The sequence below is a fragment of the Larimichthys crocea genome, chromosome XIII (genome assembly GCF_000972845.2).
Source record: "Larimichthys crocea isolate SSNF chromosome XIII, L_crocea_2.0, whole genome shotgun sequence".
Lineage (NCBI taxonomy): Eukaryota > Metazoa > Chordata > Actinopteri > Sciaenidae > Larimichthys > Larimichthys crocea.
Genome location: NC_040023.1, coordinates 41,895,832 through 42,012,444, shown reverse-complemented (window position 1 = coordinate 42,012,444; position 116,613 = coordinate 41,895,832). Strand labels below are relative to the sequence as shown.

Here is a 116,613-nt window from a genome sequence, read left to right as displayed (position 1 = left end):
TGTGTCGGCTGCCATTCCTCAGCCCAGCCCTGTCATTCCACTCCCACCTCACACAGCCCACACAGGAGGGTCGAGTGTCGTCAGCGGAGCTTGAACCTCACACCAATGTTGTAAGACAGAGCAGATCCTGTGACGGACTAAATGTGACAGGTGAGCTGCTGACCTTTGATCCGGACACAGCGGAACAGAAACCGGCAGCCAAAGCGGCAACATCCATGCACACATGGGTACTCCATACAAACACAACCAAAGTAATACACACACACTCAGATGTGGCATTTTCTATGAGTACTATGACTGTGTGTCCTTAAACATGCCAGTTATTACAATGTATCAGTCCAATATGAGCTTTTGTAATAGATGATTTAGGTTAAGCGTGCCAAGTATTAACAAATTAGAATGAGATAAATATGTGTATGAGCACATGATGTGTGTGTTGTAAAAAGAATAACGACACTGTGACTAAGTCTCTTAAGTTTCAACCCCGTGCAGGCTTTTGCAAGTAGAAGAAGTACATATAAAAATACATCCCACATTATTATCTGAGGCCCTTCTCTGAGAGGAATTTAGTACATGATTAAGAGGTGTGAGAGTAATCACAATGTAGTTCGGTAGTTAACAAAATATGCATCTTAAGTCGAGTTTGGAGGTTTATTACTGCATCTGTGAAAAATAAGAAAAATCACTTATATACTCCATATTTATTCTCCTATTGTTGTCCTCCTATTTTTGTTTTCCATTACTTTTCATCTAACAAGCTTTACTGAGCAGTGAAGCCGATATTTTGTTCTAACAAAAAGGTTTCTTGTTAAAATGAAAGTAACTATAAACTAAGAAAAATGAAAGAAACAATAAAATAGAGTGAAAGGAAATCTTGTCATTGTAATGAGCAGAGTCTTTCCTTCTCGTGGCAGCAGCAATATAACCATAGTTACACAAGGTATTTCTCTGCTGCCAAGAGTACAAAAAAGAAAAATAATCTGGCCATATTGGCAGAACTTTAAAGAAGTAGTTCAACATTTTGGGAAATATATTAATTTTGTTTTCTTGCCAAGAATCTCTAAGTATGGAGCTAGAGCCAGGAGGAGATTAGCATAAAGGCTGGAAACAGGGAGAGAGAGCATGCCAGGCTCTGTCTAAAGTTTAGAAATCTTCCTAACAGCACCCCTAAAACTCAGCACTTAGTATAATGTATCTGTTTTATTTTAAATACACAAAAAAACAAAGTGTATAAAAGTCCACTTCTGGTTTTAATGGGTAGTTATTAGCTGGACTTTTTAGCAGTGAGATGTTGTAGAAGAAAAAAGCAAATTATATTTTCCAATACACTGGAAAATATACATGACTTATACAACTGTGTCCACATTTGTAGCCATTTTCTATTGCTGCTTTTCACGAATGTCCTTGTTTAGAATCTCACCAATGACGCTCTGACCGATGTTTCCGTCATTGTTGGAAATGGCCTTCAGTGAGAACAACAGAAGATTTACATACTAATCGTTGAAGGCATAAAACGTGGCACTTCATAGGAAAAATGCAATAGTAATAAAATCCTCTTTAGGGATACATAATGCATGCCAACATACATTATTTTCGAGACTTTTAGCATCATTTAAAATTTGCATCAACTAGAATAATTGTTGAATGAATTAATTCTGAATGAACCCATGCATACACACAGTATCATGTACATTAATAATCCATCTGCTGTGGATGGAACAAAGTGCTTTATTTTTTATTAAATACATTCACCGTTTTCTGTATCTTGGAGACAGAAACCATATCTGCTCTGAAAGCTCCGCAGATAACGGTGGTGAAAAGAGGCTGGCGACATTATAAAGGAGATGTAAAGAAGCGCTGGATGAAAAGCTCATACTACAGCACTCTGTTGAACTAGCGTTTGTTTTTGTAAATGTCAGTTAGTTTAAATAGGTTGTATAATCCCCGTGGAGCCATGACACTGCCTCCACACGTAACAGGCCGTGCCAACATTGGCTGAAGTGAATATGGAAATTAGCGGCATTGGAGGTAAAAGGTTTTTCTGTCACAGCAGTGTTATGTGAGTTAAGGTTGAAGCGGTCCCCGAGGCATTTTTTCCCCTCCGGCAGTCATCGTTTCTGTTTCCGTCTATTCACTCTCCTCAGTCACTTACTATTTCCCTATGTTTTGCCACCTTTTATACTAATCGCATTTCACCTTCATTGCCTCCACCTTGCCTCAAATCGCTCCACCTCCGAGTCTCATTCCATGGTCTGGTTCGTAATCTGCCTCTTTATCTCTCTTTTTTTGGTGACACCTTCCATCTACCTCACTTTCTTTACCCCTGTGTCTCTTTCTTCCTTTTCTGGCTTACTTAAAAAAATAGCCTGCGTCCACTTTCTTCCTTTCTTCTTCTTCTGCTTTCCTTCTCCCTCGGAGGGGCTCACTTTCTCCCCCTCCCTCCCTTCCTCCCTCCCTCCTGCTCTCTTGCAGTGTTTATTTAAGCAGTTTCACAGTGGCTGCACCCTGCTCTGACTGTGTCCAACCCTCCCTCTCCCCATCTCTCACGGACACACTTTGTATTTGTGTGTCTGTATCTCTGAATCTCTGTACTCCTCTCTCAGTCCTTGTACACTTCTCCTTTACTTTATCCTTCGTTCCTATCACTCCTCCTCCTGATGCTCCCCGCTTCTTTAGACAGTCTGAGATTCAGAGTTGCTTTAAAGACTTCACAGCTCCCTTCTGTCGTTGGAGCTTTTTAGATCTGAAAGGAGCAGGCAGCAGAAAACTGGGCCAGATAGAAGTAGACACAGGCAAGAGAAAATATATCTTTATACTTAGACTGTCTCATGTAATTGTTAAATAAAAGGTAGATCTTTCCAGGCAGCTCATAATTATAAGAAGAGATGGATGCCCTCAATGGGCAATTTAATAACCTAGAGAGGGCAGGGACTGTCGGATCTAACTAATGTTTGAAAAGAGCAGCGTTAAGACACTAATACCATTCATCTTAAGTTCTATATTCATTTTTCTTGTGTTAATAATAGCTGCACAAGGACATGCAAGCGCTTCAGTAGCCACGTCTCTTTCATCTTTTAGGTTTTAAAATGAGTTTGTAATAAAATTATAGATATATCTCAAATACCTGCTGAGAGTAATAACCATACGAAGGAAATTCTACTGGAAAAGTGTTGGCTCACTTTTATCACTAGGTTAACGTGAAGCTGGATGGATTAACAACGTACTGTGCCAACATGTAAATTTGCACTTTTCCCTGCCATGTTAACGCCAGTGTGACACTTACAGTAAGAGAGCAGGCTTAAAAGGTAACTCAACACCAATTTTACACATCAAACTTCTTCTTGGGTAGTAGTATTATTAAGTATTATCCCTCTTATGGCTCCAGAGATGTGTGGAGTCAGATGATGCCACTTGAGTCAGTGTTTCAAAGTACCCTGCTCACTGACCAAATTGTTGGTGGTTAAACAGCATTGGTAATGTCTGTACATGTCAGGTTTTGACAAAGAAGAAAAAAAAATATTCACAAAATCCACCTACCAGCACCAGAATCAGAATCACTTTTATTTGCCAGGTATGTGTACACACACGAGGAATTTTACTCCGATTACACTTCACTCTCTTAGTACAAACATCAAACATATATAGACACAGGCACAGTTAAAAGACAAAACTGAGGACTTGACAGGTAAAACGTAGACATAAACAAGAACAAAACCAAAACCAAAAGAATGCAAAAAGGTAACTATATATATATATACACACATAAATATCTATGTGTATAGACAAGGAAATTTTCTTTTTTTGGTGCAATGGTGCATAGTGCAAGGATGAAATAATATATAGAAATATACAGTATGACAGTATGAGTGTTGTGTTGATATTTACTTAGATAATTTGTAATTTACAGATATTATACAGCTGATGTGATATGAGTCCGGTTTTAGTGTTTACCACAGAGACAGCCTGGGGGGAAAAACTGATCTTGTGTCTGGATGTTTTGGCGTACAGAGTTCTGTAGCACCTCCCAAAGGGGAGAAGTTTAAACAATTTGTGACCAGGGTGTGATGGGTCTGCAGAGATGTTACCTGCCCGTTTCCTGACTTTGGACAGGTACAGGTCCTGGATGGAGGGCAGGCTGACAACAATAATTTCTCTGCAGACCTTATTGTCTGTTGCACAGTTGCACCATTAAAGCTTGCATGGTTTTATGTGGTAACAATCCTCTCATCCAAGTCTCAACAAGAAACAAATCTGAACAATTGCTTTAAGCTTTGGAGAGTGCAGAGGTTTTTCTTAGGGACTCTTGAGCTGGACTGAGGTTATTTGGTTTAACACGCCTGCCTCTATGTCACACTGTTGCTCAATGTGGCATCAGTATTTCTGGACTTCTACTCATGCCTTGGAAATGAAAGAGACTCTCTTGAATGAAAAGCTATTAAAATATTCAACCATTCATTCACCAGTGAGATCATTTGTTATTAAAATTCATTACTACGAGCCTCTACAATATGTGGCTCCACTGCACCACCACCCACCGCTTCACACACATACATGCATACGCACCCAAAGCCCATCCCCTACATCATTCACAGCCCCACTGACAGCCAGAACACTTTGTAGTTCTATAGAATCGGTTGTGTTCTGTGTTCCCCCTCGCTCTCAGGACTACTTTCTAGCCCTGTGAGTCTGGGGAACTGTGCCGTCGTTGACAGTAATGTATTCTGGCCCTCCCCGCAGGCCTCCATGGACCTGGCTCCCTTCCTCTTCTTTTCCTCCTGGGACTTCCTTGATGTTGTGGGAGCTGAGGCCTGTTGACTACCTCCCCACCCATCCTTTTATAATGTGTTTCCTCCCCTGTTGATTCCATCTTCCTGCCTTTATTATGGGTTAATGTCTTCTCTCCTAGACCCGGCAAAGTCGGATTGGAGAAACAGTAAGAAAGAAACCACGAGGCAGACACAAAGGATATAGTGCAATATAGTCTCATAAAACTGAAATGCAGATTATGCGCCATGGACCCGAATAATGTAAAAATTAGATTCCTGCTCCAAAAATTGTATTACTTGACAATAGCATGATTTGGAATATGAAAAAGCGGCACAAATTAGATGAGGCTTTTTTTACACTGTGTCACATGAAAAGCTGGATAAATGTAAAGTTTAGTCAAGAAGAACAACATTGATTCAGTTTGGGGAACAAAAATGTGGTCGGGTTTAGAAAAGTACAAAGAATTCAGAAATTCACTCTGTATAAAATCTTTGTATCCTCCCATCTGTCAACCAAATCTCTGCACCGTCTCCTTCCATATTTCAGAGCTGAGCTGCTATCTGTTTCCAGCCTTCTTCTGCTCTCACGCTTTTATTTAAACATATCATTGTATTCATTTTAGGAAATTTCAGAGCTTTCCAGCACTAGAGCTGAATACAGTTGTCACTTCTGATCATTATGCTAAATCCAGTTCACACATTAGCCTTTGAAAAGAGTGCCACTTCCATCGTGGATAAAACTTTCCGGTAGTTAATGTCAAACCTGAGTGCAGATTTGATTGCTATCTGCAACGCGCATTAGATTTGTACTAGACAGCTAGAAGTTGTGGATTGTGGTAACTCGGGGATGGAGATAAGAAAGCTGTGACATGCTCACATTTTATATCAATTCCCCAGATTTGTTCCCTGCAGTATTTTTTTTTGTGCTGTACACATAAAAATGTTGAATTCATTGGATCTAAAAAAAGCTCACAATTTTTTATTGGTGTCACATAACCCCATGAACAAAACGCACTGGTTGTGTTGGCTGCTCAGGTGCATAAAACACTGTACCTGCTGAAGTCACCATCTTTTGACTCTACTTAATGTTGCTATGGTTACGGACCTACGGATTATTCATTGGTTAAGGGAGTTAACTGAGTTTACCTGTTTACACGCACATATTAATGCTCATTACATTCTTCTCTGCTGTGTGCCGCCAATTGAGATTCACTGTCATTAGCGGATGGCTTGTCAGTCTCAAACACTGAATGTAGCTGCACACATGCACAGCGGGGTGAGCCTAGGAGGAAAAACACAAAAGAAAACAAACATGTAACATGGCAGAGAGTCTACAGCCAGTGGATTTCATCTTTCTGTCAGCCAGTCACGATGTCAGGCGTGTCTGCTGTGACACGATCAGCCACCGCTGCCAATGATTTGTAATACTAGCGTGTGCAAAGAGACACTAGTGGTGTTTCAAGCTGCTAGTTGTAGCGTGCAAGCACCCAGATGGCCTGTGTGTATCAATGTTAAACAAAGAATAAATGTTAGCACGGAACAAGAGACATCAGAAGAGTAATGGTGCTGTCTCTTATTTTCATATCTCTGTTTGTGTTCTCTCGCTGTCTGCTGTATCCCTGTGTTTGTCCTCTAGATTGAATGATCACATTGACACAGAGATAAGAACACATATACAGAGACCACACATGGGCATGCACACGCACATACTGTACATTAATAAACTAATGACCTGTGCAGAGCAAAGAACGCTCGGACACAACAGGACACACAGCTTTACTCGGCTCTCTGTATGTTGGGTAAATCTGTTTGGCAGGAATTGAGTTTGGCAGAGCAGTTCCTCCGCTGCGAATAACACTGAAACTAATGAGTTAATCTCTTCCACTCCTCTTTCCTCTCCGTCTCCTTCTTGTTCCACATTTGCACTCTTCTTCTCTCTCGTAGTTTTGCCCTCTGTCTCAGTCTGCGCACCTCTTCATATCTCCGCTGTTTCTTTTTCTCTCTCCACTTCCCTGTCGACCCTTTTAGACATCCTCTCCTTACCTGCACAGATGGTTTCTGTGACTCCTCTGAGTCTTAATTATTCTGTCAATTACTGTGGGAAAATGTGCAATTAAAGTGGACAGTTATTCTGTGCCATGTGGCTCCATATTTATTAGGGTTACACCTGATTTTAGGGACTCGGGAGCTTTTCCGATGCTCTGTGCCATCTTTTCTGTCGCCTCTAGGTACATGTGAGGGACATCTTGGAGCTAGCACATTTTATTTCCCTAATCTTTCTCTCTTTAGGGATTCCCACTAATGGATGAAATAGCATTGTAAGCATATGGCCTATAAAGAAATACATGACACGCCACACTATATCATATATCTTTGCATGCTGCTGTGTTAGTGTTGAAATAAGAAACCACATCAACATGTACACATTCTCGTTGTGTTCTTAGTAATGGCATTGATCTGTTTTCTTGATGTGTCAATCTCACTTGGGCTCACTGCTGGCTTCACAGCAACCCACTGAGAGTATTTCCCTGGGAATGAGTTTGTCAAATCACGGACTGTGGTGCAACCAAACACTTATGTGCTACGTTAATCCGTTCGAGTACTGTTCTAACCCAACCTTTGGGTCCGTGTCTCTCCCTCCGCTCTTCATTATGAGGCCTTAATCCTGACAGCGACACTCCATACACAGGGCAGCAAGGAGACGGACGAACAACAGGAGACTTGCTTATTTGCGCAAAGCCCAGAGCAAACACTGCAGCTGCTACGGGTGGGTGATGCTGACAGCTAGAACAGAATGTGGGGGCTAGAGAGAGAGAGGGAGAGAGAGAGAGAGAGTGTGTGGTAAGTGTGGGATATATGTATGTAGACCTGTACACAAGTATCACAAGCAGTAGGGAAATATAGATTGGTATCCAGCATAATGACACAGCCAGAAAGAGAGAGAGATACAGAGAGAAAAGGGAAAATGTGAAGAGGATGCTTCACTGACGAGGAGAAGCAAAGAAGAGCGAGGAGAAAAGACTCAGAAGAGGAAGCTGAAGAGAACAGCAAGTGGGAGGAAGGGGAAGAAAGAGAAGGAATATGAGTGAAAGATTAATAGGGAGAAGACGGAGATGGAGGATGGTGGTGGAGTAGAGTGAAGGGCCCGTGGCGCCACTCTAAGTCATCCTAACCAATGAGGACCTGGATGCTGAGAGGGCTTGTTCACAGCAGGCAGCTGCTAGCACATCATTTTGAAACCCTCTCTCACATTCCTCTTCCTCCTGTCTTTCCTGCTCCCCTGCTTCCCTTTTGCTTAGATTGCATGTCACTTATTATGAATTGTTTATTTTATTTATTTTATCGTTGGTTTGTAAGTGGCTTGACACGGAGCCTTGAATGTGGCTTGGCTTGGAAATTAGTTCCTAGATGATAGTGGGAGTAACTTGGATGAAAAAAAGGTTAATTAAAATTAAAAAAAATAACTCATCTCCTCCTCCTCCTCCTCTTCGTTTTTAGGCTGGCAGTAAATGTGTAAGTAGAAGCCTCCTCGTCTTACTCATTGATGAAAAGATGATGTGAAGAAAGCCGAGAATAACGCAACATAATTTGTGAATATGTTTATCTCCATCTCCAGCTGCATAACGTGACCGATTAGCACGTATTTACCATCTATCAGACATATTCTCTCAGTCTTTGGTGCCAGCTCTAGTCTCGTCACATTGACTGACAGGTTGACAGGGGCCACACTGTGTCAGTTCGCTGTGGTGTCAAACATTAAGTGCACACTATCACTCCACTGAAGTTCAATAGTGAAACACAGAGGGAAAATGCATCGCACGCTGATAATTCACAGTTAATGGGAAGCGGGAAGAACAACAGGGAACCTTATCAGCCGCATGATGTAATGTTTACCGGCTTTTTAATTAATTATGAAAATTAGCTGGAGCAGTAGGCACGCTGAGAAGTGAAATCAGATCTTTACGCTTATCGCAGGCTCGCAGCACTCACAGCGCGCTTTTTGAATGACATTGCGCGCCGAACGTGACAGTCCCGCACATGCATACACTCAGAAACACACCTTTGCACAGTGACAGGTTTTTAAAAAAAGCATCTACAAATGCACACGTCGAAGCTTATAAAGTTCACGGTCTGACATTAATGAATTCAACATTTAAAAAACACACAATAGCCCAGAAAAACAAAATGCTATTGATTTGCTTTTAGAGTTTCCAAGGTGTGAATAAAATTAGATTTCTGATCTTTGCTCCTCGAACGATGACAGAGTGCTCCTCATTAAATTCATCTGTCAAAACGGACTGCACGTGTGAGCTCTCTCTATATTTGTATGCATTGATCTGGGGGAAAAAAAATTAGTGAACCAAATATGCACAAACAAGCAATTAGTCGAGTGGCTGACATGACATTTCAGTGGTGTTAGTTTATTCAAAAAAACATATTTTCCTTGTGTCAGTTGCCTCAGCGTTTAGTCTTCAAGGAGAGATTTTTTTCTTCTTCTTTTTTGGCAGTGGACAAAAGAATTCACACACTGCTGAGAATATGTGGGCTGTACATGACAGTACAGTAGTATCACCGCCGTAGTCTCATTGTTTTAGTTTGTAGTGTTTATCATTAACTGTGCAGCGCTGTAGCAGGGAATCTCCTCTGTTAGGTCTTGATCACACAAAGTCGGTCCCTGCAGAACGGAAGCAGGAAAAATTCAATATTCCACCTTGGAAGACAACCTGCTCTGTTCCCATCCAACTCCAGCCAGATTAGGGAGAGGGATATTTTTGGAAATGAGAGGGAAGAGAGAGAAAGAGAGAGAGAGAGAGGGAGGGAGAGAGAGAAGCTGCACTGCCAAGTTTCCTCATCATCTTTTTCCTCCAATTGGTCTCTGTATGGAGAAGTGCAAAAGACTAACAAGTCAGGAGGCTCTTTTCCCTACCCTCCTGCAACTTCAGATCAAAGCAGAGGAGCCAAGAGACATGAGGTGCCTACGGGGAGAGGCAAGATTAGCTGGATTAACCAAAACGCTCCAGTGATAGGACTGGGCCCTTCCAGACAGATAGGCAAACGCTGGCAGCTGTGCCTGCATGCAGGGGCCAGATGAACCAGGGCCCAGCATTGTCTCAGTAAAACATTGCTCAAGACTTGCTTCAGCTGCAGCTACTATTTCCCTCCTTCCTGTGTTTGTTTATCGATGATAAAATGGCAGGCTTTCGCTGTCAGGTGCAATGAATTCTAGTTTGGGTCCATAAGTAGGTCTTTCACCTCCTCTTCTTAAGAGAATTTCCTGTTTTCAGCATCAGTGCTTCGCAGGGTCTCGCTGATGAAGTGTTTTGAATTTGCATTGCATAATCTGCTTCTCAACTGGCGGTCCAGATATTGAGGAGAAACACTACTATTAATCACTGAATTATTAGAAATTTATGCAAGGACAAATAATGAATGAATAAATAAAGAAGCATAAACATAAACCAGTCATTTATTTGGTTGATCGGTCTTGTGAGACTGCATTAATGATACACTGTCACTGCACCCCATGCTCATCTGATTTAACACGATGTTTGTCTCTTAGGAAAATACATTTCTCTTTTTTTTGTTCTTGGACTCTTCTGTGCATTACGTATATTTTTACACCAGAATTTACAATACAGATGCTTTGTTGCAGGCATAATCCCCAAAAGTCCTCTATGGCGGCATGTATGCTGCACACTGCTGAATTTAAGTACTGCATATCTATATGCATCTTGTGTGTTATATTCTTGGCATCCATTTCTCTGCATGTTGCCTCAAGGGCTCCCCGCGGAATAGATTTCTTGTGCTGTATATGCTTCGCATAATGCAAAATCACAGAAGAGACAGAAAAGGAAAGAACAAAACAGAACATGCAAAGAGGAAGCACGGGAGCACGAAAGAAAAAGAGAGCAGTGAAAAGATGGGGGGGGGGGGGCAATTAAACGAGTGTGGGAGAGATCCAAAGTGGGGAAGTGAGAAAGAGACGAGTGAAACTGTGAAGAAGGAGGGGGGGGGGGCATGTTATTAGCCATGTTGGTGTCACATTACAGCACAGCGGAGTTTGTAAAGTGGCAAGATAACTCTCACCTGAGGCCGTATGCTGCTGCCTTCACTCACAGGGACAGTCATGCGGCGAGACTAATGCTGTGTCGACTGTTACCACTCTGTTTGTGTGGCTGTGCACAAACTTGTGTGTTGCTGTGTGTCTGTTAGGGTCAATGACAATACGTGTGTGTGTGTGTGTGTGTGTGTGCATGTGAATTAATCCAGTGCATGTAAAAGGACAAGAGCTACAAAGGAGCAGCTCCTGCATACAGGCCTCAGCTGGTCTGTAGGACTCGAGGACTCGTGTGCTCCTCTCGTGATTAATACTCCAGTCTGCATGGTGTCCAAAGAGTCAAGCATGCACTGTTATTTATCTGCTCCCTGGTTAGTCCCTGGGAGGGCTCCCCCCTTGGTCTACGGTGACACCGACGGCTGTGCGAGCCTGCGGTCTCATTGTTGTTCACTGCTGTCTTATCTGCAGTCTTGTCGGGGGAAAGACAGAAGGAGGAGGTGTGGAGGGAGGGATGGGGCAGCCACAGGCGGAGCTTTACTCAGATTGTTTTTCCTCCAGCTTTGCAAAAAGAGATTGAGAGTACAGGAATACTGCTCCATCCCTCAAATACAACAAATCAATGGAAACTGTCATAAATTTGAATGTAGATTAAAAATTTTCTCTTGCTGCCTGGATGACAACTCGATGAAATAGGCATATCACACACTCCAGATGTAGCACCCTGCTGTATGCATGTCAAGGGTGTGTAGATGTCTCTCAGGCATATTATTGAGATTTACCGTTAGGGCTGATCTTGCATACAATCCCACCCATGCCTTCATGCTGTATTAAACGATCTCACGTGTGTTGGATGGAGACGCACAGGGGAGGAGAAAAGAGGTGTACAGTAATAGAGAATGGCTGTTTGTTACAGTACATTAGAAAGCATTATGGCTGTGTTAGCAGGGCCTCAATGATGAAAGAACAACAACAGCAAAAGACACGCACGCTTGCACATTTGCACACACTCGCACGTATACGCAGCCAGTAATCACTATGTGCAATCACACAGCTAAAGGGTAATTGCACATAGTAGGAAAAGTGCTGCAGCTCTGTAGAGTATGTGGAGCACGTACTGATACAGGAAAAATGACCTCTACGTTCCATGTTCAGTCTCACCTTTTTTTTTCCCGTTTTTTTTTTTTTGTCTTTACTCCGCCAACATTATCACCTACCTACTGTAGTAAAGGTGGGCTGTAACTGCTTGTGATTTTACACAGCGAGGCTCAGAGCGCCCTGGAAGCTGCTCACAATAAAAAGGAAGGGATGGAATCACTCCCCCAGCAGGGTAAAACTACAGACCAATCACAGAATTATGGAGCCCTGGGGAACACGACCTGTTTTCCTGCTTGTGTTTAAAGAAAAGCGATGTGATGTGAGCACCCCTTTGGTTGTTCTTCCCCTCCCTCCATCTACAAGTCAGTGATTTTTTCCCCCGTCTTGTTTTTTTTAATCCAAACAACCTCTGAGTCAGTTTTATCTTTTGATTTCTAACGCCCAAACATTCCCTGTGTTCTTCTTCTCTGTGTCCCTTTATTGTAATAACTAGCTTGATTCTAGCGATGCTGGTAAACGGTGGCCCAGTTTGTCCCCCCCCGCCCCCCTTCCTCCCCCCTCCTCCCTTGTGCTCCCGCTAGTGAAATTACCAGTTGGTTACTATAGAGACGTGTTTATAAATGCAGTTTATGACTCCCTTTCTGCCCTTTCTCTCGCTGCACTTACCTCCTCATTTTCCACACCTATCTTCCCCTCTCTTCTGAAATGACATCTTTTTCTTTTTCTTTCATTTTTCCCGTCCGTCTCTCCGTCCGTCTGTCTGTCTGTCTTTCTGTCTTTCTGTCTCACTGCTTTCTCCTTCATCTGTCCCTCCCATCCGGTCCTTTTGCCCATTCTCTCCTTTCTCTTTGTCAAAATCTCATTATTTTGTTAATTTCGTCTCCAGCCGCTGTCAACGTGACTTCCTATGCAAGACTCATTGCAGGGAATTAATACCTAATTTACGGCAATGGGCTCCATTCAAACTACTTCCCAATCTAGGTGTTTACAATACCACGGGGTTTCCATCTTTGTCTGGCTCCAGGCTCTAAACCCCTTTTCTCCTATGATACGTAACTGTAAGGCTCTTCTTTAAGATAATGCATTCGTGTGAGTATATGTGCTATATATCATTGTTTGCAAAGCACCTTCATACCTGTGCGACCGGAGAGGTAATGTAAAGGAAATAAAAGCTGTGGGTTGTCTTTCTGCTCCCTCATGAAAGTCTAATGGCGAGCTGATTCATGCCTGTAACTAGCCAAGAAGACAATGGACGTATAGGCGTATTTATACCACTCAAAGCAAAGTGCTGCTGAGGCTTCAGTTTTCCTCCTACGGGGTTCAGGTGTGGAGGGGAGCTAATGCACAACAAAGGGTTACGCTTGATGTAATTATGTAATAACCAACCTACCCTCACATGCTCCAAGTGAAACACTTATCTCCAGTTTGATTTCCACAGATTCAAAGAGCTTGTTCAAAAACACACTTAGTAGTCTTGTATTGAGACGGTCATAAATGTAATGTAATGTAAAATGTAGATTTACCACTCCAACAAAAAAAGACAAACCTGAACTAAACTGAGAGGATAACCTTTTCATTTATTGCGGATCCTCGACTACAGTATGTATGTTTCTGTGATTGATAGATTTTCTTTTGATGCTGTGGCTTTGCTCTGGTCATTTCAGTAAGATATCACTCATCTCTGCAGATTAGGCAGATTTGGATCCCTCCCTGTATTGCCCGTCTGTCCTGCTGTAATACCACTTTCAAGCTGGCAGTAATTACAGTATGTTAATCTGGCTTTATGCAGAAGATGAGCAAACTGAGCCTTGTCTGTACGGCCTGTCACCTTTAAACACCTTCAAAGGCAAAGCAATGTGTGAAAACTGTTTCCATTCTTACTGATATGGTAATGTTTCCTTTGATTTTTACTATGTTTCAAGAATTGTGTTTTGATGAAACATTGTAAATTACCTTAATAGTATATCTGCTTTCCTCCCACAATCCTTTCTTCGCTTATAATTTATGGATTATTCTCTTTCTCTGTGAACTTGCCTGCATTCGGTGGCCCATTTAGCCTTAATCTTCTCCTCATTTTGTTTGTTTTAGAGCAGCGGTTCTCAGCCTTTTAGAGCCGCGACCCCCTCAGGATAATCAGGTTGGTGAGAACTACTGTTTTAGAGTCATGTGTGGCTGGGGAAACCAATTGTGAAAGTGAAACATGGTAACTGAATTGATCCTCTCCAATAAAGCCTCTCGGTTAAACGCAACATATTGTGTGACTGCATTGTGTTTTTGGTTTGATTTATGCAGTTGAGTTAAAATTGTACTGTACTGCCTTCACTGGATATTTTCCTCAATAACCGGCATCAAAACATCGAGAAAGAAACTTGCCGTCTGATTCTACAGGGCTGATTCAGATATCAAAACCTAATGATGTTTGCCAAGTTTAAGTGAAATTTAAAACATTTCTGGTGATAAACTTTATTGTAGCAGCACTGCAAATGATCTCAATGTGATTTTATACCAATTATGTTTGGCAATTTATATGAAAATATAAGAAAAATATACCAAGAAACCACATAATGGGCCTGAAATTACTGGGAACCCATTCAACAGAGGTCCATAATTCAGTTTGAGATGCATGCGTGTGGGTGGATATAGAGTGTATGTCTGATTATGTCTGTCTGTTTGTGCATCTGCCTGCATCACGTCCCTGATTTTGTCTGGTCTTGTCATTGCACCTCCATTCCAACAAGTCATGCTGGCATGGTAGAAAAAGCCTGTCTAGCACCCAGGCTGGTTAGATTATACCGTACAAGACAGCGGGACGCGCTGCCATGACATCGATGACACGACGCGTGTCACCCCTCCACTGTCTCTCTGCCATTTAGCGATGAGGCGCTCCATGTGGGGGTCCTCACTGCATTTTCTTGCCTTCCCCTCTGTCTGGGGATGTGATGAGGTGCAGTAATATATAAGGAATGACTTGGTGGCAACTCATCTAATATGATTTGTGTAGGAGCTCATAAAACCTCGCCAAGCGTAACTTTAAAAGAATGAAATGGAAGGGCCGCGTTGATTCGGCTCCCTCTGTCGCATTGCAGGGATCATAAATGCGTTTAGAATCGTGCAGTGGGATGAGGAGGATTTTCTGTGAATTTCTATCAGAACTAATGACAGCCATATCATTTTATCATAAAATGTGAAAGTGCACGATGTGTGTAATCCAGCAGCCACTCTGATGACAAAGACCTCTACCTGGCTAACTCTCCTTCAGTCTGTGTCGTCCTGTAAGGAGGCAGTGAGGCGTCTGATTCTCCCTGCCCCCCCTGCATCGCCTCTGGAAATAAATAATAAACACATTTAATTAAAATGAAAATGCGCCACATTTCTGCGTTAATCCTAATTTATTCGCCTTAATTGAGCTTCCATTTGCTTTGCCAGTGGTTGGCACAAGTGTTAATAAATAAGCCATTGTCTAGATGCCATGAAGCATTTAGCCGAGCAAATCCTAATATACTGTAACACTTCACCTGCCTAATCAGCAGGAAGAAAACTCTTCAATGTCATAAACTTCTATGTGCAGCATCACACGCAAACGCGCATAAACATAAACCGGCGTGCGTACATGCATACGCTACACATATGCACATACTCAGCATGGCAATAATTACATCCTTTTCATATCAGACACCCACCCAAACATTAATTATAACAATATAATGCAATCATGGCAAACTGTGTGTTGCATAATGCGCTTTGATAATATTTCCTCACTCATTTATCATTTTCCTCGCCCAACATTCGGTTGGTGGGTGGACAATCGATCTATTTGTCCCTGTGTTCCTCAGCTCTGTGTGTTGCTTATTAGTGTTATTTAGTAAGAGGATATCTCTCTGATGGCAACCTTTGCTCCCTTCTTTGCTCTTCGTCTTTCCTCGTCTCGTTGATTTTTTTCCCCTTTTCTCTCTCCTCCAAATGAAAGCTAGCTCTCCTTCTCTCAGGGCTTGAATAATCTTTTTTTTTTCCAAAGCAGGGATTTAATTGCAACTTAAAAGTCCTCTTCTGAGTCTTTCATTGTTCTTGAAATATGCTCTTTTGTCTGTCACCAAAACCGGCGTAGAAATAAACTCTGTCTCTCTTTTTCTCATTAGCAAAGTTTTCCTTCATTACCCTAATGTCACAATTTTGTCTTTCTTCTTCTTTTCGGAAAGTGTAATTGGGCCTTTGCGTGTTGGTGATTGTCTCTGTATCTGCTGCATGTAAAATCACCAAGAGTGAAATTTCACCCAGGGCATATTTTTTTCCGTCTCTTAACCTCCTTCTTGGCTCCCTTGGACTCCTTGGGAGAGACGATGAATAATTTTGGTGAGTGGCGGATTCAGAGAGGATGAAAGAAAAGGTTGACTACAGGCACATTTCTATTACCTTTTTTCCCCTGCCTCCTTCGCTGCCCCGTCCAAATGTTTCTCAATCTAATACAGGCAGGACAGCTAAATATTACACTTGCATGCATCCCAAACAGTGTTTATTTGGAGCATCTGATTAGAGTCCATGTGTTTTTCCAGGGGGCGTAGCAGATATCTGGTGTATATATATCAAGTGGCATGGTCCTCTTCCATGTGGCTCCAGGCGAAGCATCTGCACACATCTGCAGAGTGCAGAGTATCCCCCGTTGCCTCGTTATCTTCTCCAGAGCTGCTTAGTGATTTATTTACCTGCTCACCACATGCCGCTCAGGCAAAAAGGACGAGGGGAATAAAGGGAGAGAAAATGGTGAGAAAGTGGAAGGTGGGGAGGGGGACTGGTTGAGGACAGGTGAAGAGAGACATAAGAGATGGGAGAGAAAGGAGGCAATGAGCGAGAAAAGAGCATTCAGGCAATGATAAAATGCTGATGATGAGAGGAGCAGGTGGAAAGACACATTCAGTCGTCGTTTACAGACTGACAGAGCCAATGAAGGGCTGATGGCGAGAGGAGGGAGGAGAAAATGAAAACAACACGACCGAGATTCAGTAAACTCATTGTGCTCCTGTGCGCCACTCTCAATTCTAATCAGGAGATTTGGTTTGAGGAAAATAAAATCCACGCAAACCGCAAGTGTGCCACTTCACATTAGTTTAGGCCCTGTCATCTATAAGAACACATCACCAACAGCTGAGAGACACCAGGTGGTGGGAGAGGAAAGATATTAGTCAGTTACATTTTGGCAATAATAAACATACGCTGAAGTACAGTACACATAATTACATCTTGGAGACCAGTATTTCCAGTATAAATGGAGATTTAGAAAGACACAGAAAGAACTGTGATCTAAATGTAAACAAAAGCCTAAATGTGTCACACCAGCAGATAAGTATTTTAGGTTCCAACACATGATAAAAAAGAAGTATTGAGCCATAAGAATTCAGGTTTATTGTTCAGTAGGTGTAAATATATGTTTGGTACTGAGAGCTGTGGAAAACTTATCTCCTGTATTTCTTGACTACAAAATCACATAAGCAACAAAGTTCAGACAAAAAACATCTTTAGTTTTCACTTATAAAGAGTTAAACATTCAAAAACTCTGCTAATCTGCTGTATCAGGACTGTGCGGGTGTCGTTTAATCCGATTTGATTCACTGTGCCCAAACAGCCCACCGACTATCATCATCACATTCGGTTTCAAATGTTGCTGAATTATGATTGGTGCACTGAATTATGTGACATCATCCTGTCCACCTAAGCCTTGTCTACTTGAACCAATAAGGAAAAACACAGAAAAATAATACAGAAATGTGCCACGTAAAATGAACGTTTACAGAGGAAGGCAGAGGAGGATTATATGTTTTCAGGGTCATTCACTCACTTATTTCTTCTGTGCATAATGACGGATTTTACAGTCATTATACTTAATTTTTCATACTCCATATGGATTTATTGTTCATTCTGTACATGCTAATGTATCATTCATACAATACACAGAATGAAATCAACAATGAAAACACGTGATTGCTGCAATACTTGTGTCTTATCCACAACGTTGAATGCACTTACTGTTAGTTGCTATGGATAAAAGCTAATCTGAATATGCAAATTATTTCTTTATGATAATCCATAATCCAGACAAAACTAAGACAAACTGCAAAACAGTAAATATATTAATACAACTGTTAAATAAAGATGTTTGTTAAAGTCACTCTCTTAAAATAGTAAATCATTCTTAAACATGACAGACTACTCAGGTCAGAAGGAGCCTTGAGCATAAAAAGCTCTGCTTTTGAACTGCAGGAGTGAAAAAGATGAAAAACTGGGTAGAGTGCCTCAGCTGACAATTTGAAGTATGAGGTACAAAAAAACTGTTGTAGGTAAAGGGCATAGGTGAAGTGGACACATTCAAAAATTAATTGCAACCAATGAATGTGTCATTTTAAACTGAGATGAGGCCAGCTGAGTCACGTATTGTACAATGACGAGGAAGTAAGCTAGATCTCAGCATTCAATATCGGCTCTATTAAGGGAGAAACAAGTCGTTTTAGATGAACTGTGAAAAAACAAGATTGAAAGAGGGTCAAACAATAAACACATGAATTTAATGTCATAGATCACACATTTCGCTAATATTTGCACTTTTTTTGATACTCGCTCTGTACAGTGAAAGTGAATAAATGTGTTTAGAAAATAACGAAATTGGTGGATCCAACTGTCTTTATTTCACATTCTTTGGTTTCCCTGGATGTTATGAGAATATCGTTTTTTTTCATTTTGATCTATGAACTTGTTCTTGTCAGTTTGGTGCATGCAGCATTTTCAACAGATTTCTAATGACTAACATGTAATAAGGTACCTCATTTACCCCCTTAGCCGTTACGTCTCTATAACAAACAGATGGGTTGGCAGTCAGTGCAGACTTGCCAAGGTCAACCCCGGGGTACTCAGAGATATCGGCGCCTGCGAGGCATCACTTTTATCCACAGCCAAGACTCACGCTGCTCCCTGGAGCTCTGCCTCTCCTCCCCATGCCACCCTCTCTGTCCCCTCTGGATCTGCAGGCTTAGCTAACTCAACCGTGTAAGCACATCTCCCCCACCGCTGGAACCAGCCTCCGTGGGGGCCGTTGCTTGCTTTGCCACACAGCACGCGCCAGGCACGCACCGCCAGTTTCACTGGAAGCCAGACAGACGTTCATGGAGAAATCCCCCCACAACCACCCTCCTGTGCTCTCAGCCCTTTCCCCAACGCAACATGCTGGTTTTACCCCAGAGGTTCAGTGCCAGTCATGTCACAGCCAAGCCCTAAATCGTCTGGGGGTCTTAGATCCTGCTACCACATTCCACTGATTTCTGTCTGCTGCAGTTTGGGGAGGGTAAGGCCTTGTTCAGACCAATCAGGGTTTTTGGAGCTGGAGTGCTAAATGACCCTCTTAATGTCACTGGGGAGAAAAATGGGCAATCTCTCAATTTGGCATGAGCCGGTCTGTGGCAGCAAGGCAAGAACTTGATAGAGTGTGGAGGTTTTAAGCGGCAGGAAACCTGGTGACCTTTCCCTGTTTTCTGACGCGCTGACTCGATTGCCCTTTTGAAAATGCTAATACCAAATGGTTCTCTACAAAACAGGTCCTCCGAGAAGGCCCTTGGCGTGTCGAGTAAAAAGGTGGAAGAAGACCACAAGCAGTGTGTGTTCAGAGGGCACCGTGTCAAGTTTAGGGGTTAAAGCCCTGTGTAATGTGAAACTGGCTGCATTCATTATAGAGTGTGTTTTTCTTTTTCTTTCATGCCAGACTAACTTTTCGGCAGCATCTACAGTATGTAACTTTAAACACCCAATTAAGTTCAAACCTAAATTGCTCTCTTGAAATTTCAACATTTAAGGGGCCAATTTAGAATTTTCTGGAAACATCATGAAATCACCGTAAGCCTGCGGTTTACGCTCAATCCATCTAATTTGTCCGTTGAGAAAGTATTTATTTTTCTTCTTGTAGCACCTGCCCAACCTTGCACATGGCACGTAGCTGCTTAGATTCTCGAGCACTGCAAAAAACACATAAAGAGCAACTTAATTATTTGTGATTTTATTCATTCAATGGGCCACAGAGGTGTGCAAAAAGGCAATAGAAAGCATAATTATCTTAATGGAAGACTGAGATGCATGCCCTTTGTAACACAAGCACCTCTTAACAGCCAAATCAATAGCACACTACGGCTGTGCCCTCAACCCTGGAGTGGATCACCTCCATCTCCACTATCGAGCACTGATGATCATAATAAGCTGCTTTGATGCGATTCACATCACCACAAATAATGAGGCATCCTCAATCGAGGGAACGCTATTACCTTTTTCCATCTCTCCCTCTCTATCTCCCACTAAAGTTCAACATTAATGTAACTAAACAAGTTTCTCTTCAGGGTTTCACATCCCATTCACTCTTCTTCCCTTCTCTTGATGTGTGAATGGCATTTTTTTTCCCCCCAAAAGATTAATTAACATTAGGAAAAACCATCACGTAATGAGAAACTCAGTCTGGCAGCCCGATGAAGACAGAAATAGAACAATCTGATGACCGTTTCTGCGCAGACATCGCCCTCCTCGATAATCGGCTCATCAGTGAGCACGGAAAAAGAAAACAAGGCGGGCATATTCCTTCTAAGATGGCTGCCATACAATCTGGGTATTATTCAGCTTAAAAACAGATGTAGCTCCACACAAAGTCTCTCATGAGGATTGTTTAACTCCATATGCAACCACGTCAGCTGTGTGTCACTGTGCTATGAACAAGTAACACTGATTGCTTGGCTCATTAGCCCTCCCTTACTGGACTACTGACTAACATTACTCCTCTGAGACATTGCACTTGGCCTTTGTACAAGTGCTTACAGCAGAGCGGACTGTGAGGCTTGGTAAAATAGCTCTCTGAGCATCAGCTGATCCCCCTGTGGCTTGTTCTAATGTTCACCAAACAAAAAAAAAAAAAGAAAGAGCCTGGGTGCTGGGGGAGAAGTTGGAACAAGGGGATTTAAATGGAGCCTGATGTTGCTGTGTAACTCTCAGCTGGGAGTGCTGTCAATAGGGTCAGTCTGGACGTGCTATCTTGACATGTGATCAGGGACAGAACAAGAGGTGTGAGACCCGCTAACTTGTGGGCGATGTTGACACGTCTGTAGACAAACCCAGCAGCTGATTTATGCGATGTGCTCTGGAGTGATGCCGCCGTTGGTGGCATAGGTGAACTCTGCGCATTTACATTGACAGTGAGTAGAGATGTTTGGGCTGTTTAAGGTCGGCAGTCGACCCCATCCTCCAGATGTTGACCGTCTACGTGACTACTCTTTAAATCGGCAGGCTTTTGGGAAAAACATGAAAGGGGCAGCGTGTAAGATTTAGAGGGATTTAGAGGTGTAGTTGCTGATTGCAACCCTGTCACCTCACCCTCTCCTTCCTAGTGTGAAGGAGAAATGCTTGAAAACAGAACCACTTTGTCCGTTCTAAACTACTGTAGAAACATGGCAGTTCAACATGGCAGACTCGACGGAAGAGGACCCATGACATTTGTCGACATATAAGGCTCATTATTAGGCAATAAAAACATAATGATTCTCATTCGTGCATGTTATATTCCATTTCTGCCATATTCTGTACATGGAGTTCTGCAAATGTGTGAAAGTATTGCTTTTGTGTAGAGTAACAGCTAGGGTTTACTCGCTTATGATTGAACTCCATGATTTCTTGCACTGTGAACTTAAAGAAATGCATAATGTAATAAAAAATTAGAAAGACATGATACTGTACCATGAAAGAATTTCGGTCAGAAACCGTGGTGTGCTGGCTCAGAAGAGAGGTTGCTTGATCTACTGTATTCCCTGTTTGACTGAATGTGAATGAAACACAAGGATTTAATGGAGATTTATAAAAATTAAAGTGACTACTTTTACTTTTACATTGTTTCCAAAACTTATCCAAAAGTTATGGAGCACTGATAACAGAAGGACAGAACATACATCTAGCTGTCTGTTAAAACTAGGCTACATTCTGTTAAAAAGTGTAGATTATTATCTTTATTTTAATATATATTCTAAATATGTAACAGCTTCTAGGATCTCTTTGACATATTTTGACATACATTGCATACATTGTAGTGTTACCTGTGGGTTAACAAGTGAGGTGCAACAGCTGAAATGGCGGCTCCTTTTACTTTTGCCAACAACCTGGATTCACCCATAGCCATGAACGAAAGGCACCGAAAATGTCTCACTTTAGCCAAGCCATTGACCATCTGTTCTCGCTGTCGCTCCCTCTGTTACATAGACATAAGCACTTAAGCACACACATACACACACGCACACACACACACACATACACCCAAATCAACTGCATGCCAGACAGTACGGCAATTATTCAAACAGCTAATTAGGTCAGTCAGCTCCTTCGGCCCTGCAGGCGGAGGTTTGTGCAAGATGGTCAGGCCTGACATAGTGACCTCATGACGGCTTGCTTTGGCATCACTTGCTAGGATTGGTCCAAAGCCAAAGGGATGAGTGACCTGAGCATCAGTCGGACTCATGATTGAAATCCTGAGCATCAAGTACAGGCCTTCTGGGCATCCTGCCATGTGTCGCTGTGATCTGTGCTCTGCGGATAGAAGACGACCAAGAGTAAAGTCCTTTTGAACAGTTGGACAGGGTTTCGTTTTTCACCGAGTCGACGGACCTTTGAATCAACAGTTGATCTGATAAACACAAACCATTCGCATACATCTGTGCAAAAATTTACTAAGACCTTGGTTGCATTCTGTTTGCAAATAATTTCTAGCTTTCGCTTAAACGTGCAAGTGCCAGATGGAGTTTGCAACATATCACAAAGAGAAAGACTAAAAGATTGCACAAAAACATACAGTGTGAACACTTTCTCAGAATAATGGAAAGTTTGAACATCTACAGTTCCACGTGAGCTGGGTACAAACTCCATCCGCTGACATGTGCAAAGTTAGCATGACCACAGTCAGAATGGCTGCAGTTATAAGAATAAGTCTGGGTGTCCCTTTAATTTCTTCATGACACCTTGAATTTATCTTGCAAACCCTTGAGGGGCTCCCAAGCCAGCAGTGGTGGAGGTTTCAGATTCAGATTTTACTAAAAATGCAAACACTGTAAAAATTCTAGTAAAACTACAAGTAAAATGTTACTAAAAAAATATACATAAGTACTACCAGAAAAAATATAGAGTACATGATTAGATGATTATCACCCATGTGTTGTTGAAGCAGCATTTTCTCTTGTAGTTGGTTGAGGTGAAGCTAATTTTGAGTTATTTTATACTGAGCTGCAGCTAATGGTTATTTTCATCGTTAATTAATCTGCTGATTACTTTCCTAATCAACCCATTTACTCTCGACTATAGTCGCGATTAAACAGAGCTGATGATTCTTTTTTTTTTTCTAATTAAATACAAGAAAAGCAGCAAACTGTCATGTTTGAGCTGCGACCAGTAACTATAGCTGTCAAATAACTGTAGATGGGAAGTGAAATGGTAAAGTGCAGATACCTCAGACTTTCACTGAGCTACATTAACTTGTTGCATGCAGGTCATGCAATGAACGGCAATAATCTACAGCACTTCTAGCCTATAATATTGTGAATGACGCAGCGTTTTTCTCTCTGCCTGACAATATATAAATAATCAAACCATTATCAGCTAGATTTGAACCTGCTGTGTCATCATCATTCATAATGTCTTCCCCCTCATCTCATCTCATTCAGAATCTGTGTTTCCTCGTGTGAAGCCATCAACCAGCGGCTGTGTTTTGTTTTCTTTCGTTCGTTCCATAAAGCCCGCACGGAGAAAGGTTGATGTCCACGCCGGGACTTGCTCCGGTACTGATTGTGACATTTCTCCTTCTCCCTCAGGGCATTTCTTCGTCCCCCCTCACCCCTCCTTCCTCTGTACGCCCTCTCATCCAAAATGCTCCAATTCCTCGGGAGCAATATCTTCTGCTCGCAGAGAAAAAGGTCACATGCTCCATTATTTCAAAGTGAACTTTCGACCTAACATTTACAGAGGAGGCAAAAAATAGCTGTCGATGTGAAGACGCAGCAGGTTTAGTACGGCTGTATATTTTCGGATGAAGGATAGATGGATAGGTGAGTGGAGGCAGCGTGTAAGGATTATCATTGTTTGACAACACTGAGCTAAGTCTCTATATAGAGACGACGGATAACAATAAGTAGTCGCACATTGATCTCAGTGTTTCTGCCACGTGTACTGTACAAGCTATTATGGCATATTGCGTGTCGTTTCTATGCTAATAATAACTGCTCTCCTAGCACTCTATGGAGCCCTTTACATGCAGGATACAGCCAACCCCCGAGGCTGTGATGGCAATGACTAACTCTGCCTTTTGACTCTGATTTACACTGCCAGTCAAACCTCAGTGCCAGTGCAGTTCCACTTCCACGGTTTCTCATTAGAGGTGTGGGCAAGCACAGTGATGAGATGCAAAGTGAAATCTTTGCCATCCAGCTTGTGTCATTAAGAGACGATGAGAGGGGAGCTGTGTTTACCGGTGACGCCCACTTTCCAGCCAATTACTGATCATTAAAAGGGTTTCAGGGACGACTACCTTTACTTATCAACAGGCGGCAATGAGCACGGATGGAGAGCAACAAAGGGAAGGTGAGGAGAGAAACAATCCTTTATGAATACATTGAGATGCTTACTTAATTGCTTCCTCAATCGATGCTCGTCCTGTGGTCAGTCGAGGCTGCTGATTTGAGACTGGTTATTGACTCAGCTGTTTGTTTGTTTTTGCGTAGAAACCCAGTCCCCTGAGTTTGAGGAAAAGAAAAACACAACAACTTTTAAACCAGATAGAACAATCAACATCTCAGCATTTTTTTTCATACCTCCCGTAGCTCTCAGCATGATCTATCTATCTGTCTGTCTGTCTGTCTGTCTGTCTGTCTGTCTGTCTGTCTATCTAGGGTTATGGTAACACATAACACTGTAAATGTAATTAATAAGAGGAATGCAAATACAGTATATTCTATTTCATACGGACAAAGACGAGATATTTGAAGGTCAAACTGGTAAACTGCATTGTTTTTCATAAGTATAAAATCATTCTGAAAAAACTAGGACAGGGACATGTTTACCTCTGTGTTACATCACCTTTTCTTCTAACAACACTCAGCAAGTGTTTTGGAACTGAGCACACTAATTGTTCAGGTTTTCAAAGTGAAATTCTTTCCCATTCTTGCTTAATATATCACTTCAGTTGCTCGGCAGTCTCTCTCTCGTACTTCGTAATGTACAGATATTATGACTGCAAGCACACTCTTTTACTACAACACCATGCTGTTGTAAAACAGGCACAATGTGGTTTTGGCATCATCCTGCTGAAATAAGCAGGGATGTCCCTGGAAAAGACATTGCCTGTACGGGAGCATATGTTGCTCCAATTCCTATATGTACCTTTCATCGTTAATGGTGCCTCCACAGATGTGCAGGTTACTCATCATGGCATGGCCACTTACACCCCCCCATACCATCACAGATGCTGGCTTTTGAACTGTGTGCTGGTAACAATCTGGATGGTCCTTTTCCTCTTTGACCTGGAGGACATGATGTACAATGATTTCCAGGGACATCCTGGAGAATCTATCTATCGTACGCTTTTACAGCAACAATATCAGTCAAATCAATATAGAGTGAATATGTGGTTATTAATTAATGACTCCATATTACTTAGACAGCCAGTACTGTATATCTGCAACATATCATACCATATTCTTGACAATGTCAGCTTCATATTTTCTAAGCTCAGATTTCTTCTGCAAATTAAATTTCAGCTGTTTAATTATATTTTATCATAATGCGTCATTTATTGAATCCTCTCTTCCCACGTTTGTTTGCATAATATAAATCACACCGGATACTTTAATAAAGAAACGTAAACATGATAATGGCTTCAACTGATTTTGATCATTTTCTACAGGTTCAACATTCCTGGTCTTGAATTGCACTGAAAACACGGATGTTCTGCACGGTTCTGTTCAGATTCCTGACGGTTCTGTGCAGTGGAAAATACTCTCCCCTGCAGCAGTCATGCTAATAATTTTCTCCTCTTTTTGTTTGCTCATCAGACACATGCTGCTCGGCTCTTGTTTTCCCTCTCCTCTCCTCAATATTTCATGCCATTGAAAGTGCATCTATTCTCGGCGTTCCCCATGCCCTACCACCTACTGACTGTCAAAACATAATTTTCGATCATTCGACAACCCCTCCACCTTCTTAACCCTCTCACTGCCTCTAGGTCTTCCAAGTAGAGGCCATCGTGTGCTTTAGGCTGACCTTGGGTCTACAAAATGAGCTTTCCTTTGCCTTCTGAGACACACTTAGGTTTAAATAAGAGTCGAACGAACTGAAGTGAATCCTGTGACCTGACATAAAACTGTACTTTTGTCGAAACAACTCAGAACATGATGTGTTTGCTCTTTAGAGAGTTTCGAGCGAGCCTGCTTCACTTGCGCAGCGTAGCAAAGGCCAAAAACTGTGTAACTTAATATCACGGATGAAATTAGATGAGATTTGATACACATGCTCTCAGGCCACGTATTATACATTAGATCTATTTTGGATTGCTGAATTATTGAATACTGAAAGTGTGTGTGGACCATAAAGAAATTACCATCTAACCGTGATTCAGCTTCTGTTGAGAAATCTGATACGCCTTCAAAATTTGATGCGGTCGACTCTAAATGATCAAATTTCTGTTGAAGGTACGTGACCTCTAACGCCTCTTCAGATTTATTGCAGCCAAATTATTGTTTTATCTTTTTTTTTTTTCTTCCAAAAATGAAAAGAGGTCTGAAAGTACACATTAACATAGATACAAATAAATTGGCCTCTTCAAAGTCGTACAGCGTTATCTCCTCGTAAACATCGAGGGCTGCTGGTTTTGTGGAGATATTACATCGTCCAAATTGACATAAATTCTGTGGACACATTATGAACTGTATTTCTGTTCTTCACAATAACATGCTTCAACAACTTCAAATTATGAAGTAAAGGCCTGAGCAGCACTGTGAAAATACAGGCAGATTTTTAAAGGGGAATGAGCGTCGCCAAAGCACAAATTAGGCATTCTCACTGCCTTTTCTCATCGAAGTCCCATTTGTATAGTAATTAGATGTGTTAAACGAAAGGATACATGTGAAATGTGAGATTTTGATTCCTACAAATATATAAATTCCACACAATAACAGCAAAAAAGGCAACAAAAACCCCCACTTCAGTCTGTATGTGTCTCGGGACTCAGCAACTCATGACGGTCTCTTTAAGTTAAAGTGTATTCCATTTATACAGGGGCCATCATGAAGGCAGTGGTAATGTTCAACCGATGTGCTTGTCATGCAGTCAAACATCTGCAAACTCCATTCCCTCCCTTTATGCCACTTGCTGTTGTGCAAGAAGAGAAAGTTATCAGGTTTTTAATGTCTCTCTCAAACTCTCTTTTTCCTTTCCTCAGACTATTTCCACAGTTCTCTTTTTGTACGCACACTATACTGTATGTATAATGGCTGGCTGTTCACCCTGGCTTCAGTTGCCATTCAGAACAGCTCCACTTTTGCCTTCAGACATGAGTTCGCTTCAAGCATACTACCTTAAAACCTTAACGGAGGAAGTTGTGGCAGTTTTCCAACCATTGTTTTCACACTAAATATAGTAGAGAGTACATTACATAACATTCATTCTTCGTTTCAAACCAAGTCTTTTAGACAGGTTTTTAGTTTAGCCTACTATAACATACAATGGCTTTACAGGCCCAACCCAGCAACAGTTCCCAGACCAGTTTAAACTCTTCTCTGCGTGTGTTCCAAGCCCTCATATGATGACCATATTTGATTTATTAAGAAGTCTTTGCCTTTAATCCATGCCAATTCACTCTTTAACATTATCTTGCCATTTAATTTCTCTCTCTTCCCTTAAACAGATTGTCCTCGCAGTTCATCACTTTGCTCTTCCAGCCCTCCGTTCTTTACGACCATTTACCAACACATCACTACCTTCCCTGAAGGCTCAGCCCTCATCCTAGCATCCATTCCCCGGTGCTCCTTTTTCATCACGGCCCGACGCTGAGGAACATTGTCCTTGATTGCTTGGCAGATGCCATTATCCTGGGCTTATATCTTCACAATCACATTAGCCATTTGCACAGCTGGGTACTTACTGAAGCGAGGCAGGTTAAGCACCACACTCGAGGGGACAAAACGATGGAAGCCCACCTGGAGCTTAGGCCAGGACTCTCCTCAGCACCATGCCATTACCAAAAACACTGTTGGCCTTTCTTCCATTTACCAATGCCTCCATGTCTCTTTTTGCATCTTCCTTTTCTACACTCTCCAGTTTTTAAGTTTATACTTTAGTCTCCTTTAACCTTCTCTAACTGCCCCTTGATTCCTACACTATAATTTCTCCTCGCATGCACCCTTGATCTCTCTGTTCCCCCGGGCTTTCTCTATTTCTTCTTCTCACACTCCATAACTTTTTTGTTCCTCTCTCTTTTTATTCATCCCTCACTTATATGGGCATACTGGAGTTAAGCGAGTGCAAAATGCAGATTCATGCCAAGTGAAAGAAGTAAGGAGAAGAGGATGAGGAAGGTTGGCGAGGTGAGTGTGTCGGCACAGTTTGCTGACACAGTGCTGAGCATCGGCAGCAGGCCAGAGATACATTTTTTACACAGCCTTACTTTCACACGGAGGTGTTTATTTGTCTGCGTCTCCGAGTTCAGAAAGGCTCGTGACGGTGTTGTTATTTTTGTCACACTTACTTTATATTCAAAGTTTGACATTTCACTAGATTAACTGATTAATCAAATAAATCGTTGTTTACCGACTCCGCCACTGGACATTAAACTCAATCAAGACAACCTTGTTTTAATCCATTATCATTAAAGATGAGATTACTCTGAAATGAGACGCAGGGAAGGGAGGAACAGATGGGAGGGGAAGAAAATTACACAGATAGAAGTGAGAAAGAAGAATAAAGAAATCCCACTGAGGAAGAAACAAGCACATTTCTCTAATACACTACGACTCTAATATTGCTTACACTGGGAATGAAGTTGGTAGGAAATCAATATGAAGTCAACGAGAATATATGAAAGTGTTGAGGCTGATTGATGATAATAAATTATCTGAATAATCAATATGCCCATAGCTGCTGTTCATGAATTAATCACAAACCTTACCTTGAGTCAAGGTAACGAGCCATGGTAACTGTTACTACTATAGTGTGGACTGATGCCTATAGCAAAATACAAAGTGTGCAGCTGCACGGGCCGCAGGAGGCTATAAGCATAAACAGTGCATCACATGATGGTGCAAAGTCAAAAGAAGAAATGTGTTCAATAACTTATGACATCGTCATGTTCAAAACACACACTCATACACACAAAGAACGTCATAAATATGCATTTGTTCCTCTGCTGTTTGAGAGGGGTCCAGGAAACATATTAAATGTCACTCTCTATATTTCCATCTCACTTTTATTGGCACTGCGTGGTCGGAGGACGCAACAGGAAGCGAGAGATGATCAGTTTATGAGGAGATGTTTGAATACGGCGCTTATATGCAGCACTTTCCTCCAGAGTGCCAGGCGACAAAAGGATGACAAATGTTACAGGGGATGGAGGCGAGTGATCCAGTGGAGCCACACAGATAGGTGGTGGGACAGAGAGAGAATAAAAGCAGGGAGAGAAGAGAGAAAAAGTGATGGTACTTGCTCTTTCATCCACCCCTTTACTCCAGTCGCCACGGCAACATGCCTGGAGGGCACTCAAGAGAGGCGTCATCACTGACAAAAACAACAGAGAGGCAGAGAGTGAGTGAGAGCGAACGAGAGCAAACTAGACAGACAGCGTGTATGAATGAGAGCCGAGAGAGAGGAAGTAGGAAGCAGATCGACAACCAACTCCGGCTACATCACCACACTCAAAGAAGTGTGAGTTTGACCTTCAGGTACTCGGCTAAGAAGTGTAATAAACATTCACTCTTCACTGGAGGTCATTCACAATAATGTTTGGTCCGCTCAGCTAAAGTTTCACCAAGTGAATTCCACTGTAAAGGACACTATTATGAGATATGAAATAGGCAGAGTTAATCAAACCGAGGCTAATGCTTAATATTTGGAATTAACTGAGCCATTAATACCGCGGCCTGCCGTTAGGATAGATAGAGTGGTTAAACCACCACAGGCGAAATTAAACAGGTTAATTAAAGTCTCACATTTTCATACACTCCCCCTCAGTCTGCATTTCACTGTTAAACTCACACACATATGTATGCACACACATAATTACTCACACGTGTGTTATTGCTGTACTTGTGATGGCCTTCCACCGGCTCTATTCATTTTTGAATATTAATCTGAATTTGGCTGAATAGTGAGTCCAAAATAACCTCATATCTCTAAACTGTTTCTATAGAAAAGGCTGCAAACAAAAGGAATCAGGCTTTTTTTTTTAATCAAACATTTCTATTTGGCATCCAGACTGACCATCACATTTGCAGACAGGCATAAGGTGAAGCCAGGAGCGGGCTCATAAGGCTTAAGCCACAAATGAGCAAAGCTCTGAATGTTTTACTGATTGTCACGATCAAGATCACAGCTTCTTAGGAATCAATGGTGCATTTTGTGTCGATGTTAACAGGCAGACTGACTGACTGACTAGAAGCATGTTAGAAAGCAAATCTTGGACCTCCGAAACCTGAACAGCGGTTGGTGTCAGATTAGGTGATTATAAAGTCTTGTTGCTGGGATTTGGCCAAAAGACAGGACTACATGTTGGACTCTGACCAATAATAGCTTGCTGTCTTTTACGATCTGAAGTTGGGCCATCGTGTCGTCTGATGGAAAATTAGAAAGCTCACTCCATCATCATCATCATCCTGTAGATTTTTCCTTTAATATGTCGCTCATTTGTAGATCAAACAGCTTCCTTTTTTTTCTGGCTGTTGACAGGAATTTGAACAGTGTGCTTGCAATTAACAACGATAATGATTCAATGTGTGATAATGAGTCATTTCACAGCTGGTGAGGATTTTAGTCTTGCTCCCAGCTTAATCCCAAAGTAAAACCTGAACTTAACCTAGACTTTGATAACATTTAACACCTTTTACAGTGTGTGGAAGTCCATTAACCAAACCTGTGCTCCCAAATCTCTTCAAACAAACCTTCATTTCAATCCTCATCCCAATATAAATACATGCTGCTTCTAATTATTATCTTAATGTTAATCTTGAAGCATTTTTACTATTGTTATAATTAATAGCTTTTCTCCACAACAGCGCACAAAAGCGCACGCACGCACGCACGCACGCACGCACGCACGCCGTGCACGCTCCGAGGGGGCGGGGCGGCGGAGGAGATGGACATGTGAGCGCATCTCCTCCATCAGAGGGCGGGCTTGTAGCGTTGTGTGCGCAGCGTGTGGCTGCTGCTGCTGCTGGTGCTGATGATGATGATGAGAGGAGAGGAAGGTCCAACAAACCTGTCAGCGGAGAACCAGCGGCTTCAGAGCAAACAGCAACTTCACCTGTCACTTGTGAATGTGGTAGCCTCTGTTGCCTTATCATCATCACCTGTGTTGTTCCTGACGAAAGCAGAATTTGCCCAACAAATGAAGGAGTGAGTTGAGAGTGCGCAGCCGGAGGTTCGAGAGAGAGAGAGAGGGAGAGAGAGAGAGAAGTCCAAAATAGATTTGGCACAAGTGAAAATGTCCAAATGGGTCTCGTCGCAATGGGATTTGAGTTGAAGAACACGTAAGCAGTGAGAAGTCACCCTGATCCAGCCCGTTGTTAAGGTAACTGGGAACTTGAAAAGGCGTTTCTTGACCTGCTGGGATGTTGTGAACGACACGTCGCCTGGAACAGAAGGAGCGGGGACGCAGAAGGAAGAGAGGGGGAAACCAGGGCTGGACGTGCACCGGAGGGATTATGGCTCTCGCAACGTTTTCTCTCAGCCTCATCACGCTGGCGCTTACAAACTTGCACCTGTCGAGAGCCAGCGACCGGCATGCGGTGTACTGGAACAGCTCAAACCTACTGTAAGTGGCTCTTTGTGGCGGCTCTGTCCGCGTTCACGGCGAATGAACTTGTGTCCCCTCTTTGTTGACGCGCACCTGTGCTGATAACTTGTTTACAAAGACAGCGGGCGTCCTCTGCAGAGACGCGTTTTCTTTTGTTTACAGCCGCTGAAATGCGTTAACAATAAGGCAGATTTAAGATGAGACATAAACCTGACTGTAACATCCAAACATCCGCCTCACTTAATACTTCTAATCTCTCATCATGTCTTTCTTTCCCACTCTCACTGGAGCCTCTCCACAGGGGGAACTGCCTCTACAGTCTTCCTGCTTTTGCGCCCTGCATGCGGAGTGGTTACTAACTATATTAATATTTGATTTCTGCCGCTCACATTTAATCCATCTACTCCCTCCCAACTCATTTAAGCAGCCATCTTTTCATTTACCCTGCTTTCACTTTAGTCTTTGTCCATCATCCATACCTGCTCCCACACACACACACACACACACACACACACACACACACAGAGCTCAAACTTCCATAGTGCTTGAGCACTCACTGTGAATATGTAACACACATTCATGTATTCACTCACTCACACACATACACACACACATCTGAGCCTATCCTTGGACTTGCTCCTACAACAGTAAGGTTGCTTACCTCAGGTAAGCTTCCCCGCGCTCTGCTATCTCTCTCTACCTGTGAGCTATAAAGCCGGCTTGCTGTGGGGCAGAGATCGATGTGGATTCTACTGCCTTTGTCTTCTCATTAGCCAACACTGAATCCATCTTTCTCACATTCTTTTATCTCCTCTCCTCACACAACCTCCCTCTTCGCCCCCCCGTCCACCCCCCACACACACCTCCTCCTCTATCTGTGTTCCTCCTCTGTCCATTTGTATTCACCTCAGACACGGGTCTCTCCTATCGCCTCTCTCTATCTCATACTTGGTTATTTTCTTCCTTCTCCTATTTTTCTGCTGTGTCTCACCAGCCGGCCTGTCCCCTCCTGCATCTCATTAACCCACCCACCCCGCATCTGCTTCTGGTCCCTCATTCACCTCCAGGGTGCTCAGCTGAGAGCACACGTACAGTAGATGATTAGAATTAGAAATTGTATGGAAGTTATTTGATTGTATATTCGTCTGCAGGGATAATTCAAATATTTATATATAAGGTTTATATATAGGTTTCCTCAAGTCAAACAGTGAGAAAACTGTTATAAAACCTGATGGAAACAGTCAAGGTGGTGCCGCAGCACTGCCACTTCCTCATTAATGTTAATGTGTGAATGGCAGAGTCGCATTCAAAAACCATTTCAGATTTATGACTGCAGTTAATCCCATCAGTGTGACATGAATAGTGAAGGGCTACATTAAATGAGACTTACTTGCATTTAAGCTCGGTAAAAAAAAGTGCTCAGGTTTTTGAGTGTCACAATCAGTATTAGTCCTATCTATCAATTTTAATTAGTCTTTCGGCATGTGCTCCGTCTAAAATGATTTTCACAGCATGGGTAAGCTCGCTCAGTGTAGTCATTCATTACAGCGTTAGCACATTCTGTTGCTTCAAATTGGCGTTTATGTGTTAAAATGACAAATATGTGTTCATTTTAATGAATTCAGAATACTGCGAGAAGAGGGAAGGAAAAGGAGAGAGAGAGAGAGACAAAGTGCAGGTGTGGGTCTACATGCCTGCGTGTGCAAAACCTCTCCCTTCTCCACAGTGAGATACAAATCTCTAAAATAATGCAAAAATTGACCCAGTTTGCAGGTAGCAGACAAATCCTCAGAGGCTATGGCAAGAATACTGATGGCCATCAAGCTTTAAAAGGCCTTAGGCTCGGGGCCATTTCTCCACCATTCTGTCTACATGCATAGAAAACCAGCTGAAGGCCTCACTTGTTCAACGATGCAGCTCCTTCCCTCATCCAGCTCTGGTTATAGAGACGAGCTCAGGAGGGAGCAGTAAGAAATGAAGGCAGCGACAGAGAGCCAGAAACCAGAGGCCTTTAGGGCCAAGCTCTGGTTGAGGCCTTAATGTTTTACCCTTGAGCGCTGCATTCAGCGCAGATGGTTACGGCACAGCTGCAAGAAATGGGATCACTTGGAAGCCAAGCTGTTTGTGCCAAAGCCATGAAAATGGCTTTTTATGATAACGCACAGCTAGAAACGTCTTGCTCTGGCGTATTGGGAGTCAAAAGGGGACTGTCACACAGTTGATACCCCGTAATACTGTGCTGTTTGAATCTATGCAGTTTTTCTGGGTAAACAACATCAGACGATTTATTATAGCTTTTTCCTCCGCTGCGGACAATTTGAAACGAGATGTCTCGATTATCATAACCCAAAAGAAATAGCTCAGAGTCCTTTGATTACCGCCCAAGTCCGTCACGATCACACTACCCCCCATTAGAAAGTGTTGCTCTCAGCTTCCGCTCTCAGCAGTGCGCCTGGCCAACTCGTTACAGATGTCCCTGCTAATGGCTGACTGAGGCAGGAAAAAACACACACGCAGGCCATTAAATCATCTCGCATCTGAGGCCATCTGCCAATTAGAAGGGGGAGATGTGGAACATCTTGAGAGCACGCGGGAGCAGCGGTGCACTGCGGTAGCCTCGCCTACCCACAAGCAGTGTCCCATCCTCCTGCCGCCGTCTCCCATCAGGTGTTTGGCCTCACTGGTTAGACAGGCCCCATCTTCATAATTGGGCACCCCATGTCAGCATGATCAAAACAACAGCAAAGCTTTCATTCACTCTCCCACTCCTTCCCTAAGTCGCGCAGTGGATCTACTAATGCTTCTAACTTAGCGGGACACCAGAGCGAAATGTCTTTGCACAGGCGTGGGTAGGAATAGCAGGGAATTGAGTTTGAACATGTGCCACACATTTCTTTGCTAAATCGCCTTTCCCTTGACTGCTCAGTGAGATGAAAGTCTTATTTGCTGTTTGTAGGTGATCCTCAGTGAGTTACAGCTCTGTGTGTTTCATGTTACACATTATGACCCTGATTTGGACCTGGAATGGTGTCTGTCAGGCCCTTAGACCACATGAAGAAAAAACAAGCCAATCCCCTGCACACCGTATCTGGTGCTACAAAATAAATTATCACCTTGACAAATAGCTTCCCGGAGAGTTCGAGGTACAGAGGACTGGTGATCAATGTTGAGTCGAGGTGCCGTCTTACTCAACAGCCTCATTAACCGCCAGGTCGGCCTGTGTGGGCGTGTGCAGACCCAGCCAGAGTTGGAGGCGGTTCCCTGCAGTGGAGAGGAGAACCCTGACACCCTATAGGGAAAAGTTTCTAGATATTTAGTTCCAGTAGAGGGGTTACTGAGAAATGAAGAAAAGAGAGTGGCTGATGGAGGAGGTGATGGATAAGGAGAGATCTGAAAGTAGATGGAGGGAAAGAGAAGTGTGTAAAGTGTGAAGAATATTACTGTAGGGATGAGGTGGGCGCCATGGAGAGATTGCGGCGAAATCCAAGAAGAACATGCTGGAAAGGTGGAAAGTGGAGCAGTCTGTCAGGAGAGGAGACCGAAGGAAAGATTGATTGAGTTGGCCAAAAGTCAGGAAGGGTGAAAAAGAGCACAGGTTTTACCGGATATGGAAGTTAGGTTATTTGGTCGATTCGTTGCTCCTGTTTTCCTGAGGAGATGATGCCCACAAGAGTTGATCCGTGCTAATGTGGACACAGGCTGGGTCATTCATGTGGACCAATGCTCAGAGACAATAGCACCCGCCATTCACCTGCCCTTCTCCACTGTGCAACACGGCACAGACGATGCATACAGGAGACGAGTGGATTTGATACCTGATTACTTTCCAGGTCTGTCTGCCTGCAGCTCCATCTCTGAGATGTCTTGCCAATTTTACATATAAATGCATCTTATTCACTGACATTCAATTTATTCTTTCGCATTAGTCGTACCACACAAGCAACTCAAACACCATACCATGTAGCTTTTTCCTCTCATTGCAGTTATGTTAAATGAAAATGTGTGACTAACACTGATTGAAAAGTAGAAATTGACCTTTAAATTAAAACATGTTTTTCCGTCTTTAACAAGGTATATCTCTCTCCAACTATTCAAGCTGTTCATGAACATTTGAATGCATTTATATTCTTTATCTCTTCTTCGATGTGAAGAAGATTAATTTGATAAACAGCGCTTTATAATGTATAGTTAACTTGACATCATCACCTGGTTTCATTATTCTGTAGATCTCCATCCGGGTCTCAAAGCCTATTGGTCTGCTAAGCGGTGTGCTAGTCATTTTTAGCTATGAGTCACATAAACGGATGAACACTGAAAGGATGTTTAATGGTTTACATGGATCCAAGAGTGGGTGTGCGGATCAATACATTTATATGGTATGGGAAGGTGAATGGACCCTGGCCGAACAAAAACACAACAAGGTTGCTTTCTGAGTAGCAATCAATCTGGGTGCATCAGGTGATCAATGTCCAAATGCATTTTTAATTGGATTTCATGGTGTCAGTAAATTGCGATGAAGCATTCGAAGCTCCGCTCGGGAAGCTCAGATCAAGTATTGCCTTGGAACAGCATGCTTGTGAATTGATTACTACGGGCTTGTCAGTCACTGCTTCAGGGTTCATGCTCCATGGAGGCCTTAAGTACTGTATATCTACATTGAATAAGGCCTTGGTATAGAAGCAGTGGCGACTTCAGAGAAGACAAAGGTTAAAAAACATGAGGCTGAGGACAGATGAAAGGAAAAGTTGTGTTTGAATAAGTCTGGGTGTTAAGTAAAATGCTGCTTATTCTGCCATAAGATAGAAATGAAAGAAAAATATGTATTTGAATAAGTCTATGACACCTAAACAAACTATAAGTTATTCCTCCACAAGATAAAAATGAAAGGCTTTTCATCAGAGCTTATATTTAGATTTAAAGGTGAGGCGAAAGCATCAGTATACAGTATATTTTATATTACTGAAGATTTGTTTGTTTGTATTTGATGCACATTGTTAAGAATTCTCCACATTTACAGTCAAGCTTGATGGAAATTAACTTTAAATAATTGCAGAGACTAAAGAGCACAAACACATTAATGTTCATTGTGGGCTGTTGCTCTTGGTAAACACTAATTTGACTCTACAGTGTAATGAACAAGAGTTAAATTAAAAGGTGGGTGGGGATAGAGATAAAACCTCAGGAGGAGGCACTTAATCAACCTGGAATTTAATAGATGTGAACCGAAGGGAAATTTGAAAAACTTTAACTACTGTCACACTAAAGTCTCTATAAATGTTTTTACCTCTTTATCCTCTCTGGTCCCTCTCGAGGTCTGAGGCACCCCAGGCCTGCTCAGCTTCTTTATTATGAGGAATTGGCAGGTTTGGTGGGCTATTATTGCCTGTTCATGGGCTCTGATAGGAAACTGCCACGGGACTCATCTAGCGCTACCCCTGTTGAGGGAGGGGGAGGGCTACTTTCTTAGGAGGAGTCCAAAGAAAAACATATAGGCCCTTCATCAAAAATCATTAGCATTCCTTGCGCTTCAAGGTTATAAAAACTGCACTTAACTGGCAGTGGGAACCCACAGGAGATAGTCCTGATCCCAGACAGGTAGAACCAATTTCAGACTCAATGATTTGAATGCAAATGCTTTCCACAAAGACGACTTTCCAACTTCCGAATGGTAGCTCCACAGTACATTACACTATGAGTCTGCACCGCGTTGCCCGTTACCCACTGGGAAATTACATCGCTGCTATGATGGAAATGGCTGCCATGTAGGAGAAAGATCAAACCTGTTGATAGGTGGATGGTCACTGGCTGAAGTTTGATTATTTGGGAAATGGGCCATGTTACGCCACATCGCCTGGAAAACGATATGGCAGCCACAGCAGTTGGTCAAAATAATTTGTTTTGTTATTGAAGCTGAAGGCCTCTTCTGAGGTATGGCAATTGAGGTTGGTATTTTGCACCGACCAGCGCCCTCAGCGTTATCGGTGTCCCTTCATAAAAAAGGCAGCGGAGTGAGGACACAGGTTTGTGCTCTGTCATATCTTGTTCTCTGTTCATTCCCTTCAGGTCTTGAGCCGTGACAGGTCTTCCCTCTAATGCTCTCGGGTGCTTAACAACAGCGCTGTTACGAGAAGTGGAAACTGTCCTCACAGCTTAGTGGATGATACGGCTGTAGTTTTCCTTTCATGTGAGGGCAATTTCGAATAGGGGCAGCGTAATAATTAGGTATTCTGTTATAATTGAGATTTTTCCTATTGAAGATGTAATTATATGAAGGTCTGAGACCCTTTGGCAGCCGTCATCTCTGTAATGAGAATATTTGAAGAAAATTGAAATCTCTCTCTAGTGCTCTGTGCATCCAGACTGACTAAAAGTAATTTGACCCTTCAGCAGAAGCAGCCACCACCTCCAGTGGCTTAATGTATCACTCTTATATTGTTAGAGGGAACATTTAAATCAGTACATCTTCAAGCGAAACTGTTCTATTACAAATATGATAGCAAAGTCTTTAGAGCTTGAAAGTGTGATGTAAGTGGATTGGACGGGAAGCTACCTACTGGCAAAAAAATGAAAGTTCTCTTCGTGTGAGGAAGCTGGAGGGCTGTGCTGCTCAAATTTTTCATTTGCAGATATTTAAATACTCTGCATAGTGAGGTTGCTACAGAGTGGTGAAAGAAAAACACTTTTTTCACACAGAGTACAAGGTTGTTCTACACTATACATTATGATCTGAACACCAAGCTATGCATATTTGAGCCAGGATTGTCTGGGAGGGGGTCAAATGACCAATTAGTACTTTTCTCAGAGGTTACTGCTCCTGTGAAGGGAGACAATAAAACAATACTGTGAAAGCTGCACGCCCAGCAAGTGCAAAATGATAGGAGAATTTATATCACACGTATTACATTTAGACATATAACTAATTTCATTTTGATGACACTCAGGAAATGAGTTTTTCTAATCGTATGCGTGAGAAAGTACTTTTATTAAGACTTCACTGTGCCTCTGGCAAGCGTTTTATCAGTATTTTAAAGTTAACTTCATCTGTATAGAGAAAACCAGACCAAGCTACAATAATGTAGCAGAATTAAGCAATATCTAACATTTCAAACCGCCCACCACCATCCCAACACCCTCTGATTGCAAATATATTAAGATATTTGAGATGTTTGCAGGCTTTGAGTTTGCTACATTCCAATAAATCATCAAAATAAACTCATAAAAAACGAACTAATAAAATCTCAAGAAAGGAAATGTTCCGGGGTGGTCTTTAGCTCAGTTGGTAGAGCAGCCGCCCCATGTGCGAAGGCTCAGTCCTTGCTGTGTCAGCCCAGGGTTTCGAATCCAACCTGTGGCTCTTTCCCACATGTCATTCTCTCCCTGCATTCCTGTCACTCTTCAGCTGTGTCTATCAAATAAAGCTTGAAAAGGCAAAAAGAAAAAAAATCTTTAAGAAAGGAAATATCCCAGAACTCAAGTTTTAACTCATTGTAAAATACATTTTGTTCAAACCGCAGACAGAAACAAAATGAAATCACCCACTGACAGCAACTCTCACTTGTTCTTCAGAGGCAGACATTACATTAGCAAAACAGAATGACTAAATCAGACTCAAAAATGGATAATAGCTGCATTGCTGGGATACATAAAATGACTTTTCTATTATACCAATCATTCCATGAAGATATCAGATCTAAATGCATCTCCTCTTGTGATGCTAAACTAACCTTATATCATGTTTTTCACAGGCTGATTTGATTTCTTAAAATCCTGATCAAGGTGATTAAAATATAAATATGATGTGCTTAAAGTATTACTGCCGCATTCTGACTATTATTTATTACCTGCGAGCGGTTAGCTGGCTGCTGGCCAGTGTACAGACAGAGGCAGCTAACGCTGGTTTATTGCCTGACAGACTCATCACTCTGTTGGCCTTTGTGAACAGTAAAAACAAACAATCCTCGCTAACTTCCTAAATATCAAAACAGCACATAGTGGCATAAACCTGTATGTTCAGCAGATAGCGGTGAAAAGGTTCATTTTGTTGTTTGTGTAACTCACAAAACTCTGATAGAGCTTATAAAACCTCAAAATGAGAAGCCTGCTAACAGCTTTGATTCTGCCCTTGATTTTATGGGGGACAATTGGGCGCAGGAAAGTTTTAGCGATGGGACATTTTATGTTTAAAGGGGTCATTGTCACAGTCTCTGGCTCAAACACTGAATACATAATACAAAGTCAGCGGATCAGAGTACAACTATAGTCGGTCGTAGCTCCTTTCTTTTTCCATGTTTCCATATCTTCAACCTCATCATTTAATCAGGTCTCGTGTTGGTCTGCATCAAAAATCTATTTGGAATTCATTTGCCGCCTTGATGTGTAAATTCAGTTATGGTTAATACATGAGCTACGGCACACGCATAATCATGTCTCTCCACTCACACGCGTGCATTTTTTTTTCCCTTTCCCTGCCTGGTGTTCGCAACCATTGATTTATATGGACAATACGTGACTCATCTCGCACTACTGGCATCCTCCATCAATAGGGGGGTGTTCCTTTCCCCTGCCTTCGCGCTCTCAGAGATCAGTGTGTAGCATTGGTAAGAGAGACGGCTCTACAGTGCAGTCTGTTATTTGCATTTGTTCCAGCCCGAGGGGGGGTGATTTGAGGAGGCATGAGAAGAGGTGGCGCCCTGCTTGTTATCACTAAATTTTGAATGTTTCACTGTTAATGACTAGATGATAGAGGGGAATATATAGCAAAATCAGTCGCCTACCTGTTCACCATACACCCCTGTTAAAACCGTGCAAATTCTCCTCTGGCTGTGTACCAATCTGCTGCAGTGCTTTGTTTGTTAAAGTATTTATTTGGTTGGTTCAGCTGCTTTTCTGTAGCTTTGGGCTATGTACAGGAGGCATCTGTGTGTGGTGTTCTCGTGACCGTAATAGTGTTAAAGCCACATTTCTTACATGGCGTGTACTTTGTGTGTGTACAGTATGTGTCAGTAAAATGTCTTACATCATGTTTTTTTTTTTCTTCCCCCTTCCATGGTAGCAACCTGTGTAATGCTGCGTGGGACTGTTCCTAGACCAGCGTAGTGTGTAAAACTGGGAGACACACAGAAACGAGCCCAGATCCTCACCATGCTGTGTGTGGGTGTATAGAATATCAATGTCCTGCTGAGCTCTCTCACTCTGTGTGTGTGTGTGTGTGTGTGTGTGTGTGTGTGTGCATGCGTGTCTGGCTGCTATTAGGTGGCATTCAAGGTGTTTTTACGTCTCTTTGTCTGGGCTATGTGTGTGTGTTTGTGCGCGTACATGCTTGTTTGATTGATTGCCGGCGGAGAGTAATGATTGTATCTCCATCTCTTGGCCCGCTCTGTCTCTTTTGGTCAGTCCCTCCCTCGCTGACTGTGTTTTCTCTCTCCGTTCGTTGCATTTTCGCAGAGCAGCACCCCTCTCTGTCTTCCTGCCGTGTCGTTTGAAGTGTTTTTGCTCAGCCTTCTGTTCCTGCTCCGTTCTCACCTTGTGTGGAGTCAATGGGAAGTCCCCAAAGACCGCTTCGCTCAACCGCATTGCTGTGCGTGGGAGGAGAGTGGGCACTACCGCCCATTTACCTCCCTCTAATTTATTGCTCTATCACTATTGAGAGAGTGAATCACATATATTAAATCATTATTTAGAAATCCTGTCTCTCGCTGCACAATGCACCTGTCTTTTTTAGTGCATTAGAGTACGCGAGAGAAGCTGTGTCTTCTTTTTTTTCCCCTGCAGTCTGTGTGTTTGTGTGTGTAAGTGTGTCTTTCAGCATTGCATACGATATACGTACAGTAAGAGATAGATGGTTATGATAAATAGATTTGCTTTTGCAGCACTTAAAGAGATTCTGTGCCACTTCCCAAGAGGAAGAGGAAGAGAAAGTGGTAGAGAAAGTTACGACAGAAAATAACCAAAAGGAAGAGGAAGAAAGTGAGGTTGGGGGAGGGAAGTGGGGGCGGGAAGGGGAGATGGAAGAGGGAGATACAGTAGAAGGTAGTGCAGAGATTTAAAGGCAGAGGGTGGAGTGGAAGTGTGGGTGAGGGGATGTGGAAGCAGGGGGAGGGGGTATTCGTATGTAGAGGAAGAGTCTGTATGGAGAATATTAATGGTGTGTCAGGAAGTGGAGTATCTTTAAAGACCTCAACCTTTCTTGTGGTACTCATGCGTACTGTATCAGAACAAGCAGCTTGGAGGCACTGCTGTAACAATGAGCAGAATTGGGAACTGCATCAATGGCATAATTTTTACCTGCACACACTCATTACCAGGAGTCGTATTTGATGGAAACAAACTGGAGTGGACACGATGAAATGTATACTCGAGAAAGCTTAACATGCACAATATCACATTTGGTGGATTATTTTTTCTTTTTATCCCTTTAGTCCGGCATTTAAGAGAATTTGTATGGCTCGATAAAACGTGTTTATTAGAGGTGACTTGTTTGTTTTTGTCTCATTATCAAAATCAGTTTGCCTGGAGGTAGAAATCTGGCTCACAACACCTGCTCTGCGCACTGATTTACATACAGCAAACATTTCTTACAAATCTATCCATCAATCCATCTATCGATCCAGCTATTGATCTATCGACCTAACGAGCTGCTGATCTTTTATTTTCTCCTCCGTCTTACTCATTCACTCTCTATGTATCTTCCTTTCTGTATTATACGCACATACTCACACACACACTCACCGGTTTTTGAGTTGCAGCTGTGTCAGGGCTCTGAATTCCCTCCTGTCAACGTCGGCATCTACAGCAAGAAGCAAGAAGAGAGGGAGCTGGAGGTGTGTGTGTGTGCATGTGTGTGCGTGTGCGCACATGTGTGAGAGGAAAGGAAATGAGAGAGGAAGGAGAGAGAGGAAAGTGATGCTCATTTACCACATGATGCAAGAAAGAAACAGGCTGTCTTTTCGTGGAAGCCCGTGTCACAGGTGACAGTCAATGACAGGGCCAGGAACGGGCCTGTCACAGAGGCAGGAACCAAAGAGAGGCGGAAGCACAGGAAATGAATATGGTATTCCTCATATAGCAAATGACAGAGAGATGTAAAGGGAGTATAGGCATACGGTATGATGGGGAGAAGGGAGAACAACAGCTGAGCACGTTGTTAAAAGCTAAATGATGTAGTGAAGAGCATAACATATACAGCCTGAGGTTGTTGTTTATGATGGGAAAAGCCAGTGTGAACACGGCGACTGCAGAAGATGGATTCCTACTGTGGAAATTGGTCTAATACCAGGAGGTTTATTCCCAGGGAGCCTTGACTGCCGTTAAGAACATTGCATGTCGTGATTGAAAAAAGAGAGCGTAGATAATCAAATTCACATCTCAGGCGGTTATTTTTTTCATTTGATCTAGAGTAATGTAAATTGGAACATCAGGCTCTCGAGCTCTGGTTTCTGTCAACATGAATCCCGTCTGCTGACAGAAAGTTTACTTCAAGCATTGTCACCATTTCCTAATATTTCTAACAACTTTTGACTTGGCATTTGCAATTCATAAAACAGGTTGTAATCCCTAATTAGCAGGCTTTAATTTCCCTAACGGGAATGAACTTTTGGTCAAATTAGAGGTTCCATTAAGTTTTGATTCTCACCTCCAGCGCCTGCTGTATAGGGGTAAATTAGTGCCAAGGAAACCATATCTCTAGCTAATGTGCAATGCCAGGAAGATAACAGCAGTTTCAAAAATGCCAGGGACATTAGCATTCCTGCATCGTGCTGTGTGTGCGAGGTCTCCGTTTTTAAATCTATAAAAAAAAATAAATTGCTGTTCGTCAGCAAAAACCCTACTTCCCCCGCCCCCCCCCTCCCCACGCTGCCTCCTCTTCATTAGACAGTTCATCAGCAATCTATCATCATATGTATTATTTATGAGCAGGGCCCAGTTCATTTTAAACACACAGCACAGGTTCCTTTAGTTATTTAGGTTTCAGTTATATTTTCAAACTCATGGCAGGCCTGTTGTGTGTGTATAGAGAGAGAGAGAGAGAGAGAGAAAGAGAGAGAGAGAGAGACAGAGAGAGAGAGAGAGAGAGAGCACGCTGAGATTCAGAAAATGATGCTTTTCTGCTTAATGAGGACTCGTTCCCTCAATCCCTCCCAGCGTTGCCACCTCCGCCCGAGTGGAGAGCCAGGGTTTGCTGCTCTGCCAGCCCCTGCTCAGTGCCTTGTATGCAAATGCCCATTTTTCAATCAACCTTGTGGTTCATTCTGAGGCGTTCGATATAGCTCTGGCCTTCTGCAAGGTAATTTACCCTGATTTTTTTTTTTTTTTTTTTTTTTGACCTCCAAGGTCACCTGGTGGAATGACACCTTTAATCACTAACCTCCAGTCAGTGTTCACGGCCTCCAAAGAGACGGAGGAGGTCATAAAAAGTAAACTGGCTGTGGGTTTGTATTTAGAGAAGTTACTTTTGGTGGTGTGATGGCACTGACTGAGTCATGTTAGCACCACTGAATGCTGTGTTTTTGTTTTCTGTTATTAGTTTCTAAATATGTAATTTTGCATGATGATAGCAATAAGCCCTGACCTAAAGATGAGGTTGATTGAATCAACAGGTAGCTTATTTCTACAGGTAGGAAAAATGCACAGAGGTGTCACAAAAACAATCTCAGGTCAGGTGACATTTAATTAAAACAACTGCAGCAGCACTAATGAGGCAATTAAAAGTGAGTTCACTTAAGAGAGTTTACTTAAAGCGAATACTGTGAGACGAAATTGTCATATTGTCAAGAGAATTAGCGGATCAGAAATGAAAAGAATTAGAGGGTTACATTGCCTTTGCCATTCAAAATGTTCAATTAATGCTGACACTGATGACTCTCTCACAACATTGTATTCACTGCTTTAAGTCTCTGATGTGAGAGGAATGTGTGAATAAACTATAAAAGTTCAAGTTAAAATCAATCAGTAAAACCAGAGAAGCTTTTTGATGCAAACAAAAGCTGCCTAATATTCTCAAACTATGGATGTCTAGCAGTGCAGTTTGCAGATTGCATCCCCCTTATTTCTTCTTCCTAGTATGAAGGAGAAACTACAGTGGCCATAGAATGCACAGAATATGTGTAAGGTCCTATCTAAAGCCTATTTAATGTGTCCATTCTGGGCTACTGTACATGAAACATGGAGGTTTAAAAAATTGAAAATGAAGTTATGCACATTAGATTTCATTTCTGCCATATTCCATTAATAGAGCCCTGTAAATCTGACACAGCGGACCTTTAAAGTAAAAATATATAATTGTTTAATCTGCTTATTGTAGCACTGCAGATGGTACAAAACAAAACCCAAATTTCACCTGGATTCTTGTATTACTAACATTTTTGTAAGATTTTATCTTTTTAGTTGCAACCTCTGTGTCTGTAAAGTGCCAAATGACCACTTGAGGCTGGCTACATAAAATAAGCCCCCATATTAAAATATCCAACTTCACACCAGAAATAAACACATTTACAGCCCCTTACAGTTTTGGTCTCTATAACTAATTTCCCCATTTATGACAACAGGGAATTTAGTTATATATTTTCTCTGTATATTCACGTAATTAACCTGTTCAGATTATGTTAAGACTTAAAGTTATGCATAATTAAACACTTTGAATGACAGGAGAGTGCTCACAGTTGGCTTGTAGGCAGAAACCGGCAGAAACAGGCTTCATTCAGCCTATTCCAGCTCCAACAAAGATCCATGCCATTGCCCATTTTTGGATTAGTTGGGAACCGGCAGAGTCAAAACTACCAAGGTGGTGGCGGCCAGAGCCACCACACTGAGCTTCACAACGACTCCTCAGAAACCTGTGGGTGATGTCACGCAGACTATGTCCATGTCTATGAGACAGACAGATAGTGAATTCAAGGTAATAAAAAGTGATAAATGTGCAAACAAATACCCAACCCTAGTAGAAGGTCATACTTGCTACTGTGTGAATGTGTTTGAGAGAGAGGTTTCTGAAAATATGTCAATATTTGCCAGAAAACTGTACTGTGTGTGACTTTGACATAGAAGACAGTTCAAGTCCTGTCACAGACCTGTAATTAACATTCATCTTGTGTCTCTGTAGACTCTCACCATACTTTGCCCATAGTTTTTTTTGGCATATCCACAGACTTTTCCTGTCTTCAGCTGTCATGTACTTGCCATGTGCAGATATTGCAGAGAGCGTAAAATGTATAAAAAATCTTGGCATCAGAAATGAAATAACATAATTTTGCAGTCCAACACTGATGTTCTTGTCTAGCGATAAGGTTGAAATATCTGAACATGAGACCCTGAAAGAGAGACTCTGCTACCTTTTCAGCACAGTCAAGGTGCCCTTAAGCAAGACAATAAACTTTTAATTGCTCAAGTAAGTCTGTTTAATGCCCAGTGGCACAGGACTGTCTTTTACTGTGTGTGTAACCCTTCTCCCGTGTAAAGCCTTTGCTGTAAAAAATGAGATACCAAAAATCTTCAACCAGCAGCCTGTATGATAGAGCTGAAAATGTAGGGAGGAATTACACCTGAATACTCTCATTCACAGCTTCCCTTACATATGCTCACTCCACTTCAGCATCCAGTTATAACCGCTGAGCAGTTTATACTGAGATGTAGCATCAGTCAGTACAGCAACCTCACACTTTAACACACAAACCCAAACGCCAGATCTGCTGCTTTTCTCCCCTAAGCCCCACAACTTACCACAACATACGCTGTAAAACCAATTGAAGATTCTTTACATCTCCTGTGCACACCGACAGAGACACGCACACCTTATTGTTCAACTCCATTGTAAGATCCATAATTGAGGAGTAATTTTGAAATTGTATTGACTATTGTAAAATTATGCAAATGTTCTCGTTCCACCCTTCTTTCCCCCTCCAGATACACGTAGAACAATCATCATCACAAATTGATTAAAGTTTTGATTGGGGGAGATTTTTTGAATGCTGCTGAATTATCAGCGATGTGCTTTTATAAAATGGCTAATCAACCAAAAAAGTCTTTGCACGATCTGAATAACATAACGTCTAACTAATCAAGGAAGAATGGGCTGCACACACACACATTTACATACACACATGCACACACAGCAAAGCTGGTAACTCAGATTCTTCTCTGTAAAGCCCTGCAGGTGTGGTCCACTCCTCCTGCGCTGGCTATTAGCACAGCCTATCATTGGTATTCATTTCCCGCTCCTAATTCCCCCACAGTATTTTCCCCCCTCTCACTTGACAGAGGACCGTGGGTTAAACGCCGGGGGGAGTGCTCCATCACGACTAGATCTGATCCAATTAAATATAGATTTAATCAGCCCCTCAGTCGGCGAGTGAATACACAATCTGATCAGGCTGGAGGTAACTGGAGGCCCAGTAGCGTGGATCCTGTGGTTTCCACCCACGGGCCAGAGGATTGAGTGAGGCACCTTGATCCTATCTGATCTGTCAATTGAGCACATCCACGTATCTGCAGACAGATTAGGTTTTCACCTTTAATACGCTGATGGCATGTTGGAGCTGTTCCCGTTCACAAACCCACACTCTGATGACCCTCACTGATTTAGCCTTGTGAGAAGCTGAGGAGGTCACAGAGGCTCCTGTAGAAGATCTGCAAGATTTACTGTTGACGCAGACACTCGATTAATTAATGATTTAGGTATTGGATTATATCTGTGGCATGCAAGAAGGATCTGGTTAATCTTTAGTAGATCCTGTCCACCAGTAGCTACGTAGAAAGCGGGGTAAGACATCTCTCCCTGACAGAGTAGGAGGATTCTTCCCTCCTTCCTCCCAAATGGCTGCAGCTGCTGATTGTTAAAACCTTTTACTCTGCAGAGGAAGCAGTCCTGTGATATGAAGTACAGCTCCCCAGTGCCCCATCAAAGTCCACTGTAACTGCTGTGTCACCTTCAGAGTTCCAAGGGAGGATTGTACATGTGGGGCTGCTGCAAAGCTTACTAATGAGGAGTCATCGGGAAATGGGTTGCTTTTTAACATAGCCCGATGTGCAGGGTCATTTCAGTTACGACCCGAGACTTAATTACAAATGCTGCCGTTTAGTGAACAGTGTGTGTGTGTGTGTGTGTGTGTGTGTGTGTCTAGACATTGTGAAAAATACAGATTCTGGCTATCACTCAAATGTCTGACTGTAAATAAGTAATGGCTGCCTCAGTCAACCACGTCCCACACAATGCAAACATAGCACACCATGGCATTAAGTGCACCGTTTAGTGTCTGAATCAAATCCAACCTGGCAAGCGAGAGCGCTGTGGCTGGCGAAGTCAACAAGCTGGGAGTTTGTTTCTCATCCAGCATGCCAGTCATTTATGTTAATGCAAACAAGTTCCCTCATTTTCTGTCTCTTTAATGTTTACAGTGATGAATTATGTTCCATCAGATGGCAGCCTCACATCCTGTGTGTCATTGACATTCAAGGCATTCCTGCAACCTTTATTGAAAAACCACAGAGATAGACGGCGGTTCTTCGCATTATTCAGAAAAACTTATCTCAGCTTATTGTGTGTGGAAACCTGCAATTAATACAAAAATTACTTTAGGAGATCTGGTAGTGTTTCCCAAAGAAAGGTCTAAAGAGGTATAATTTGTTAATTACACTGAAATGATTCCAATTTCTACTTATTTCTGGCACATTATGCCCATGGGATGGACATCTTTCTCCCCTTTTCCACCTCAGATCAGTAGTCTTTAATTGCCTCTTGTGTTTGGAGGAAGATTCACCTCACTTGCTATTTCCAGGTGTAAATGAGTAAAAGAGAGAAAGGTTACTCCGAGCCCCCACAAGACTGTGCAGTCCTTCAGGGTGGTCTCAGCTCACCCCTGCCGTAGTCTGATATCTCAAACATAGCTGTGTTTGAAGTGCTCGGTTGGGTGCCCCCGCTCTAAGCACTCGGGCGAGAGTCGTGGTGCTTGTTCAACTCTGGCAGCCCCTCTGTAAGTTCCTTCTTTTGTATTTGCATACCGAACAAACAGGAAATTGTGTTCATTTGTATGCAAATGTGTTTGTCCCCAAGGCTGGGATTTTGAATTAAAAGTTTTACCGTCCCATTAATTCCAAATTACACACAGGCACTGACATGGGCTCCTCCACCCGGCAGGGGGGTATCCGACTTGCCATCCGAACGCATCTCTGTCAGTTTAGGTTGTTTAGTTTGCCATCTGCGAAACGGAGTCGGAATTTGGATTTAATCTGGTCCACTGATTTGCAGATTGATCATCTGCATCACGTTGCAATCTCCTCTTAATTATCTCAAGAAAATATGCAAAGATTTTGGTGTGATTGATATTCGGGGATACTACGGGAGACAGACGTGAGGAGGCCTTGAAGTGGTTGACTGACAGGTTGTGAGGAACGTGGCAAATGAGAGGGAGTGGTGAAGGCCGTCCACCAATGCCGCATGTAGCACACCTCATCAGCCCCGCTCATTAAAATACATGTACAACCTCATGAAAAATGCATGACCCCATCAATGACGTGTGGCATGTATGGCCTGATGCTGACAGTCAAGGTAATGTGAAAAATTAGCACCTGAACATCAGCGTCTCTAAAGGGGCTTGAAGGGCCTTGTCTTTGTCATAATGTTGTCGATCAAACACTAACAATAGAGTAAATCAGCTGTTTTACGTATTGAATAGATAGATAGATAGATAGATAGATAGATAGATAGATAGATAGATGGACTTTTTCAGCTCGTACTTCTATTTTGAAAAATATTTGCAAGACCGATTCAGAGAAGTCTATCCTGGTTTTCATGAAGGTGTTTTGCAGCTGCAGGACGAACACCGTCTGATGATGAACCAAATGATTAATTTTTGCACACAGAGAAACAAACGCACACACACACACACACAGACGCACACGTGCACACAGTGTGCTGTTCGCAAATTAATAATGCATGGGGCACATCTTGTACACATGCAGACTTTTGGCAGGCGTCTGATGTCTCTGTGTGATGAGCCAAGGGGGACACATCATTTTTGACTCTCCAGTCAGAGTGATGGTGGCTGAGTGCTCAGTTGCCAGGTTTCACTAATGAAAGGGGGGATTCGGCTTTGTGTTTTTACAAAGACTTTAAAAAAGGGGGTTATGTTCTTTAGAGGTGGTACAGCATCTAACCTGGAAGGAGCGATGCCTGACAGGCTAAAAAGAAAAAGACTTTGACAGCGAGAGTTTAAAATCAGTAATGTCAGCTCAAAGGGGAATTCTCCTGCTAGAAAACACAGAGGCTTAGGCGACGACGAAACTCTATTAATATAATAAATATTTTTTCAGTGATTTGGCTGAATATATTCCCTGATTTGTTTTTATCACTTTTGTCCCATTGAGGGTTGAATATAGTCAGCATAAGAACATTTAGTGTTGATAGAATAAATGCTTTTTGCAGTTTTCAAGGAAATATAGAATAAGAATATTCATGCTTTCTGTCCTTGGAGTAAAAGAAAAAGATACAATAAACCATATATCAAATGAAACGCAACAGACTTTCAACCTTTACTGTCTGTAAAAATCTCCCTGTATTGATTTTGAGTGCGTAAGTGCTGCTAATACTGAATGTAGTTATTCTGGCTATACTTTATCTCAATAATAAAGCAATATTCAGAACACCGATTCAAAGGAATTGCTTTGCACAGTTCATGCAGTTGTTGTTTATTATTTGTTCCTGGAAAAAATCTATTTGAAAATCTATCAAGAGCAGATGGAATCAGGATTGTTTTGCACCTGAACAAAACCATTTTTCCAACACTCGGAGAAAACACCAGGCAGATTTCTGTTTTCATTAGCAGAACTGGCAACCACACTCCCTGCGCAGCTCTGCTCAGCTCTGCTCAGCTCAGCTCACATCACTCTGATTGCAAAAAGGATGTAAAATCCCTGTTGTTGTCATGTCAGAAACCCATGTGAGGTCTGTGCGTGTGAAAGATGTCACATGTTAAAGTTTAATATAAGCAGCAGTGGATTGCTGCTTTTTCTATATATGTGGAAATCTTGGAAAGTTGCAGAATAAAAGACCTTGAAACATTCGTAGATGCATTATGATAAATATTTGAGTCAGCATCAGAGTTGCTGTTGGTCTGGTTAATAAATATGCATTGCATTTTGGATTCAGGTAATTGGAGCGAATATTGACTGGAGATATGATTACTTAGTCGTGTTACATGCTGCGGCGTCTTTTCTCACTATGTTCCAGAGGCCCTGCTGCCTTTGTACCTTGTGTGACAGAACGTACTGGTTTGTAATGAGAGTTGTTGATATGTTTCTGCACCAGTGCCGCTGAGGCAAATTAGAGTCTGTTTATTGTACTTATTGGACAAGGTGAATCTGAGACTGTGAAAGGGAAAAGTAGAGAAAATAGTATTCCAGGATGAGCTTATGTACCAAACACTGGAGCCACAATGCAAAACAATGATGTAGATGTGTTTTTTTAATGGAATTTAGAACAAAGAACCACTGTTTCTAACATATAATACATCTAACCGGTATTCAAAGTGTTGGCTGTGACACACATTTAAGCAAATGCACGCAGAAAGTAAGAAACAGCTTTAATCAATCACAACACAGAGCAAGTGACAGCTGATTAATATTCGTCTGAAGAAAAACCTTAACTGCGCTTCAGAATCCATCTGTAACTGTTGAATCCATTGAGCGCTTTCGTGGCTCTCTGCTGTTTCAATTCCCTCACTATTGTTCTGTCCTTGAGCAAACTGTCACAGAGCACGATATAGTTGGTCGTGTTCATTTCCTGAGATGGAGAAGGTTGTCACAATAGCCACAAGTCATTACAAGTCATTCTCTCGGAAGAAGTGACTAGAGACGTGGACCGTAGGAAACCTACATCTATAGGAAAATATTTTTTAAAAGAGGACGCAAGGTTAAAGGAGGTGGCAGAAGAACGTGGCACAAAATGTACCAGCACCATTATCACAGACCCCAACTTGGACACCCTAATCTACCTGTTATTAGGGCTGAATTGGGGGAATTGAATAAGACTGACTTGTCTTTAAAGGCTTCTAGAATCTAGCTGCCAAAGCCTTTCTGCCTTTCTGCCCAAGAGCCAGCGAGGGTCAGCAGGAGAGCGTGAGTGGGCAACGACCGGCAGTCACAGCCACTCAGAGACGCCCTGGAGGGGGGAGAGGAGAGAGCCGACCACAGCTTGGCAGCTCCACTGGAGCCTGATAAGCTTTAATGGCACCGCCACAATGATTCACACCATGTGAGGCACACACACAGAGGCAGGCATGCACACACACACACACACACACACACACACACACACACACACCTCTAGCAAGCTTGTGAGGAATGATTTCTGGACCCTGGATAAATTTGCAGTTGCAGGGAGTCTCTATTTACCAGTAATTGCATTTCTCTGCCCTCTTTCAGCCCTGCCTTCAAAAATGTTCTGTGCCTCAGGAAGTTGGAGGTGGCTGGGGAAAAAGCAACAGAACATGTTGTCGGCCTCACACGGCGCTCTGCCACAAGTTGACAGCTTATAGGCCAATCTGTACCATACATGAATACAAGCTGTGTACTGCACATAACCTGTCAGACAGACATGTTGCATCATCTGCATTTCCTGAAAGCCTGTTCAACTGAAAAGGCCACAGTGCATGTGTGTGTACTCGCTATACAGTGACTTAATTGATCCATCTACTCGCCATCACAGACGCAGCAGGAGTACATCCCAGCAAATGAAGATGTTCAAACGCAACATCTGTATTCACCCTAGCTGTCTGTTGGTGTAAATTATGATAAACGGCCCGGGTATTTGGTTAATTCTTTCCTGGTGGAAAGTGCTCAGGCTTGCCTGTTGGCAGTTAAGGGAATAAATATATAAAACGTCCTACTATCCATAGAAAGCGTGTTTGTATTGATAGCGCACAAATTGGATGGATAACAGACAGATATAAAGGCGGTAAGGGAGGATGCGTGTGCAGTGGAGCCAACTCCCACACTTGGGATCAGAGTTTACATCCTGTCACAGACCAACAATTGATGTTCACAATCTTTCTCTGACCTTGAAAGGGTCCAGTGATTATGGTCGTTCAGAGACGTATGAGAGAAAGATTTATAATCAAGGCCGCAGAAGTAAAAACACTGGATCCCCAACCCCAACTACCTGGTAAACACCCACTTCTTCCATGCAGAATTTAAATGCAGTATTTAATAATTATTATTTAATAATTAAATAGTAATTTATATAGCAGCATCCACAATACATATATATGCCCACACGTCCTGAGACGTGCTGCCAAATTCCTTCATGACCACATGGTTGTAGCTGGATGGATCCAGTATATTACAGAAACATCATTACACATAATCTTCCTAAAAAATTCCCATTATACAACTCCACTGCCCAGTCTAATACATTTGTTATAAATTTGTCATCTCCAAGCCCAATCTGAGTTAACCCTGTTGACATCATTATGACATAATCAGGTTTGTTTTCTCAGGCTTTACCAGCAGAAAACATTTCATTCAATTCTGTTCATATAGTGCCAAAGCATAAGATCTAATGAAACGGTCCATATAGAGCAGGTCTAGACTGTACACTTTATATTATTATTTACAGAGACCCAACAATTACCACCATGAGCAAGCACTTGGCAAAGGTTGGCCAGGAAAAGCTTCCTTTAAGAGGGAGAAACCTCGAGAAGAACCGGCCTCATGGTGGACGGCCATCTATAGTTTAGAGAGAGAAAAAAATGCAGAGCAGCAACAAGAATAAAAAGAATAAGAATAATAGCTACAAATATAATTCTATTAGAAATATGACTAATAGTAGTAATAATAATGATAATAATAATAATAGTACAGTGGTCCCTCGTTTATCGCGGGGAATACGTTCTAAAAATAACCCGCAATAGACAAAATCCGCAAAGTAATCAGCTTTATTTTTTACAATTATTATACATGTTTTAAGGCTGTAAAACCCCTAACCACACACCTTTATACACTTTTCTCATTTTCTCACATTTCTCTCTTATTTAAACACTCTCAAAGTTCAAACATTTTTAACAAATTTTATTTTAATGATCAATCTATGAGGTTTAACACATAAGAAATTATTACCAGTAACTCACACGTATTTCACAGTTCCTCTGACGGTGCAAAAAAATTGCAAACATACAGCACTTCAGAGTCACACTGCTAGCGATTGAACATTTATGTAAATCTGGCTAGCCGAATGCATTTTGTACAGTACTCCCTTAGCCAATCAGGACGCAGAACACAATGCGCGTTCATACTGTACAGTACGCTGTAAAAAAAAAGCATGCAAAATGACACTAAAAAAATCTGCGAAACAGCGAGACCGCGAAAGGTGAACCGCGTTATAATGTGGGACAACTGTAGTAGTATTCATAATGGGTGTCAAGCAGGAACACAGTAGCACGTGTAACCACAATACTTGGTCCAGGTGTAGCCACAGTGCAAGAGGAGAAAACTGAAAAACTAACCAGCTCCAACATTATACCCAGCAAACTGATCTGTGTGGTGCAGTGTCCCTTTAATCATTCTCTAAATGCCACACACACACACACACACACACACACACACACACACACACACACACACACACACACACACACACACACACACACTATATTAGGAGGGAGACAGTGCCGGACATTAATCATAAGGATAGGTGCTTTGATTCCCAGCTTGTCGTGTCTGTGTGTCATTTAGCAGGAAAGTAAACCCCAAAATGCCTCTGATGTGTTTAAGGAAACACAATTTAAGTTTCTTTTAACCAAAACATTTAAATAGAATATAAAAACAAATCAATAACTGTCTTTGACATTCAACGTAATCTGGCATTCCGCAGAGTCGTCTTATGATTAATGTTCTGTCTGACAATAAGGTTAAGTAACAATACAGAGACAAAATGCAGCAGCTGTGACACAGTATATATCCTTATAGAGTTTCTCGTGACTGATCACAGGGATTGTGTATGGAAACTGTACGGTGTGGGAATGGTCATATATGAAGATATATGCTCATACTGGAGAAAGTAGAAAGAAATAAGGCTTGAAAAGATGAGTGATGGGGTGGAGTACGACCACAAAGTCGTGCCTCCACTTAATCTAGACACAGCTAAGTTGGAGACACACTGGGAAACGCCACATGGGCAAGAAGAAAAAAATCAATAGTCTCAAACAGTTACTTAAATAAAATACCCAACTCTGTGCAGCTCACTGCAGTTTTTGAAGCTTCACTCTCCCTAAAGAAAAAAATCTGCTCCTTGTTAGTAGGAAGTCACTACAATGCAATAATGCACTTAGCCACTTTGTCTGTGGAGAGTGACTGGTGTGCAGGCTGCTAGCAAGTGGAACAGATTGCAGTATTGCATATGACTCAAAATGTCCATCTGCCCCCATTATGTGTGCAGTGTCTTTTTTTCTTTTCTTTTTTTTTTTTGCTGTTTTCAGCATTATGCTCAAAGTGTGCTCACACATCTCTCTATGCTTTAGGGAGTTCTATTTTTTTTTTGCATGCAAGGGGAGGTACTTAAACACGCACACACACGCACACAGCCAGCCTTGGTACAACAGGTAATTATTCGCAAAGAATGGAGCAAGTGCGTGGGGTGCAAATTGCATTGTGGGACGGCTCTGCGGGACAGAGAGATGTCAACTGAAGTGGCTGCCATCTTTTTGTACACCTCATCCATTGTTCTGCGCTGTGAATTGCAGGGGGCAGCGTCACCATATTTACATGTACCTCTTAGGACGTGGGTGTATTTGTTTGTCTCTGTCAGAGAGGACGATTTGCCCCTCGCTGGAAAACACTAGCTGTGCACAAACCACCGGTAAATGGGAACACGAGTTTAGCAATAATTCTGCACCCCTCTCGAGAGCGACACCGAGGCGCGCAGAAAGCCTGTCGCCACCTGTCATAACCCTCAAAACAGCAGGCAGGGCAGGAAAAAAACCCACCTGCCTGTCAAAACTCTTTTCTCTCTCTAATTGTTCGACGTGCATTCACAGGATTACTGGTTTAATTCTGCTTTATAATCACTGCTCATTGTTCCCACTTATTGTTTCCTTGCTCAATTTGTTTGTTTATGTTCACACTTTGGCAACACAAATGTTCTTTTGTCATGCCAACCAAGCGATTTGTGCGCAAGGCAATTGAATTTAATTTAATTTAAGGAGAGAACAGAGGAAGAGCAAGAGCAGGAGAACGGGGTGGGGGGGGTGAAGAGGTACCTGCAGAACTGAGAAACACATAAAGCAAAGAAGAGGATGCAAAATGAAGACTGTTTTAGTCATTCTTTTCTTTTCGGGCTGCATGGAAAATGTTTTAACCAACATACAGACAGAAAATGATGGATTATTCATTTAGAAGGACACAATTACCATATTAAGTAGGGCGTTTTTTTTTGTTTTTTTTTAAATTCAGGCTGCTCTATGCGCTGCCTGTTCATGTGGAGATACACTGTAAGAACAAAGCAGCCCTATCACTTCTGGCTGCCCAGGCTTATTCCTTGAGAGATGTGTTTGATAATCCCAGGTCGATGCTGTACACCTATCTATTGAGATAAAGCTTCAGGATACAGTAAACCTTGATAGGATCTCTTATTCATTCCAGCTACTACAGCAAAGATTATGTTGTGTTACAGTATTTCCCAGTTCTAAACAGAAGATATATTTCTTATTTTGTCAACATTTAATTACTTGATATATTACAGTGGCAGAAAAGGAATGAAATGTATATTCTCGCTAACTCTGTGAGTGAAGTGATAAAAGAATATCACCACGGGTTATTACTGCTGCTAGAAGCAGTTATGATAGACTGAATGATAAAAACAAACAGTCTTATTTAAGTCACAGAAATCCAGCAGGAACAGCACAGGTTACCGCCTGCTGTTTAGCAGAGATCGGTACCTGCTTTGTGAAGTGTGACGTTCCACAGACTGGAACGTGTCCAGCTCGCTCTCAGCTGTGGAGCTGGGTGGTTCAAGGTCCTTTGCCCAGCACGTAGTGGTGCCAGGGGCAGCAAGAGAGGAGGCTGATCGAACTGGTTTTACACTGGGGTTGTCAGAGGTCTCCTAACTTCCTCACAAATCAATACGGACCTTAAACCACAGCCATCCGGCTGAAACTGGTTGCAATTTCCTACCATCTCAGGCATTGTCCACGTTTCTCATCAGTAATGACTGAGCGGTTTGAATTGAGCCAAACGCCCCTGTGGGCCAGGGAACACTGACTCATGTTGCTCGCGCACATTAATAATGCATTATAGCATGTAGCACAGGGTAATTAACTCTGCTGCTAAATACAAGCTCAGTCCAAAGTGCTATTCTGCCAGGATGCTGTTTGCAGAGAGTGAGAAAGCGTAGGGAGATGACTAAGCCGTCCATCTTTGTTGTGAATGATTACAGGCTTTACACTTTTTCCTTTTTTGTTTGCTTTGCATTTTGTTCATCATTATATGCTACAATCAGATTGATATTAATCAGCTGCTCGATTTAGAGCCAAACACAACTTCTTTTGTTTCTTCAGTCCAATAATCTTCAGGCTAAATCACAGTGTGTTTAAATGTACTATTACACCACCCCCTCTACACAGTGCTGGGTATCTTTTAAATTTGTCAATACCAAAATGATACCCGCTTTGTGCATGAAAGAAGAGCTAAAGCGATGGACTGGTTGCACAGCAGACATTCAGACTTAACGCAGCAGGAAAAACAGGTGGACTTAACAACATCACATAATGACGGATCAGTTCCATTACGTGTCCCAGTAACAGCGACAGTGAACCAGCACTCATAGCAGCAGGACCTCCCCTCAGCCATCAAAATGTCTGCTGTGCAACCAGTCCAATGTTTTTTTAATCCAGTTGCCAGAAAAATAATCAGCAACTATTTAAATAATTTAATCATGCATGTTTTTTTAACCAAAAATGAAAAATAGTATCTGGTTCCAACTCCTCAATTGTTGCTTGTCTTCATTTTATGTGGTAGTAAACTGAATATCTTTAGAGACTGTAGACTTTGGAAATAGTTTGATAAGAAATAAAAGCAGCTGAGGATAAACAAGTTCTTCTCGTGCTTTGATACGGCATGATGTGATAGTGTGTCTTCCGATATAAAAGTTGAATGGCTCATCTTATTGTGGTGGGGACAATCTGATGGACCAGAGACCATGATGGAAATAAGTTCTTGACTATTCTTTACTACTGTATTAAACTTTTGTTGAATAAGTTTAACTAAACTAAAAATATACCTAAGGTTTTCGTGTGGCGTTGACTGCATCTGACAGTCTTTCCAAACCCTTATGTCAAGAGGAAGTGTTTGAAAGCTCCAGAAAAAGCTAGCAAGTGGACCGTGACATCAGATTACATTTTTGTTAAGATGTTCTTCGCCGAGTTTAAAAGTTTTGCAAAAGAAAAACATTTATTTTTCATTTAACAAATATGCTCCACAGCTGAGACATTTTAAACAAATATGCCAAATGTCTCTCTTGTTTTAACAGAAGCAGCCATCCAAGAACTGCCTGAAAGAAATACAAAGTAAAAAAAGCAAAGTTCTCAGATCTTCTGATCTAAAACAGAGAAACTATGATACTGAAACTATAAACTTGACTAAGAACGCTGACAACCATTTGAACTTAAATAACTTGACAGTTTGTGATACTGGATGCTTTCGGTCGATACTTAAGCAGTGTTTACGTTTAATACACAGCACTAGTCTCTACATCACGGTGAGTGAAGAACTTGTTTCCTGGCACTGAGTGTGAAATCCTGCCTCTTCCACTATCGTCTCCTGCTTTCAAGTTCAGGCCATCCACGTCACATTGGCCACACATTACAAATAGACCGATCCTGATTTGTGATTTGCATTCTGCCAGCTCTAATCTAACCAGTGTAACAATCTAATTGATCACTTAAGTATAATTGGAATCACTTGAAGCTTTATGCTCCAATCCATGTTAGCCATGCTTCAGTCCCCTCTAACATTGCTTTCTTTTTTTCCCCTCTCAACCCTCCTTCTCTCTTTCCTTTCTCGCTCTCGCTCTCTATCCCCAGTGGTTCTGGTCCACTGCTCCCCCTCCATCTCCCTTGCTCTTTATTGACTGTTGAGTGTAAGGCGGTGTTAAACCAGCACCGATGTAATAGTGGGCATTAGCCCTTTGAACTGTCCTTAATCTAACTCTAATAAACTCACATTTATTTTGGTGGCTCTACTCCACACACATATATACAAATGCACATAAATATTTGTGGATGGATTTCGAGAGTGTGTGAGGGAGAGAGCTGGTTCCTGCATAAATGGCCATTGTTATGGGGATAGCAGAGCCAGAGCAAAGCCTGTCAAAAGCTCTTCTGCGGTGCGGTGTACTAGAGCCGTGCTTGAGACTCGCCTTTAATTGGAATGTAATTGGAGAAGCACCATTGATCATGAATCACATTCAGCTCCAGCTCCCTCCTCCCTGAACTCAAGGCTGCTCCGTTTTCCACTGACTGACTTTCTCTCTCTCTCTCTCTCTTTCTATCCCTCCTGTATACCTCCTCCTCCTCCTCCGCCTCCTCCTCCCGTAAGGAGAATGTCAGTCATGTGCAGTGGAGCGACGCAGAGGAACAAGGCCCCCTACTGGGTCCAGAGCGTGTGGGTCAATGTGTGTCTGGGGCACAAACCACGAGAAACAGGAAAAAGAGAGGCGAGGGAGGGGGGGGTGATGGGAGAGAAGAGAGGAGATTAAGAGAAAAAGAGGGTGGGAGCGATGAGATGGAGCGCAGGAGTAGAATCATTTGTAATAGCCTGCGCGCTCTATTGCGCCATTTCATCCAGCATTTAGTTAAGCGAGATTTGTTTTGTTTTGCCTTTGTTGTTGGGAATGCTCAGAGAAGTCAATTTGTTGGCTCATTTGTCAAACGCTGGACTGCGTCAGTGGCATCTCAGCGGTGTCATGGAGCGGAGAAAAAGCTCCCTCACTCAGCTGGAGTGTAGATGGGAATCAGGCTTGCGGAGATTGCCTGTGTACCATTTTAAAAGTGGACTGGAAAACAATGAAAACTAAGGGCACTTGCAGTGCACCTCTGTCCCAAATTGATTCTTAAGTGGAATGGGAAGAGGTGGTAGGGAAGCAAAGAGAGAGGCAAGATTGCAAGATAGTCTAGGTGGGAAGCAGAGCTGAACCATTAATAGTTTTCATATATCAAAATTGCAGTTGAAGTTTTTTTTTTTAGAAATAGCAAAAGCCACAATTGAAATTACAACCTCACATTAATACGAGTGTGATAACAAGATGCAGGAGGTGAAAGTTTTACTTGGCGACCGCTGATTTTCCAAAACTATGACAACTGTTGATGGCAAAATTACAGATATTCTTGCCTCTTGTATTGGTTATTATGCTCTGTGCATACTGGTGCACACATTTCCAAAGAAACAGCGCTCTGTTTTGATGCACTGATCACCCCATGTCAGTCTGAGACAGGAAGCTAGCAGTGAGCTGGTTAGTTAATGAGTGTAAATGATGGGCAGCAGGCCCACGGCGGTGCGGATTCTTCCAGTTAAGCGTTTTTGTGGGTTTTTTGGCAGTAAATCAGTTTTTTTTCCTCCACTGAAGACATTTTGACACGTCATGGTAAAAAAAAAAAAAAGAAGAAGCACTGGTGTAGATAATAAAATTAATGATGGTGGAATTCCATTCAGCTGCTTCAGGTTCAGGGTCCTGGTATTGGTCAGACTGTCACGCTATCTGAGAATAGAGCTATTGTTAATGTCTATCTGCTGTGAAAAGGCCTATTGGAAGAAATAATGTTCAGCTGTCTGAGTTAGAATAATAATAAAATATGTGTTGCATTCAAACACCACACTGAGAGTGGATAAAGTTTAATGAGGAATGCACTTTATAGTTAGATTTTTAACATTTTGGCACACAGGTGAGATATCATATTTATACTGTCTGTTCTATCTATGTCGAGTTAAATAGTCTATGCATTGTGGACTTTTCTGTGCTTGATCAAAAAGGTCATTCTGAACTCTTATCATCGTGGCTACAGATGTGGATCATTTGTGTTTCATAAGATCTTTTTTCATATCAAGACAGTTATTGTTAACGGTGCTGTAAAAGCATACCATTTAAGGCTGACCTCCAGGATTCAGATCTGTGAAGCAGCTCACTCTCTCAGCCAACATTAACTCAAAGAAAGACTGCAAAGAATCAACTATCAGACACAATTCAGGAGCTTGACATAATTATCATAACTGGCCAGTGTTGTAGCATTATAAAGAATGTAACACCAATTTTAAATGATCGTATTTAAATATTACTTGTCAAGTATTGTGATGTCTTAGTGAATGTGGGCTAAATTGGTCACTTTTAAAGAAAACGTGTCAAGTTTATTCTGAAATTTTGAGCAAAAATAAGCTGCAGTTTTTTTAACTGCATGAGACATTTTCTACAATAATGTAGAGATACAAGATACAGTGTGTTTTGTGATTCTACTTGTGTATTGTGATTCTATCTTAATTTAAATCACAATATTACTTCTGTATGCGTTGCAATTAGATATTCCAATCGCTCTATTTAGAAGAAAAGTACAAAATGGAACAAGGAGAAGAGAAGTGTTAGGAACTAGAGCAGGGTCAGAAAAGCTTCTTGGATATTTATGAGACATAAAGAGTGACATGAAAATGTGATCAAATGGATGAGAGAGAGTGAGAGATGAAAGTTAGAAAGCGATTAATGATGAGGGCCTGAGAACTGAAGTCAGGTTGCAGTATCAGAGGGAAGGAGAGCAAACAACAAGCAAACACTGAGCAATCAAACAGACAAACAGAAAAACGACAATGAATAAAGAGTGGCAAATGAAAATGAATGTGGAAATGAAGAGGGGGGAGTTTGTGAGATGTGAAGGAGGTTTGGAGAGAGAGGCCAGAGGGTGGCTGAGAGTCAAGGAGAAAAAAGATGAAGGGAAGGATGGAGGTGGAGAAGAAAAAAAGCGAGCAAGCAAAGGGGGGGAAGGTTGTTGTTTTAAGATCAGAACGGATGAGTGCGTATCCCCTCTCTGGGGAGGGGGGCTCTCTATGTCTGTCACTCCACTCGTTTATGCCTCGCTTCGAGGGAGGTAAAGGGCGCTGAGTCGTTGGTGTGTGTGTGTGTGTGGGCCTGTGTGTATGTGTGTTTGAGGTAGCTCTTATGAGAATGAGGGCGATTTGGAAAAGGAGTGTAATCACCGAATGAGTCACCCTTCCTTTCATTAGGTTGTTTTTTCATCACTTCACCACTGCCGCCTTGTTCTTCTCTTCCTAACGCAGGTTGTACTGTTCTTCCAGCTTGTAGTGTGGTGGCTTATTGTCTCGTGTTCTTAAAAACATACACTGTCATGTTCTGTTTAGTAAAAGGTTTTCAGGTTTGAACAACCACTTGTTGGTTTAAAGCTGCATTATTTGAATTATATATAATAATTTCATTTAAAAATAGTCAGAAAATAGTGCATCAGAGCCCAAAATGAAGTCTTCAAATAGGCTTCTTGGCCAAACAACAGTCCAACATCCCAAATATTTAATTAACAATGATATAAAATAGAAAAAGGTGCACATCCTCACATCGTCTCATGCTTTTTGCTTCATAAATACATTTTATTATTAAATTATTAATAATTAATCAGGCTGTGTCTGTAAAGCAAAAGCACAGGGACAGCTTCTTCTGTGTAATGTGGTCACTTTAATGTCTGCTTCAACCATAGGACGACTAAACACAGCACCTCAATGTCTTCACTTAGATCACAGGCACGGTGTACCATAAAATATAGTTTCTGTTCTAAATTGTTACTATGAATTAAATTACCGGTATGCCAAGTTTTTCACTAAACCTGAGAAAATAAGTTGATTTATAAAATAAATCTATCTCAAAAATCTCTTCAGATGAATGTGTCCTTAATGTCCTCATTTCCATGGTTATGAAAAATAAATCTTATCTCACACAATGTTGGTATCTACATCCAAAACCAAAGCAGCCACTGATGCTGAAACACTGAGGTGCAGGGTGAACAACTTGGATGTAAATCAGTGATGCCGGTGTTATTTTATTACGGTAGAATTATTAAGTACTATGTGGAGTTGAGAATTTAGAGGACTAAATATGATGTGATCTGTTAATAATTTGTGTAGATAATTATGTTATAATTATTCATCTATTTCTCCAAACTTCATGCTGTGTCATCAGATCTGTCCGTTTAGATCACCAGAAAATGAAAGAAAGTTTTTTTAAAGTGATTTTAAAAAAACACAGGTGTGTATAAAGTGACTTTGTTGCAGTAATGAGGGTAATTTTAATTAGTCTCTTTCCACCCCTGCTGCTAACTTCAAAAATCATTGAATAATTAAATTCATTTAGAATTGGCAGGACTCCGGAAAACATTTCTGCTTTTAAATGAAAATTAAAAAAAAAAAAAAACTGAATGAGTGAATAAAACATGAATGGGATAAAAGTCATCGCCAGGTTTTATGGTCTGTTTTTAAATATCTATGGAGGGAAGAAACCCCGTTATTTCATTTTAAAACACTGACTGTCTGACATCTGATATTTAATTAAAGGCCAGTATCAGTCAAATATGTTAGCGAGCTGATTTATCTGTCTAACTCAAGCAGTAAGTAATATCCGCCCTGTTTTAAAATTAACACTAAAATACGACTCTGTTTCAGCGCGATAACGCTCATTTGGCTTAAATTACAACATGTCAAATATTACGATTTTGGTGCTAATAATTGTATCAGTGCTGTAACTAACTGGCAGCAGCCTCAAAAGCCCCCCACCCCAGACAAAGTTATCATTGTTTTTGCAGTCCTGTCACCCTGAGTGTGTGTTTAGCCCAGTTGCCATGAAGGTTATCAGGCCAGTGCACAAACTAGACTCGAGGTGGAGGGGAGGCGGGGCGGGCTCCCCACAGGTTAGGAGGCATAAGTATGTAGCACCAGTTAGGTGCTTATTTTTACCTGTGTGTATGTGTGTGTGTGTGTGTGTGTGTGTGTGTGTGTGTGTTTACAGAGCTGTCTGTCCATGCGTCTGTCTCTTTGTGTGTGTGTTCGTGTTTTGTGCATGCGTGTGTGTGTGTGTGTGTGTGTGTGTGTGTGTGTGTGTGTGCAGGATCTCCCAGCAGGAGCAGCCAAAGTGCGTTCCTCTAATGTCATCCTGTGGCCGTCCTCCAGCTAAAAGCCAGCGGCTTGCTCTCCTCTACACTCCTCCCCAATGTCACCTTTCCTCTCTCCGTGTTTTACTTTCTCCTCCTCTAACGCCTCCTCCTCCTCTCTTCCTCACTCTCTCTCTCTCTCTCTCTCTCTCTCTCTCTCTCTCTCTCTTTCTCTGTGTTTGTCATTTTTCATCATCTGTCCGTGTTTGCTAATCTCCGTCCTTTCTCTGCTCTCAGTCTCAATTCATCATTTCTTGGGTCTTGTGCTGAAGGTTACCGAATCGCTGATAGAGAAAAGACGAGGAGTAGACGATCATAAAGACTGACAGGGAGGGAAGGAGGGAGAGAAGGAGTGAGGGAAGGAGGGGGTTATCCTCTTATCTATCTCTCTTTCCCCCCTCTTGTCTTTCTTTCTCTATCTCTGCATCTCCCTCCCTCTCTCTGTTTGTTTCCCCTTCTACTTTCTTTCTGCCCCTCCTCTCCTGATCCCTGCACCCTCCATCTGCTTCTTCCTGTCATTCCTACCCTGACACAGCTCACCTTTCCCCCCCCTCCCCTCCCCCCGCCGATCCTTCCGTACTGACAGCCGTCAGTTTCAGACAGACGGACGCACTTTGCAGAAACAACACGTGGAGTGTGTGCAGTTGTCCGTTTGCGCTTAATCTGATGTGAAGCCTGTTAGCGTGACCCGAGGATGAGGTCAGCACTTAACCCTGCATATGCTTTGGCGCTCTCTACATAACGTTTGATTTGTGCATGTTAAATACGGTCGGATCACCTTGCTCTGTCAAGCTTCAGCACAAATGAATGCAAACCTGCACACACACACACACACACAAAGAACTCAGTACATTCGGCTGTAAGACTATTCTATCTTTACGCGCATAAGGTCACATTCAGAGCTCCTGTATGCCTCGCTACACAGACCGGCTGCATTAGGCCCAGGAATCACGGCAAAGCGGCCTGCCTGTCTCTATCTGAAATTCTAATCACCACTCGCAGACATTACTATTCAGTCTGTGCTCCCGCTGGCTGCCTGCACAACGCCTAAGCTTTGCACAAAAGTTTTGGTTAAACCGTGAAGGCCAAAGCCCATTTCATAACACCCACATTTGTATTACATATTGATAAACACAATCTGCCTGTTACTTTCTGCCCCCAATCTGCTGTCTCCTCCCTGTCGGTCTCCCTTCACCTTGGCCTCCACACATCCTCGCTCAAACTTCAGAACAATGTGGTGTTTCTTTTCTTTTTTTACCCCCCCCGACTTTCGCTGCACATTCAGCGGATCCGTTCCCTTTGTCACGACTTATTTATGCATTACACATCTTTTCTTAATAATCTCTCCTCTCATCTTTCAATTTTCCCTCCTTTGCCGCCCTCCGTCTCTGCATCCCTTTCTTCTGCCTGGCTTAAAGCGTTTCACCTCGCTACTATCTCAACGCCTGGGCAACCTACCCCCACCACACCACAACCCTGCACCCACCTACCCATTCGACTAAATTCTTATCTCACTTTCTATATTCCATCATCTTTTCTTTTCCTATCCTTCTTCTCTATCTTTCTGCCCAGCTACCTCTCGCATCCTCCCTCTCTGTGCCCTCTATCCACTGCCCCCACACTCGCCCCCTCTCCCCCAGCTGAAATTAAACCCCGTTGGCGTGAGCCTGGCCCTACCACGTCTCCCACCGAGGCTCAGCCACACGGACCCAAGAAACAGACCTTGAAAAACAAGATAAAGTACATCAAAACTGCAATGGGTTCACCGCTCCATGGGCAGTGTATATTTTTGGATACCATTTCACATTTTTACATTCTCCCCGCCCTGCTCCACCCAGTCTGTCTGTGTTTCTCTCCCTCCGTCTGTTTTGCTCCGTCCCTCCTTCCCTTCCCTTCCTTCTCAGACAGACATTGTCGCAGTCTTGACAGTGAGGCGAGTCTGCAGTGATTAACATTGATTAAAGTGGCTAACGAGTCTCCTTTTCATTCTGTTGGTGTGAGGCCGTGTGTGTGTGTGTGATTGTGGTGTGTGTGTGTGTCTGTGTGTTTAATGTATGTGTGCATATGTGTGAGTGTGCTTTTGTGTTCACAGCTTGTCCATAAAGCTGTCACTCATCTGAGCTGGGTGTGTGGGAAAAGAAAAGCCCAGCTGTGAGTGCTTAGCAGTTGAGGTGTCTGTGTGTTTAATGGGGTTGTATGCAGATGAATATGTGTGTTCATCGATGTGTGTGCGTAGTATACAGTGCACATGAAACACAGTAATTCAGCTGCCTGTTTTAGCAGACACTCTCATCCTTTGTTTTTCTGCCACATGGATCCTTTTACCCACAGCGAGAACCAAACGACACGCGGCTCTATTCAGCTTCCAGTCAAGTGACCAATCAAATCATTTTACCTCGAGAGCAAATTAGGTGTGTCGTGGTGTTTGATTATTTGAAAAAGTGTGTTTCTTTTCGTGTGTTTCTTGTCCATAGATACATGCATACGGCAGAGCTGCGACTAGCAATTGTTATCAGTTAATCTGCAGATCATTTTCTCAGTTGATTGAGTGATTGATTATTTGTTTGCTCCATAAAATGGTGGAAATGTAAAAAAATATTAGTCACTGTTTGCCAAAGCTCAAGGTGACGTCCTCAAATGTCCTGTTTTGTCGACAACCCAGATATATTCAGTCTACTGTCACAGAGGACAAAAAAAAAAAAAACAGAAAATGTTCACATTTGAATTTCATAATGTCTCAAAACTATGACTCAGTTATCAGAACAGTTAACAATTAATTTAATAATTGACAAATAAGAGATTAACTGTCTAACTGTTCACTCTAGTGTGCAGATTATATTTTAAATTACTGTTAGTGTTTGGTTTTAACAACATTACAGCCTTTGGTTCTCAGATTAAAGGCAGGGCCGGGCAATATGATTAAAATCAATATATTTAAATCTGACCTAATCAATATTTTATATTAACAATGGATGAATTATTAAAGATAATTTAAAAGAGGTCTCTCGTAGTGATGAACCCACAGAGAATTATAATCTCTGCATATTCCCTCTGCTCTATTTTTTTTTTTTTTTACGACTCGCAACTTTAATGTTTCGTTTGCTCTCTTATGTTAATAGCGTTGTTTCCAGCTAAAAGGTTCTAACCAACTCACTGTCTACCACCATCACCAGCACCAAATGGGAGATAAAGTTAGAGACTGGCTCATGAACATTTAGCAACTAAAGACATGCAGATATTTCCCTCAGGAGTTGGTGGAGACCAAAACAAAGCTCTGCATCTGCTTGATGAGCAGCTGTTTACATACACAAGAAGTGGACAACATAATGCAGGTTTATGAATATTTACTGGTGAAATATCTGTCACAATATGCTAAACGCAGAGAAAGTCACAAATGAAACAATCAAACTGAGCTTCAAGCATTAAACTCTTCATTTGTAAAAATAACTTTTTAATATTTAATCATGCCCAGAATCAAAACTTGCAAAACATTAAGATGATATAATTATATTATAATTCCATTCCTCTGGAGGTTGATCAGTGAGAATGCTGAATTTTTTTTGTTCAGCGTTAGTTATTGTCGGCTGCATTAAATTGTGCCACGCTGACTTTCAGAAAAAGGTGGTAAAGTCTCTGGGGGTTTAAACAGAAGTGGAGAGTTTGCATGTACTGCGTGACCCAGGTGTGATTGAGCGTGTTGATTTAGCTTTGGTACCTGAGCACAGTACCTCGAGCAGTAACCCCCCTCGGCTGTGGTGGTGTGTAGGCTGAGTGAGCCTTTGAGGTGCACAGATTCACATCCGACATGGCTGCCTGAGCCATAAGAACAACTCCATGAATTATGAAAGGGCACAAGCCCATCGCCGGACTGCTCTGCGAGGGGGGAGGAGGTGGAGAGAGAGACAACTACCCATCGAAGATAAATAGAAAGATAGTGTTAGGGTGAAGCAAAGTGGAAAAAATAAAGCAGAGAAAGATGCGCTGGCGCAAAAAGGGAGGGAGATAAAGTGTGCATGTGTAGTGGAGTGAAAGGGTGTTTGTTTTGGAGTGAGGAAGAGAAAGTGTGTGCGCTCGTCTTTGTGTGAATCCTTGCGTGCCCGTGTGTGTCAGTAAGATCGACGCCGCATCGTTCCTAAATCTAACCAGCTGCATAACTATGCTGTTGGATTTAGGCTCATCACTGAGCCCACAAAGGCAACATTTTCACACAGACATAACATACACCACACAGGCTTTGTTCCAGCCTCTTCAAACAGTTTTCACTGCGGAGGTGTGACAGCACGCCAGGCGGGGATCTGCTGCCCACCATTTTCAGACCTCAGCAGAAAACAGAGGAGAGAGACGGGGGGATTTTTTTTTTTTTTTTTTTTTTTTTTTTGCACCAATTATCTAATGTGTGATCTTGGGACTTGGCTGCCTGTCATGTGCAGCCTCTGGTTTGTTCTGTCTTTTAATCTTTCTAGTAATCTTTTTGCCACTGCTGAGCCAGTGTCACAGCAGTGAACTCCAAGAGAAGGCAATTCCATTAGGAGACGGCATGAGGTGGCATTCATTAAAGGCCCAGGCCAGATGCTGCGCTGCATATCGAAGGGTGGAAGGGGGGTGCGTTTGATTTCATTCCTTATTCTAAGGAATGAATCAAATTCAAAGTTGGGGTTTTCATATTCAGGAGTAGGCACTGATGTTACTCAGAGAGAGCAGGTGGATTTCTTTGAGTATCAACAAACTGTCCTCCAGTCTCTTGCCAATTCTCACTTCGTTCCAGGTCTCTATCTGTGCAGGTTCACCTGAGACAGCTCAGTCAGTATTCAAGCCTCTCAGCTGTCCTCTAAAATCACTTCTCAATCTACTGGAAGTGTTAGAACAGAAAACAACAGACAACACGTAGCATTTTCAGCCTCCTGCGCCATGTCCTCCCTGTTTCCCTCTCCCCTCACTGTCTGCATGCATTACTGAACAGCAGCTGTGGTGTTAGAAATTGTCCTGAAGAAGTAAACATGCCGAGAGATGCCTCGCCTCTCCGAGGATGTCTCACATCGAATGCTTTCAGAATGCCTCCCCTCTTTATCTCCTAGGTTACATAAGCACCTATATGTAACGGCAACCTTCACAATTCATAGCCCTGGGAGACGGAGAGTGATGGAGAGGGAGAAGAAAGATAGAGTGGGAGGTGAAAGAAAGTATGAAAGGAAAAGCACAAAAGACGGCGAGAAGGGAAGTACAGGAGAAAAGAATACAATAGGGGGGTAGGAAGTGCGCAGGTGACGCTGAGGAGTTAGAGATAGAACGGCGGGAAGCGAGAAAACGTAGGCTGAGGCTGGTCAATTATTCAGAAGAGAAAGGTCCGACGTACCTTGGGAGCTGCTTTGAACATGCCGGCCTGGCATCACCTGCTAATGGGCCACAAATTGACATGCTACCTGAGCAAACACCCCTCATCCCCCCCTCACCCAGCAGCTCTTTCTCTCCTCCTATACAGGCTCTTATCAGTGCTCTCTGGTGGAACGTGTAAATAATTACTCCATGACCACTCTGCTGTGCGAGCTGGAGGGTTGTTTGCACAAAGAAAAGAGGGTATATTTTAAAAGGGCGATGGGTTATTTTAAGAAAATGGGTGAATTATTTATGGAGGCCGGCTCTGGTATGTTTGTGCTTCTGTATGTTCGGTGTATTTGGGGATATGGCTAGATAAGCTGGAAATGACGTAACGTGAGGCTGTTTATATGTTAAACGCTGCGTGTAAGTTCATTGTATTTATCCCCAGTCATCAGGGAGTGTGTTCATTTCGCTTTGGCGTTACTTTAATAGTTTTGAAAGTGCACAAGTGTGTGCATTGGTGTGTGTTTGCCGGTCTTTAGGGGAGGGCTGCGTACCTACATGAAACCCTGCGGTTGCCATGGCTCGGAGATAAAAGACCAGATTATTCTACTTGGCATCAATTAGGTTGGCGCTGGCTGAATATCGTCCAGTCTAAATCTGACCCAGAACTACTTTCCTTCATCTTTCTTTCTTCTTCTCCACCGCTCCCCCTCTCCCTCTCCCCTCTCTTTGTTCTCTTTCCTCTCTTTCTCTCTCGCTGAGAGAGGGATATGTGTGCCAGGCCAGAGTAGGGGCTTAAAGACGGAGGTTTTTGAAAGTGAACACCCTACTGTGGTTGACTTCCTGCGAGAGCAGCCGAGCCCCTCGCACACTGAACTTCAAAGCTTGCATACTGCACTTCATAAAGCTAATAGAAGTTGTCTCATGGCTCACGAGCCTCTCGTCTCGCTATATTTGACTCCCGTCTTGTGGTTATTGTGCGTTCAGATACTTTGTCAGTTTATTATTTAGATGCATGACGTGTGAACCTGTGAACCCTGTTAGTCTTCTTCTTCAGTGTATGCTGTGGTCTGTCAGCGAGCAGACAGCGGGCAAGATAAGCACTTTGTTTTTTGGACATGGCCACACGGCAGGCGCTGCCTGGCACCCTCGCTGAGGGCATGCACTGTGGAGAATTCATCTTGATGAGAGCTCCTTTTGTGTGTCACAGCCCCTCTGCTATCTCGCTTTCCGTCTGACTCTCTCTAAGGCCAGCACCCTTTACATTTAAGCATCAGGATTCTAGACACAAAATAGAAATTTGTGTGTTTTGACTGTCAGGTTTGCTACGACGTGCCCACACGTCTGGCTAGAACATGAATCTTCCGCCAGTCTCATTTCCACTCTGGGTAGACGGAACAGTGAAAAGATATTGATTTGAACAGCTTCATTTTAGCTAGCCTAGTTGTATAATAACTCCTGTGAGGCAGAGCAGGCTGTGTCCTTGATTTAAGCTTGTGCAGATTCTTTTGAATGTTCACTTTTTGTCAGTTGTACACTATTTTATTGTCTAATTTCCAACATGATTCATCGTTTTCTGAGTTTAGACTTAAACAGTTTTCCGCTCCATAATGCAGCAGACACCATATGGCAATGAGGTCCATTACTTAACAGATGTTTAACAGAATAGCAAACAGAATATAAATACAAAATGGTGTTTTTGTGAATTGCATTTCTCTTCTGTCTTGAAAAAAAAATGATACTGGTTTCATACATTTTTTACACTTTTTCGCTGTGATGGATCCTGTTCTGAAAAGATGTGTTATTCAATGAAAGGTGCTTATTTTAGAAAATAGTGACAACAGAAAAAAAAAAAAAAAAACCTAACTAATAAAAAACATTACATTCATGCTCACATTCAACCAATCCATAAAGAAAGAGTGATTTCTCTATCCTGTTTGATTTAGGGAGCGTTCAATATTTTCAATTTAAAAAGCAGCACAGGTCAGTTCACTTTCCTCCTCCTCTATCTTTAACTGTAAAATCATGTCACTCACAACCGGTCCTGTCTGTATTTATTTTTGGAGCCATGTCCTCTTCCTACATTCTCCCAAATCATTCTGATTTGCACCCAGTGCCACATTCAGTCACCTGAGAAACTATTTTATTTGTCCTTACCTGAAAAACATTAATGCACACACGCATGCACACACACACAGTCTTTTCCCACAGGGTATCTATGCTCCATTATCCGTGTATGAATGTGAGACCTTTATAGGTGAGAGTGGAGGAGAGGAATGATGAGAATGAGTGCTGCTTTTCGTGATCCGACGACATCATTCTGCAAAGCGGATGAATAGCGAGCGAGAGGCAGCGGCGCGTCAGGTGTGAGACAGCAAATGAGAAGTGAGCTCGCGGACAGAGCGAGAGAGCAGATGTGGGCGATCAAGCCGTTAATAGTGAGGTACAATTAGAGCCTCACCTTGAGAGAAATGGACCCTTGTTATTGCGGCTTGTCGCAGGATATAATCACGCCCTGAGCTCAGCCGGATGGATGACTTTTCAGTAAGGCTCGCCTCAACCACGGTCTGTCATCACCTCATCATACCTGTCATTAGGAGAGAAGGGTGTCCCCATCATCTTTTTCCATTTCATGTCATCCATCCTCTTTTTATCATTAAAATGTTAACACAGCCAGATTTTTGGATATTACAGAGGGTATAGCAGTGATATTTTAGCCACTCATAATCTCAGTTCCATAGTCAGTAAAATAGGGAGTTTGCTGTTGGATTTGACTGCTCATTAAAGTGTAAGCCATATCGGTGCCAGTCTGAGCTGCCACACCAATGCAAAGCCCAAAGCACAGTGGCCATTTATAGCCAGAAAAACATTCCCAAGTGGTCCTTGGAAACATTTCCCTGCACTAAAAGGGAAAAAAAAGATGCCCAGTGTCCTCTATTACATGTATTTTATGCAAAGAGTCTAGTTGGAGGAGAACCGCAGTTTAATATTCAACTGTGTCATCCATATTTCTGTTTGATATTTAAACCTCCTCTGTGGATGTCTAGAAAGTAAAGAGCAGCTTAAGCCACATAGATTAATCAATGAAATTTATGCCTGTTCATATTTCCTCTGAATGAGCTGGCAGCAACCCATAATGCTTTGCAACTTATTTAATCAGAGGTTGGAGCTGTGGAAATGGTGTTATTATGGTGATCATGATCATGTTTTGTTTCCCTCACTGCCACAATTCAAATAAGGATGCCCACTGAGCCAGCTAGTAAATACAAATTGCCCTTTGCATTAGGCCACTGTCTCCCAACAGGGTTTTTTTTTTTCACTGAAACTAGCAGACTTTTTTTTCTTGAACTTATCACAATGATAAATGTTGATTGCACAGTGTAATGGCTATAAAATAATGTGGTTTGATTGGTTTCCTATAAGCCTTGCTTTCACTTATATACAGAATAAATCAATGAACTCACACTTCCTCCCTTAATATAATATTAGTCCCCTCTGACGCAAACAACTGAAGCAATGCTGTCACAATATCAAACCCATTAAAAACACAGCAAGTTTTGTGAAGTTTTAAAGGCTTGAAGAGGTAATACTGCTGAGTATCCCACTGGAAAAAAGCTGAAAGACATATTTGAGCACAAATAAATAACACATCTAATTATAATTAGTCAATATGTGGACAGAAAAATGTGAAACTCAATTAGTTGTTTAAGGCATTGGCTGCTCCTCGCTTCTCAAGTGTGAGGATTTGCTGTTTTTCTCTCTTTTGTATCATTGTAAATTGAATATATTTTGGTTTTGGACTGTCGGTCGTACAAAGCAAGTGACTTAAAGATGTTCCTTTGGGCTGTGTGAAACGTGGCAGGAATTCTGTATACTTTTTGAATACTTTATAGACAAACGGATGCATTAATTCATAAGAAAAAAAGAATCCCTGACAGATGAATCCTTTACATCAGACTTTTTTTTTCTAAATAGCAGTCATGTTTTTCATCTCGTGGCCTGTTTGGAGGGTCCCAAACCCCCCGCTTGTGTGTATTTTTGGTTTATGTTGTTTTACCACCCGCAGAGGCTGGAGTCCTGACTCATCTCTGCCTCTCCTCCACCAGCTTGGACTATAAATCCAGTGGTGCTGCCAGAAAGTCTGTGTTCCTTAATATGTGACACACTCTGCATGCCCCTCTCATAGGCGCATTAGCCTCGGTTAAGTTGGCTAATACATTACATTTCTGAACGGGTCCCTTGAGCCCCCACCCACTTTACTAAAGGCACGCCCGGAGCAAGGCTGGGGGAGATGGAGACACCAAGCGAACTGAACTGCAGGGTGGAATGGTGAACAGAGAGAGCCTCCTTTTTAAATAAAAGATCCATTTCTCAGCCCTTGTGTCGGCTAAAATCGGCCCCACAAGCTGCTGGATGCGTTTCTTTAGCTGAGGCTGCACTGCGATGTCCCACTGAGAGGAGGAAGCAAAGAGATTTTGCTTATAGGAGATCAATAAAGTATCGCTTTAAAGCTGAAATCCATCACTTACTGCGTGTTCAAACCGCTGCAGCAACTGAGCATTTAATGCTGTACTTACTGAAGATGTTGCACCTCATTGTTGTTGGCATGCAGCGTAAATGTCAAGACCAGGCAACGACAACACAAATGTATTAATTACTGAAGTGATTAATTCATTTGAAAGCTTTGGCATTTCAGCATTTCTCAGCAGCAGAGTGTCTCCTAGCAGGGGAGCGCAGTGTGGATATAATCACAAGTGAAATACAGTAGTTTGGTTTAAACTCAAGTGAAGCTACTGTATAGGAAAGAGCAGCAAACATGTGGCGTCCACACTGAGGTCAGTCAGGGTACACGAAAGCTGAAATATGATTGGTTCAGATTGCTAAACTGATATTAAGGTGGTTGATTCATCAACGTGTTCTTGTAATTTCCTCAGCCGCACTTTGCACTGCAGGTGACAATGCACACCGCAGCCTTACGGGATATCTCCGAGGCTGATGTCTGTAAATGTTAAAAACATTATTGCAAAGCTGCCCAGAATTAAATAAAGGCCCGGGAAATAAATGTGGCAGAGCTTTTTCGAATGAGCGAAGCAAAGGTGGAAGGCCGGGGAATAAGCCGTGGGGAGGTTTATATAGGAATGGGTAAATATGAAAAGGTAATGTTCCTCAATTTCTCTGAGGCCAAAGTGGACAGAGGTTGTGAAGGAAACTGGCGGATGACTCCCAGTGGTCTAATAGTGATAGAAGAGAGTTGCAGCGTTTGCCTCTTCCAACAGACTGGCTCAGCACTTGTTCCACCCTCAATCCTCCATTTTGGATCGAAACATTGTAAAGCGGGCCGTTAATTGCGGCGTTAACTCAATCAGTGACGACTCACAGGAGAATTTGTGTGTGCGTGCGTGCGCCCGCATGCATGTCTGATGGTTGTCTGCGTCTTTTGTGTGCGTGCGCGAGTAATGAGTTTTGGTGCTGAGGTACAGAGAAAAACAGCAGAGCCTAGCTTGTCGCTGCCAGGGGACTCGATTGGAGGAGTCTTGCCGGTGGTAAACAGGCGATTGGTGAATGGTATTTAAGTCACGCCATTTCGCACATCAGGAGTTTATCCTCCTGATGAGGCTGATGTTGATTACCCCAGAGAGTGTTTTTAAGGTCATCAGCGATGACACCTCACTGACCTCATCCTTACTCAAAGAAGCTCGTACAAGAGCCACGCGGTCACGCTCTGAAGGTACAGCAGCAAGTACAAGATTTTACATAATTACTTTAATAAAAAGTTTAATTAGCTAATTTTTCATGGCAGCCATCTTGGAAAGCAATAATGATATAACAAAAAAAAACAACTTTGTGCTGTTAATTAGACTGCGTTGGTGTGGAGGGTTTGATAGCCTGTGCAGCGACGAGGAGCATTTATGTAAAAGTCTTTAGAAGTTTAAAGTTTAAATTGAACCGTTCTGAATCCATGGTGCTCTTTTTGATTTGTAACTTGTAATTGCTTCACAGAAAAACAAGCACATAAAGGAAGTAGGAGAGGGAGTCCTTGGATATCTTTGCGAGAAAACTGAATAAGGAAGAAAAAATCTGGCAGAAAAAAAAGCGAGGTTTTGAAAACTTGTAAGGATGGCAAGAAATGAAAGCACTTTAAAACAGTTATTTGGTTTTCAAATTCCATAAAAGCAATCCTCTAATGGTTATGTGATATGTGCATTTGCAAAGGATAATACTGGTGTAATTTTATTCTTACTGTACCTATCAGCATTAATACCCAAGAAGAGCTTGAAACTCACAAGTGTTTTTTTTTTTTTCCTCAGTCAGAAGCTATTACTGTCTTTTCTGCAAGGTTGGACTACGCTTGTCAAAAGCAACAACTTGTCTCTTCCAGCTGTTTTTAATGGATTTTTGAAAACAGTTGGAGCCTCTGGCAGTAATGTAGGGCAAACCTGCAGCAGAACAAACAGCACCAACTTCAGACTGTGAAGAATACCTTGGTGGATTTAGACTTTTCATATCCATTCATGTCAGTAAAAAAAAAAAGCAACAACAACAACAAATACAATTGCATTGGTATTATTTTCCTTGAAAGGCAGCAGCTCAGGCTTCTGCTTTCACTTTGATGCAATCTGGCAAAAATATTATACAGGGAAACAGACAGAAGACATGCATTGGTCTTAGTTTTAAGCTCGGCAAAGCGAAACCGGAAAAAAAAGATTGACGTCGCCCATGTGGAAAACGAGGGAAATATTTCCTCATTATGTGTCATATTCCTCCTCCTGACAAATGATTCTTTAGAATGTTTGCCTGTTTTATTTTTCCACTACAGGAATTATAGATTTCCTCCGGCTGTAGGAGATGCTCTGCTTCTGTCCACTGCATGTTTCTGAGTGTCTTTAGCTGTAGCGCTACCTCACCATTGTTATTTATTGATACCGGCGTATTCTCCAAAGACTCTTTTTAGCGCAGATGTGAAAAGGTGCAGTGGTGCTATCTTTGTCCCCCTCCTTCTCTCTTCCCATCTCTCTCTCTCTCTCTCTCTCTTTCTCTCCCTCTCCCTCTCCCTCTCCCTCTCTCTCTCCCTTCTATCTGCCTCCCCTGGCAGTCTTCACCAGCTTGTGCAGCCTTTACTAACTAGCTGTGCGCTCCCACTCATAGGAAAATGATGATGAGACAGCAAAACCACCACAGAGACAATGCACAGCGGAAAAAGAGAGGAGGAGAGTCGGAGAGAGAGAGGGAACGGACTGCAGGAAAAGAGAGACAACGAGAGAATGAGAGCCATCAGTCTTTTTTATGCACTTTTACCACATATATGTTCATCCCCGGGGAGCACTATGTCTCTGTCTAGGCCTCAGCCTCTCTTTCTGCGCCTTTGTTGTCATCATTCAGTGCATTTCCTCCCTCCCTCACCCTCCCCTCCCCTCCCCTCCCTCCCACCACCGTAAGTTATTAAATCTCTTCTCAGCCTCTTCTTCTGTTTCTCTTCTCCCTCTCCTCCCTCCATCCCTCTCTGCCCTGCAACCTTTCTGTCTTGTGCCACTAAGTGGACTGCTTATATAACAGCATACACCTAGAGGGACTCCTCTCACACAGCCAGCCCGTTCTTCTCACTCCACCCTTTTACTCGCCTTCCCCTCCTGTTTTTTATTCTTTCCCTTCTGCACCACCTTACCTTCTCCTCTTCGTCCAGAGTCATTTTTTTACCCTCCTCCTCCTCCTCCTCCTCCTCCTCCTCCGCTTCTGTTCTTCTCCTGCTGTCTCTACGTTTGGAACAAATGGTCCTCCTGCTGTGTAGTTATGTCTGGTGAGGCTAAGTGATAACCACAACAGTAAAGTAACAAGGTCGCATGCTCATCTAGTGCTGAGACGATTAGGCAGACAGCAGAAAGTTAATCGGCAGCGATTTTGATAGCCAATTAGCAGTAATTATTTAAGTTATTCACCAAGAAAAACTGCTAAACTATTCCAAATATTCAGCAGAAATGTGAGGATGTGCTTTTTCATCACTTTCATGTCTCTGTAATTTGAATATTTTTGGATTTTGGACTGCAGATTAAGCAAAACAAGCAATTATTAGACATCACCGTCGGCTCTGTGAGATTTTAATGGTCATTTTTCACTACGTTCTGACATTTTATTGAATAACTGATCAATAGATTCATGTTAATCCTGAAACAATAAGAACAATTTGCTGTACTGTCTCAGTATTACCCAGCAGCTCTTCATCCATAAATACTATTGAGTGCTTAGGCACACACACACACACACACACACACACACACACACACACACTCTTCCTCCTGTTCTTCCTTCCTTGCATCCGGCTCCTCTCACACGCCGCCGTCCTCTCACCTGTTTCTCAATGACTGCATCACTCTCTGACTTTTTACACGCCGCTCGCGTCCAGGATTCTACCCAGATTCATATTCAGCGCACCCTGTTTCTCCTACTTTCATCTCGGGTCTATCTGCTTACCATTCTCTCTATCCCCAAACCCATTGTACCTCTTTATCTTTCTCTATTCCTCCACTCCCCCCACCCTACCACCACCGCCATCACCCCACCCCCCCCCCCCCCCCCCAAATCTAATATAGTCCCTTTGAAGCATCTCTTCCTGCAACACTACAAGACAAAAGTCTGTCATCTCACATCTGAGCAAGCGGGGATAGAAAGCGCAGATAAGATTGATGGCCCAAAAAGAAACACTGGTTAAGAGAACTGATATTCATCTTCCTCAGCATGTGTGTAAACGAAGACAAGGGGTGGAGATGAAAAGAAGGATGGAGGAGTGGAGGAGAGGACAGAGAGAGAGAGAGAGAGGAACAGTTGTAACGGCGCAAAAAGATTGCGAGAGAGAGGGAGAAAGAGAGGGAGAGAGGTGCTATGACATTTCTGATCCACATTTTGTAATTGAAAAATAATCTCTCTGGAGGCCTGACCTAGTAACGTATGCACGTGTGCGCATGTTTGTGTGAGCGTGTCCACAGCTTTGTGTGCATGTGTGTGTGTGTGTGTGTGTGTGTGTGTGTGTGCATGTGTGTGTGTGTGTGTGTGTGTAGGCACAATGCATACGCAGTGAGGGATGGCTGTGAGTGTCGGTAAGTGTGTGCTCCTTTATATGTGTGTAACAGAAAAATGTGTAAGAAAGAGGAGACGAGCAGGAGGACAGGAAAAAAATGAGTGCAGAGGAGAAAGAGGGGAGGTTTGCTCTTTAAGCATAATGCAGCACCATACCTCCACCTAGTGCTTTGAGTGAGTCATTACAGCTGTACTTGGTGCAAGTTACACATCACTGCAGCCAAGGACAATTCCCATCTCATCAGCTCACCTGCAGGAGCCCTTTCTAATGACTTCTACTTTGTCTAATTACAGATTGTGTAATTTACATAATAAGTATACTTAGTATTATAAACAGTGAAGATCACAGCGTGGCAGCCGAATGCGAAATCATATCACATTATTGCCTCAGTTATTCAGGGATGAGTGTTACTGTACCATGTCATGTACATCACACACACACACACACACACACACACACACACACGCGCACATGTTCTTCAACCTTAGAATGGCCTTCCTTGGTTGCAAAGGGAGCTTGGTCAATCATATGTAATGTGTGCAAGCCGGTTCCCCTGCGGACACAGCATACATCGCCGCCGACAGGATCTCCTTCCGCCTCAATGACCTGGCCTGTAGCTGGCTCAGGGGGGGAAGACAGGAGCGGAGATTATCATTCTCAGCACCGTTCTCAGCACTTGCCACAAGGCATTTAGTGAGCAAGTGTGTATTTTTATATGCAGAGGGGCGTAGAAAGGTGTAATAACTTATCTCTTGAAGGGAAAAAGGTGTTAATGTTCGCTCAGGGAAAAGTCTATAGCTCTTTGGCCTCTTTACTTTTATGTGGAGTATGGTGCTTAAAAGATCAGTTGAATAATCAATCAGTCAATATGCAGAAGCGTAACTGACAATTGATTAATCATTTAAGTATGTTTATCAAGTAGAAATCTTCAATATTTATTGATACCTGCTTCTTAAATGTGAATATTTGCTGCATTTCTAGTTTGTGTCGTTGTTGTTAATTATATCTTTGGGTTTTGGACTGTTCATCACCTTGGTCTCTGGAAACATTTTCACTGGTTTCTGATATTTCTGAAGAATCAACTAAAAGATAATTAGTAGTTTCAAGAAATAATAACGTTTTGTATTAATGAGTGTCATGAGAAGATTGATACTACTCTCATATTTGTCTGTTCATTATAAAGCTACAGGTTATTTCATAAAGACTGGAAACAGGAGGAAACCGGTCTCAACATACAGACACACACAAATCTGACAAGCAGCACCTCTAATTAGCAATTTTATTTGTTCCAAGTGTAAATATGAAAAGTTGCAGTTTTATGTGGGTTATGTCTGGGACTGTTTTGGCTGGGGGAAGTGATTTTTCTGGAGTTTGGTTGCCCAGCAACCTCACAGTGATGACATGGCAGCAAATGTCTGAACAGAACAGAAAATGAAAACAATGAATTATTTGCAGCTCTTAGTTACTTATGCACTTTTCTTCTCTTCTCTCTTCCTCTGCCTCTATTTCTTTGATTCAGGTTGCGGAGGGAGGGATACACGGTGCAGGTCAGCGTCAATGACTACCTGGACATCTACTGCCCACACTATAACACCACCCAGCGAGGGACGCTAGAGCGCACCGTGGCCGAGCAGTACATCCTCTACATGGTCAGCTATCGTGGCTACCGCACCTGCGACCCCCAGCTGGGCTTCAAGCGTTGGGAGTGCAACCGGCCCCATGCGCCTCACGCTCCCATCAAGTTCTCTGAGAAGTTTCAACGCTACAGCGCCTTCTCGCTGGGCTACGAGTTCAACGTGGGCCAGGAGTACTACTACATCTGTGAGTCAACGCTTGTTTATTGTGATGGATACAAAAAGCCTGAGGATGCTGCACAGCCAATATTTGAATGTCTTCTCTTCAGCCGCTCTCACCCACATGACTTGATGGCCTGTGGGTTTTGCTAATAGATTGCGGAGGTTCAGCCGAGGACAGGCGGTTGCTCAGTCGCAGGGCTGCGTGTTTGCACAGCTGATTGTTAAGGGTGGTGCGGCCTGCAGAGGGCACAAGGTTGACATTCTGTTGTGTGTTTGCTCTCTGTTTTAGCCACGCCCACCCACCACCACGGCCACAGCTGCCTGAGACTGAGGGTGTACGTCTGCTGCTCCACCGGTGAGGGCCAACAACTCTTCAGTCTTACCTCCACGCCTCTCTCTCTTTCTCTCTCCCATTCATTTTCTACACCTTTTCCTCTCTTTCCGTGTCACTTCATCTCCACTTTCCTCTCCCCTCCTGCCTCTTTCTATTTCGCAAACACACAAACACGCAGAGAAACAAGAGGAGAAGAGAAAACAGACAGAGAGAGAGAAAAACTAAGATCTGACAGTCTCGTCTCAGAGAGAGGCTTTTCTGCCGCACGCTGTCTTGGCGAGGTTTTTGATGATGGCGTCTTTTCCCCCTCGAAGCAGCGCTTTGAGAGTGATGGCTTAATGTTATTCTCTGTCTCAGTGCTATTACAGTAATGCTCTATCTCTCTCTGTGAATGACATGCTCTTGTGAAGCCGTACAAAAGATGTAAAATAAGAAAAAACCTGTTCCAGCTGCAAGATCCAGCTCTCTATCTGCCTTCCTTCCTTCTCCCTCTCTGTCGCTCTTCATCCCCCCCCCTCTGTAGCTCTCTTGACCATCACCCCCTCCCTCACTGTCTATCTCTTCTTCTCTCTTTCTGGCTCTCTGATGCCTGCTGCTCTGTATAGTGTGTGTGTTATTTTTACCCCGGTAGCCTGCTCTCTCCCCTGCAGGCCTTTGATCAGGGAGCCCACTGCTGAAAGCCTCCCCCTCTCCTCTAACCTTGTCAGCACTAATACATCCCACACTCAGGCCAGTGTCAGCCCCTGTGTACACATCACCTTAACACCAACCCCCCCACCACCACCATTCTCCATCCCAGTGTCACGGCTAATCTATTGATGTGTCTACCACGCCTCCATTTGCTTCTGTGTGAGTGAGTGTGTGTTCAGGACGCATGTGTGTGTGTGTGTGTGTCTGCACATGACAGTATGTCAGCCATAAATTTTATTAACATGCGCATGTGTGTGCATGAATGGCTATGTGTGCGCTGGTGCATTTAGTCAGTTTACAATCCGCAACCTTTACTCAGTAAGGTCATTTTAACAGCTTGCTATCAAAAAAGCTGTTGATTTCAGCTGCCTCCAGACCGGTTTCATTTCCTCCAACCTTAAGCCCTTATAAGACTTCAAGATAAGAAGGAGATGTGAATATTCATGGCATATGCTTTACATCTGCGGAGAGCGGCAAATTGATTGCTGCCAGCTTTCTATGTAAATCTCGCTGTAAATGCCATTTCATCCTCGTAACTGCGCACTAGAATCACAGGCTCGCACAGGCACACGCATTTAATTGAAAAAAAGCAGAAAGTACACAAAGACGTATACACATCGCACACATCGGCAAACCCACACATCATTCACTCATGGATAATTTGCCAATGTAGACTGAATGTAATTCTGTGTCTAGACGAACAGTGAATGTAAAAATGCTTTCCAAACGCTTTTAATCATCAGATGGAAGTCTGGAGGCTCGGTCCAGGATTTCTTCATGCGTTCTCAGCGGTGGGGCACACCAACTGCTCTGCTATATCTGTATACTATTTCATGCTGCCTAAAATTCATATTGTACTCTCTCTCTCTCTCTCTCTCCTCCGCTTTTTTTTATTCCTCCCTCTCTTTTCTTTCTCTCTGTCATTGTGTGTGTGTGTACATGCGGTGTGTTTCTCAGTCTCCCAGGCAGATGATGACTCCAGTCAGACTCCTCCCGAGTACACAGTCAGGCCAAACATCAAAATACACAACATCGGTGAGTGACTCTGAGTTGCTGAAAGTATCCAATTGCCAGATGCCGGTCAATATTTGGCTGTGGCTGCAGAGCTTGTTTGGTGTATGGATCATTGTGGGAAAGGAACCAAGCATTTGTTATTATTCTATGGTTGGGAAAAGACACTCCACAGGTCATAGCTGGTTGATGAGCAAAACTGTTATTTTCTGTTCTTGAGAATTGTGCAATACGGGTAAGACAATGAAAGACTGCAACTTGATTCAGCGGCAGTGACACCGTTTACAGGCATCTGTGTGAGAAAGCAAATCTGAATGTCAACAAATAAACCCACTGAACCCGACAGTGCACCCATGACATCCATTATGCAACATTAAAGGGTAATTCCACTTTATTATAACATGGAGCCATCATTTCTATTGGTTATGATAACATAATAATCACTGAGGTAATATGGAAGCACCGAGCCAATACTCTGTAACAACAATGGCCCAGATACCGACCTCATTATGCGGTTCATTTGTCAGTGTCTTAAAATTCAATGTTTCCTTTGTTACATTAATTCAGTCACGACAGGAAGCTAACTCGGTTTTTAGTGCCACAGCGATCCCTGGCCTCATGTTGCCTTGTGAAAAATTATTTTAATGAATTGCAGACAGTGAGGTACACACATTACAAATGTGGTGAGCACTAAAAAAAGTAGGAGAACATGAGCAGTGCATTGATTCGGTCTCTCAACAGAGCAGATACATCATGTCAAGTTATCAGACTGAGCATCAGGACAAAGGAAAAAGTCAGATCGATGAACTCCTATAAAGTAATCGCAGATATCTGGGACAATCAGACAGGTTGTAAATGAAACACATTATGAAAACCACTCAAGCTGGAGGTCGAACATTAGCACTCCCAAGATGGTGTTCCCTCATTTAACAGGAAAACACAACTCTGATGAGTACAGTAGGTCGAAATTGACAGTTTGGGTGATAATGGCTTTGGCTAAAATGAGGGGGTTGTATCTAAGAGCTTGTGTAACGAAGGTCAGACTTCTTGTTAGCTGTGTTGCTACATTTCCAGAGCTCAGCTATTAATAAGAAAGAATGAAAATAAACCAAAAATTCTCTGTTAATGTTTTTGAAACTCTTCATGCAGTCTATACAAAAGTTTGCCTCCCCAGTGTACCACACACACAGGTAAAGCCTTCCTTTTTTTCACCACAAGGTCAGTACAGGTCTTGTAAGGAATGAAGGGTCCATGTTTACCTAAGGAGAAAGCATGTCAGCGAGCGAGTCAATTGTGCAGCTGAGCGGTTACATAAACCCTGTATTTTTCTCTCTCTTTCTCCATCCTCATCTCAAACAAAAGCCTCTTGCCGGGAATCATTTAGTATGCTTGTTTCTGGGAGCTGTGGGCAGTCTGTGACGAGGGCTAAGAGAGTGTGACCTCCCCGAGATGGAAACTGAGACCAGCATAGACAGAAGAAGAGAGCTCTTGAGCCATCAGCAACGAGGACCTGCAGACAGAGACAGAGAGTGAGGAGGCAGAAAATAGAGAAATAGAAGAGAGAGAGAGAGACAGAGGTTGGAAAGAGGGAGAGACAAAGTGAGGACGGAGGCTGTGAAAGAGAGATGCAGCAGCAGAAAAGCCTGACAGAAAGAAGGACAGATAAGGCGGAGGGAAAAGAGATAAAAAACCAGAGTGGGGGCAGAGAAAGCGGGGTGCAGAGAGAAGGGGCAGAGGAAGAAAGAGAAGCTCAGTGGTGGGCGAATTGCTCAGCAGTAACTCAGGCTCGAGCTTACGTAGAATTTAATATAAAAAAACACACACTGGCAGAGAATCATAAAAAATCATAGCCTCTAGCGTTGTGATGCATTTTGCTGAATACATTTGGCGGAATAACAAAATCAGGACACACAGATTTATGCACACTTTCACACACACACACTTAAAAACAACTCGTAGCCCTGATGGCCCTGCCGACCGCTGGACACCCACTCTGTGACTCACCCTGAGGACCAGACCAGCCCACAGACTGGCTTAGCATCAACAAATCTCTCCCTCTCTCTCTCCACATATGTTTGGACTTGCTGTCATCCTTATTATTGTATTATTAGCCCTGCTCCTACGTCACATTTTCCTTATTTAACACGGTGCTTTAAGGATAATTCACGCAGGTCTAGTCTGGTCTGTTGGGTCTTATTTTTGTAGTTTTCGGCCATAATTTCTGTGGGTAATAACATGACTGTTGTTACCGAAAATGATTGCAGAGATGTGGAAACATTGTGATGTTGCTAAAGTCAGAAACATGAGCAGTTAGATGATCATTGTTTTCAACAAATCCCCGAGGTCGGGCAAACTTCACGGAAGAGAAGAAGAAGGCTAACGGTAAAAATATTACCCAATCCATCTGCTGTAAACATTCATCACAGTTTATCTTCATTTGTGAATCGAGATGCTGCAATTTGCAATCTGTGCATAAGCAGTGCTCGCAAATGACTTTTGTGAAATGGGACACTATTGGTTTGTTTACAACCTGCCTGATAATCTAACTCACTCGTCTCCCCATTAGAAAGTGTTTCCAACTTTTAGAAATTACATGAAATAACATTAACTACAAAAACAAAAGTTGTAATAAACCAAAATTATCCTTAAAGTGTGCTTGGATTTACCTTTCACATGATTTTTATTGCTGATATGAATATTTATGCAGAGATCAGCCATAGGTTTATTGGCCCAAATATGTTACAAGAGTTCAGCATCACTTTTGTGGTTTATTGCTTGAATTACTCATAATTTTCTGGTTTCCTGCAGCAGAGCTTAGTATACTCTGTGCATTCTTCCATCTGTGACATAATTGCCCTTAAACACTTTGCTTCTATATTGAGTGTCTGCCGCAGAAGCAGAGGAATAAAGGCTGAAACATAAATTATGTGGTCGACCAGAAAATGCAAGCGTAAACAGATCATCTGGAGATGGATCAATAGGCACCTGGCACCCTTGATTCATCTCTTCTGAGTTGCTTGTTATGTTACATTTTTCAGAATCATAAAATATTAGTTGTGCTGCTGCACCAAACAGATCAAAAGGCTTCATTTAGTATGCGCAGTCTGCACACTGTGACCAGAAGAATTGAATCCTTTGGTTCAGAAACATGTCGGACCACCTCTGGTGCTGACAACAGACGTGTAGCCTCCTCTCCTGATAATCAGACTTTGATTTCACTTCACGCAATCAGACCGACATTGTGGTCACACTAGCTATTTCCCTGTTTGTATTGTTTAGTCAGTAGCAAGTGATTAATCCAACCCACTGATGACATTTTCGACGAAAAAGCTGCAGTGGCATTTGTTAAGTTTAGGTCTTTCATGACTGCCGTAGACATTTGCAGATTAAAGAGTTACAGTAGCTTACATCTGCATCAATCTCATCTCTCTTCCATGGATGTATTAGTTGCTATGAAGGAAGATGACATGCCAAGTCTTAATTTAGTCTTGGTCGACTGTTCCTGCATCAGGTGAAAGTAGCCAGCAATGAGCAGGAAACTGGATGTGGGCAGTGATGAAGAGGTCTAAAACCAGGCTAGTAGCCCTCCAGGGTTAAAGCTATCATCCTCAGTGGTTAGCTTTAATAGAATGCCCATTACTTTGATTACCTGCTTTCATTCCACTTATTTTATTGAGAACAATATCAGTGGATCGTCATTTAACCTGAATGTTCCTAACACTCTCACTGCAAGCGAGAGAATTATCTTATCTATGTACCCATTCCCTGCATGAGTGCATAAAGGTGCTACAGTGTTAAGTATGCTCTGGTATTAAGGCATCGATCTCCAAGTCAGTTGAATGCCCCTACACTATTACACGTCCGCGACTTCCCTGTAAAGCTTTTACCGTACACGATGGGTCCATCACCTCATGTTGTTTACGCATCAATGCGAGTTGCAGCATATTTAGCACAATGATTTATCAGACCAGACAACCCTTTTCCACTCATCGACAGTCTAGAGATGATGTTTCTTATCTCACTGTAAATGCCTCAGGCGGTTTACCGTGGACAGCAGAGCTACGCTCTGTGCTCGTCAGTTATATCCCATACAGACAAGACTGCACCAGATTGTGTTCTCTGAAATTGATTGCTGTATCCCACAATTGTACTGTGATGTTAGGTGTCGTACTGTGGACCTTTGATAACTTGTTATGGCCCGAGGCGCCCGACGTCCCCCACATTCATCTTCCAAGGACGGCCGCCCTAAATAGCAAGGGTTTTTTGAAGAGGATTCGCAAAGCTCCTGGCGCCCACAAACAAGTCTGTAAGATTGCACGACATGAACCAGTTCACATGCCAAGCATCTTTGGAAATGGAGTTGTGTCTGCATGCACTAGTTTACATAAAGGTAAAGGAGCGCTCACATCTTTGTAGGAACAGTGTGTCTCTTGTTCTGGTGGCTGGGTGTTCCATTTTGCTTCTTGAGCCTCTCTGCTGAAATCACACCAACACAAACTGGATGGTGTGCAGGTCCCACTGTGACCTATGGGCCCTACCTGAGGCAATGCAGGTTTATATTCTCCCTCCTGCCTTGCCTGCCTGGTTTTCTGTTTAAGTTCATCCCGGTGCACTGCGATGTGAATGTCAGGGTTGTGTGTCATTGCTGCAGACAGATACCTTGTGTTCCTCAAGAACAACTCTTGACGTGGGCGGGCGTCACGCACCGCCAGGACAAACCAGAATGGTCGGATGGTTCGCGCTTAGAAAGAGAAGACAAAAACAAAATTCCGGACATTCAGCAAACATCAGCTGACATGTGGTTATAGTCACTATCTGTTATCTCTCATCACCTTCCCTGTTTGTACTTGTAGTCAATTACCGTCTATTGTACTTAGCCGACTTCAGACAAGACTTTAACGTCACACTGGCATTTTGCAGACATCTTGACTCTTTAATTTGATGCATTTCCTGTTGATAGCCAATTTGATTTGACGGAAGACGATATGTTGAACTTTGATGCTCTGTGACATCATGATGACAACCTAATAAAGAGAAAGTAATAGGATTTTAGTAGACAAACACATTCTTTGTCAGTTTTTTGGCTACAATTTGTCAAAAAGACATATCCTCTCTTGTATCAAAACAAATATGTTTTGTCTCTTTCAGATGTTGAATCCAAATCTTTCTAAAGATAAAATCTAACATCAGTATGTCACATCTCAAGGCTTTAAACTCTTCCATCACCTCCCCCCTCCCCTTCACCTATATCTCTCTTTCATGTCTGACGCGAGCTAATGGGACTGACCTCAGTGAGAAATTGCAGCTTTCTTCTGCACTTAGTTGGATTACCTGATAGAAAGAAAACAGGTTTTTCTAACATCTCGGTGCAGCTCGCTCAGACCCCCCCTCAGACTTGTGATGGATATGTAAGCAATAGATCTCTGTTTGGTTCCTTTTGCTTTATTTTAGCATGTAATAACCCTCTAGATATAATGAGAAGCATTAAGTCAAGACAGAGCATAATGACTCAGTGTAATCCACTTTTTACCGAATTTTACAAAATGTGTTCTTGCAGCTTTTTCCCCTCTAGCTAATGCTCTGTTGTGACTAATCAATGGCAAGGCCATAGTAATTTGGTTTGATTGAAATCCCTCCAGGATAAAAACATCATTAGTGTGAAAAGAGGAATACATGGGGAAAAAAACAACACATCAGAAACAAAAGTGTTTTTAATTCTCTATCCCATGAGGCAAATGGCCATATGTAGTGGTGCTGATGATAATTGGTGGTTTGTTGATAATTGCATCATGTCTCTTTCTCTGCATATGTTAAAACACGATCTGCATGCATCACACACTGCCTTTAGATTGATTTATTAATAATGTAGTAATGGTTCGTTTCCTTCTGTCTGGCACACACGCACACACACTGTTGCTCTTTCACACTCACGTTCTTCTCTTTTCTCACTTTTCTCTTTCTCTGCCTTTCTCTTCAGATGAATTTAACCCCGAAGTACCCAAACTGGAGAAAAGCGTCAGCGGCAGCAGCCCATCACGTGACCGCCTTCTTCTCACCGTGGCGATGCTGCTCCTGTCCGCCGTCCTTTTGTCCTAGCGACAGTGAGTGACTGACACTTCATGCCTAGCTGGACCGCCTTGTTCAAAGGGCTTTGTATCCACCAAGTTGTTGATGTGAAAGTTGGCAGAAACACAGAAGTAGAAGTGAAACAGAAACCACAATCAAAAAGGGACACAGAAAGAAATTCAAAAAAAAAAGGAGAGGCCTTTTTTCTGTCATATTTACACCAGTGTGTTTTGACACTCCATGTGTTGTTGGACATCGATATCATATGAATACCACAGCATTTCATGCAGGTGACCACAACCACAACCTATATTGAGAATCAGACTTCTGTGCTGCTGTCATGCCTGACACCCAACGGACGAGTGAGAAAGTGGACTAATGATTTGGATGTAGACTACACGCTTATTGTAGCATGAACCAAGGATCAAATCACCCGAGGAAATTAAGCTGCGCCGTCTCCAGCTGATGAAAGCAAAGGGTTTTTTGTAGCTGTAAGCTTTGAAGAAGGTGGCAAACGTGGACTTCTGCACTGCAGTGAATTTTTAGGTGTTGGACCACGGAGCGGGTGCGCTGACAGCTTAAAGTCAACTTAAATGTAGTATTAGCAAGCTGGACTCTGGAACTGTACTGATCTCACCTGAGCTATACAGGATATTTATATAATCAGTCAGTGATGAGAACTGCTGCCATTGTCCTGGACATTGTGGAATGTTTTCACACTGGTGTGAGAGAGCTGCTGGTAATAAGAGCCCAAGGTGGCTCTTAGGAAAAGACTTTGTGTGGATATCCACCGGCCTTTCAAAAAATCCATTTTCTCCAGACATCAAAAATACCCCTGGCTTTGTGATAGGTACAGATGCAAAGCCTGTGTTTCTTAGAAGATAGTGAGTGCCCTCTTAGAGCTAGTCCTTTGTCAGTATTTCCTGCCTTCACACTGTAACAACCCTAGAAAAATACAGACCCAGGACTAGTAATTTGACGGCACTTAGACTTGGTAGATGTGTGTTTTGTTCCAATGCATTTACCTTCAGCAATTCGTGTAGATTTTCCGGATGTCAGACCTTTCCTCGTCGCAGCAATCAGCAAAGTCATTCAGAATACCACTAATTTACAATTCTTGAAAACCTCTCTCAGCAGCAAGTTCCCTTTTAATCCCAGACAACCCCCGTCTATTCCTTTTCCACTTCAGAGGTTCCCAGCCAATCAGTGCTGATGGCCATTACAGCAGTCACAGTCACCATGGAAACGACCCCATACAGTCGCCAGAGAGCGGCAGGTGCCTGAGGAGAAATTGTGCTTTGAGTCTCAAAGTAACGCTGCCGCCATTTTGTTAATAAAAAATAAGAAAAAAACGAAAGGAAAAAAAAAAAAGAGAAACACGTGTGAATGTGCAAATAAAGAAGTACACTTTTTTATATTGTAATACAGGACAATGTAGGCTGGCATTAATCAAATTACAATGTTGTGCTTTGTTTTTTTTTTATTTATTTACTTTTCAGATGTATTTATTTTAACATTAAAGGATATTATTTATCTACCTAATTTATTAGTGTGCATTTGTAGGCCTTTGCTCAGTAAGCTATTGTGCCATTTTTTTATTTTTTATTTTTTAAACAGTGGAATTTTTACTGCAGCATTTTTGCTTGTGTAGATAAATAGTCAGATGTAATTCAGCCTGACAAACAGAGAGGGTTATTGGTTCTGACTAATCAGTAGGGATATACGCTGAGTAACCCTACTCTCATGTAACAGATACTGCTAACCAGAGCATGTCATAAACCAACTGTGAATGCACAGACAGAGTCGATGTTGATGGAAGGGCAGCATTCCTCGAGCGCTGTACATGTGAAAGGAAGGAGTCTGCATTGTAATGTATATTTATAATACATGCCGGTTATGGAATGTGCGTGTGTATGTGCACAAGCGTGTATGAGTATGTGTGTGTGTGTGTGTGCGTGTGCGTGTGTGGCTTTATCTGCCTGCTTTCCTGAGTGTGTGCCTGTATGTGTGTGTCTGTGGGGGCGAGTAAGAGAGAAAAAAAAAACATATGTGTGCACATTTGTGTGCGTATGTATGTAGAATGTGTTTGTCCGCGCTTTTCGAGTATGTGGCATTTAGAAATTTCGTACCCGTTAAGGAGTTGTTTGTAGGATCTTGAATATGCAAGTGTGTATGAGAGAATGTGCTCTTCTGTAATGTTAGTTTACGTTACGGGGTTTGGGAAGCGGGGCGAAAAGCATTTACCGATGTTGAAGACAACCACAAGAAATGTGTTTACCTTTGACAAGAATGAATAAAAAAAAATAAAAAAAAATGTAAATTGATCCAAGAATGATTAAAACAATGCCAATTAAAATCTTTTTTGCAAATTTACTTTTGTGTGTTTGTTCATGGGCGCATAACAAACTAACTGCTATGTTTCTTTGCACAGAAATAATGTCCAGCCTTCCCCCTCTGTGTCTATCTGTCCTTTCTTTATCTTAACAGTGACTCCTTCACCTTCACTCACCCTGCACTCACTTCTGTTTGTTTTTCTTGAACGCTGCTTGAAAGCTCTCCCTCTTTCTCTCACACTACACTTTTAGATGTGTTGGTCGTAAGCAGACATGTATACAGACAGCACTCTTGTTGCACATACTCTCCGTGTAAAACTATCAGGCTTTCTCACACGGCCCATCCTTACAGCACCTCGCCTTGGCTTCACAAACACTCTCGTCTGCCATAAAACATAATGACAGCGTGGGGGTAAAGTCACGGCTTCACATCTCCCACTCTATCCATCTCTTTTTCTCGGGGAAAAAAAGAACACCTGCAAGCCATTCATGTCTCCACAAATCTGTCTCCCTCCGTCTCTACACGTCGCTCCTTTGCCCCTGTCAGCTTCGTTCTAATCTTTGTACGCAGAACAGAAAGAAGCTGACAATGGGGAGGGGGGGGCACATGTCTCAGATGCACTAATGTCCATGTCAAAAGGGACATTGGGGGGCAGATAGGATTTTGGCTTTGATGTTGCACATCAGGGTTGATATCACATGAGAGAGAAGGAGAAAGAGCAGATTCTGCTGTCGGCTGTCAGCGTCTCACATCCAGACCTAGGTCAAAAGAGTGTTTGCAAGTGTGTGTGTATGCGTGTGGAAACGGGGTGTGTGTGTGCCAAGAACATTTAAAAAACTAATTTACTATACTTTGTTTGATTGACAAAATGTGAGCCACACTTAAACGGGCAGGTCACAATGAAGTGAACACGTCTATTAATATCTGTTTCACGGCAGTTCGACCCAGCTGTGAGGGAGCGGCTTCTGATTCTGTCTGACATTTGTGCGTTTAGCTGACAGACTGATAATTGTTGATTATTACTGTAGGTATTGGCTTACAGTCCCATGGCTTCTTATAGGTTTGGACTTGCACATAAATGTTTAAGTGTTTTGACATTGGAGAACAGTGAAAAGGGTTTTAGCTTCTGCTGCAGGGCCTGAGTTGACAACTTAAACCGTCATTTTGCAGAAAAATCTAGTCTGCTTTTTTGGCAGTGCAGCTGCCTCTGAATAGTTATGTAATGGGATTAACTGTCATATTAACACCTTAAATTTGTGTCTGAGAAAGCTTATGTTTTGCCTGTGCTTAAATGAAACATTAATTGATCTTCTCACTATTCAAAGAGAGGATCAGGGGTGTTGGATTAAAAAAATACCTACCTTTCTTTCCCTGAGCCGCAGACACAGAGCCACACATTTCCACCATGAAACAGAGATCTAACAAGTGCTCTGTCCAGACTCTAACTAAGGAAGACATTCCATTAGAAAAAGGAGATTACCTCTTCTCCGTTTGGAGGCATATTAGCGTTTTCTGAATCATTTACTGTGAGATAGGCCATCTGTAGCATGGGCAGGCCTGTGCCGTGGAGAAGAATTCCCCTGAGAAGCTGCACCGTCTGGCCCAAACAATGAAACAGATGCCTCCTCCTCAGAGAACTTGTTAAGGCTTAGGACATCAATGAGACAATCAGAGACTAGTGCTGCATTCAAGTGCTCATTGGAAACTCCTGTTTCTAACGTTGGGACTCATAAAAATGAGTTGTGGCTCATTCAAATGTTTCTGGCCAGAAAATGATGCAACTGACAAAATCGTTTTCTGTGTTTCATTTCAAATATGGCAGATGCTTTTGTCCAAAATGTTCTCCCAGCATATCATACAGTACACGCATATCAGCGGCTGTTTAATCGTGAACAGACGGAGGATGGAATTGAACACCAACTCTAAGATTTATGACCGACATGATCAACCACCTGAGCTACTCCTGCCCAGAGAATGTATAATTCATGTTGGCATAATGATGCCAAACTTTCTACATGTTTGACTTCACTTTTATGCATTCATTCATTTGGATTATCTCTGACCTGCCTTTTTTTCCCAGGATTTGGGGACTTTGAGGTGGCTGCTGTGCACTTATTATATTCATGTGTGACATGTAAGGTTGGTGCTTTTAGTTTATATTCTTTCTAAACAAATATATGATTTGATAAACATCGCCAGGTATCATGTTTCTAGACAGTAGATATGACAATAATCATAAATCACCACTGAGTTTACTTTCTACCTATAGGTGTCACCAAAACTTTCTTTCACTCTGTGTTTGTGCTGTGGAAACTGCCAGTGAGATGGATTCAGGATATATGCACAACATTATGCAACAGATTTACTGTAAGTATGTTTGCCTATGAGATAAAAATTGAATTCAGACAACAGTAATGATGGTTTATGTATTACATGAGCTGCGTACCCTGAACTGATTTTTCTTTATTCGTCTAAGCTGGTCTGAATACAGGTTAAGCAGCTGCAGTTCAATGGGACAAAATGTAAAATCTCTCCAAACTCTTTCAGGGAGTTTATTGTGCTATCATTGTAGGCCGGGTCTGATTCATGTGAGGCTGCTCTGGAACACCCAGCGTTAACAATATGATGAATCAGTGCGAGTATTTAAGCTGTAAATCAAGTTTAATAAGGACACCGAAGACAACATAGAGAAAACCTCAGAGAATCTCTTATATAACTGTTGAGCTGACTAACTGTGCTAACATTTGTTCTCGACCAATCAGGATTGCATTAGTTCAGGGAGTCATCACAGATTAAGAATAAACTTAAATTCCCATGTTAAACAGACTGTTTTCTAATGTCAGCTGTTTTTCGTATTATGTATTGTCTTAATCTGTGCACACTGCAGAGAGTTTTCTCTTTTAATATCAGGCACATGGTACAATAAAACACCAATATTAAAGAAGAATTACAAAGTGACACTTAGTGACAGCATATTTAATAAGCTGAGTCCAGTATATTTAAAACTTTTTAGAATAAATAAATACATCACTAAATGCTTGAGTATTCGCCACATTTTCTTTCAGGGCTTTTAGATTTTTATTGAGAACATTGTAATGTCATACCTAACTACAATTAATATAGTAAAACACAGAAGTACACAAATATGCAAGGATGATGTTCACTGTTGTTCACTGCATAAGCAGCTTGACTGTTGCCTGATTTGTTAAAATCCTACTGTTGTATCCTCCAGCTTTTGTCCATTAATATACAGTTAAATGGCACTAAATTCACTAAATTTAGGTAATTAATGGATCCAATCTGGACCAAATTGCCTAATTTATTCTGTGGAGGTATTCTGAAAACAAACACCTACAGATATTTTTATTCTCGAAACCCGGTACCTCATTTTTATTGCCTATGAATGATGTCATTCTCATATTTGCTTAGCTTAACAAAAAGACTAGAAACAGGGTGAACTGCTCACCTGGCTCTGTTCACCATGATCACCATCTAAACACATTTTAATGTAATTTGTTTCCATTTTATTTTATCACATTTTGTTTCTTGTAGAAATTAAAATAAGAAAATATAGCGTGGTTGTCAGTGAGCTTTCGAGGTGTGGGTAGGCAGTTTATTCTACCTTTACACAGAGGGGCCAAGCTAAGTTAACTGGCTGCTGGCAGCAGCTTCATATTTAGCAAAGCAGACATAATAGTGGTATAAATCATCTCATCAAATTCAGCAAATGTAATTAGTTGCAGCATGTACCTTTCTCCTTAATCAGACCTCCCCGGTCCCAGATTCATACCAACAGTGTTGATTCTCAGATTCAACTGACTTGAAGTAAGCAAACATCCTTCACTGTGGCTGTCATAGCACCCAGTGAACCATAATGATCTCACTTCCTGCAGTATGTACCTGCTCACCTGGTCACAGGTGGGATCTCAAATCCTCTGGAAAGTATCCTAATGGGACCTCTTCAAATGTTTCCAGGATTATCTATTTGACTAGACGCTCCTACTGCTTGAGGTCACTGTGAGTCGACTCTACTACTCTACTCTGCAGACAGAAACTGACCCGTGTGGGGCTTTGAGATCAGATGAAATGAAGAGACACTTTGGTATCCAAAGTGACATTATTAAAGCCCAGAGGAAATATGATGCCAGCTCCTGAAACAAAGATACTTGGCAGGATAGTGGAGGACGACATGTCAGTCCACTAGTGACGTCAGCAAGCTATCAAGACAGGTAACAAGTGCGATATATCAGTGTTCACCTTATTGTGTTTCGCAGCTACTGATCTGGTACATATAGCACTCAGGCCGATACGGATCTGTAGGGACAGGATGCAATCTCATTAATAGTCCCTTTTGAGCTGTTAATTGGCCCTCAGAGCAACATGAGTCGTGTTACAATCTAAGTGTGAAATCTGAAAGCAAGGGCAACGTAGCTTCTTTGAAATAGTCAAAGCTTGCATTTGCTGAATGGATGAATAAATATTGGGTCTAAATTCAATCAAAAATTCTAATTTTACAATGACAGCACGCTAATTGAAGGTTTTATGAGGCAGACGTTCTTGGACATGTTGTTAAGAGAGGCAGAAAAATGTGAATGTGCATCTTAATTAGAGCGGCGTTAAGCTTCCTAGAGGGCTTTGCTTTTGCGCGCATTAATTTGGGCTCTTGCCAATCCCTCTCCAGATCAGTTGACTAATGTGTTGACAAGAGGAGGAAAGTTATCGCAGAATATCAAACAGAGCACATTTGCCGTCTGCGGCAGCCTAGCAGAAAACAGTGTGTGTGTGAAAATGTTTTGAATATTAAATAGGGCAGGATCTAAATGTAGCCATGTGCTAGAAGAAAGAGAGGTAGATATCTGGCTGCAAAAGGAAGATTTTCTTCCTTTAGTTAAATGTTTCAATATGTATATATATTTATCAATATATCAGTGTTTTCACATAACAGACTAAAGCCGCTTATGAATTATAGAAAACATATTTGACTCACTGCTTCTTCCCAGCTGTCCACCATTTGTGAGTATATTCAAAGATTTAAGATTTATGATGCTTTAACTTTGAGACTTGAAGTTTCATTTTGTCCGCATTAATTCAACCTTGTAGATTACAGGGAAAGTAGAAAGAAAATCAATGAATTTGTAATGAAGTGAAAAACAGAATGTGTGACAGCCTTACAAACCTACCACGGGTTAATATTTCCTTTAGAAGCAGTTCTTTTTTCACCCCTCCAGCTTTTACCTTCTTCTTCCTTCCTGTGTTCTTGTGCTTTCTCACATTTTCTCAAATTTACTCTACACCTCACCCTACACTCTGCCTGTGGCCCTCTCATCATTTGTATCTAATCTTTCTATCATCAGGTTGCGTTTCCTCTAACCCCTCTCCACCCTTGTCTTCATTTTAGACAGTTGTACCTTCCCTCCGGCCTCCGCACTCTTTCTCTAATCGCCCTCGCCCTCCTCCTTCCTCTCTCCCGCCGCATTTAGCTGTAATCCCTCATTTCTGGTCGCTACATCTGCAGAGCACTCAACAGCTGGGGACCTACTCATACACACAAACACAGCCATAGACCTTGTGCAGTACGTGTGTGTGTGTGTGTGTGCGTGTGCGTGCATGTGTGTGTAGACACTTTGGGCATCTGGTCAAGACTTAAGCCCAGGAATAGCTAATGGCTGGTTGGCTCCCAAAAAAGATGTGTAAGTATTTATGTCAGGCTGAATGATCCACTATGTTGCAGACTGACACAAATAAGTATTAATAGAAATAGATTACACTTATTTTATTAAATCTACAGGAAACTGCAAAGAGGGTACATCTCATCTCTCTCAAGAGACTTCAGTTTAAAGATGGCTTGTTTTATTACAAGGAATTTTGATTCCTAACATTTGATTTGTGACTCAATATTGCATTTAAAGTCTAAAACAGAAGAGCCAACATCACTTCATAACACTGTCAGAACTCACAGACAAGAGAACAGAAATTTTACCGTGTTTCCCATCTTAATTTTAGCGTGTTTTTTTTACTAATTAATTGTTAAGTACAGCTGACACTGATGGAAATGTCATTAGTTTTGTGGGTATTTTGGTGTAAACAATAACCTTGTTAGGAAGTTAGATTTGCAGGGTCAATTAATAGACCACAATAATCCATCTAGCCGGGCTTGTGTCTGAACCACAGTGGTTCAAACCAATCAGAGGAACTACTGGCAGCTACAGCATGGTTTAACACTAATTGTTTATGATGACCACGGACAGTATAAAGAATGGACAGTGTAGCGAAGCTCTAAATCTGGGGTTCGAGCATCCGCAATGTTGGTAGAAAAGGATAATTAGCTATCAAGACCAAAACCATTTTTGTACCAGACGAAACATGTAAACATGTTTATTTCTGCTGTGACATTTTAACATGGGCATTTATGGAGATTGACGTGATCTGTAGCCAGCCTCAAGTGGACGTTCAAGGAACTGCAGTTTTTGGCACTTACACATTGTCTTCACTTCACAGCCATGAAGGTTGCCGCTCAAAAACAACAATGATGCTACCTGGACCTGGAGAGTATTTGTTTGCTGAAAGAAAGGAAAGAACATGAACATGAAGCTTTTCTTGATGGAAAAGACGTTTTGTTCTTCTTCTGACTAGCGGACTCGGTAAGCGTGCAACTACATTATAGCGTTTGTTGATCAGATTGGTTGATTGATGGTTCATCCAATCACCTGACCTGATCTGTTTCAAACTGTTTCCAGTGATGTCTTCCCAGATGGGTCCAAAGTCAGTAGACTTCATCCTCTAGGTACTATGAACGCAGTATTTCATGGCAATCCATCCAATTGTTGAGAACTTTCCACCTGAACCAAAGAGTTTGAATGAATGACAGACCAATGGATGCCATCCATGGAGTCACTGGAATACTTAAACGATTAAAATTCAACATCTGGGCACTGTTGATAGTGCACAAAAAAGTGCTCTTGACATTCCACTGAATCACGACAACAGGAAAAGTCAGTAGACTTCATACTGTGGGAACCGTTATTGTCTGTACAATTGTTCATGCTAATCCAACACAATAGTTTCTTGTTGAGGTCATTCATTTTGGGCCAAAGTGATCAACCAACCAACATATTCAGAGCCATGCAGCATATGGTAGCTACATATAGCTACATATGGTAGCTTCAGTACAAGCATAATGTTTTACAAATGTACAAATATGAATTCAGTTGCAAACGATCATGAGGCATCAATATTTCATGGGGGATTTTTGGTTGGTTTGGTTTGATTTTGTTGTTTTTTTTAAAAGGTAAAGTGTGTTGCACTTCATAACTATGTTTTGTACCTACTGTGAGCATCTGTCAGATCCACTTATTTCATCTGACTGCTTCAGATGTCACAAGAAATCTTAACTCACTTCCCACAGGGAATGTTTTCCCGTATGTCAAATTGACAAACTCATTTCCCAAAAGCCTTTCAGTTTCAGTCCTTTTGTCCTTCTGGTTTTTGGAGCCTTTGATTCAAACGCAGGCGGACATGTTGTGTGACTTAAAAATACACAATGAAAAAGAAACATGGATTTATGGAAACCGATTTCATGAAAACATTCAGGATTTCACAAACAATCTGTGTTTATACGTTGTCATTGTTTTCATTGCGTTTCATTGACAGCTTTGCATTGGTTTAAACACGAAACAATTTCTTATACTGGAGCATAAATAATCTTTGAGGCTGAAGCCAAATACCCGTTAGCAGCACATAAGATTCGTGTGAGCGCCACATTACACCAGCAGGCTGCAGAGTGTTAATGGCCACAATGATAGATGAGATGTTGACACACATTTGGTGGAGCATTCAAATGATGTGAAAGAACGAAGTGACATATCGATGCTAGAACTCGTAAGTGTTGGAAAGGCACACTTTAATTTTTTTTTAATTAATCAGCCATAATCTTTTTCTTTTCTTTTTCTAGGCGTAACAACGTTAGTGAAGTTGGACTGGCGGCATCTGTAGAGGTCGTGTTTGCAGAGTTTGCAGTGTTCACAGAATGTGTTCCATGTCCTCCTTTACAAATTAATATTTTTTCCTCGCACAGCAGCAGCATGACTGTTGGTTAGGATCCAGCAGAGCAGTCTAGCCTTTAACAAGCTGCACCTGTGCCTAATCAAAGCCCTGCTTTATATATATATATATATATATATATATATGAGTATTAGTAGACACTGGAGGAGGTTAGGACTTTCACTTTAACCTACATGTAAAACTGTGACTCATGTAGTATGTTTCATATAGTGCAAGCCCTCTAAATTGTGTTGTACTAGGAGGCTTTCAATGAAATAAAAAAAAAAAAAATCAATGCAAACTTTCCCCTTAAACCAACTTCTTAACTGATATCCACTGATTTACACTTCAGAAAGATGGATCCACTCCAACTTCTTCTTTCAGCAGAAAGTATAATAAATTTAAGAGGATAGAAATCGTTGCTGTGTTGGCTCATCAGTAATGGCAAATTTTTAAGGTCTGTCCAGTCCAGGGTTTATGTGGGTGGAAGGGTCATCCTTTAGGGTTACTAATCCCTTCTACAGCCATCCATCTTAAATGTTATTTCATTGTGAATGGAAACAAAAGCCACAGCTGACCAGCCTGTAGTCTGAAAGCTGCTGTTCAGGCTAACTTTTCCCCCCAACCCTGAAAGGGTCAATAATGTAGCACAGGTAGTGTGTCAACACTGTGATTGAAAATTGTTTTATTGATGCGTGTAAAATAAAGAGACACATAAAGGTTAATAATGTCATGAACAGCATGCAAGCAGGTCAATTTATATAACGAAGGCAGGTCAGATAACACAAAATGTAAATCATTCTCCGTTAAACTCCTCTGACATCATATATAGTGCATATCTGAGCACAGGGATTCACTCTGAACCTCGTAAAAATGTTAATAGTGAGCTTTTGAGTTCATCAGTGGTACATATATGTATACACGATGACAGATTTTCTGGATATGTGGGCACAGCGGAATAAGCTGTGAACATTGTGACACAGCTCCTGCTGACTTGGAGGCCGTCCTTGCCAGCCTCAGCGGGCCATTGGTTGACATGGGAGGGTCGTCAGCTGACTAATCTCACCTGGCTCTTGAGTTATGAAAGCTGGTCCTTGTGCTCACTCACTCTGTCTTCCAATAGCTAGTGTCCACCCTGATTATGTCTTGTAATTTGTGTTCTCTTGCGTGGACCTCCTACTTGTTACATTGAGACAAAACCATGAATATTATCTCCTTGATATAGCTGCTTTTTTACTCATCCAGCAGACACCAGCAGAGCAATATTAGCATTTAAAGTGAACATTAATTTATTATCATGCTCCTATATCACTGTTGGGCTTAAATAATGAGCAAAATCGCTGCAGCAGAATCACAAATATCATGGATTTGTTTTTTTTCCACTCATTCTTCCTTTTCAAAACTCAACATTCTCAAACTAAAATGACATTTTTTCAGTCAGATCTGGTTGCTGCATTGTCAATCTGTTTGATGATCTAACAACTGAACTAAACTAAATGTCTCTGGTACAACATGACATGATGATACATACATACATACATTATCTGTAACCACTTATCCTCACTAAGGCCTATCCCAGCTGACATTGGGCGAGTGGCAAGGTACACCCTGGACAAGTTGCCAGTTCATCGCAGGGCACATAAAGACAAACAGCCATTCACTCTCACATTCACACCTATGGACATTTAAAGTCACCAATTAACCTGTTCAGTGCATGTTTTTGGACTGTAGGAGGAAGCTGGAATACCTGGAGAGAATCTTCCTTCCTTCATATCTTCCTTCATAGAAAATCTTTGGTAGCTGAAAGTGATCAGTCACTCTGTAATCATGTCGTATTTGTAACTTTCAGATTTCAGCTCTCTCTGAATAGTTCTGAATTGTTTTTAGTTAGTTCTGTTTTTGTTCACAACCCTTCAACTGAACTCTAAAAGGAAATATGTACTTAACGGCTAAATGTTCCACTATGTGCACCAAGTAGTCATCAACTTTGTCTGACATGTAAACTCCATCAATCCAGTCATTCGATACTTTGTTAACGTAAAAATGCTTATTGTGGCCACTTTAAAACAAATACAAACTGTATATGGTCTTTGATACAGTTACAATTATTTATACTTTTTTTTTGCCACAAACCTCATTATTTTATTTATTGGACAGTAGGCCTGCTACATCATGTTTGGCACATGAAACGCTCCACACACTGATCAAACAGCTTATGAGTTATCCCAGCCTGGCTTGCTTCTCTGCAGGGTCAGAGGTCACAGCATGTGTTTAGTGTCATATCCATATTAATAACCACTAAAATGAGTTGTAATCCTAACCCCTCCTGTGGAGCATTGATAAAACCAGATTTTTTTTTTTTTCCTGATGGCAGACTCCTGTTTCTCATTCTGCATGTCCATTTGAGCAACTAATGTGGACATTTCTGTAATAAAGTAAAAGAGTTTTTTTTGTTGTTGTTGCAATATTCAGTTAAACATCTGCAAATAGATTCCTTGCTAGTAGGAGAATGGTGAGACAGACGTTCAGTAATTCTAAACTGTCTGAAGTCACACAATATTTCGTCATCTTCAGAGGATAATGATCAAGCTTTATCTGATACACAGGTGATTAGCTGCACAGTTGTTCATTCACAGCGTCTATATCCCTTCCTAAGGGCGTTTCCCTGAAAGCCACTGTGTGCTTTGTTCAGCATTTTCACACAAAGGAGTCAAAGGATCAAGCCTGTGTTCAAAGTAAAAAAAAACATAAGACAGTGGTCATGAACATAAAGCATAATCATGAACAATGAGAAATAATACTACATTCTAACTTCCCTTTTAAAAGACTGTGTGAAATGATGGAATGGTGCCATATGATCTCATTACTAAGGCGGATCTGTTTAACTGTAAAATGTTAACTTCAGTGTTTCTTTCTTTTTTTCCCTAAAAAGGCATCCAGCTTACATTTGCTCACTTCTATTAGCTCATTCAGTCATATCAACATGTCATAGTTGTCAAATTATTTGTGAAACCTCAGATAATTAGACAAATTAGATCATAAAAGAGATGTTAACAGTCTGTAGCTTACTAAGTGGTCAAAATTAAGGCTACACTTCCCAGGAAGGCCTGTTTGGCATCACAAAGGCTGTTTCTTCTTGTGCATGTATGTTTTCTTTCCTTTTCACTTTACTGAGGACAGTTTGTTCCACCAGCAGCCATGGTGGGAAACTCCGAAAACATTAGAAACTTTGATGTTTAAAAACATCAAACAAACAAAAAAGTGATTTTAAAGATGAATTGATGTTATTAAAAAAAGCTAGTTTGCAGTGTTGGCAATCTCTAATGGATCCAACTTTTTTTTTTAATCCTAACATATTTTAATTCATTTTTATGAAGGATGCTAATGATTTTTCAAGTCTTTCTTTATCCATTACATTTCTATGTGATTTAAATAAAAGTGACTGTTAACAAAGAGCACATGACTTCCAAGTTCATTTCCCCTTAAATGACCCAGAACAAACCTCACTCCCACTGTGGTACTGAGATCTCAGGGCGAGAGAGTCGGCTCTGACAGACACTGATGACTTCCAGGGCACAGCCTCAGTTTATCCCCATACCGCTAATGCTGCTATCCCCAACTACACCCTATTAACAAGAGTTTGAGAGCATTTTTTTTTTTTGATGAATGAAAAACGTGGAGATGGAGTGATTAAAAAGTCTTTATCCATAATCAACTTGGCTATATGAGGAAAAGTCCACATGTCTGGGCAGAGGTCACTGCCCAGACATGCATGAGGCTAAGCCCTCTTAGGCCATCACGATGTGTTATGAAATACTGTTTTCCCTGAGTGGGATCAAATGGAGGTAAAATGCACACACACACACACGCACGCACACACGCACACACACACACACACACACACACACACACAGACATCTGGAGCATTGTATTTAAAGTATTTTAAATCTATAAATGGATATTGAAAAAGCAAATTAATAGTTGAGTAAAAAATGACGCGTGAGATGTGTCTATGTCATGAGCACAAATCTGGAAGCAAATGTGTTTGCGTGTGTGTGTGGATACATGAGCTCTTATTCAACAGGATGAAAACAAGTCAGGACATGGTTACATGGTTCACCTGAACTGGCAGAGCTGTTACACAATCTCTGCTCATTTGAAGACAGCGAAACAATAATACCAACTTTCTGCTGACATTTCTACGAGTTATTAAAAGATTGTTCATAATATTTAACCTTCACTTGATTAGGGTCACTATTAGCAGTGGTAAAATGAACATTTGTGTGTGTGTTTTTTTACATAATAACTTCATAATAACCTCCTTGCATTGTACTGTCATAGATTATTTGTTTTTTCTAGGTGAATTTGTCATACTTTGGACCCCGCCTGGTGAGGGATCAGATGAGGCCTTCAGATGGGGTTGTATTTATTATGTTAATCCGAAAGCTTATTGACATTTGAGCGACTCACTGCTGTAGTATTAACAGTTTCCTAAGTGGAAAATTTCGGATAGCTTCAGCTTGGTTAGTTGTGACATACATTAATGTCAGAGCCAATGGAATATTTTACATTTTGAAGGCCTTTTTTTGTTGTTGTGTACTTCTTGTTCTTACACCTAATGATAAAAAGCAAAGAACACCAAATGATTCTCCTGCAGCTGCGGTGTACACATGCTTGAAACAACTTGAATGACAGGCAAAATGTGAACTTGACTTTCTAAAATACAACCCCTAAGGTTCATTTAGGTTCATCTTACAGGTCTAACTAGAAAACAACATTCCCGACAGCTGTTGGAAGTTCAGTGTTTTTCAAAAACACACTTCAGCCGGAGGGAGCTTTGCTGTCATTGCTGCTTGAACCATGAAGCTCTGGTCCAATGTCCTTAGAGCTCAGCAATATTTTTGCTTCCCTGTTTCCAGTTTTTATGCTAAGCTAACCTGCTAACTGGCTGGTACTAGTTTTATATTTATAGCGTACAGCATACTTGTCCCATAGCTCGTGAATTTGTGCCAACTGACCCATGTCAAATCTTTGTTTGGAACCAAATGAAATTCCAAAAATGGAAGTAGCTACCAAATTAGCTGTGTCTCATGACCTGCAAGTACTTATTACACCGCCAAGCATCCAACACCACCCATTTCATAAGCACACGTGAATTAATTTCAGTGTGCCACTTTTAGATGTCACTTGGCACTTTGGTTTCCACATGCCTTTACCCCGCTGCTCCAGACAACAGGTTCTGCTGCAGAGAAATCACCCATCCATTAATAGCACATCGTCAGCAAGGAAGGTTTATCAAAGCCTCGTAGCACCCACTACCCCACTGGCCAACATGAATAGTGCGATTAATCCTTCACTAATACGATTTTTCACTGGAACAGTGAAATTTGCCAATAGCAATGAGATGATTTAGAGCACCAGACGGGGCTGAGCCTCACATATCTCCAGAGATGAACATAGCTTATACTGTATGTGCACTAATGCCTCCTCGATGCCCATTGGTAGAAATCCAAATGAGGGCACATCATCCCAGATAGTATCCATATGTATGAGCATACCAGGAGGTCCCAGCGAGACTGCAAACAGATCATCCAGCTGTTGTGCCAGTTGTGTAGTAAACACAGCAAGGATTAGTCCATGCTCTTAATCTAGAAGATAATGATTTGAAATGGCCCGTGGGTCAGAGGTCGATTGCACGTGTCCTGTCCTGTGGGCAGCATAAAATGCACCCTGTGTCCTGTCTGCATTCAGAAATAGAAAGACCTCTGGTCCGGGTCAGTGCCTGAGTATCTGCCGTCACACCACAACTGTCAGATTTAGGCTGCCAGGCTCAGATGGTCACTTTGGAAGCACAGAAAGGATAAACAAATACATACAGTGCAGATCACATGCTCAAGCAATTCTTTATATGGCTAGAGAACATTGTTTGCATATTTTTCTGATGTGAGAGAAAGGCAGAGAGTGACCTTACAGGCACTCTAAACGTCTGGATAAAGTGTATAATTCAGATCGGGTCATGAGAGGTCATCGGAGACATAATGGACATTAACAAATGCCTTAATGTATGAGTGCAGCTCAGCCCGTTGAGGTCAAGCGATGAATATGACCTTAACTCTCTTCAAATATTAAATACAATTGCACAATATCAACAGACAAGAAAGAATCATGTCTACCCACTTCAGCTGTAGCAGCTGTAGTTCATTTGATATATTCATGGTCAAAGAGAAATTCATACAAAGCTATAATGTACCCTTTGGAGTTCAAAGTTGTTAAAATCTGAAGCAATTGTTGATGGTGGAAAGCAGAATTTTGTCCCAGAATAAGACATGTCCTGCTTCATTTACATACCTTCTTTTATAATATAATTTTATTCATAAAATGAAATCATGTTCAAGGTTTAAAAGGATCCGGTTCGCTAACTGACCATATCTCAGTAGAATAATGATAGCATCTGCAGTTAGCACCATTTAAAGCTGCCAGATTAGTGCTGCACTACTCATATCACATAAACACTGAAACAGTTCATTCCAATCTATCCTGGCTGCTTGTCAAGACTGTGCTTCGTCTCAGTATTCTCGTTTTTTTTTAGCTTTACTTCAGCCTCGGATTGAACTTCCTGTTGAGTTTCTGTTGCTGGTTCAAACCGTCAAGTTCAATCATTCAAAGTTACAGAACGAGGCCCACATAAACCCTGCTTTAGCTCCACAACCACCTGTGATTGTTTCTGTGAATTTGTCATCTCGTAAATTTTCGTCACCAGTCAGGTGCTTCAATCCATCCAAGCTTCTAAATTCAGTGGTGATTCAGAATACTGAGACCAGCTTGAGGATTTAATGAGTTGTCTGTTTGTGTACTGAACACCTGTGATTTCATCAGTGTCACTTTGTCCACGTTGGCTTCATATCAAAGTCAGTTTTTGACATTGTAAATAGTAGCCATCATCCAGAACTATCTCCAGGACGAAGACTGTGTGCTATGTTGGAAATAGAATAAAAGTTTCCCATCAGACTGAGCTGCACTTTTGGTGCTAATGAGCAAACATCATACTAAAATACAGATGCTCTAAATACTGCTGCTGATACATTCCTTTATTTATAGACTCTTCTATACTTAGCTCCCTTGTGTCATTAATTTCTTTGTACGCATGTTATTGTGATTTGTGTAGCCCACGAGAAGCTACTCCAAACAAACCGACCCCAGTGGGATTAATAAAGGTGTTTTGAAGTTCTTGTACACATTATACCTGCGTTACATCACTATATTAGCACTCTTACTGTCACTATATAGTATGCTGACATTAGCATTTAGCTCAGAGCTCTGTTGTGCATGAGTACAGTCGCACTAGCAATGCTGGGGACCGGCATTCTGAGGTGGGCCTTAAAGACTGGTTACGTCTGAATATCACCACACCAATCATGACACCTCATCATAAGGTAGATACAAATGTGTTTTGCCCCTGTTACCTAGCTAACAGATGCAGGGACATAAAATAAATCAGTTTTGAAACAAAAAGTGAAATGGGAGATGACCCTGTGCCGGTAAAAGCTCCAAAGCATGTGGTGAGGAAATATGACCCTGATTACATTAAATATGGATTCCTAATGGATGTGAAATCCTGTCACAGCCCAGTTTAGTTTTTCCATTTTTGGTCACATGTTATGTTTTTTTCACATTTATTTGGAAAGATGGTCCTAGGAAATATTTCAGAAGTGGGCTTTCAGAAGTGAGCTCTAGCTGCTTTACAGTCTTCAGCAATCATTTTTTGTTTATCTCTTACTTACAGAGTTATTTGTGTGTTTTTATAAACCTCAGGAGGATTAGCAACTCCATATTAACAACTGTTACTACAATTATTAGCATAATTTAGTCTGAATCCTCCGAGCAATACATGATTAGAGTGTCAAATTCAGATCATGTTTGGTTCCAGAAGGTGTACAGCATATAATGGGAGTACACCTATTCAACAGCGAACAACAAATGGAGGAACACGTGAGCTCTTTGTCAACTCATGTCATGTCCAGCCACTTTCTACTGGAAAACCTGTTCAACAGACAGGACTTGTCTCGCACTGCGCTCACACAAACAGCTTTCCCTGCACAAACATGTTTCTTCATAAAGAGTCTTCCAATCCTCTCCTCTGGAGACAGTAAGTGAGCTTGCATATTCATGACGGGTGCATGTATTGTCATGTTACAGCTACAGACAGGAAAGCATGTACCCACTAACCCTTCCTCAGATGAATCACTAAGAGCTTCTACACACTAACAAACACAAGTGCATGATGCATAATGGTAAGGATGCACAGGAGGCCATGCAGTAAGATAGAGTGCAACTATAATGGATGCATAGTGCCAGCAGGAGAATGCAGCCTGTTTAAGAATGATAGCTGAAAGCCAAGCCATTTTAGGAGAAGGGGGGCAGATCCATAATGCAGAAATCCCAAGGGGCAGCACCTGCCTGCTTATACAGGCAAGAACACACACGTTTCTTTCCCTCCTACACACACACACACACACACACACACACACACACACACACAGCATGCAGGGCCAGTAGAGGCTGTTGCTGCGGTGGTGTGAGGTGCAGAGTGGGGCCCCTCTTGGGCAGAGGCTTTTTGTTCCTCTTTCATGGGCTCTGCTTCCCTCTGATGATGGGCCCATTGTCCGTGCTTCCAGTGGACCTGGACCATTCAGTCCTGCTGATAAAGCCCCCTTTCACAAAACCAAAGCAGGGGAACAAGGAGGGAAAGAGGGAGAAAGGGGAGAGGAAGGCAGTGATGGAAGTGTGGAAAGGCAAAGGAGATAGGATGGAGAAATGCAGAGAGGGTTAAAGGCAGGAAAGAAAGGGTTGTGATGGAAGAGAGAGCTCTGGAAGGACAAGATTTTTAGAAGCTGGACTAAAAAGAACCATCCGAGTTAGAAAAAGAAAAGAACAAAGGAATAACTGGATTGGAGAGAGTATTTTAAAGTGGAGGGGGTAAAACCAAAGCTTTCACTTGCTCCTCATCTGCTGATCTGAGATTAGCCATCAGGCAAACAGAAGCTCTTGTCTCTCCAGTTGTTTCCAGCCTGTTAGATCACACACTGTGCAGTCAAAACCAGCACACATCCACTGCACATTGCATGACCCTTTTTTCCATCACCGCAATTTTTCTGAACTTTGAGGAAAGCTTTGTGCCACCCTTAAATAAAAGCCAACATCAGCGCTTGACTCGCAATGCTCTTGGCTGCAGTTCAGCAAAACAGCACTTACGTAATTATGCAGATTTATTTATTTATTGTGTGTAACCATGGTACTGAACCAAACATGCCCTTTATTTATTTATTTATTTATTTTTGCCCGGAAAAGTGGGAAAGAAGAGAAGAAAAAAAAAGTGACCGCTGTCGTTGTCATGCGGAGCCGGAGGGGATGCTGCTGAGAATGTCACACAGCGTTCGGTCATAGCAGCAGGGCTTGGCCTTGAGGCAGCCTCTCCTCTTTCTCCTCCGCAGGATTAGAAGGGGTGAGTGGTGAGCACTCATCATGGTCATGTGCTTTTCACCAGCCTGCTACACACAGTGCACACAGGGAAAAACACACAAGCAGAAAGCAGTCAAAAGTGGTAAACAGCAGCCAAGTGCCACAGGAAGACATGGATTGAGGCCACGGGTCATACAGTAGAGGGACAAGGAAAGAGTGAGGCAGCTGGTCACTTCAGATAGTTAATGATCCAGTTGCCTTTCACCAAAAAGCAAGGCACCAGAAATAACAGGCCAAGAGAGATACTAAAGCAGATTTTCCTTCTTAAATTTAATGAGATTTTTCACCCATAGCTTTCTTTCTACCAAGAGGTCCATTAATCTGCCCTGAAAAGTAATAATCTAAAAATAGCTGCTCTAACGATGAAAATGTGTCAAACTGATTCTGCGTGCTATTTTTGAATAAAGCCTCATGACGTGATGCATTGCAGTGGAGGTGGTCATCATAACATAATCTGTACTGAGCCCGTCCAGAACGTTTCATGTTAGTGCGGGCATATCGCATTAACCCTAATGTGCGGCTATATGAAGACGCTGTTTACGTAAAATGTAAAGCAGGAGAGAAGTGGAAGAAAGTCTATGTCAGTGCACGGAGATGAAGATGCCCTTCCAGACTCTGTAGAAAAAAATAAATAAATCAAAGCTGGTGACTCAGTTTGACAACTCAAGCACTCTCATTTGGCCTTTTTAAAGCTTAAATGTAAACCACATCTGTGAGAGAAAACTAACAAATTTCTTTGCACATCCTCATCAGAGGGAGCTGAAAGCAGCCTGGTACGTCATGGCATTTAAGGTCAAAATAAAAAGTTTCTGTTGAAATGTTAAAAATATTCAGTGATGATTACAAAGTACTGCCAAAAGCCTCAGAGGGCGCATTATTGTGCCAAAGCAATGAGCCATTTCAGAGTTGCAGTGTCCGTAGAATATGAATTTTCATTCTGTTGTTTTAATCCAGTGACTGCACCCGTTACATGTCTGATATCTCACAGACTTTTGTGTGTGTGTGTGTGCGGGGTCATTCAGAGGGCCAGAATAGATTTAACAGGTGTCAGGAATAGAGCTGAGCAATTATGCAAGCAAAGAGACCCACTAAATGAGCATTTGCATAAATCCTTACACAAATAGACATTTACTGAAAAAAAAAATGAACCTCTGTTGCTCAGACTTGAGATAAAAATACCGGTTTTGTGAATGGAGAGGGGGTTGTAGATCCATAGGTTACGATGGTAATTACAGGCGGGTTAGAGGGGGGAGACAGGAAGCGTTGAAACTGAGCGGCGAGTAAAAGCCACAGGGAGGATATGTTTTTTGAGGAGACGTGGATGTGTTCAGGACTTCCATCCGCACAGCAACAGGCACTGGGACAAAACAACAAGAAGAGAAAACAAGAAATGTGAAGGACGGGGAGGAAAAGGATGAGATGGAGTGTGAGAGGGAAAAGAGAAATAACACAGAGGAGCACGGGAGAACTCATGTGTCCTGCCACTTAAATGTCAGCCTGACAGCTGCAGCACTGTGTGCTGCTTGAATTTAAATGAAATCACATTCAACAAAATAAGACCAATTCGAAGTTTGTTTACGTTCAATTAACAGTAGCGTCAAGAATGTAAAGTAAAAAGACAGAAAGATTAATGTCATTTGAGCAAGGGAGGTATAGCAAGATGGGGGGAAGTTAAGGAAGGCGGAGGGAAAGGGATGGAGCAGGAGGGGTAGGTTAAGTACAAATTTGGAACCACACAAGCCAACCACACACTGAAAGACTGTAATTTGGATTTTCCCAGAATAGCCAGTAAACGAGGGAGAGAGGAGGGACGGAATAACATAAACTCTTTAGCAGCACGCAACACGCACAACAACAACACACTCCCCAAAGACAGTCATCGTATCTCACACACACACACACACACACATACACACACTCATGTCATGTATACAGAGGCATACATATGAGCAGTGCATACATCCCTGCACTTAAATGTGTACATACATTTACATGGGTACAAAGTGACATGCAGAAACGAAACACTCTGTTGATAACATGAGAAATATTCAGCATTTTGAAGGAGTACATTCATTTACTGTCACGCCTAGAGTTAGATAAGAAGATTGATAGCTCTCATGTCTGTACAGTAAATAAGAAGGCACCTCCAGAAGTCAGTCAGCTTAGCTTGGCACAAGAAGATCGATGCCACGCTTATGTTTGTACAGAGGAAGCCACAAGCAAGAGTCAGTTAGCCTAATTTAGCACAAGAAGATTGATACCGCTCTCATTTTTGTGTGGTAAATAACATGGCACATGTAGAAGCTAGTTAGTTTAGCCTAGCACAAAGACTAAAAAGAGGAAAATGGCTAATCTAGCTGTGTCAATATGTAACAAAATCTACCTACCAGGACCTCTAAAGCTAAATTTAATCCAAACTAAAACCAAAGTGTTAAAATGACATGTTTTACGGGGGACTATTTCTTGGCCGGTCGCAGTGATTTGACTCTAGAACAACTCATTTTTATACTTTGGTTTTCAGACAAAACAAATGACATATATGTTGTTGATTAGTGAGCATTAAATGGGTTTAAACGAGCTTAACTAACTCCCTGTTTTTAGTCTATGGTGTGCTACTTGTACTTGAGTAGTATCTTCTCATCTAACTCTTGCCATAAAAGCAAATAAGTGTTTTTCCCATTTAATGTTTAGGTGTTTTCTCTTTTCTGTTTAACTCACCTAAACAATATGATTGATGCTCAGGTCTGCATCAAGTCTGCATCTGTGTACGCATCAACTCCTCTGCAGCCCTCTGCATTACACCCTTCAGAGATGTTTGTGTGTATCAGCAGAGAACTATAATTCCAGCTTTAAACTTTCCAATGGTGGTTGATCTGAACAACACAATTGATTTATTCTTCAATTCTTCAAACTGTTTTCTTTGTTTCTTCTTGCTGTGGTCATTGTTTTTCTTTACTGAAACAAATGTCTCTGTAACCGATCATGCCATTTATACAAGTAACTAATACTTATGGTACTTCCCGAAACAGCTGAAACCAATAATGTCATCAGGAGCAGTAGTGTCATGGCTGATTTATGACTTTCAATGTAACACTTCTTCACAGGACAGCAAAACACCACACACAGTGATCTCTAGATATTCATCTCTGTACTGCATGTCAGTTATGCGGACAATGCACAGACATGCGCGGTTACCAGCAGCTGTCTATCAAGTCTATAGTTTTAAATATACATGCATTCAGGGTAACTGGTCACAGATGTTGTGAGAAAGTCAGCAGGATCTGACATGCTGACTAAAACACTAACAGCGTGAATTGCAGAGAAGTATAAACAAAGTGTCATTCATCGCATAGCACCGGAAAAAAAGTTGAAAAATCAGCTCTAATATGTCAAGCCTTTGCATATCTGTTTTACATGCAGCTTTACTTCATTATCACGGAGGGAGTTAGCACGATTCTGACTGGAAGATAGCTGGTTTCAATTCTGGCCCTGCTGGGAAAAAATCTTAATGGGGAAAAATAAAAACTGCTCGCTGTAATTTCACTAACTGCTGCTAAAGTGCCCTTGAGCAGGGTATTATTGCTGAATGGTGGTTCGTTGCGGGTTAATGAGGCAGCTGTGTCCTTGAAGCGAGGCAGCAAAACAGTGGCAAGCTTTGCTCCAGCTGATAAAGAAGTAAAACAAAAGTATATATATATATTTTTTATGACCGCTTTGTGTGACTCTGCAGTCTGAATCCTTTTAGACTTCTTAACTTTACTTTATCCCGTTATGATCCCTCAGGGGTCACGCATATAAATGAGGGAAAAGTACACTCTGGTGTTAAGAAGCTACTTAAAGGAGCAATTTGTAATTCCTGGCCATAGCCAAAAAAGTAGGGGGCAGCATTTCACCTCCTCCTACCGATGCGATGATGCTGTTCAAGATTGTTTACAGTTAGACATGTAATAAATTAAATGTCTTTAAAGATGTATAGCAAACTTTCCAAACTCTCATGACAGTAATGCCAAGTTGTTACAATATGATATATCATATTCATTGTGTTTATTTGCACAACTATAAACAACTGAATCCACTTACTGTAGCAGTATGGACCCAAAGTAAACTAATTGTGTTGTGTTTTGATTGCAATGATTGAGTTGATGAGGGTTATGCAAACAGTAAAATAAAGGTGGAATCAAGTAGCAGACATATTTTCAGGAAGGAAGCCGCCTCTTTGGAGAGCTCCCCACCGGGCTGCGGCTGTTTGTCGGCTAGCAGCAGCTCCGTCCTTTTGTTCCTCACGTATCTCGATTTCTTCATCTTCAGCCATGTTGGACTCGGGGCAGACTGAACATTAAAGTGACACACTATCGCCTCTTGATGCACAAGTGGTATTACAAGAAGTAATACGGAAGAAGTACGGGCTAGGAAGAAGCGAGCGAATGCAATACATAGCTGTATTTGACCTAGTGTCATTGCTGTTACCTCTTCATTTTAAATGTTTAGACATTCATGAACTATAATTCTGACTACATCTTACTTGCACCTTTAAACGTAGCAATCTCGAAGAGTTTAATTTTGTTCTCTTTGGCAACAAGAGGTAATTGCAGGTGTGTTTTTGAACTCGTTATGATGCATCCCTTTGTGTGTTTATGTTTCTGGTCTGTCTCTCTCTGTATTGCGTGCTGCTGGGCGTGGCCTCAGGTTGTCCTTCTCACCTCCTTAATTACTACCCCACCTACGTTCCATCCTCGGATGAACCTGGAAGAACACAGGATAAGATCAGCTCGACCGTCATCAGTGTAGTAACTTCGCCACAGCCGACTTAGTGTTTTTTGTGAAACCTGTTTTGTGATTTTTGTCTAATCTTGATCTCCTCGTGCTTCAGGAACTCTTCCAGCCATTCTCTGCCAGATTCAGCCCTGTCTCATAACCTCACCTATTTCTGGCCAGCAGCCCCTGCACCATTCTGGATCACCTTAATTCTACTATTCATTATAACGGGATCTCAATTCCAACTTCTGCTGAGATCCAAGTGTGGCCTGACATCAGTCAGTTGGCAGTTGGCGCCTGAGCCACACCTCTATAACAATTCAAGGTCACAGCATACATGAAAATGGGGATGATGTCTGCGATATACACTCTAAGTATGCTGCTTCACACATAAGTGAGCTGAAAAGCGAGTCTGTTGTGTTAGTTCCACCTTCCATCTCTGGCAAACTGCTGCTGGGTGATGTAAAACGTGTCACTAACTGTGTGATGCTTCTGATTTGTTGCCATAGATACCCACTTCATAATACTGCACGTGCAAGATTTTTCATCAGTGGGCCACAGGCTCAGTCAACACTGTGTTACCTTACATGCTGATAGATTTACTCATTATTACTTTCAAAAAATTTAATTAATATTCCCATTAAAAGTCCCATTATGCATGTGGACACTTATCTTCAGCAGCTGGTGCTGCCCTAGATACGTATTTGTACATGACAGCTTACATACATACACATATTGTGAACAACTGACAGATGTTATGCAGTGAATTTTCTGTAGTTCAGTGCAACATATTACAGCACCGTAGCATAGTAGCTCTAAGGACATGTCGGTCTGCATCATTGCAACAAACAACCACACCGCTGGCCACGATGAGCCACACACAAAGCATGAAGCAGTACAGGACTAACAAAGGCTTCATACAAAACTATAGTCAGTGCATGATAAAACATCTCAGAGGTCAGTGCACATTAGAAGCCTGCATAACAATAAAAACTGCTTTAGCACCGTCCTTGGTGCTGAAGACGTCTCCACAGTAATTTCAATAAAAATACAACAATTCGAGCTTGCTGTCTCTCAAAAAATGTCTTTGCTTCAGAACTCTGAGGTCAGCGTTATTCTTTAAATCCAATTCATGGTGGAAGATCACCATGGGCGAATCATTTCACATATCTGAAATTCAGAAAGACAAGATAGCTGCATTAAAAACCTCTGCAGCTCATACTGCCACTACCATTTGAAGCTGCTACTACTACTACTACTACTACACTTTATACACTACACGCTAATGCATGCTATCGTATCATGACTTCGATGATCTTGTCAAACATAGTTTATCTTCCTGGGAGATAGTCATGTAGAAAATTTTGAAATTGTCAGATTATAGCTGAGCAAAAAATAGACATTTTTACAAAGCAATCTACATGAAGGTTACCAGGAGCCTTATCATGCCCGTCCTGGAGATCCATATCCTTGAGATAACCTAAAATGTAATGTATTCTTGACTGATATCGCTACATCCGTGCCATAAATGTGATAACCCACATTCATGAAGAAGGATACACAGCTTGCTTATCTTTTTTTTTCAGTGTATGTGTTGGCTTCGCATGCTGGCATGAATAAATAGTTACACAGTCACCGCCGTGCTCTCTCGTCGCACAGCCTTTTATTTATTTTCACCTTGTCTGACTTCTTGTGCATTAACATCTAATCACTAGTTTGGACGGAGAATAAAAAACAGTGAACAAAGCTCGCTGCGACTGTGGCGATGCCGTCAGCCATCCTCGGCCTCGCCACGTTCTGTTGCAGCAGGTCAAGCGGAAGAAGTAGGTCAGCTGTTGATTGAAACTGGGTCACGTTGGCCTATTGCTGATGGCCCTTGGGCCAGCCAATATGCGTATTAAGTCTACGCTGCCCTCATTAACAAACAATAATTTTCACTCTGGGATTATCACCCTATGATCCTACTTGATGATTTAACCTAAGTGTTATTTTGACTATTAAAACTAAATACTTGCTCCAGGATGGAAAGAGATTAAGGTTCATTTACATTTTTAGATTTGAGGCAGAAGCTCTAAAGTGCTTCATTAGAATCAGCTTCCAGAATCAGCATATTTCCTCGCAATATTCTTGTATGACTTGACTGGGTTATGCTGTATTTGTCAGGAATCATATAAATGATGTGTCTAAAAAAAACTGAACTGAACTGTGCAATAAATATAAAGCTATAGCCAGCAGACTGTTATCTTAGTGTAGCACAAAGACATGAAATAGGCTGTAAGCCTCTGTCGGATGGTAATAATGTTTTTGTACAGATTAAATAAATAAGAGTTGGTGGACTTGAGATGTAATCATAGGAGGATTATGTTTCATAATTTTTGGACCAAGCAGCAACCTCCGTTTCTGGGAAATGAAGCCAATAATGTGGAAGTGCCAAAAACTGTAATTCCTCGAGCAGCCACTTGAGGCTGGCTACAGAACATTTCAACCTCTTATAAAAATGCCCAACTTCACAGCAGAAATAAACATGTGTACAGCCTAGTACAACCGTACTGAAGGTGAATCTTTGTAGAACTCACCTGTTCAAATTGTATTAGGGATTCAAGTTATGCATAATTAACAGCGTGCCCGCTTTTATTGACAGGTTGGTGCCATTACAGATGACTGGTTTAAACACAAAGGCGTCATTCAGTCTACCTCAGGTTCACTGATGATCCTTGTCTTTGGCAATTTTTAGATTAGCCGAAGGCAGAATAGGCAGGACAGCGAATATGGCAGCAGCCAGCTGTGTTTATTTGGAGCTTTAAAATGGCATTCTATAGGTGATGTCACACGTACACTGTCCATTCTTTTTACTGTAATTGATTTGGATGCAGCCAGGCTAGCTATTTCCATTGTTCTCGGTCTTTATGCTAAGGTATCAGTCTCATCTAACTCTGGCTAAGAAAGCTTTAAATCCTTAATGATTATTTGACTGACTTGAGCTCTAATCAGTTCAGGTTCTCTACAGTTCAGGCTGTTGTTCAGATGTCCTACCTCATTAAACAGTGTCTTCAACCACTAAGGAAAGCCTTCCTTCCTGTGGGATGGTATTCACTTGCTTAAACACATTTGTGATTTTTATTGGCTTGCCGTGTGTGTTATTACCACAATGTTCTTCTTCTCTATGGTTTCTGAAAAAGAAGCCAGTCACTGCTGAGATGAGTCAGCACATCAGAGAAAACCAGTATCACCACCAGCCATGTGTCATTATGTATTCCCTGAACTTTCCTGTCATAGCTCTGCAGCAGTCCTTCATGGTGTCTCCAGATTTCCAAAGACACTCAACACATCTGTGATTTTCATCCTTCATTAGGTAAAACAAATAACCTAAAGGGAGAGCACCAGGGCTAAACCACAAAGATGAGCCGGATATGGCTTCACTTTGTTTGGTTTGATTTCATGTGAGATTGAATTGCTTACCAGCAGTAAACAAGCCGGAGGGCACACTTGACATCAGGGGGGAAACAAAAACCTCAGTTGTCATGACAAGTCAAGGAGACTGGTTT

General features: G+C 41.9%; 1 protein-coding gene and 1 long non-coding RNA gene across 2 annotated transcripts; one reads left to right on the top strand and one right to left on the bottom strand.

Annotated features, from left to right (window-relative positions):
- The first annotated feature begins 31,341 nt into the window (after window positions 1-31,341).
- On the top strand, window positions 31,342-90,955 carry efna3a (ephrin-A3a). Its single transcript, XM_019264176.2, has 5 exons — window positions 31,342-31,981; window positions 80,043-80,344; window positions 80,609-80,674; window positions 82,301-82,378; window positions 88,332-90,955. Exons 1-5 carry the CDS (start codon window positions 31,872-31,874, stop codon window positions 88,448-88,450), a joined length of 675 nt encoding a protein of 224 aa, XP_019119721.1. The 5' UTR covers window positions 31,342-31,871; the 3' UTR covers window positions 88,451-90,955.
- Window positions 90,956-108,140: 17,185 nt separating this feature from the next.
- LOC113747233 (uncharacterized) lies at window positions 108,141-111,267 on the bottom strand. Its single transcript, XR_003463464.1, has 3 exons — window positions 111,032-111,267; window positions 109,493-109,670; window positions 108,141-108,342 (listed from the first exon to the last, which is right to left on the bottom strand). It is a non-coding gene; the product is annotated as an uncharacterized LOC113747233 (long non-coding RNA).
- Window positions 111,268-116,613: the final 5,346 nt, after the last annotated feature.

Excerpts from the sequence above, each read along its gene's own strand:
- efna3a (XM_019264176.2), top strand. The coding sequence starts at position 31,872 with ATGGCTCTCGCAACGTTTTCTCTCAGCCTCATCACGCTGGCGCTTACA. Across the intron at positions 31,982-80,042 it reads TGGAACAGCTCAAACCTACT|GTTGCGGAGGGAGGGATACA; the intron begins GTAAGTGGCTCT and ends TCTTTGATTCAG. Across the intron at positions 80,675-82,300 it reads GTACGTCTGCTGCTCCACCG|TCTCCCAGGCAGATGATGAC; the intron begins GTGAGGGCCAAC and ends TGTGTTTCTCAG.